General features: G+C 44.7%; 3 protein-coding genes across 3 annotated transcripts; all 3 read left to right on the top strand.

Moving 5' to 3' along the window:
• Positions 1-29,371: 29,371 nt before the first annotated feature.
• Positions 29,372-76,353, top strand: PARD6G (par-6 family cell polarity regulator gamma). Its single transcript, XM_032183068.1, has 3 exons — positions 29,372-29,492; positions 37,254-37,476; positions 74,059-76,353. Exons 1-3 carry the CDS (start codon positions 29,421-29,423, stop codon positions 74,916-74,918), a joined length of 1,155 nt encoding a protein of 384 aa, XP_032038959.1. The 5' UTR covers positions 29,372-29,420; the 3' UTR covers positions 74,919-76,353.
• A 1,647-nt stretch (positions 76,354-78,000) lies between these two features.
• Positions 78,001-84,220, top strand: BLOC1S4 (biogenesis of lysosomal organelles complex 1 subunit 4). The gene is made up of 5 exons (XM_032183469.1): positions 78,001-78,249; positions 78,434-78,505; positions 79,480-79,581; positions 80,319-80,453; positions 83,880-84,220. The coding sequence occupies exons 1-5, from the start codon at positions 78,001-78,003 to the stop codon at positions 83,973-83,975; spliced, it is 654 nt and encodes a 217-aa protein (XP_032039360.1). The 3' UTR covers positions 83,976-84,220.
• A 10,164-nt stretch (positions 84,221-94,384) lies between these two features.
• On the top strand, positions 94,385-117,294 carry GLIPR2 (GLI pathogenesis related 2). The gene is made up of 5 exons (XM_032183100.1): positions 94,385-94,549; positions 105,185-105,293; positions 107,402-107,505; positions 114,922-114,999; positions 116,040-117,294. The coding sequence occupies exons 1-5, from the start codon at positions 94,537-94,539 to the stop codon at positions 116,198-116,200; spliced, it is 465 nt and encodes a 154-aa protein (XP_032038991.1). The 5' UTR covers positions 94,385-94,536; the 3' UTR covers positions 116,201-117,294.
• Positions 117,295-126,147: the final 8,853 nt, after the last annotated feature.

Genomic DNA, 126,147 nt, shown 5'->3' with positions numbered 1-126,147 from the left:
TTAATCCTTCTAGGTAATGGCAGGGGGCATTCCTCACTGATGGCACACAGCTGCGAGGTTAAACCCCTGCAGGAGGGCTGCCTGGAGGAGCAGCCAGGATGCTCCACCTCCTGCAGGGACCATATAGGGGAAGGAGAGAGCTGGGTGAGCAAAGCTGATCTACCTCACCATGGCCCCAAAAGGGTGCTCCAGGCTGAGATGCTCCATGGCAGGTGAGTAAGTGGTTCTGATGGCCAAAGTTTAGTTGACAAAATATGTTTCATCCCTTAAAAAAAATAAATTAAAAAGCTTGGAGGAGGAATGTGTATCAGATGTTAACAGCAATTGCAGTTTTTCCAGTTTACAGTGCTCGCTTTTGTCCTGGTCCTAAGCCAGACGTTTAGGTGGTGTGAGCTAGCCTTGTGTAATGTTTGATAACAGTGGTACCCTATCTTAAATCCCAGCTTGTGCCAGTGCTGCAAGATAACTTACTGCTTGTTTCCATTCTGTTACTTTTAATTAATTTGGGGATTTGTGGTTGTATCATTTCCATGTTCTTAGAGAAGCTGGGTTGCTTTAGCTACTGTGCGGTGTTGACCGAGAAGCCAGCATCATATCTCTGAGTCAGTCTGTGCTGTAAAAATGCCCCACTGCAGGTGCACAAAAGTAGGGATGAAGGTGCATGGAGAAACCTGGGTGCTCTCATGTTCCTTGGCTGTTGCCTTTCCCAGCCAGCCTCCTGCAAGTAGAGCCTCCCCCTGATGCTCTAGCACCTGCATCCAAGGGAGCAATAAGCTGCTCAAAACATCTGCTCTCATGCTGCCACACCAAGGCAGGGTGGACAGCAAGAAGTTGTCATGCTGATAAGATGAAAAACTGTAGTAGAGGGTCTCGGTACCAGAGCTTCACTCCTAAGTGCATAGTTCCACTCAGATCTCTGTAGGGCAGGGCACCGATTCGCTGTATATTTATTTAGCTATGAATTCACTACTTCATTATATACTTATTTAGCCATGAATTCACCCAGAAGGCTCACTGAGCCCAGCGCTGTTTTTCTAACTGTTCTCTCCACCTCAGCAACCAGCCATTCAGGGCAACCATCGCTTAGCTGCGATGCCACTGACTTAATGTGCTGGTCCAGTTAGCTGAGCGCTCTCAAGGCAGAGCAATGAGAATGACCATTAAATGCCACAACTCGCCTTCAGAGCTATTTAGATGCTTCTCTGGCTGGACAGCCATCTAGAACATCATTCACACAGCAAAACTCACTTAGCAAAGAAGGAAACATATTGCAGCAAACGAGGCAGATGTATGTGAGACCTCTGTTTTCCCTGGGCTGTTTGCCCTGGCACCAAAGCAGAAGCAAAAGCATCCTTGCTGGTAAGAGTAGGCTCGCTGGGTAACCTAGTTACTTGGCCCAGATTCTGTGGTTTCTACACAACTCCTCTCCCTGGTCCTTGTGAGTGCTCACCGGTAGCATTAGCACACCTCCTATGCAAATGACTACAACACACTCTTGGAAATAATTGCTTGCTCGTTTTTAATGAGGCATACTGATAAATAAGCAGGTGCTAATGTAGCTGTTAAAACAATGCTGATGTGTTTAACTAACACCCTGAAGTGTAACTAACTGGTGGCAGCTGGCTGAAGGAGCTTTCAGTACCTCTTCTAGAAATCCAGTTTTCAAACCAGATACAGGCACTGAACAGAGCAATAATCTACAGGTAACCCACAGTTAGGGCACTTTTCCCTTCTATGTTTAAGGAAAAGCATCAGTCCAGATTAGGCTGCCTCTGCCACCGTGTTTTGGCTGGGCTGGTCTTGACCACACCTTACACATCTTGGAGAGGCAAGAGAGAAGGTTCCTGCTGTGACAGATGCATAGGAGACCTATAATTAGGCTTTCAACGACATGCAGACACTGCAATTTTGCACAGTATGTAAGATTGAGGTTGGCTGAACTAAGTCTTTGCCAGCTAGTATCTTAGCCTTGGGGTATCCCTTAATCGTGCCTGGGATGCTGAAGTCTAACTGCTGACAGTGTCGTATTTATGCCATTTGATTCTCGTGTTCTTATGTGCAATGCACAATGCCACAGGAGCACCTGGAGGAGAGAATAAACCCAAACTATCCTTAACGGGATAACAGGAGCCATTCACAGGGATAAGGGACTTGAGGGAAAGGAAAATGATCCATAGATGGAAAGAATGGCTACAGATAAGAGCTTATTCTACAAAAGCAGGGCTTCTACTCTCCTAGAAGTGGTAAGTTCAAAATGGGTTGACCAGACAACACGGACCTCTTACGGAGGTAGGAGATTTGCTGTCAGAATAGGTCTAGATGCAGCTGCTGATGATTAAAGGCTGATGACTTCAAAGCAGCAGGAGGCCACCCAGTGCTCTGAGCTATATCATGTGCACAGCGTAGTGTTAGTGGCTGCCTTTACTTGAGGTGTTGATTAGATGGCTTGGGTGAATGCCCTCTGTGATTACTCTTTTCTGTTCTTGACTTGCCGTCATCTGGAAAGCAACAAATTTACTAGATTATAGCAAAAGTGACCATGCTCAGCTGTCTTGTGAATGTACTTTTTCATCTTTAGCAGAATTCTCTCAAGGTTTGGTGAATGCACTGAACAACACAGCTGGAAGTTGTGTCTCCATCTCTGTCCTTGAATTCATTTGTCATTGGAGAGTTACTTCTTTCTTTCTGATATTATCTCATTGGCATTACATGTGTTCACTGCGCAGGGCTGAGAAGAGGGATTTTGTTGTGGAGACAAAAGGGAAACCCTTTCCTTGGGTGTATATCTTCACTCACTCATCTGTCTTCCAGAAAACTGGCTAAGACCATCTAATTGGTTAAACAGCAGGCATTTGTAAGAAAGGAGGTACCTATCACACATGCTGTACTTCTATAATCTTTTGTACTTCCTCTGCACCATGTAATAGGGTATTTTAGGAAGCATTAAGCCACAGTTCTATAGCAAGAAAGTTCCTGGAAAAGCTAGCTTCTTAAAGGAGAATGATTGTGGTAGCTTTAGCACTAGTTGTAGAAACTGTTTGCACCAGAGTATGTGCCAATCTGACAAACTCCAAACAGAGGAAATATCTGTATGTGAAGTTAATGTATTTTTTTTTTCCTTTGGGTTTTCCCATTGTCCTTCTGCCCTGTCTTGTAGGTTGTTTATATTGGAAAAGTATTTTGATTAAACAGTGCTGGTGGCAATTCTTTCTGCCCTCATATGCAATACCCTCTGCAGAGACTGGGGAAGAGGTAGGCAGTAGAGCAGGGGAATCTGGAGATGAAAACAAAAAATTACATCAAAATAACTAACAGGACCGATGCATTTGGACTTTTGCACCTGACACACAGGAAAATGATCTGAAAGGGAAATAAGTTCCACTTCTTGGAGGGAAAATGTCTTCATTTTATCAATATTCTCTTGTTTGCACAGACATCTGTACTCTAACCTGTCAACAGGCTTGCTGTACAAGATGAGTGGAAATGCAGTCGATCTCAATCCCAAGCTTAGAAAATCACTGATCTTTATCACTTTTTCAGCTAATTCGGTGCTGATAATGGCTTGTGTCTCACTGCACAAAAACTTCATCTTGCATTGAACGATTGCTCAATTCTGCCCGTCTCCCCTGCAAGACTAACACAAATAATGCCTTCTATGTGAAACAAGACATTTATTGCTTAAGGCACAAGTCTTGCACACGTTTCAGTTGGTATTTAACCATGCTCCCATTCCCTGTCCTGTTGACACCAGGAGAGCTGCTTAGACAAGTAAAATGAAGTATTTATTGTACACTGTAGCAATACCAAGTTCTGCCCTTGTTCTTGCTGTCATTCCTGGCTTTGCAGAGTGCCTGTGAAGTGCCTGTCCAAGCATAGATGATCCATGAAATAAACTCTGAACAAATCAGGGGAAGTTGAAATGTGCATCCTTGGCCTCTGCTTTAAAAAGTTTCTTTCAGTAGTGTAGCTAGAGCTGTTCAAAAAAAAAAAAAAAGTTTTTTGTGAGAGGGAGGCTTTGGGTCAGGAAGATGGAATAACTCCTCAGAGGAAGGAGCAAGTTCAGTTATGGGGTTCTTTTATCTGTCTCTTCCTCCTGGTGCAAGCTCTGTGCTTCTGAGGGCTTTGCTTTTGGAGCCTGCAGCAGTGTGGGGACAGGCAGAAGCTTCAGTCCCAGCTGCTGGTGGAAGAAGGTCAGAGCCCTTGGCTGTGGCTTGGAGGTTTCCAGGCTCACTGCCTGAAGCAGAATGAGGAAGTAAAGGTCACCAAAATGTTTTTTCTGGCATGGTTTGTTTGATATAACAAACTGAGCTGGAAACCCATGAGATGGTGACAGGCTGTATTAATACAAGGTTATGAACGACCTGACTTGAGTTTGGTACCAGCAGACTGCTGGAAGGTGAGGTTGGGGGATAAACCTGGGATCAGCTTTAATTCCTCAAGGTAGGCTGGTGTCCATCCTTGGGGACTTCATGCTCTTGTTTTATGGCAGCTATTCTGCTACATGGGGTAAAGCAGAAAACTTCATGCCAGCTTCAAAGAGGAGATAAGGAAGATGGGCTTGGATGGGGTAAAGTCCCAGGGCACTGCAGCAAGGGCCAGGTGAGCAGTGCTGCCTGGTGGGCAGTGCACAGGCACGTGAGTGCAGGGCATGTCCTCAGAAATAGTTACTCCTGTATTTCAGCTCAGTTTAATCTCTTTAATCCTCTACTCAGCTGCCTGTTGAGAGTGTCTTAATTACAAATATCTACCCCAGAGGAAGTCATGTCACGTCGTAGCCCCGCTTTGGCAGGGAAGCACCAGCTGTCCTCATTGCTTCCAGCACAGGAACCAAATTTGGATGTGTTGTCTTCTGATTTCTTTCTAAACTGAAGAACACACAGATACAGATGTTCAGCTCAAGGCTGAGAGATTTGGGGTTATTCAGCACAGAGTAGGCTACATGGAGATCCTATAGCAGCCTTTCAGTGCCTAAAGGGGGCCTAGAGGAAAGCTAGGGAGACACTCTGTGTCAGGGAGTATAGGGATAGGACAAGAAGTAATGGCTTTAAACTAAAAGAGCTTGGATACAAGGAAGAAATTCTTCACTTCAGAGGGTGGTGAGGCCCTGGCACAGGCTGCCCAGAGAAGCTGTGGATGCCCCATCCCTGGAGGTGCTCAAGGCCAGGCTGGATGGGGCTTTGGGCAACCTGGTCTGGTGGGAAGTGTCCCTGCCCATGGCAGGGGGTTGGAATGGGGTGGTCTTTAGGGTCCTTTCCAACCCAAACCATTCTGGGACTTAAATCATTTTTTTGTTTTTATTTTTTATGCTAATGTCACTGAAAATCTATATTAGATTGTTTTTTCCTGTGGCCATATCTTTTCTCTCCTCAACCCCAGATCAGCCTGCACCAATTCATGTTCGAGAGGCAGGAGACCTTTTCTCCTTTTCTCCATTAACACCAGTGACAGGACCTGCAGGAACGGGGTTAAGCTGAGGCAGGGGAAATTTAGGCTTGACATCAGGAGGGGGTTCTTCACAGAGAGGGTGGTTGCACACTGGAACAGGCTCCCCAGGGAAGTGGTCACTGCACCGAGCCTGTCTGAATTTAAGAAGAGATTGGACTGTGCACTTAGTCACATGGTCTGAACTTTTGGGTAGACCTGTGCGGTGTCAAGAGTTGGACTTGATGATCCTTAAGGGTCCCTTCCAACTCAGGATATTCTATGATTCTATGATTCTATGATATTATTTGTGTGGAAACCTATGCATCAATGTAGTACTCGCTCCTATGGAAAGGACTGATGTTTCAAACTTCTTGTTCATAGTTGGTGCAGCTTGCTTGAAAAACAGTCCTGTTAAGCTGCTTGGACAGTAGATGTTAAGAGTACTCTCTGCTCAGTTGAGGCTCAAGTAAGTTCCTCAAAATAATATATAGGAACTTTTTCAGGGCATTTTTTTTTTTTTTAATACACCCTCTTGGCCAATTCAAATCTTTACACTGACTGTCACTTGGCGCAACATTTGCAGTAAAACAGGATCCAGGTTTTCTCACAGCTAGTAGGTCTGAAACATGACTCCTTCCAGCTATTCAGAAAGAGTCAATGAATGGGGATACCAAAAGTATTACCGAGTCAGGCAGCCTATAATCACCACAGCCTCAGCATGAGGTTTTTGGCAACTAAAAGGACAGGGATGAAGGTACTGGTTTGGGTCAGACATTTATTCATGGTGGAGCATCCTGGTGCCTCCTTAGTCCTGAGGTTGGGGTATGAGCTCAGCTTCCCAAAGGGCAGGTGGTGCACGAGGTGGTGCAGGCGTCAGATCCAGGTCTGTGCCATGACCTATCTTTAACAGTATAAAGACCAAGGCAGATGCTGTCTTTTTCATTCTTAAAAAATTAGGCTGACCTAATAAATTCAATTTTCTGAAATAAAGTTAAATGAGACAAAATATTCCCTGTGCTGAATCAGTCAAAAGGGAAATAAGGCTCCAGGTTCACCTTTCTGTTTATTATAAGACCACATACCAAGATGAGTGGCAGGCGGTGGCCCCGTGCTGTTGGTTCAATAAACCAAGTCTTTGTATCTCTTATCACGTTTAATTAAGGTCTGAAAAACTTGTGGCCTACAACACTTGTCATGGCTGTGTTCGTTTGTAATTAGCATGTCAATCCTTTCTACTTAACTGGCTGCCAATCTGAAAGCCTACAGCAAGCCACCATCCAAAACACAGATTTTGGATGCTGTTGGCTGTTCAGGCTTTTATGCCCCTGATGAAAGAAGAGGTGCCCTCCACAGAGCTCTTCATAAATATTCGTGACTGTTTGTGCCTCTGCTATTGTGCCTTGCTTATGAAGGATTTGATTATTCATTTCTGAAAGCAATTTTAAAACATCTGGAAGCAATTACCTTGCTTTCAGGGCTTTTAATACCTGACTTTTTTTTTTTTTTTCCACTTCCATCAATTTCATTCAGGCACTGGGGGCTTTGAGGGACTTCTTGCTGTGTATTCCCCAGCACAGATGAAATGAAACAGGGGGCTTTGCTTGCTGCCATAAGGCAGGCTTTATTTCAGCTTAAACCATAACTGTGCTCTTGTAGCCCTTCTCACGTGACTCCCTGTCCTTGATTGCTTGATTCTTCAGCTTTCTCTCATGTGAGCCCTCACGGGCCAAAAAGTCCAGCTTGCAAAACCTCAGGTCCTGTGGAACTCCTTGAAATACAGGGCTGGAAAGGCAACAGCATATCATGCTGGAGCCCCAAATGCTGTAGGGAGCATTTTGATTACTTCTATGTGTCCTCAGTAGCTATTCTTATTCTTGTCATTCTCTCATGTTTTGATTTTTATTTTAACTGTTATTTATCACATCTAATAAAAGTATTGAATAGTGCAGGCAGGAAAAAAAAATGCATAACATGCTTCAGCATTAATCTCACTAATTTTATTTCTTCATATTGAACAGACTAGACCTAAGTAAGGGAAGAGTATTTTCACTGGAAAGATCATAAATACTTCTAACTTTCAACCATATTAATGGTAGAAAAGCAATAATGTATGACACAGAGCTCATTCTCTGGAAAGGTCAGTACTGTTTGAAGAAAAAAAAAATCTGATGTAGAGTTTGGGGATTTAAGTTTTTCTATTCATCTAATTCAGTGGGGCATTTTTCCTCTTAAAAAAAAATAAAATAATATTCCAACTGATGGAAAGAACGCATCTCAAAGTGCATTTATCAAATTGTATTGTACGCTTTCCCAAAATATATTTATGTGTATTTGTATATGCACATATACTCAATTGCCCAGTAAGTGCACTTTATAACACACACACATACACTTCAGCATGCTGCTAGAGGCACAGCCACAAGAAGAAGCCTCTCATCTACTCATCAGCGATTTGTGCCTTTGACATGCTTCTCATAAAGCCAAATGGTCCAAAAGGTTAAATGCCAGTTCTGTTGGAGTCAATGCTGCTTCTTCCATTAATTTCTTGCAAGGCCAGATCTGTGCTCTCCAGACTGGAATATTGTAAAAGGCTTCACAGGCTTTCCAGTGTGGGCTGATACCAAGTAATCCGTGAATCTTCCCCTCCACCAACCCTTTCTGAGTACTGCTATGACTTAACAGCTTGAAAGGATCATCTCTTATTAGAGGGGAAAAAAAAAAAAGAACTAACAATGTGAATTGCCACTGCTTGTGCCTTTTGTCTTCCATTTTCTGCTAGTGCAGTATATCAAAATTAGATAATTTCCTTATTTGCATATAATGTTAATTGGACACTTTTATGTAATGTATTAAATATGACACTCTAGCTTTATCTACAGGAGGCAGAGCAAACACCCCCAGACTGAGGGTAACATAGGGCACTTTGCAAAGTGTCTGAATCCAGGCATAATTTGGAAAAATGCTGCCATGTACCCAAGAGTGGAATCCTAGTTCTGCCTGTTCTTACCTTCCCTCCTTAGATAGGAACACTTTGGGATATGTGGGGGGTGTTGTTAGAAATATTTTTGCTGCACATCCTAATTCCTGAAAGGTCTCCCATTAGCTTTTACCCAGAACCAGGGGAGTTTCCCTCCTCGCTGTTTTCTGAGAGGCCTCAGTGTTGTGTTTGCCTGTGGAATGCAGGGTACATCTGCTCCACATCAAAGCTGATCAGGCATTTCTCTACCCTCTGTCATCCTCTATTTTCAATACACTCCCCTCTCTTTATGTAGGTTTCCTTTCTTTTTTTTTTTTCCCCATTCTTGGCAAGTTTCAAGGACACTGAAAAACTCACCATTGCGTGTGTTACAAAAACAAAGAAGAATAAGTCTTTGTTATTTGAGGATCATCAGAACAATTTCTGATGAATGCTCGGCACCCTTGCACGTGGCCTGCTTTACTATTACTGTTTTTGAGACAATTTCCAATATAAATTCTCTTCATCCACTGTTTATTTTACCAGCTTTTGGTAAGCTTTGCTGCAGATCTCCAGATGGATCACAGTTTAGATCATAAAGGTACCTCTAACCCTGCAACAGCAAACTTTGGCCTGTAAAAGGTATTTTTTCTTCTGTTTACAGTTCAGAAGGTGCCAAAATCCACAAAAATGTGCAACAATCCTCAGCAAAAAGTTGACTCATCAGCATACCAGAGGGTTACTAGAATGACGTGCTGCTGAGCACTCCGCTTGCACATCACAGTCTTCTCTGAAGAAGCGTGTGGGTTGTTTTTTTTCCAGGGATGGAGACAAAGGGTTATTCAGACTTCAGACTAACCAGTCTACACAGCAGCAAGTGGCATGGGGTACATTTAAAATGTCAGATACCTTTGTCACCAGGTCTGCTTCTGGGCCACCTGCCTGGACATGGGGGAACTCACCCTGCTGTAGGTGCTGTTGGGGTTGTGCATGTGTATCTGGGGGCATTGATATCTGTCCCACCAGGGATGCCAGCAAGCATTGTTCTTTCCTATGGCACAGCAAAATATGTAACAGCTTTGAGCATCATTTTTGCTGAGCTAGGAATGACTTGGCTTCTGTGATTGGCACACAGGTAATTAGAAAAGCTCTGAGCATCCTCCCTAACGGGTCGTCCCTGCTGAAAGCTGCAGTGTGCAGTGTTGTGTTGTTCTGTGTTTTCATGTGAGCCTTTCAGTAACAGAACTCAACACTGATGGTCACAGCAGGCTCATATTTTGGTCTGCTTGTAAAATGCTCTAAAGAGTACAATGTCTCTCTTCTCTTCATGCAAACCAGCATGTTCATCCTTCACAAAGTCCCAAAGGACTTCACTATTTATCCAGAACTCCCTTACCCTTTATACAGATTCTGGCTACCCCTGCTGGTTCATACAAATTCTCAACACCTGAATTTCTCTTGGTCAACAACCAGATCTTGCCGGCATTGGTATTTTGCTGTGCTCAGAGGATGCCTTTGGAAGAAATTTGCTGTCTAACATGTGGAAAATGACAACATCAGCAAATACCTTGAAGAGGTGAGAGAGGAAGACCCGACTTTAATTTTATGCAATGTCTTGGATTAGATTTTGGCACAGGAAGCTCAAGACAAAATGCCCAGAGGGGTCAGATCTGGACAATACTTCCTCTCGCCTACCTTTTAAGCTATTCAGGCTTTCTGATTGCTAGCTCAGCAAACAGACTTGAACCCTGGTCCATTCTCTGTCCCTTCTGTTGTCTTCTTGCCTGTGAAGGTCACCCACCAGTGTGACACTTGATAAGCCTTTAAAAGCTGACCCAGCATGGCAAGTACCATTGCAGTGCTATACAGCTACCACGGAGGAGAATTTTGTTTCCTTCAGGATTCATCTGTGGCGTGTTTCTTTGTAATTCCCATATTTATTACATTTTGTGCCTCATTTTCCAGTCTGCTTTTGAGAAAACATAAATGTTTTGTGCCATCGCATTGCTTTTCTTGTCTATCATTAGAGCAGCAGTAGCTGGTGGGATTCTACCATGGGCATTCCCTGAATCTCCTCTGCAGTCCTCACCACTCTGCCTCTGGGCTTGGGAAAAATAAACCCTCCCGTTCTCCTTTGCCCATGAAAAAACACTTCAGTTTTAATTTGCTTTTTAGGTTATTCTGCGATCCATCCCACTGCTGGCTTTACAGAGCACAAATAGTTAGAATATGCCATCTATGGGCCTGAGGAAGGCTTGCAAGCTTTAATAATTAGTTATATAAGGCAGTTCTGTTATTTAAAGAGGGAGTGAAACTATATATTTCATTAAAGAAGCAATGGTAATTATTTGGAGGCATCTCCCAGGCCTTGTCTCAAAACACTCCCACTCTAAGTAGAAAACTATATGGCCACACAAATGCTTCCTGCTAAAAAAGCTGACACTGATTGTGTCCTGTTCAATAGCACTTTACAGCAGGAAAAGGCAGAGGGAAACAAAGCTCACCTGATGAGGATTTTTTTTAGTTTGTTTTTGTTTGTTTTACAAAGCATGAGTATGTCATCTATATGGATTAGCAGTTGACTTCACACAGCTCCCACCAACAACCTGGCTGCTGAGCCACCCTAAGCTTGTCTCAGACCACTGTTATCCTCTCTGTTACTCTTAAAGTCATGTTTAGGGGTAAATGGGGCTCATTCAGCTGGTAGCACCTCTTTAAGGTGAATAGCATTGTGTTTGGTAACAGGGTGCCAGAGGAAGGCCTTGGATACAGCTAACGTGTTCTGTGTGAGCCAAGCTTTTCCTGAAATTGCCCTGAAGGATGAGCAGTGAGAAATCTCAGTAATCTGGGTGGCAGTGAGTGGTTTAGAAGGGGACACAGCCAGGTTCATGATGTTTCATGCTTGAGCTTCCCAGGGATCAGCAAAGCCAGCTCCGGCTGTACATCAAGGCAGGTGGTGGAGCAGCAGGCTGGGCTCCAGGCACACAAACTGGTCAGTGCTCCATGTGGCTCATCAGCCACATGGGTGCTTTTAGCCCGAGGTAATCAGAGTTAAAATGAGTAACTCCAGTTGGCCCTCAATGAGGAACTGTTAGCTCATCTGCTGAAATTACATGAAATTTGTCTTGGGCTTCAATCAGGCAGAGGGAGGCTCGCCCTGTAGGGGCAGGGGCTGTGGTGAGCTGGTATCGCCTCCAGGCCGGCCATTTCCCTCGCTGCCTGGTGGCCCAGCTCTGCTCTCAGCCACACATGCCCATCAACAGGGTCACAGCATGGGCTGTGAGCGTGCTTTGTGTCCCATTTTGTGTAGCAGACACCAGGATCGGACCCTGCGAGACAGCAACTACATCGGCCAAATCTGGAGCCTTCAGGGCAGGCCCTGAGATTTATATTTAGCAGCTTCTGACAAGAGAAGGGACATTGTCTGTCCAGCACCTCTCAATAGAAGCAACTTACTTCGGTTTTTAAACATCCTAGGCATTCAAGTCAAAGACGACAGCTGTTACTGCCTCCTCAGAGGCTGTCTATCAACAGCATGTCAAGTAAAGCGTTTCTAGGAAAGGGGTTGTTGCTTTGCTTTGTAGCTTGCCTTAAGCCTGTGCAGTTTGTTCACTGAGGCCAGAAAAGTCATTCCCTGAATAAAAACACACAAAGTCCCCAGATCCTCATGTGGAGCCAGAATTCTGAAAATATATACCCTAAGAAATATTACATTGCCACACAGTAGAAAAGGCAAAGAAGCCATGTGATAACTGATAGCAGGCACTTTACTATGGATACAAGACACCAAGAATAAGCAAAAGAAGGGGCCCCAGGCCATAGATACTCAACCTGTCCACATCACAGGCATGAGCATCCTCTGAAAGAAATCTGCAGCCACTTTCTTGGCTAAGGTTCACTTTCTCTGATCTGCTGGTGTGGTTCACTGGATGTTCTCTCAGAGCAGAGGTGGTGCAAAGCCCTGATGTCCTCCACAAGGTTATACATTATCCTTTGTAGTGTTGCTGTCTATGGGTCAGCGACTTGGAGAAATATCGACTCCATCAATTATAGTGATTAAAAAGAGAAATGAGACAGAAAAGCGAAGGTTTTAAGGTATGTGAGAGGTTTCTATAAGCAGTGAGCTAATCTGCAAGGGGCAGCCACTCTGTACTCTCATTTGGTTGTTTCTAAATAAACATGTTCCACAGCAAGGTGTGATACTCATTCTCCTCAAGTCACCCCTGGTACTTTCTCACTTGCTTACCACAGACACCAGCGCCATTCAGCTCATCCTACAAGATTACCTTTGGTGTGCTGCTCCCTCCCTTCATGTCCTCAGATGCCAGCAGTGTGAAAATCACACCGACTTTCTGCACAGTCTTTTACTCCGCTCATATATATATATATGCAAATATTCAGCTTTCTCTAAACTCCTGGACAGCTGGAAGCTCTCCTCTGGGCTCATGTTACTTTCTTTGCATCCCTGTCATGGTTCCCACTACTCAACAGCATCAAATACATACTTTTCCAAAGCCCTTTTGTAAATAAATTATTTATTTTAATTATATATATAGTTATGTATATAATTACATATAATCATGGAGGGATTAGTCTGCCTCTCTGGCTACCTTTAGGACTCTTGAAGATCCTCAGTGCTGGACTCTAAAGCCTTTTGCAGAGCCACTGAGAGAACTGTGAGTGTGTACTACTTGCATACTAAAACCTGGAAAGACTAAACCACTAGTTACTAGCTGTACTAAAATCAGTGCCAGTGCTGGCCCACCAGCTTCCTCCTCATGGTATTTTGTTCATCCCTTCAAAGACTGTTAGCATTGCGTAAGAGCAAGCTGCAGCTCAAGGAGCTCCAGGAATAACCACAGGGAGATTCTGAGCTGCATGTGTTCCCCCTTCTTGGTTTTCCCCAATGGTAACTCACAAAAGGAGGAAAGAGGGTCTAAGGAAGATCTCAGGATCTATTCACAGCAGTCACTAACAACTGTTTGCTCAAGAGCCGTGCGTTTGGCTTGAAACAACATTGAAACACTCCCAGTGGCGGAGCTGCAAGGGACGAAAGTCATGTTGTCGCTGTGTTACAGGGTTTGTGCTCCAGTTTAGCACCAGCCTGTGCTCCTGCAGAATCCAGAAGGTAAATGGCTAAAAGGGTTTCCCATGTGTCAGCAAGAGCTTCCCGTTTTTTATCCCAAATCTGTCAGATTGGGTAGTTTACTGCAAAACTCTACTTTTTAAATCTGCACTTGCTAGAGATCATGGCTAGAATACTCCTGTTTTGTTTTGTTTTGTTTTGTTTTTTTTTTCTTTCTATTATTCCAGGTGCATAGTAATACTTGGATTTTGTTCATGGATAAGCATATTTCTGGCACATGTGTTTGAAGTAAACATCTCAGCATTTAGGTTTTCTTATGCTTAACTCTAGAATTTTTCCTGCGGGTTGTTTTAAGAACACTGAGGAGGGCAGAGTTGTAGTTTAATAGTTACCGTGGCCTTTCCAGGGACAGAAATTAGGTATGACCCTACATGTGTGCATTTAGGTGGCCTCCAGGAAAGCAAAAATAAACAAACAAGCAAATAAATAAACAAAAGCAAACGCTAATGTTTGAGACACTGAAGATTTTTCCCCAACGGCCCACCTGTATCCACTCTACATGTGTCCTTCCAGATGTATGCCCTAAGCCTGATACATGTAAAGCATAAATCTAAACCATATGCTGCGAACTGTCGGGCCTGGCAGTCTAAAATATCCAAGAGACCACAGGATAGAAATCTCATTACGGCCTGATGGCTGTTGTGCAAATGCTTCAAGTTCGTATTTTATCCTGACTCTAACAATCAGGGACGTCAAATTGGGAGCAGAGCGCTCGTGTTTCATCCACTTGGCAGGAGACGGCTGTGCATCACGGCGCGCTCAGCTCTCGTATGCTTTGCTGCTTGATTTGTGGCTCTCTCCCTTTTCCCATCCCACTGTGGCAAACGCCAGAGAAATCCAGCATTTCCAGCTGGCCGAGAAATAACACACAGCTGATGAAACTGCAGTTGATTAAAAGAGCAGTCCTTGGGCGTGCAAAGCAATTAATGCATTCAGGAGGGCGATGGAAGGAGTAACAGCGGCTGAGACGTGGCGAGTCCCCAGGGTGATGGCTGGGCAGGGCAATGCTGCTCGCGGCTCTCCCCTCCCGCGATCCCAAATCAGCTGGATCCAGGACATGGAAAGGGAGACACAAAACTGGGGGGGTTAGTGCATTACCACAAATGAGGATTTAATGTCATCTATTTTGACATGCAGCCTGCCTCATTTTACAATTCAGAAATGTAGACTTTGGTCAGACAGTGCTCGCCACCTAACTCCAGGCAAGCTCTGACTCCTTTTATTATTTCTAGATGAATAAAAAACAGTGGAAATACTGGTGCATGTGGAGTGTTTACACACAACCTGTGATTTCAGAAGAGTTATGGTCTGGTCTTTATGGAGAAGTTTTGCTGCTTTGGAAGCCCTCGGATATTGTCTGCTCAGGGTTCAGTGGATCCAGGTGATACTCAGGGTCTCCCAGCTCCTCTGTGCTGGGTTCTCCATCTGCTCAAAGTTTTACCAGGTGTCAGAAACTCCAAAATTGTCTTTTATCCTTATGCACAAGGACAGACATCACCTGCAGCAAGTGCACCTCCTTCTGAGTAAGAAACTTCTTACTTCCCCAGGTTTCTGCCCTCTCTTTCTTCCCATGCTGTGGTGCCTGAGCTGGAGCTGCCCCACAGAGCCCAGTTCAGAAGCTTGCACTGTGCTTGGTGATGGACGGCTCCAAGCCTCTTTGACACATTGGTGCAAGTCCATCACCAGGCAAAGTCAAGGAGAGGTGGGCTGAGAGTTAGTTACGTGCTTGCATAGGTCTGCAGAGCAGAACACCAGCCTTTGCCAACATGTAACAAAGGGCATTGAAGGGTTTCATGGACACAGCTTCAGTGACAGCATGCATAGAAAGTACTGGAGTAGGTGAAATTGGGTAACGTCAGTCTCAGAAAAAAAAAAAAAAAAAAAATACTAGGCCAAGTGCCCGTTTGAAATTAACAGCAATGTTGGTCAAAAAAAAATCTCCTTAAGTCCTCTGGAGTCAACAGAAAAGAGGTTCTGGCACTGAAATGTCTGCCAGATCAGATTTCATCTCGGGACAGGAAGGTTGCTTTTGGGTTTAAAAGGGTGGCCCATACCAAAGCAGGGTAACCCAAAAGCCCTTTTAAAACGTAGAGCTTCTTTTCCCCTATGCTCCAAGTCTTGGAAAAAATAAAAATTAAAAAAAGTGGTGGGTGGGAACCTTTGTGCAAAGCGTGCCTGGTGCTCTCCTCCCTCGGGCCGCCGGTGCAGGGAGGCAGGAATTCCTCTGGCACGTCTGCGCAGCGAGGCTCCGGGAATTCGCATCCTCCCTGAGCCTGCTTTAGCTCACTGCCCTGGCGTCTTGGCACCCGCCTCCTGCCCAGGAGATAAGAGCCTTCACAGAACCGCTTGTGCAATCACCCTACCTTCTAGGTTTGCTTTCCCTGACCTTTGGAGGGATGCACGGGCTACGTGCCTTTGTGCAGGAGGCAGGCTTTCTGGGAGGTGGCTGTTTTGAGGGAGCAAATGCAGGTTTTTGGTAAATACTGGGTCAGACCCATGCAACTCGCAATTTATTTCTAACAGTCCTGATGTTTTGCACAAGAGCATCAATCTAAAGCCTTTCAGAGCTGTGAGTGAGGTGGATAGCCACATTTCTGAGCAAGCTGCAGAGCAGTTGTTGACTTCAGCTTTCCCTTAAGTTTCACGAAATGTTTTAAACTGTTCAGTGCTTAGAAGAAAATGATAAATCACTGCAGATGAGCAGACTGTGAATTATTCAGTAAGCATCTGCTTTTGGCACTCGGGACCCAAGCTGGACGCCTAGGAATGAGGACAGAAAACTGTTGTGTGACGTTGAGCGCATCAGTTTGTCCCCACATGCACTTAGACAAGTACTTGAAGCCTCCTTCAAACGCTTCAAAGCCTTCTCATTTCATATGTCCCCACAGGGCTCACCTGGACTGGACGGAAACCAATTTCTGCACTGGAGTCTTGCAGTACAGCTCGCATTAACAGATGAAAGCTGAATATTTTATATTTAAAAGCAAAGAAACCAGCTCCTTCTTTTTTAAGTCCCATTGGGTGTTTCCTGGCATTCTTACAGGCCCAAATGCTTCTTGAAAATCTGGTCCTAAGACCTTTGGTGGACTCCTGCTCTGTGTGCTTAAGACCTGGAAATGCTTAAGGTCCTTGATCAAGCGTAATAGCATTGTGAAAATCTGCTTTGCCTCTGCACTTTTCACAAGGGCAGAATAAATCAGAGCCACCGAAGGGGTGTTACAGAGCCAGTTCACGCGAGTGCAGAGCCAGACTCATTGAACATGTAGCCATCATTGAGCTGTTTCTCCTCTCCCTGATGAAGTGAAGTGCTTTGCAGCGCCGTATTGACCCTCCCACGAATACTCCAGAAAGCTGCGCTTGCTGCTGAGCCCGGGGGTAACTTCATCAGGACTCACCACATCTTATTTGAATTACACGTACGGCCGGGTGTTTAAATTACAGGAAGGCTTTGTGTTTAAGGGTTTCCGCATCGTGCTGAGGCTCGGGGAAAAAAAAAGTAAGGTTTGACACATAATAAGGATTGATGTGCTACTTCAAATGCTGGTGTTACTGGAAAGGAAGGAACTTCCACAGGAAGAGCAAGGGAAATTATACAGGAATCAATAAAGGCTGCTAAAAATAGCGCTTGACTTATCTTCCCTGCGAGTCAAAATGCCCTACGCAAGGGATGCACATGCTATGTCTTGGCTGGTACGTCCAGGCTGCTCTCACTGGGGCATGTGCTCTCAGGATTTCCTCAAAAGCCAATGGGTAGATAGAGACCGGCATCTCCAGAGGACTGTTCATCACACCTACCTAAGGAACTGCCAGCCAAAAAGAAAAAAAAAAAAAAAAAAAAAAAAAAAGGAGTGCCGCAGAGCCTACCTTTTCCCTAATTACCATCAGTTTCACATGCTTAAAATCAAGCAATGTGCTTAATTACTTTCCCGGAGAGAGCACGGAGAGCCGAGTGCCTGGCGGGACTGAGCTGCTAGCTTGGAGGAAAGCAAAGAAATAAGCAAATATTCTGGATGAACCTGACAAGCAAAACAGGGAAACGGGGAGAGCTCGCCTGCGAGGATGACTAAGTTGCAGGCTCGGAAGCGTAATAGGGCCCAGGAGAGAGAGAACATGATTAGTCAGGCAATTTACAGGTAATATGCTTTCATCATTTTCTCCTTAGCATTAATTTTCTCCAACGTCGGGCAGGAGCTTGCTCAGGAGGGAGGCAGCGGATGGGGCTGGGGTGGCATGGGGCAGGGAGTGGAGCTCAGCCCTGGGGTCCTGGTACCCTGGCATCAGCATCTCTGCTGTGAGCAAGGGGCTGGCGAGGCATGGAGCAAGTGGCAGGGACAGTGATGGGTGTGCGGCTGTAAACTGAGGGAGGGAAGGGTGTCAGGCCACTTTCTTCACATTGGGGAGGTTCTTGGCATTTCTACACCAAGGTTGCTGTTACATCTGTCTGGCCAACTCGATCAATTAGATCCGTTTGAAGCCTGTATTTCTGTGAACGCTGTTAAAGAACATCAGATCACCCGATCGGAGAATATTAGCACCCAAGGTCGTCCTGCAAAATGTGAGAAAAGATGGTTTGGGCACAATTAAGGAGGTTTTTGCTTCTGAGGCTCCATTAAAGCCTACTATACAAATTCTCCTCAGGGCTCTCTACACTCCTTAACAGGGTTCAAGTGAATAGATTGAGAGCAGTACAAGGCCCTCAATTTGAAGATTATAGCCTGTAACAAGTCACAGAGAGTTTTTAGCATCGCCCCTGTTAATCAGCAGCAGGCAAACATGTGCAAGAAATAATACCCTCCCTGCATGCCCCCACCTCCAGCTTCCCCATCTTGCAAACAAAAAACTGCGAGAGCCAACAGATCTGTTCTGGCTTGTTTTATTTCACTTGATGTTTATTAAAATGCTGTGTTTGCAGTTTATGTTTCTTGGCACGCTGTTGTTTCGGCGACAGCTAAACAAGAGCAGCAGATAGACCGAGAGGGTAGCTGGTTCCACTCAGACTTTTGGAATGATCCTTTCAGTCCTATAGTCATCGGTTGCATTATCTGTGTTATTTATTTGCTTTTGTTTCACTCGCTTTGGAGGGCTAGAAGGAGCTCAGCTGTTTCCCTTTGTTCTCTGCTTGTTTCCGCTTTCAGTTTCTCAAGCACCAGCAGGACAAATGCGGCAGCATCCACGTTCGTCTCCCAGAAACAAATGTTCATGACCCAAAGGAATTGTCTATGTGAATGTTTTAATTCAATAGCAAAAGAAAAAAAAATAAATCCTGGCACTCAGCACCCCACATTCCCATATTAAACCTCTCCCACCCACCAAAAATTGTGCCCCTACCCAAGCAGCCTCCCAGGGAAGGTCCTTGGCCCGGGACCTCTTTGGCAGATGCTCCCATGCCAGGAGCTATGTGAACGGTTTAGCAATGCTTTGCAATTGTTCGGTAATCGGAACAAAATTGTTTAACAACAGAATAATCCAGAGTTGTCCCCTGGGAATGGTCGCTGGCATTGCTCGTGGCTGGGTGCCTGTATTGGCAAATTAGCATCTCCCTCCTGCAGCCTGTGTTGAAGCTCAGCCTGTGTCTCCTGCCCCGAGTCCCAGCCTCATCCTAGAGCTGGGTGTCCATAGCCAGGCACCACAAACCTGGTGTCATCCACAAACTACATGAACTTCCCCCCCATGCTCTGTCTTTCAGGTAATCTGATTAAAGCACTGACTAAAATCAACCCATCGTGGGCCTCCACTCACTTTGAGTGTTCTTGATAAAAAGATCCCTTTTTGAGCTGGGCTGAGCATACACCATTCCCAGGCGACCCATAAAACCTTTTCCTGAACTCAGGACCCAAAGTTCAGTGGACTTCAGGGGTACGCAGCTGGGATCGCAGCTGTGTGGCTGCTCTGCATATGGTTTATGATATGTGATATGGTTTAGTGGAGGACTTGTTAGTGAGAGGCTGGACTCGGTGATCTTGGAGGTCTCTTCCAACCTAGATGATTCTGTGATTCCCTATCAAACCCAATGTATTTCCAGGGTACTTCTGTCTGCCAAGAGCTCCCTCATCCTCACTGGGAGCCCTGGATATCTTCCTGGTTCTCTGCTGGGAAGTGCGGGCTGCCCGTCTTCTTAACAGCTCCTCTGACAGTAATGGATGTTGTAGTGGCCACTAATCACTCCTTGGTAGACCTAATATAGGTTAATATAAAAATGCTAAAGTAAGGGATCATGCTAACCACAGGAGAGCTTTCTCTTGCCCTTAAAAACAGAATTGGGAATGTTTTATCCCACACTGCCCCAACAGGTAGGGACATGAGAAAAGTGGTCAGGAATTACTAGGACTTGGCAGAATAAAGAGAAAGCATTTGGAAAGTGGCCTGTGGCCTGAAGGAAAGAAAATCTTGGATTCAGGAAGTGACAAAATGATGTGCAAATGCAGATGGAGAAGAGAAGGTGAAGTCTGAGGTGATATGATCTTAAATGCAAGAGGAAGTCTTCTCACGGAGTGAGGCCTGGCTTCGAGAGCTCCGAGTGAAACCTGAGGAGGTGAATAGGGTCAGGTCTGATGTCCCACTGCTGATGCTGGGGATGACATGAAAGAGCTGAACGACAGGTTGCAGTCACTCATGAGCAAAATACCAACACAGGTGCGCTCCTCATAGCAGAAGAGCTCAGCCCCAAACTGGAAGCCCAATGCTTTTGGTCCGAAAGTTGTTAACATATACCGTGAATGAAATGGGCAAGGGGGAAATGCCTATGGCTTCCTTTTCTGGGAAGCGTACCGATATCACAAAGCCAGGTTATTCCCAGCTGGGGAAAGAATGAGCTGAGTTGAAATTGCCCACGCTGAACGTGGAGAAAAGCAACTGTGGGGAATGCCGAGGGAAATGCAAGGGGCCACGCCAGTACCCATCCCCACTGGGAAACAGGTCTGAGATCCTCTTTTCAAAAGGGTGAAACTGGGTGAAATCTGAAGCAGTCAGGGAGAAGTGTCTGAAGCAGCTTCAGACACATTCCTGCAAGGAAAAAAAAATAAATAAATAAAAAGAGAGAGAGAAGGACTCTTGGCCCGAATTTGATGTTCTTTCTACACACAGGTTCATTAGCAGACGAAATTGTCCTGCAGGCAGTGGAGGCTCTTCTGCTTCACACTGCTTTTCCAGCTTCTTTGACAGGAGATAATGACTTGCCAGTTGTCTTAGGCTTGTTAGCAGTGTAATTTCATATATTTTAACTTTGCTATTCCTGTGTCTGAGGCCCAAATCCTGGCTCACCAGTCTATGTGAACTAACTCTTCCTGTTGTAAGAAAACATTTGGCAGTCTATTAAAGGGAAAAGGTACCTTTGGAGATTTCTTTTTATTTATTTATTTTTTATTTTTTCCAGGAACTTTCTTCTTCAGTCATTCACCCTGAAGCTGATTTGAATGGGGAGGCTCGCTCCTGCAACCTGGCAGCTGCCTTAAAAGCAAGCAGGTTGTAGGGTCGTGCTTATCTTCTCAGGAGCATTCAAGTCATGCATGACGAGCTCAGTGACGCAGAGTTCACTGTTCTCGTTTTATATTTATGCCTGTCACCTCCTCCTTCATTTCATCTATTTCCAGAACACCTACATTTGGTAGCGCATTTTCTGAAAATAATTCGGAACAGCAAAACCAGACTTTTCCCAGGAGACTCCCAGGGAAGAGAAATGTAGGTTTTATCACCATTAATTCTTAGCTGGCACAATTTTCTAAGAACTATCGTTTGGCTAAGAAGTGGTTTTGAGGCTTTACAATGTTACTTACAGCATGCTGCACATTACACCAGTTACATCTCACAATTTTTGTGAAAAAAGAAGAGTAGAATCCAAATGAAGGATACTTTGTACTTGTGTTGAAAACTCCATCTTATGCTTCCCAGTCCTTGTATCATGATAAAGCATTAATTATTACTCCTTGTTCACCTTCTTGATTCACTTAACAGCTATATAACCTCTCCAGCTTCTCCTCTATATTTTCCACACTGTGGTGCAGAACCTCAATCATACCTCCAGCCGCCTCAGGTGCCCTTTTCTGAACCTTTTCTTGTTCTGCTCTGCCATCTTGGAGGGATGGGACTGGAACCACGCACCAGATATTCCAAATAGATGTTGGTGGAGCTTTGCTCTTCCCCTCCTGATAAACCAAGAGTCAGTTTGTCTTTTCAACTACTGCTGGATGCTGAACCCGTGTCCCCCAGGAGAAGGCTGTTTTAGAAAACAGACACTACGTCTCTGCAGGGTAATTACCCAAACTGCCTTATGTCGTCCTTGCAGCGCTGCATATTTCATACTGCTTTGCATTAAAAATAAAAAAGGTTATATATATATTTTTTAAGTGCAAGCTTGCCATCAGGAACTAACAGAGACAACCTGTGAAAGCCAGCCAGTGCATCTGAAATGGGGCACTGAGTGTCCAGGGTAGCTGTGGTGAACAGCCTGCCTCGTGTTCCTGGCCTTTGCTGGCATAAGATCTCATCTTCTCTTTCTTACAGCACTGCCAAAAGTAAGTGCTCAGGCTGAAATCTTTCCCGGGTGCCTACCTCAGGCTAGTTTAGTCTTGCTAGGAGTTGATTTCATTTGGGGATTTTTGTGGTTTGGAGGGGGTTGTTTGGTATTTTTTTTTCTTTTTCGTTTTTTGTCTCAGGCAAAACAGCTTACCCATTGCCAAGGAGGAGGCTAGGGAATGTACCTCTTATCCATATTTGAAGGAAATAAATTATGTGCCCTTTCATTTGGAAATTACTTATGACAGTGGGATTTGCGAAAAAGACTCTATTTTTGCGGATAATTGTGCAGTGTTTTGTTGAGGAGGAGACTTCTGGCATCCCCACTGGCATGCATCTCATTTTGTTTTCCAAACCCTTAGCCTGCGAGGAGTCCTAGTTTGCACAAGCCTCTCAGTTTTGAGTGGTTAAATTCGTAGAAAACCCTCCTGAGCTGGGCATACTTAGCTCCTCGCAGGTCATGCTGGGCACAGGCACCTGTATTAGGAGGGGTTAGGAGGCCTGGCACAGCTGTGAACCCCAGCTAGACCCAACCTTGATGGAAAACTTCTCCAAGTTGCAGTGCAAGAACCAACTATCAGGTGAGGAGAAGGAATGAGGCGAAGCAGGGCAACTCCAGGGAAACGGCAGGGGAAGGGCAGGAAAACCAAGGTTCACCTTGATGCAAAGCACTGATCTGTGCTTTGATGAGGGGAGCTGTTGTTTATAGGGTCCTGTGTTGTTTCTGTCCTTCAGCAGGACCTGAGCACAGCAGTGCCTGGCTCCAACCAAGTGTTTCCAGCCCTTCCCAAGAGCACCCAGCCTGGGCTCCCTCCCGCCTGCCTGCGTTACCACCTCCAGCACCTCAGATCCCAGCAAGCTGGATCCCTGCTACGCAGGTAGGAGTTTTCCTAGCCAATTACGAGTCTGAAATATGGAGCAGGTCAAAACCAAATACTGTCATTCCTCTTCCGACACACACACATGAGAACAGCAACCAAAACCAGTCGGCATTTTGCTGACTCCTCACAATCACCCGGTCTCCGGAGACTGTTTTCTTTTGGCACCCAGCATCCAGAATAACGTCAGATCCTAGCCAGTCATGTGGCGCCAGTGTAGAGTGAACAAAAGCCAAGGCAGCTATGGGAAAAAGGCCATTGTTCCAAAAAAAAAAATTTAAATGATGTCACTATCCCCCTTAGCAGCATCAATAAAATATCCTTTCCAATGGCGAGTGCTTCTTTCCACTGTTGCCTGTGGGGAGCGTACAAGGCATGCACTGGATTAGTGTGCTTCACAGAGGCTAGATGTTTATCACAAAACACCACATTTCAGTAAAAAAGGTCCCGTCCCCCTTCAATACTGAGCCGAGCAGCACTGTCCCTTGAAGCTGGCGTGAGATGTGAGGGCGTAGGGACAGCAGTGAAGGCCGGAGCAGAGCGTGCATCTTCTGGGAGGGAGGAGAATCAGTCGTGTGCCTCGTTACTGTACTTGCACTTGTTAGGAGTCACCATTTGCATTATGACATCTGCTAGAAATCTTAATTATGGGTTGTGGCCCCACCGGAGTAGGCCCGAACAGATGTAAGAGTTATGTTTCTAATTATCTTAACACCTTTCCGGCAGGGTGTCATAAGCACAAGTTAATTAAGCCCCGTGCTAGCCCTGTGGTGCAGAGATAGAAGGATTTTTTTTCATTCTGATTTACAAATGAAGAAGCTGAAGGACCAGCTCACACCCGCTACCCTGTCCTGAAGCCCAAACCCTCTCCAGGTCCTTCTGCCTTAACCACTAGGTGCCTGCCCACTTGGCAGAAGATTTTTACCTGTTGTTGATAAAATTAGCAAACTACATCCTGTGCCCCTGCTGAATCTTAAGAGGGATTTCTTAGAAAGGTGAAAAACATGAGGAGCTTCAACATTGTCCACATTTCTCCCTACCATGGCAAAACAGGCTCGATGGGCATTTGCTCCTTGCCTGTAGGCAAAGCATGCACACCAGTGAGGGCAGGGAGAGGGGCTCTAGCTTCCCAGCCAAACAGTGAGCTCTTTCCACTGGCAAGCATCCCCTGAAAGTGTGTTTTATTTTTCAGATCAGTTTCTGGAAGTAAAAACACAAGAGCAAAACGTTAGACTTTCCAGAGCTGTTGAGGAGATCTTGAGCAATAAGATGGAGACATCATGAAAAGGTCTTTAGGGTGACCCAAAGCAGGCACATAGAAATTGAGATAAGCAGAATTAAGCAACTAAAAACCTTTTGCCTCGAGTTCCCAGAAGTCTAGAAGTCTTTGTTAAGCATAACTTGCTGGTGATGATGATAAATATCTGAGGCACCAGCCCTCAGTTTGGAGGAATCTCATAAATTAAATTCTCTCTATTTCGCAGTCTATTTATTGTAAAATCTCTCTGATAAAGCGGCCAATACCTAGAGTGCTGAATGCAAGCTCCTTTCGTTTAGAAGTCTTCAAGCCATCAGGGGAAAGAACTAGGAAGTCTGTTTCAGTCAAATTTTGATTTTGAGATTAATATTTTCGTAGTCTATTAATTTATGGTGGATTTAGAGGAATTGGCAAAATTGACCTCAAAGACACCTACGTTTAGGAGCAAGTGCTGTAGCACCATCCTGCTCAGTTGCTGCTGTACCAGTCAAAACAGTATCTAAGAAAATGCACCTTGACAAACGTGTGAATTATTGTGAAGCCCTTTTTACTGATATCTTGTATTTTGAAGAAAAACTTGCCATGGAAAACTGAGGCTTCTTTGTTGAACTGCTCACGCTGGTGAGCTAGAGGCAGCCCCGTACTTAGGGGGAATGCTGCTGAACAGATGGGATCAGTGTTTTGCACATGATTCTGGAATGCAATAAAATTGTTTGGTTCTGGGAAAGAGTTTTTCCTCCCATTATACCACCAAAATGGCCAAAAGGCCTGATTCTGAAAGCCATGCCCCTGCAAATAATCCTCATTCATGCTTCAGGAAAATGTGAATTATGAAGGAAAAAAGAAAAAGCATAGGAACATCACTTCTGCAGAGACATATTCTGATTTTTCATATTAAGAAGGTGCAAAGGGGAGCCCACTTTGGAGGAAAACAGATACAAAGAGCCTAAATGCATGGTTAACAGCAGAAACACGGGAAGGAAAGTAGGTAAATGCCTCAGAGCTGACAGCCTGAGACGAGTTCAGCAAACTGGGCTGGAGAAACAGTTTCAGGGATGTTCTGTGAGATTTCCCTCTTCAGCATCATGACCCAGCAGTCCTTAATATTTCACATCTCTTTTCGCCTTGCAGCGGATGGCAGCACAGGATGAAGGTTAGGACCGGAGATTACAAAATCAGGCCCTTCATCCGCAGAGGTCAGGGAAAGTCACTTGGATGACAGGCTTACGGACGGATTCTTGGCTGGTATAATTCGTCCCGGCCCCAAAAAAGTCACAGCGAGGCTCTGCTGCTTTGCACCCACTGAACATCTGGCCCTCAGCCTGTGGGAAGAAGGATAAAATGTGCCTCATGCTTCATGCATTTCTAAGCAGCTGCTTTGAAGGACTCCTCACATGGGACTGTGTGCTGTTGCTGAAAGCTCTGGAAAGGATCGATTGTGCACAAGCATTTCAAAACTTCAGCGTTTACAGGGCATGAATGCAAGCTGGAAGAAATCTCTAATGTAGTAAGCTGCTTCTTGGCAAATCTCTCTGCAAATCAGGTGGGTGAGGAAGAGATTATGTCCAGTCCCAGACGATTAAGAGCTTCATGATGCCTTTCCATGCGGGATCTGCTTCACTAGTTCTGACAAGATCAGGTGGTTCCTGCCTGGTACAGCTATGTGCAGCGGTCTGGCAAACATTGGATGGATTTGTCTGTGTGAATATGTGTGACCTCTCCCTCTAATTGTTTTTTTTTTTTTTTTAATCATTATTAATAATCAGAAACTACATCTTTCAATGTCTGTCTTTATCTTAGCATGGCAACTGCTCTGGCAGCTCTGCCAAAGAAATTGTATGAAGAACAGGCTTAAAAAGCCATCTGGTAATATTTTTTTTTGGTATGAAGTTTTCAGCTGCAGTTACATTTTTTAGGGATTCAAATCAGTAAGTGAAAGACAAAATTTGTACACCGTGGGACTCCCATTGCTACAACTGTTCCTTGTCATTTTTCCTTACTATCGGGTGATGCCTCTATCCACTTCTGAGAGGGCTTGACCTAATAGCTAGACATGAGACCTTACATGTTCCTTAAAGATGAAATTAGTTTATTTATTTGTTGCTTTACCTTCAAGTCACTTTCCAAATGGAAGTTTTCAGAAATTATACTCTCATTATGATTTTGGTTGTTCCTTCCAGTTAACTGCATCCCATGCCAGGCTGAAAACCTCTCTGTGTTTTTATGAGGAACTGAGACTGAGCTAAGGTTGTACTCTCCTACCTTGTCACCAAAACCCAGCTTCAGCTTCCAGGACTAAAAAAATATGCCAGACAGCATTCCTATGAGTTAAATGGTTACCCAAAATAGAATAAACACAGTTTGCAACTGAAAAGAATTGCAGAAGGATGCCACAGGGCCGGTTTCTCTGTTCCCTAAGCAAGTTAGATACGCACTTGGACCATAAGCATAAGGAATTGCATCTTTAGCAGTTTTCTCATTCTGGCATTAAAATTTAAAATTAACAGTGCTGCTTTTCCTTCAATTTATTTTATTTATTATGATCTGGTCAGCTTATGTCCTTTAGAAAAACACAGCAGAAAAGTTGCTCCCGTATCATTGTGTTTTTACAGCCCATTCTAACTTAAATCACAGTTTCACAGAGGAAAGGTGCTTGGGAAGATAAAGATGATGTCAACTACATAAATTATTTGATAGTGCAGGCCTAATTAGGAGATGTACCCTGTGCTTGCCAACTTATAATTGTGCTTCAGTTTACTGGAGAAGTAGGACCAACTGTAAGAAGGGACAGCTTTATACTGGGGGAAGAGAATCAGGCAGACACTCCTGCACACCAGGCCCGTGATAAGTGGTGTCTTTAAATCAATTATTAATTTGGGAAATTTCAAAAAATTGGGGATTAGTGCTCAGGATAAGCAAAGAAAAGATGTTGGTAGTGCAGAGCAGCGTCCCGGAGAAATTCTGGGAGCTGTACAGGCAAACATCCATCTCCACCCTCACTGGTGGGTGCTGCAGTGCAGCTCAGCAGGTGAGGTCTCCTGAGCTACAGCTCTGACCATGGAGTATGTAACAGCACTCAAACCTCATGCAAAAGATTTCCTCGGCTTATTTGATAGCACAGTCATGCAAGAGGTTTCCTTAATGCTTCACCGTTCTGGTAGGGAACCAGCATGGGGATTCCCCACTCCTGAGAGCGAACAGCAACCTCTCTTTGCTGTTTTTCCTATTAAATGAACACAGGGCTCTTGAAGGCCTGAAGGCAAAAGCTCTTAAAAGGGAAGAAAAAGAAGACATTCCCCCAAGAGGCCAGGGACAGTGGAACAGCAGTGGTCTCATCCTGGTGTGGCCATCGCTGCTCCATGGGCAGCATCCTGTGCCATGATGTCCCTAGCTGTCATCCTCTGCAGCCAATAAAGTAAAAGCCATCCCTGCCGTTGCAGGAATGCCAACTTCATGCACAAAAAGCAACAGTTTTCATCCTAACTCTTCTCCTCTTTTTGCCATGCTGCGGTTTGCTTCGCATGTAGAGAAACCAGAACCGGTCTGGCATTGCAGCAGTTCCCCCAAGCCCTCAGGACTTGCTGATCATAACTCCTGCAAATTCAGTGTGGGGAGGGGGAAGATGAATCCTCAGAGGTGAGCCCGGGGTATTTTTTATCTCTCAGAGCACGTAGATGACTGTTGTGAGCACTGACAAGGCATGCAGCAAGTCAGTGAAGCCCCCTGCACACCAAGAAACACAATTTAATCCCTTTAGGTCAGAAACAGGGCAAACAAATTACTGGTTAGCAAAACAGACAAAGATTTAAAGAAATAGTTAAGGGAACGTGATGCCTTTGGCTGGTGACGAGAAAAAAAAAAAAAGAAAAGAAAAAGAAAAGGAAAAAGAAAAAAAAAAAGGTGCCTGAGTAACAGCAGTTAAATTAAAACCATCTCGGTGGCTGAAACGTGGCAGGAGTTTGAAGAGGAAAACAGCTGGCAGGAGCAGCAGCTCCCACCGTGATGCGGGGCCGGGCAGCCCTAGAGCCACACGTTTTTGGGTTCCTGCTCATCAGTGGAGATGAAGTCACTGCTGGTTTCTGAAGGTGTCCTCATCAGGCCTCTGCTCTGCTCCGGAGGTAAGGGTGTAAGCCTGACAGTAGTTTGGAAAAGTAAAAAAAAACCTGAATCTTAGATCAAACCTAATATATTCTATTAACTTTTAACATTATTGTGTTTTTCTGCTAATTAAAGCATACAGTTGGGTTTTCATCCTCTGTTCTACCCATGTGTCCACCTATTTTAGCCTCATCAGTGAGCTACCTGAAGACCAGCCATTCCCTGGACCAGACTGGGGAAAAATGGCTCATCCTAATTTAACACACTAATGGATATTTAGCTCAAATGGGATTTCATTTGACTCAGACACTTGAATTTCAAAAGTCTGTTCATTTTGTGTTTGAAGTCACGGAGATCTGAGCAAAAATAATTGACATTAAAATGCTATTCAGGCTCATTTTTCGGGAGGAAAAAGCGATCAGCTGAGGAACAGCAACAAGAGAGGGAATTTTGTTGAAGCAGCTTCAAAGACGGGGCAGATGAGGAGGAGAGGGCCGGGTATCCATGTGGTGGATGGGGCAGGGCGAGTGACGTCCCCTCAGCTCTTGGGGTCCTGCTTTGGGAAATGGGTCTGTATTCTGTATGAACCCAGCACGGCTTGTATGTCATCATTAGTATTTGTGTTTTTTTTGGTTCACATTTTGCGATTCCCCCTGTGGTCACAGACAGCTGGGTAGGAAAGGGGTTTGTTAATACGGATGGGATGGCGGCGGAGCTTTTGCACTCTCAGGAAGGAGCACGAGATAGCCAAACATGCTTAATAACCACCAGATTCACTTCAAATAAGATTACAATTTATTGAAAAAAATGTACGAAACTTTGATTTTATTTATCGAAACTATACAAAGTCCAACCCCAGGACGACGGCGCTCGCCCCCCCCCCGCGGCTGCCATTTTGAGGGGGGCACAGCCACTGAGGGGCTCGGGGGCGGGGCTAAGACGAGAAGGGGGCGTGGCTTAGCGGCGAACGGGCGTGGTTTGGAGGCGGTGGGCGTGGCCTGGCCGCAAAAGGGGGCGTGGCCTGTGGGCGTCCCCGCCGCCCGCCCCGCCGTTGTCCGCCGGCCGCGCGCGCGGGGCGGGAGGGCTCGGGGCTGGCAGCGGCGGCGGCCCCGGGAGGCGATCCTGCGGGGCGGCCGCGGCGTCGGGAAGATGAACCGGAGCTTCAACAAGTCCCAGACTCTGCGCTACCTGGAGTGCAGCGCCGTGGAAGTGAAGAGCAAGGTGAGCAGCGGCGGCAGCGGGGACCGGAGCGGAGCGGAGCGGGCGGGCGCCACACCACCACCACCGCCGCTCGATCTTTTGTTTCACCGCCCGCACCCCCAGCGCTCGGCGTGCCCGGGCGGTCGGGAAAGCGCCCCCCGCGCTGCCTCGGGGAAAAACCCCAAGTGTGGCCGGCTTGGGGGGGGGAAGGGGGCGCCTGCAGCTTCTGGGGAGCCCCCACGGGTGGCACTGGGGTCCTGTGCCCCGAGCTGGGAGCGAGTTTTTAAGCGGAGGGTGGGCTCCAGGTGTGGGGAGGGCTGGTTTTGGGGGGTTAAAGGGGTTTAGGGGAAAGCTGGTGGTAAGGGGCCGTGCGAGGGCATCGTGCCCTGGTGGGGCTGGTGACCCTACAGCCACCTCGTCCCGCACCGGTGGTCTTGGAGCCAGCCTCTGGAAACAGCGACAGATTGGATGGACCTGGAGAAACGAGCAGGGAAAATGAAATAAAATAATATCAAATAAAATAAAACCGAAATCAGCAATAAACCCAGCGAACTGTCGTGCTGCTGTCGGTATCCAGCCCCCCCAGCCCTGGGCTGCGCTGTTTGGTAAGCGCCAGGCCTGTCCCAGCCTGCCCCAGAACGAGAAAGTTGAGTCCCAGAGCTCGCCTGGGCACCCACCCGCCGCCAAGCCCGGCCCCACAGCCCTGCTGGGCAGCCCACGGGGACGAGGGATTGGGGTCTGGGGTCTCTGGACTCCCCCCCGGCATGGAGGAGCCCCTCAAGGTGAGAGGGTGCTGCTGTGGAGCAGCCCCTTCCCTCCTGCACAGGCATAAGGGAACCCCGTGCAAAATTATCAGTGGGCAGTCAGGTGGGTGATGGCCTGAAAATGTGATTTTTTTAATCATTTAGATGTTTTTGACGGGATTGCCCATTTTACCGTAGCCGGGTGGTTCCCCCGTAAGGGTAAGCAGCCAGGCAGCTGGTGCAGCGCGTTGGTCACCAGGCAGATGTGGCGCCTCTTAAAAACTGGCCGAACTTTTTCCAGGCTCGTTGAGGATTAGCTGTACCTGGATTTTATTTCTCTCCTCTGGAGGAAAGTTCTTAAAAGTGCCCTCAGTTACAGGAAGGAGAGAGGCTGTGAGGTTCTCAGTACCAGCCTGGATGAGGCACTTCTTTGGCAGTCCCCGGTAGCCTTAAATCTCGTGATTTCTGATGCGTGTCAGGGGATTACTTGAAAACGTAAATGAATACAAAGGGAAGGAGCATCCTGGCAGCCAGCTCTGATTTATCAGCATCTTTCTTGCACGGTGTGAGCTTCGTGTGTGATGGGATTACAGCTGGTGCAAATGGACTTGTACCTCTCTTGGACCGAGCCTCACCCATCACTCCAGCTGGGCATGGGGCCCTAAAGGATGTGGCTGCTCCCAATACCTCTGTCCATAGCTATTTTGATGCCTTGTGATTCTCCCAGCGGGAGCATTCGGAGTGATGGATTCCCTGGCTCCAAATCTTTGCCAAAAGACTAGTTTTGTGGCTCTCCGTAGTGCTTCTTGGTGTATGCCAGGTCAGCTTTTTCCTCTGGGCAAATGGAAGGTGCTTCCCAAGTCTCCTGCTCATTGTGCTGCAGTCGGTGCTGAAGGTGAAGTTGGAGCACGAGCCCTCTGCGTGCATTTGTTCTCAAGCATGGCAGTAATTGTAATTGCAATAGTCTTCTGCTTGAAGCAGTCATCTTCCTCCAGGCTCTGTGCTTTCTCCCTGCCTGTCTCCTCCCCTGAAAGCCGGCCTTATAATCAAAACACTTAAGAGCTTATTGCTGGATGGGAGAGCGGAAGGAGAAAGAGAAACCTGCTTAGAAATTGGCACATGTCATAGGAAAATAATAATTGAATCGTAATTATATCTTATCCCTTTTCTCTTCCCGAGTCTTTCTCAATAGAGTGAATTAGAAGCTCGGTCGTTATCTAGGTGTTGTCTGCATAGCTCAGAATAAATGTTTCAGCCCATTTAGGCAGGATCTGAAGGCACATTATCTCGCTGGCGTAGAACAACTGTGTATTCTCATGTGCCTAGTGCTCCGTGGCTCCCTTCCCCAGCCTGGTGACAAGAGGAGCGAGTGTCTGTTCCCTTTGAAGAAATTACCTCTAATCTCTGAAAAAGGTTTCCAGATGACTCCTTCTCTCCTCTTTGCTGAGATCTCCAGAGCAAGCAGTGTGCGGGGATTTTTGTTTGTTTTACTAAGAATCTGGCATGCTGGCAGGAGATTGCAGCCCTATTTTCATCTTCTCTCTCTAGCTCTGCAGAGAGGTTGAAGGCCCCTCTCTCCATGAGTAACCTTCCAGAAGAACAAAAACTTACAAAATGAAAATTACTGTATGTTAATGCTGAGGCTTCCCCTTTAATTAGCTCCATGCAGTCAATTTTACCTCACCCTCCTCCGATCAAGTGAAAAATAGAGAGATGATTTTCTCAATTGCACATGTAGCTTTTCGAATAGGAGGGTAGCTGTCAGCTGAAGTGTACACTTCTTTTCCAGTCACTTGGATGCTCTGGAGTGGTAGAGGTATGAGATTCCCTCAGGCCTTTAAATGGTAGCTCTCTGACTTGGTTGTGGGGGAGTTTTTGCATTTTAAAGCTGACAGTGTTATGTTTCTGGCTTAAAAGCAGTGCAACATTATTTTTTTTTTCCTTCTCCTACATTATTCCCTGTAAGGTGTATATACCAGCAAGAATTAACTTTCAGATTTTCAAAAGGACTCTTGGTTGCCTCCAAAAATCGTCCTTTAAAAAAAACCCCACTTGCTTAGTTGCTAACCCTTCTTCAAGAATGAAAACTTTCAGTAGTGGCTGAGGATTATAAAAGCACAGCTACCTGACTCAAGTGCAATTTTGGATACTCGGTGGTAGATTGTGGCATTTCTGCCATATTAATAGTGTCATATTTTCTTGTATTAACAACTGCTTTACAAGTTAACAATGTGACTAACATCCTTCTACTATAAACAAACCCATTAAGATAAATACATCCAGTTAACTATAACCATATTTCTTGTGCTCTCTCCTCCCATCCTGTTTCTTCCCTGTTCCAGTAAGTGGTGGTGTTCAGCTGAATGCTGCTACTGGATTTTGAATAAACTTTTGGTCATATTCCCATGCGTACAGGATATAGATGTGACAGTGGTGTGGTCCTTGAAGACAGAGGGCATGCTTGGGGTCAGCTGTGCCCTGTGCTTTTAGAAGTGCCTAGCAGATAAAATGGTGTCTTTTGGGCCTCGGACACGTGTGTGAGTCAGGCGATGCTTCAGCAAGTCTCTTCCCACCTGCTGGGTTGGAGTAACAGCCAAACACCTTGTGGGTGCCTTGTCTGGTGTGCAGCTCGTCATGCTTCGTATCAGAAGGTTAAAAATAGCTGTTTTAACCTGAAATGCCCTTTTTTTTCCCCTCCAGAAGTTACTGATGCAGTTCAGATAACCTTAGCGATGTTGCACATACACGTAACGCTGCAGCTCTTACCTTGAAATGTGTGACACCAAGCGGTGTTTTACCTTTACCATTAATGGTAAGAGCAAACTTGCCTTTACCAGTCCCCTGCAAAGCGTTTATAAAGCTCTGCTTCTCCTCTGCCTGGTGTTAACCAAGTGAGAGAGGTCTACAGATCATCTTTTCCAGCCTCTTGTACTTTGTGTGATTTCACTCTAACCCTGAAAGTCATGCAGGCCTTCTGCAGTTCAAGAAATGTTTTCCATGTGTTGCACTCTTCAGAACTGTTTTGACGTCCTCTAGGTTTAAAAAGATGTCGTCTATTTAAGTTTCTAAGCAGTACTTTAGTTTCTTCCAAGTTCGGATCATGCTTGCCATACCTAGAACACCAGGAAAATAACTGCAGAGAAAAGCCCTGTGATCGGCTGATGGTAACCGCTGGTGTTGAGCTTCAAAACACAGATTGTATGCAAACCAAATGTGGCACAGACTGAGAAAACCACAGTGCTTCCCCTCGCAAATGAAGGCAGTATGCCATAGCAATATCGGCTTGAGTCACTCGGGATTTTTGCAAAAAGTGTCAGGAGGAAGATGTCGGGCTGTAAACATTAACCTCTTAAGAGGTCTTGTGCTTGCTCCGTTCTCTCTTCTGATGGATCCCACCTCCAGCTTCTCACCCTTGCTTTCATAGCCACTCTTATCCTAATGGCTCGGGAGTTTATGACCTGCTCGAAACTTCACCCAACAAGTCTGTCTTTCGGAGTTGGCTTCCGAATTTGAGCCCGGGCACACTGAAACAGCCCTAAAGGGCACTGAGCAAGGGGCCTTTAATTTGCTGAGGTGCCCTGTGAAGCTGAAAAGCTGCTTACAGGCGGAGCCAGAAAGGAATGTCTCCTCTCTGAGGTTAAAATACCTGCGGAGGCTCTGTGGGTCCGGCAGGCTGCTGGGCCAGGCTGCTGGAGTTCTTCAGGGGGCAATGAATAGTGCTGTCCCCAGTAGTCCCTTGTCACGCCTCTGTAAGAAGCTTTGTGGGTGCTTAATCGGGGCTCTTGGTAGCTGAGAAGCACTTCCATGGACAGATTGCTCGTCCCTAATTACATTTACGATGCAGGCCAGAAGTTGAGGATGAAACCTGCCTTCTGAGCCATTCCCTGCCTCTAAGGGCCACCCAGCCTGGGGCCATCCCTCTCCTTTCCTTCCCGGCTCCCGGTCCCTGTCAGGGCTCCAGAGCCAGCTGCTGTGGGACTGGGAGCAGCACGAAGGAGAGCTGGGGGAGACATGGAGAGGGGAGAAAGGGAACAGCAGGGTACAGACAGAGGTGTGGCAGCAGAGCCCGAGTCCCAGCTGAAAACACCCGGCACAAATCCATTTACCTCGTGTCTGCTCCTTCTCACCCTGATCAGGTCTGCCTCAGTCTGAGGAGCTCGCAGGTAGGCAGAAATTACAGTCTGCGAGGCTAAGAGTGTTTGTTTTTCTTTCTGTCCCCGATACTCCATGGGAGAAGTAGGTGGCTAATGTAATTCGTGTTTATTGCTAAATGTTGCCCTTTGATGTCTTATTACAATAGCCTAAACTCGACTCCAGCAATGAGCTAGAGGGATGGCACCTCCTGAACATAGCATTTCTGTTTTCCACCCTGTAAAATTCGTGAAACTTAACCTTTTTCAAAAAGAATAAAAGGTCTGTTTTGCTGGCAGAGACCTCTTCCCTTTCATTTCTACAGAACAGCAGCCCTCCAGGTAAACAAACCTCAAAATCCTGCTCCCTCCTCTCCCCCATGCTCTCTTCGGCCCTCCCTGCTGCACCCAGAATTTCGTTCTGAATTTCTTTTCCCTTCAGTCATGCTGAGCTCTGTCAGACTAAATTCTCTTTAAGTTCCCTCGGACCCTCCTGTCCTCTGACTCCTGCAATAAGGGGGTGCCGTATTTGCGTTAGGTAAATAGGTCGGAGTGATTTACTTCATGATGGAGAGCTAATCTGCTTGTTAAAGCTGTTGGTTTGTCAGGCAGCGTAACACGGTATTGTTCTGGCAGAGGCTGCTGGCAGACACCAGTCCTTGTGTCTCTGCCTTTCGAGTGATACACGAAGGATGAACTTTGTTTGTGGCTCAGGAAAGCAGACGGTCGTCTTGGCTGTCTTGGCAGAGCCCTCATTGAATGTGTAGTTTCTGGAAGACCCGTGGCGGGGGTTATCTTGAAATCCCGGCTGAATACAATGCAGAGCACCCGGTCCTGAGCTGTGTGGCACTGCGAAACCTATTATCACCGCAGTACTCGCTATCAGCCTCATTAGGGAGGATGAATGAACAGTCAGGGCTGAAGCATTTTGTTCCTCTTCTGAAAAGCCCCACTGACAATGGCTGCTGCCTGTGTATATGCCCAGGGTAAACTCATCAGCTACACCACGACTGCAGCAGGACTAACCTTTAAACAACACAGCATCAGCTGCGCTATCTGCCAAAATCCCTTTTGAAGGGGCTCTGTGTTCTCCTACAAACGAGCATTTACCAGGGCACATAGCCTGGCACGATGCCATGGTGCCTAAAGGAACCCCACGCTCCTGCCGGGCAGGTGAAGCCTCCAGAGATCTCGCTCCTGCCTCTTGGGTTTGCCATGTAGGTGCTATGCTTGTCACGGGAAGATGGCTTCTTCTCTTTTGAATCCATGAGAAAGAAAGCTTTAAGATATTTCTGTTTGAAAACTACGTCAGCTTTCTGTTGGTTTAAAAAGTTGTTGCTTGGATTTTCTTTTGGAGAGGAGCAGGGGGTGGAGGACAAAGAGGGACTGTTTCTCCTCCATTGGAACCAGCTGTGGGTTGCTCAGCTTTTGTGCCTTTGGATGGGCATCCTGAATTGAAATCCAAACTGGAACCAGCCGTCAGTATCACAAACAAGTGGCATAGTTTGCCTAAACAGGCTTTCGGATGATCACAACTAGGCTTTGATGCCAAAGAGTGGGATTTTCATAACTGCGGAAATAATTTGAGAACATGCTTGCACCCAAAGCTGGTAGGGCTTTGCTTTTTTTTTTTTTTTTTCTGCTCGAAGATGATCCTGGTGATGATTCAGGCTTTTGTTAGTCTCAGCAGAAGAGTGGCTTGCATTTGTAAGTTGATTTAACAACTGCAAACCTCTAAGCGAGTTACTCACAATTTTGAGGAAAAACTTATCTACAGAAAAGTCTCAGTTTTCTTTAACTGTTTTTGTTTGTTTTCTCTGTGGTTTCTTGCCCTGATACTGACTGACTTTGCAGATGAGAACTTCCACGAGGTCCTATCACAACCTGCCTTGTTTGTGGATTTACGGATATGGTTCTTTGGGAGTGAGTTAGCGTGATGTAGAGCTTCAGCTGGTTAGTACTAGTAGATTACTAGTACTAAACCATCTAAGCTCTGGAAAGAAATGTACCAGAGCAAATGTACCTTCTGCCTGATTTCTCTTAGATGCCTAAAAAAAAGTTGAATGAAGTTTCACTTCATTCATTCCCATGGTTGGAGAATCTCATTGTTTCCTCCTGCTCTTAATGGCCTGCTTGGTTTCTGATAGCAGAGATAAAGCGAACTGGAGTCTTTTCTGCAATCAGTTCCTGACTTAAATACATGAAGTTATTTTAAATAAAACATTTTCAATTATCTTGTGCCACCACCCTCTTTTTTTTTTTTTTAACAGTCACTCATGAAGCTTCAGGAATAACAGCTGGTGCAGTGGCAGAAGGTTTAAACCTGTAAAAACTCATTTAAAATAAGAACTTCCCTCGTCCTACATGGATACCAGGAAATTGTGGGGGCATGGAGAGGGAGTGTAACTTGCTAATAGCAGCCTGTGCGCTCGCATACCACACTTCTTTAAAGGTCTTGTGGTTGGGATCCCGGTGGTATTGATAGAAAACGTGTAAAGAATTCTTATTAAGGTTGTTTGAATAGCTGAGTAATTTCTTTTGAAAGCAGTAGGGTGAACACTTCTGCTTCAAAGAGTGGTTCTGTGGATGCCCGAGATGATGGTAGTGAATGATGGAGCTTCAAAGCTAAATCCTGCAAATCCTCTGGGATGGCAACTTAAAAGGAAGCATATGCTTTAAATATTAAGGTGGCACATGGGAGCATACCTGTTGTCAAGCAGGGTGGTGTCTTGGTAGCCATGGTTTTATTCTAATGGGAGGACTTTAAAGGGTATTTGTAGACTTGAAGGCACTGACATGTGGCTGTATTTCTCATAGAAAGAGATGTGTACCACGATCAAGTGTCAAACTAGAGCTCTGGGCTGTGAAGACGTGTGATAGCAGACACTCTTTGTTGTTTTCTCTTGCAGTTTGGGGCAGAGTTCAGAAGGTTCTCCCTGGACCGCTACAAGCCGGGAAAGTTTGAAGACTTCTATAAACTAATTCTCCACATTCACCACATTGCCAACCTGGAAGTGATGATCGGATATGCTGACGTGCATGGAGACCTCCTCCCCATTAACAACGATGACAACTTCTTCAAGGCCGTTTCAAGTGCCCATCCACTGCTCAGGGTTTTTATACAAAGGCAAGGTAAGACACAAAATTAATTTCAGTGCCTTGGCCAGTGCTGGGACAAGGTGAAGAGCGGATCTGTGGCCTTTATTTAAAGGCTGAGATGACACAAGAGGAATGTGGGACCCCTTCCACTTCTCAGGGTCGCAGGCTGTTCTTTCGGACACCTCATTACAAGCATGTAAAATGGCATGACTTTAGGGCAAGCAGGGGTATGGCATTGCTGCCTGTCAGGCATTTGAGGGATAGCGTGCTGCGTGTCATCCATTATAATCAGTGTCACATCTAAATCATTCATGGCTGTATAGCATGTGAATGCACACAGATCTGTTGTTATTTAAAAAAAAAAAAAAAAGTTATGTCACAAATGAATTCTTGTTTGATTCTGACCTGGCAGACAGCTGATAATTTCTCTTCTGTCCTTAAATAAAGGAGTGCTGATTCTTCCCTTTTTGAAATCATCAGCCAAGTGTTGGGCAGAATTGCCTGAATGTCAAGGTGACTTCAGATTTGAGCGGCTGCGTTGTTCTTGTCAAGCTTTTATTGCAGATATCTGGAAGTAGACCCTGCCTTCCCCCTAAAGGCTGTGTCTGACAGTTGCTTCAGACGAGGGTTGCTTTTTATAACGAGTTGTCTTCCTGCAGAACTCCTTCAGTCCCAGAGGAAGCCGGCGCTGTGTTAACACTGCCTCCACAGTGTGTGCAGTCAGGTAGCGATTTATAGCACAGGGTTTGGAATTAAAATCTGGTCAGTGGCAGAGTCAGAAACGAGACTTGATCTGTGGTTTTGAACAGTCATGTAGCTTTTTGGGGCTGGGCTCGTTGCTGTGTGCGTTTTTGTATTGACGGGGATTTAGCAAGAGGCTCCAGCCTGCTCCCTGATAGGAGCTGGTGTAGCCTGTGGTTTGCTTGTATGTCATCAGATACAGGCAGAGCTGTGTGGCCCTCCCCATCCAGAACATGTCTGCCTCTTTCTTTTGGATGAAAATAAATGCTCGAGGAGGCAGTGGAGAAGAGGATCCAGACCAGTTTCTTTTGTTTGTGTGTCTGTCAGATGAGTGGGAACGTCTCCTGAAAGAGGACTTGGGTTGGTAGCTCTCCTTTCTGGTGCAGGAAACACCGAGCTGGATGACAAGTCCTATTACATCTCCTTCCTGCAACGCCTGTTAGGGCTTGTGAGTGTTCGTGGTGGGTCAGGTCATGAGAAATTGCTTGCATGACTGTCATGCCTGCATCAGCTCAAGTTTATTCATGTGTCTCTGGATCAGTCCTGTTCCAAACACGGCAGTCCTTGCTCCGAGCAGACCGCTGGAAGCCTTGAGTATCCCTAGTGGCACTGGGAGAGGAATTGCCACCAAACTGCTGGACACACAAGCAGGCAAGTAAGAGAATACTGTTGGCTCCCTGTGGGGAAGATGCTCCCTCCTCTTCTTCAGCAGGAAATTGTATGCTAGTCAGGGAGGTTTGTAACTTGTAACCTTAATGGAAAAGGCGCCTTTAACACAGGACTCCTGTGGCTAATGCTTGTGGATGCTTCCAAACCACCTCGTACATTTCCTTTTATGAGAAGAGACTTGGAGGAATTGTTCCCTTCAAAAATAGCAGGAGTTCCTGAAATTTTATCAAATCTTGTTTGTTTTTCCCTCCTTTGCTCCACCATAACCCCCCCTGCACACACAAACACAGTTTTCCCTTTCTTCAGACCGAGGTGCTGGTCCTTCTGCTGGAGAAGGAGGGGAGCAGCCCCTTTCCCAGCGAGCAGGAAACCATTGTGCCATCCTGGGGAATGCGGTGTGTCCGCTGTGCTTCGGCTCACACCCTCAACTCGGGCTGTGGAGGCGGGAAATTAAGTCAACAGGGATGCCAGTAAAACATGAGGCCGGTCCTCCGACTTCAGTGGAGGCTGCAGGGCACGGGCTGTGCGGCTCGCTGGGCCGTGGATCGCTGCTCTTCCGTAGGAGAAGTCCTCGGGGGTGGCTGCCAGAGGCTGTTCCCGCAGTGCTGTTGAGCAGGGAGGAAACAGGGCAGAAGCGTGTGGACGTGGAACAACTGAGTAGCCCAAGTTGAGGTCCTTTTCTAGCCGAGCGGGCTGTTTATCAGCTGCGTGATTAGTCATTTGGGCTGTTCTCACAGCTTATAGCTGGGCTATCCTTTCTCTTGTCGAGGGGGTTATATAATGATGATAAACCCGCTTAACTGTTTGTTACCAGGGGGACAGAACTGGGGACAATAATCAGGCAACAACTCGCTAGTTTGATTTGTTTTATTTTATTTTAAATCTGAGCTTAGTCTTGCACTTAAATTCAAAAGCACTTCCCTCATTTGTCCTGAGGCTAGCCATGTGCCTGTGAGGCTGGTGTCTAGGTATGGAATAGCTGTCTTAATCTATGTCCTTGTTTTTTTATTATTTTTTTTTCCCACACCTGAGCCCCCAAATTTTCAGGATCACAGTAGCTGTTCTCTCTTCCTGGCAGGGAAATGTCTGTGCTTATAAGCCAGCCTTTTTATTAAGAACTGGCTTTGCTGTTCCCAGTGTGCCTGCGACAATCACTGCAGATGCTTTTTGGGGTCTTGAGGTCTCTGGGACATCTGACGGTTACATTTGAGCGCGCTCAGCTGTGTCAAGTTTTTATAGCTGGTAGTGATCCATCCGCACAAAGTATGTGTTGCTCTTCCTTCCCCCTCCCCTCCGACACCAAATTACAATGCAGATAAAAATCCTAATTAGACAAGCAGGCTACAAAAAGAAAAACAAGCCAGTTTTCTTTCGACTTGCTTTCCCAGGCTACAGCATGGGCTGTGTCCTCAGCTGTTGTAAACTGATGTGGCTCTTGACTTCATTAGCACAATAGCGATTTATATCAGCTGATGCTTCCAGCCCAAGAATTTACTCACTTGGCTGTGACTGGTGTCAAACATACCCAGAACCCTGCGTGGAAGATGCCTGCTGCTGGGGAAAGGACGGATGCACCAGCGACCTCAGAACAATGCGAGGAATTATGGATGTGTTTGACTTGCTCCACAATAACTGAGCTCTTGTACTCTGGCCAAGACCTGCATGAAGGAAAGGCTTATCTGTTGATGCAGTTCTTCATCAGTGTTGCAAGACTTCGTTTGTTCTGTGTCTGTTTTAAACTACAGCTCGTGAGAGACACAGTATTTAATACAGCAAAAATTAAAAGTATAAGCTGTGTATTCAAGTAGAAACGAACTAAAAAAACCAAATGGGTCAGTATTACATAGTGTGACTGCATTACATTTTTTCTTCTATGATTAAATGGAATGACATTACTATCAAATCTTGTTTTAATGCCTGTCTCCTGGAGGCAGGGTGTGTTCAAACCAGGCTGTTTTGGGGGCTCTGAAACAGAAGGGAGTGACCAACAGCAGAAGCATTATGACTCCTTCATCGTAAACCTGCCTGAAATGACTCCTCAGGCTTTGCAAGCAGATCATCAGGATTTAAGTGAAGGTCTACGAGACAACAGATCCCAGATTTCCCCTCTTTTGCTTGAGATACCAGCTATGGTGTGCTTAACCTAGTGAGGTTAGGAGCTCCGGGAGGTGTTGTGTGTAAGGACTGAGATGGTGCTTGTGGCTGCTGCATGCGTACAGCTGCTGATAATCTGAATCAGCAGGCGTATTGCTGTGGTTCTTAAGCAACTTCCATAAACACAACAGTAAACTATGGGTGTTGGGGAGCTTAATTAAGCCTAAAACAGAATCCAGATCAAACTCACGCTCTTTCCATTAATACAATTAATTTTAAAGCTTCCTAAAGGTTTGAATGGTTATGTAAGTATCCTACAGGTAGGGAAGAGGTGGAGTGCTGGAGTGTCAGATGCTGGAGCTGTATTTCTGCATGTTTTCAAATATCAGGCTTCCTACGGGAACAGAAAAGAAAAAGAAAGCCCTAAGAAGCTGAAGAGCATTTGAACAGAGCAACTAAACCTAAAACACTCTATAAAGCTAACCAGAACAAGGCCTAACATAATAATTTAGTTAATGCCACAAATGAACTGCAGCTGTTAATTGAGGTGGCCTGAAGCTAGAGGAGGCTGGTGTCTTGTAGTACCTTTATTGTCTTGTATTTTGCAGTCTGGAAAACTGATAGTGTGTAAAAAGCCATTAAGTCCCATCTTCAGAGACTCACTATTAAGTGTCTGCTCTTCTGTAGTTATATTTTAATAGCCTATTACTGTAACAGTAAACCAGCACATCGAACACCAGACCTTGCTTTTCTCCTGGAGTGGTTAGCGCTGCTGTCTACCATCAGTTCTCACTTAAAGCTCAGTCCAAAATCAACAGGGAGAAATGTGCGCTGACCAGGCTGCCTTTTGGATCTGGCCTTGAATTTGGCTCGTTTTAATGAGTTTGGAAAAAGCTAATTTTCCTCTGCAGCGTGCAGTGACTGATGTGTTTAAACTGCTGTGCCATGCAGCAGAAAGTTTCTTCTCTGTGTGCAGAAGCAGATAAATAGCTCTGCAGTTTTTGTTTTTATTTTTATTTTTTTTTACCTGGCAAAGTTCTGTTCTGCTTGAGGTACCCACATCTGTGCTTAGCTGTCTTGTTTTAGAAAATCGTAGCAATCACAGCTATGAGTTTTAAAATAAAAATGTGCTAATGGGAATCGTGCCCAGGTTTGACTGCAAAACTGATGGTGGGTTGTTTTATTGTCTTTCATACTCTAAGCAGATAATCCTCAGGAATGGTGGTTGGCTGTCTAACCACATGTGTTAAACATGAGAACTGGCTTTGAGGCAGCAACTAAAATTAAACCTATTTTCAGCTATCTAAAACCCTTAACTCTCGGCTTAGGCTTCCAGAGGAAAAGCTGAAGTCTTCCACGTCTTTTTGGTTCTTCAGTAACCTTCCTGTTTATTTTACAGCACAGGCGTTAACTTTATCACCTCGAAAGGCTGTCCTGAACAAGAGCAGGGTGGTTTTACTGCTCTCAGAGGCACCTGATATATTAAATGATAAAGCAGGTAGCAGCTCATGTGGAGGGGAATCCTGAACTGCTTCTGGTCTTGCTCTTGGTTGGGCTGCGCAGATTTTCAAAATGTTCTTCTGCACATTGGAGGGAATAAAATTAAAGGTAAGGGTGCAGAGAAGGTGGCTTGAGACTTACATGCCCTTGTAAAAGAGGAGGGAGGAGAAGCCACTGCTGTAGCACTTGGTGCAGTTCATTGATGAAACAGAAGATGCAGCTCTGCTGCTCTCCAAACTGTCCTAGGGCTGCCACCGTGTCTCCTCTACCCTGGCTTGGGTGTGACCCAGTGTCTGAGCTCTCTGAGAGAGCTCTTTGGCAGAAAACCAGTTGTTCTTGTGAGGCACCAGCGTGGGATGGGCAGGACGGCCGATTGAAGTTGCCATGAAGCCTCAGCTTCCTGGGAGGAAGCAGTTAGCAGCAGCGTTGCCTGTTTCCAAAGTCTGCAAGCACTGTAAAAGGAGGAAAAAGCTTCTTGCCTCAGCTTTGACGAGATTAGGGAAGGGTGGTAGATTTCATGCTAATATAATAGGAATTGCTGCTGGGCTTAAACCCTTTCATGATTTTTCTCAGAAACATCTCTGTGTTTGAGCTGGAGGGGTCTTTGCTTGTTAAGCCAAGTAATCTTTGTCCCACTCGAGTCCTTTGATATCTGAAGATAAGTAAAATGCAGCTGTTTGTTTCACTGAAGTCTGGCAACAAATTACTGGAGCTCCATTGCCCCACCTTTCATGTGCAAATGATGAGACCGGGTAATCTTTCAACTACTTTATTAAGCATCTTTGAAAGCATTACGTTTTATCTGGCTTGTCAGACATAAACACAAAACAGCCCTGGATTTTGTTTTTGGCATGGTTAGCAATACCTGGTGGCTGAGCAGAGCCAGCACAAGGCTCCTTGAAAACTCCCTTTTTGGAGTACGTGGATATTTGGTTTTCATCTGCAGCCAGAAGAGGTGGTGAGCAAGAATTGTAGGTGATAGGCGAGGAGAGCACGTGGAAATTGTGTTGCCTGCAAATTGGGTTTCTAGAGTAAATCTGAAACTTGTTTTACAGTAAAGGTTTCACTGGGCGCTGTATAAATGTTGGTAGCTGCACTGTACGCTAGGGATGGAGCAAAAGCCTTGTGAAAATGCTGCTGTGCTGTAACTGGCAGAAAAAACTTGTGGCACTTCTGTATTAAAGCTACATGGGGCTTGCTTTTAGTTGCAAAGTTTAGTAGCTTGATAATGAAAGCATATTAATAATAAAAATTATACTTTAACTGCTACAGCTGATTGCGTTTAAATTGCGTTTAGCTGGCACCGGCACCACAAGCTCAGCTGAAGTTAGGCTGAAGGAACTCATTTACGGGGGAAGCTCGTGCAGCCTTTAATAAGAAACTCTACTCAGCTCCATGCTTGGCTTTTGCTGGTGAGCCGCGTGAGAACAAGTAAATAACCAGTCTTTTCTTTCATTCCTCAGTGCCGTGCGTGTTGTCTTACAGTTGCAGATTGCTGCTGTGACAGTGCTTAGAAAAACAAGACAGAAGGACTCCCCCAGTTATTCCCAATGATGTCTACACAAAGATATTCTCCAGGAAAATTATCGTCTTGTTTGTACTGTTATAATCTTGTTTTCTTCCTTGGTCTGGCCCTTTTAATTTAAGATAGAGAATCTGCTCCAACAGGTGGCTTGACCATACAAAAACATCGGAGAGGAAGGCTTGTCAGACGATCCTCTCTCGGTGAGGTCTGTACGAGGGAATTTTCCACTATTTATATTTCCCTACCTTAGCAGTCAAAATACAAGATTCTGCTTCCTGCACATGGCTCAGGTTTTTTCCTGTCCTGCCTAGCTGTCATTTCCGTTCCCAAATGATGGAAACAAGTACGGCAGCGTGCGGATAATGATGAAAGGCACTTGCCAATCTCCTCTTGACACAGGCGGTGGAGTTCACCTGAAGAGACCTCGCACGCTCAAAGCAGCTTTCATGTGGCGAGGGAGGATAGATAGCACAATGCAGATGCTTATGTTACCTCGGGATTCAGGCCGCTGGGAAGAGGCTTTCTGTTGAGTTTCTGAAGTGCTCTAAAGGGCTTCTGACAACTTAACGTGTGGGTGCACTCCTGCACCGCAAGCAAGTGTGCGGTATTGGATGCTTCTGCGAGCTGTTCGTAGTAGGCATCGAAAAGCTAACTTACCTAATTGAAAATATAACTCTAAAAACCTCAAAAATACATGCTTTTTAAAAGTGAAAGCTCCTCTTTTGTCTTCTCACTGTCTGTGGTGTTAGGATTGCGCTTCCCCAATGTGACTGTCAGCTTTAATAAATCTGTACCAGAACTCAGGATATTCAGTTCCAAGGGGAAAAGTGGTGTGGGGACAGCTGAAAGACCTCTTTCTTGAGCCTGTCCCTAACGAAGAGCTGCTTGGATCTTATTTTTTCCTCTGTGCTATGTTTAGAGTAGCAAAGAATCCCAGAGGAATACTGAGGAAACTATTAACCTAGAAAACTTCACTGTTCTTGCTCTTCAGTCCCCTGCTATATCCTAACACCAAGTAACCTCTAAAAGCTTCACATGAACAACTTCCACACCACTCCTCTCCTCCTCCTTTCTCCCTCCTTCATTTTCCTGTATTTTTTCTGTCTCTCTGGTTTCTCCCCCTTACTGTTTTTTTTTTTCTTTTTCAGCTCTCTGCTTTCTGCTCCTTATCTTAGTTTTGAATTACTCTGCAAGGCCAGTGTGTTTGTGGGGTGAAAACACACAGGTGCTGGTGCCTGGTATTCCAAGCATTAGAAGAAAGCTTGGAGAGTGTTAGTAGCAGTGGAGCAGCAGTGACAGAGCAGGTAAGGAAATAAGAATTAGTGAGGAAAAACCGCCCGCAGTCAGGGTCTTAAATGAATTTATTCTCTGCTTGTGCCTTTGGATTAGAAATAATAGAGAAGTTGGGGATTTAAAAATAAGCAGCGTGAGACTTTGAAGGAGAACACTTATCTACATTTATTTCACTAATGAATAAGAAACTCTGTAGTGCCTGGTCACTGTGAAAATTGGAGGGCTAGTGGAAGGCAGTGTCCGAGCACGAAGAAGTCGTGGAAGGTCTCCAGCAGCTGCAGGCTCTGAGGCTGAGTTTCTGCCTCCTCCTCCACTGCAGGTGGCTACGGCTGCTTCTACTGAAGTGGAGGTACCAGGATTTGAGAAGGCTTAAACCTGTTTTAGTCCTCCACAGGTACCAGGGAGGTGTGATGAGAGGAGGTCTGTCACTTCTGACATCTCGTTGAACGCTGATGACAGCCGGTCTGGGTTGTGCCTTAGTAGAGAGTGGAGCTAAAGGTGTATATACACAGAATATCAGCAGGAGATGTGACAGTCTTGTTATGCTCGCATTATTTTTGCTCGCTTAAAAGTGCACTGGGAACGTGTGCAATGTAATCATTGATTTTCCGTACCCACCTCTGGCTGAGTATTAGAGAGGAGAGGGTAGCTTACAAGGAGCCAACTTAACATTTGTGCATCAAGCCCTTGGGACGTGCTCTCTCCTCAAGCTCGAATCATCTTTACAGCTACAGAGGACCTCTTTATGGTGGATTTGACCTCTCAGAAAATGTGAGATTCTTGTTTCCAGTGTTAAACTAATCTGGATCCTTCAGTGCTGTGGCTGAAAGGCTGCTTCTTCATCCGCTAGGTTGCTTCACGAGGGAGTAACTTTTCCATGTGGGTAACCACATCGTGTCTTCTTTTATCGGGCTGTTGTACCTCAAAGGTTGTGTCCTAAGGGTTCCCCCTAGATAATAACCGAGGCGCAAAGAGTGCTGATGACCTGCTAGCGAGCCTTGCATTTGCAAGGGTAACTGAGCTAACGCTGGTCATGATTTCCATTAGGTCTGCCTAACGCCTCTTCTTGTGTAAATAGGACAAGCCCGGGGGGCGCATCAGGTTCTTCTTTGTTTTAGTTGACTTCAGTAGTGGTGTGGCGGGTGCCTTTGTGACCTCTCGGAGGTATCTGGCCTTGCACTGGGCCATCATTACGAAAAAACAGGAAACTTTGTGTTTAGCTTCACTCTTCTGTCCAGGTCTCGTGTCTTCTGCTGTTGAAAGCAAAGGTATATGAGAGTATTGAGAAACTTCCCCTTCCCCGTTTTTTGGCTGATCTCAAAAAACAGAGGGGCTTCAGAGGTTATGTGACAGCATTACCTGGCAGCTCTGGTCACACCATGGAGTTTGGGACCTTAACTTTTCTTGCATTAAACCTGTCGGTTACAGGGATCTGTTCCTGGCATGCCCCATCTGGAGTGGAAATTCAAGCAGCTTGTGTGTTGAAGGCCTTGCATGCTGCCTTCACTGTACCTCAGAGGCATGCAGTGTAATGAAGAAATGCAGTAACTGGGGTGTTATCCAGGTTCTCTGCTAGATCTCTGCTGTCCCTGTGCTGCAGAGCACTCTGAGGTGGCTTGCCATGTCATCCAGAGGGGGATGGAGAGCAGAGGGGGAGCACTGAGAGAAGCCTTGGCTGGATATCCATGGTGGCTTAGCATATGCTGCTGTGGGCACTGTGGTTTGGCAGCGCCCAAAAACCCACGTCCCCTCCCCGAAATGTTCCCAGAAGCAGCTGGCCACAGGAGCCAGCTCCCGGACTGCAGATCACAGGAAACAGCTTGCTGCGACAGCCGCGTCTTCCTTTGCTCAGATGACCCTCAGCAAGGGTCCGAGCCACCTGCATCATCGCTGGGAAGTGTGTGGTGTTGGCAAGCACCAGGAGGGATGTTGCTGGTGCACACAGAGACCTGTCTAACCGTGGGCTTCCACCAGCATCCAGCCCCAGACAACGCCAAGAGATGGTATTTGAGCATCCCTGAAACCAATTTTCCAGCCCTCCCTCTGGCTGCCTGGAGTAAAGCCGTGCAGCAACATCTTCCTGAGTGTGTGGGTTGGGATTTTTGTTTGTGTTGCCTTTTGTTTTCCTGTTTTGTTGTTTTTTTTTTTTTTCTTTTCCCAGCGCCGTAGCTCGGTCGGTCCGTGGCGGCTGTGTCCCACACCCTGCTTCTCACGCGGTGCGTCCCGGGTTCCCAGGGCCGTGTTGCATCACGAGGAAGTGCCGGAGCAGCAGCGCGGTGTGGGTGCCTTTCTGCCCCGATGGGTGTCACACAGTGCGTGGGTAGCACGCTCCCTCCGGAGTCCTGTCGGTCTGGTTTATGGGCGGGGGTGCTTATCTTGGAGGATCGCAGTTACCAGCTCCATCGGTCTTCAGAAGTGGTGCTGCCTCTGCCCCAGCCTTCCCGTCGGCTCCACGTGGACGTCCCAGGAGAGCTGAAGCAGAGGTGTGAAGGAGGTGCTCCTACATGTGCATTGGCAACCAGGTGTCCCTGCCTCGCAGACCTCCTGGCACTCCAGAGGCTGCCTGCGTTGGCAATGAGTGTTGCTGGAGAGCTGCTTGTGCGTAGAAATAACTAGGGGAAGTTGCATCCCTGCTGAGGAGGACTCACAGCGGCAGGGAATGCTGTTAGAGGTATTTCTGGAGGTGTTCACACTGCCCAGAGTGTCGTGGATATTGGTCCATGCGTGAAGGAATCCCTCTCCTCTCAGACGTGGTGCCTGTCTACAGTGCGTGCAGATAGCTCTGCGAGCTGGCCCGATGTACAGCTGCCAGAAGTGGCACATGTGGTTCAGAGCAGCAGGGAGGAAGAGTTCAGGAGGTCTTGTCACCATGCAGCTGTTAACTCACACTTAAAAAATGGGCTCAGTAAGGACTTCAGTTCCAAATTCACACGCTCTGTGTTATCTAGCTTCCTAGATCTTTTGCCACAATACGTATTTTATATGGTTAAAACATGAATAATTTTAAACCAAAGGTGTGAGTCTGATGATTACCAAGTTCCCAGTTCATACAAGTGGTGTGTGTGCCTGCCACTGGTGGCACAGTCACTCCTGTGTAACGTAGTCACCTCCGTGATAATGCATGTGAGCTTTTGTGATGTGCAGACTTCTGCCTTCCCAACAACACGAGGCTGGTAGGCTTTTTTTGGTAGGCTTTTTTTTTTTTCTTTCTTTTTTTTCCCTATTTTCTGTCTTGTGGTGGGCAAGTTACATGCCTAACTTCTTACCATCCCACTCAAAGGTAGGTGAACAACTTCCACACTGGCCTGATAAACTGTTCTTTGTGATATTTTGGGGTCTTAAAGACACTTCAGATCCAATGAGTCTCCTTATCCATTAAAATTGGGGTGCCGAGTTCAATCCAAACCTTATAAAAACCCCAAGGAGCAGAATAGTTCTGCCAGCTTTATTTGAAGGATTCTGTGTGCATCTCTCTGGAAATCTTCATTCATCTAAAAACAAAACAAACAAAAACCACCCCGTTTTTTTTGCACGTTCACTAGCTTCTGCTGGGAGGTGAGATACCAGCACCTCAAATAACAACCCTGGCCTTAAGCAAGCATTTCCTAATGAAGTTGCTTGACTCACCAGCTAGTGGGAATAGCAGCCTAGCTCTACTTTACTTGCAGGGAAAGGGTTCCCTGGGAGAGACTTTACAAAGGCTTAACGAAATTCTCTGGATTTTCACTAGTCTGCATTTTTCTCCGGTGGCTGGGATGTAATGTGCTGGTAAATTGGGTAAACTCGGGGCTTGAGGTCCCCTCCTAAAGTGCTCTGTGCAGCTCTGTGGTCCTTCCTCAGAAAGGGGAGAGAGACCTTATATTGGAGTGCTGCCACCGTGTCTGCTGAATCATGACCATGAAAACCGCTGAAGGGGGTCTGTGCTAAATAACAGGTGTTGTCTGCCAATGGTTATTTTTGGTGGTTTCAATTACAATCCTCCTTTCTCCAGCGACCGCACTGGTGTTTGTGTAAGTGGATGCTGAATTGCAACAGCGAAGCCACTGAGTACCTAAGCCAAATCCGAAGAAGAGTGGACACGTTTGCAGCAATGTGCCTGTTCTTCTCAGCTCCTCCAGCCTGTGACCCTGAACCTCTTCCTTGTATAAACATGGATGTAAGCAGTCAGGATATTTTTGTTTAGGAGCAACATCAGGAGGTTTAACTGGGAAGAGGCAGCGCAGAGGATGGAGCAGTGGTTAGGCTTTTGAGTCTTTGTCTCAGTGGGAAAGTATGAATGCATTTAATACTGAATTTGCACTCTTGACTGGCTGGGACCCAGCCCTGACCACAGCGCCTGCTGATGCTGCAGGGATTGCTTTGGCATTTAGCATCTGGACGAAGGGAAAGCACTTTGGGGAGCTTATTAGTAGGCTGAGAGGAGCAACTGTGACTTCTTTTTTTTTTGCATCCTTTCACTCTTACCCTTTTTTTTCCCTCCCCTTTCAGCAAACTCGATGTTTAGACGTCTTGTGAATGAATGGCGGAAAGTCTTTGACTTCTGTTTTGAGGGGAAGCCAGGAGTGACTAACATTCCTTAATCTGATTTTATTGCACATTCTTGTCTTGGATATGTTTTCTCTTTCCCTCAACCAAAAGAAGAAAACAATTCCTGATGCAAGTGGTTTCTAAGCTCTGTCTTCCTGTAGCTCCACATGTGGCTTTCTGTATCCATTTGGGAACTGACTTTGTGTATTGTTTAGTTTTCGTGCAGAAGATCCGTCTCCAAATTCTGACTTGAATAAAAGCAGGAGGGAGTTCAGATGCTGAAGTCCATGATGCCAGCTGTGGCAGACAGCAGATAAACGCTGCTCCGTTCATTAGCATTCTAGAAATACCTGACTTGTCTGTTTCCTGATTAGGAGGTCTCTAGACAAATGCTCGTGTTTTTCTTTTTTTTTTTTTTTTTTTTTTCCTTTTTTTCTTTTCCACAGGAAATAAAGTGTTCAGAACTTCTCTGGAAAAAATTAGGGATGCCTTTCCATCGACATAACTGTGGCGTTCCTTCATTTGCACGTGTTGCCGGCCCCGGTTTGGTAGGGACCTCTCTGCATGCTGGTAGAACATCTGGCACAGAAACAAAGTGCCCTAGTTCCCCCCCCGTGCCCCCAATAACTCTCGTTTCTGCCTCTTCCTTTAATCGACAGATGTAGGAGATGGGTTTGACAGGAGTTGAGTTGAAAATGGTTTTAAGGGGAGTGGGGCTAGTCTCATGAAACTTGATCAAAGCCTGCTATTATCACTGAAAGATGGGTGCTGTTATTGATGCTTGTTTGTAGCTCGTGAAGTCTTAGGTGCTTGTACAGCTTCATTTTGTAGGCAGATGGCTTTTAGGTAAAATAATGACTTCTCAGTGTGCTCTCCTGAAGTGAAACACCGCTTCCTTCCTTCCCCCCCCACCCCACCAAAGTAAAGCTTAAAGTCTTCAGTGACCAGGAGTGTTCGATTCCACCAAAGACAAAATGTATCCTGTTTGTTTAATAAATAATCAGCTGGCTTTGATTTTTTTTTTGGCTTAATTTAGTCCCAGTGCCTGGGGGCGGATAGATGGGAATGCAGCCTTGGGGGTGGAGACTTTCAAGGAAAAATTCAAGGAGTAGAAAATTAAAGTAGCAGGGGATGTATCCTTCAGCCAGGCTCTGGGAGACAGCCTTGTGGCACGTGTTGTTGCTCGTAGCTTCAAAGACCAACACAGTGATTCCCGAGAAGCTATAACGTAGTTAACATGCTCCCCGTTAGGTCCAGCTTCACTTGCTCTATTTAGCTCTGGCAATGCTGTACGCTTTTATTCACAAAGGCCTTGTTTCTACAGCCTGTGGTTGACTGCTGATGTGGGCCTGCAAGCCTTCCAGGTCTCCCAGTTACCAAGGAAAATCTGAGACCTGAAAACCCGAGCGGAGTATCTGCGGGCCTAGCTGCACAGATCCTGGTACAGGCAATTGCATTTTGGCTCCCTCTGTGCTCTCTTGGCAGGACATGAACCACTTTTGCTCCAGAAGCCACATAGTTGTGTTAGCGTGGTGCCAAGCTCGGATTCCTGTGCCTGGTGTCTGCAGCAGGGTGGGCGCGTCTGCAGTGGATGGGATAGCCCTGGGCCTTGGCGCTCCAGGGGTAAGCTAACAGAGCTCTGTGTGTGTATAAATATTTTATTTATATATATATAGAGATAGATTTTTTTTTTTTTTTTCCCTATGCTATGCCCTTTTTTGGGGGAGGAAGCGGAAGAGGGGAATTACATGGGGCTCCACCAGATACTCATAGATACTATAAGCAGGTACTCACTGTGTACTACACCTAAATTTCTTTGAATTAGGTACTATTAATGGTTCTTTAGCGGTGTTAATACACACATCTGTGCACCACACAGGGTCACCAAGTGACAGCTAGCAAATGCATGCCCTCCAGGGTCACTTTTCTGACCACCTGGGGACAATGGTACAGGTAGTTGCCATCAGCCTTGAGACATGTCAGAAGAACATCAGCGACTGGGGTGAAGGAGGGAGGAGGTGAAATGCCAGTGTGTTGAGGTAAATCTGCCTCTGAAAAGGAAGAAAAGTTACTTGCTGAAGCTTTTCTACTTCAGTTTTCTACAGCAGTTCTTTGCCTGGAAATGCCTTGCGCTTCGCTGTTGCGCTATGGCCCATAAGCCTTTGAATTACAGTATGCATGCTAATAAGAATTTATTGTTTTTGTGGCCTTGAAATGAACAAAAACACTCCCACTCAGTATTAGCAGTCAGAGGGAAAGCACACAGTTCCCCTTGTGCCTTGTTCTCCCCTTTCCCAGCCACTCTTCTGTGCTGTGAGGGGTTGCTGCAGGTCGGCCATGTTGTGCTTTGTGCCAGGAGCATGGCCCCTGCCTGCCTTCATGCCACCCAAGGTGGACTTAAGGAAAACTGGGGAGGATATGCATGTGGGAGAGTGAAGGTGTATGGGTCTGTTAAGCTGAGACAGCAAATGAAAGTCTCGGGAGTGTTTTGACTAATGCTCACAGCTCTTAGAGGCATATAAAAGCAGAGGGGAGGGAAGGGGGAGGAATTTGCATTCTCTGCCAAAGTTTCCCACAAGTCGCATCCCTTTTTGAAAGGGAGTTTACAATGAAGGGCCAAACTGTACTTTTAGACCCTGAGTACTTTTACACCATCTCCGTGTGGTGTCGTCTTCTTCCCTTACCTCTGAGCCTCTGTATTGAGGGGCAGGCTGCTGCTGTGAGAGCTGCTGCTTGGCTCAGTGGTTTTGGTCCTGCGTTATCACCGACGGACCTAGAGAACATCTCAGGAAAAAAGTGCTGCAAAGACTGACGTGGTGGGGTGCATTCATCAATAAAATCAGCACGTGGGCGTCTGAAAAGCAATCTGGCACAGGGGAGCCTCTGTTCAGTGTGTTGTGTCCTGACCCTTTGTCTCAGGAAAGAGAGGCTTGGAAAAGTCCAGAGGTGAGCAGCGAGAGGAAGAGGCTTATGAAACTTTTCCTCTGTATTTTTCCCCATGTGAAATGGACAAATCGAGGCAGGAAGAAAGGTCTGACGCTGTTGTGGGATATAAGCACTGGGAGTTGTTAGATAATGTTTGTCCTTGTGCCTTGGTTTGGGTCAGGAGGGCACTCGTGAAGTGTCAGAGCACTCAAGCCGGATTCCTTCTGCAGAAAACCAGAAGCTCCTTACCCAAAGCCCACCCAACGTGCTCGTGTGAAGCAAAAACCTTGCCAGCTTTTAGTCTGATTGTCGACACCCTTGGTACCATTGCCTTACAGAGAGCCCTGCTGGGTTGGCCCAGCTGGGGCCACCTCCAGCGTGGTGGTGCAGCAGGACAGACTGCCCCGTGATGGCAAACCTCAGCCCTCCGTGGCTGCAGGCACCGCGTGCTTTCCAGTGGAGACGTGTGGCAGACTTTCACGCTCTCTGACAGCAGGTTTGATGATATACGTATGTGTATTTTTAAATAGCTGCCTTTCACGCTGTCATGGAAGGTTGCCAGGAGCCCTTTTCTCATTGTCTCGCTGCTCTCCCTTCCCGGGAGATAATTGGTTTGTGTCTCACCATGGAGGATTGCACTAAATGGTCTCTTGAGGTCCATGCATATCAAACTCCTGTACAAGTGGTACGTGGTAAGAGGCTTCCTCAGCTGTTCTGTGCTCCCGCAGAGTTATGTAGGAATGCTTGCACACCTTTCACAATAAGCGTATGCTTTTGCTGCAGTCTTAGAGTGTTTTGCCCAGATCTAAGTGCTTTGAAGGGTATGTAAGAAAAAATTAAATGTCAAGTGGAGAGGAGGGATGGGAAAGTGGCTTGCTTTTTTCCAGAAATGGGTAAGAGAGGGTAGTGTGAGGAAGACTGGAGCCACCAGAAGCGAAATGCTAGCTTTCCTCACGGGCAGTGCTTCCTTTATGTCGGTGAGGTGCAGGAGAAATTTGTGGGGTATGTCCTGTGTATGCTGAAGTTTGCCAGTTTCTGGCTGAGCACATTTCTTACCTGTATGCGAGCAGGTGAAGCAAAATAACAGGACAGCTTCTTTGTCCTCTATTTGGTCCCACTGGCAGTTTTTGTTCCCAAACAGCCCAGTTTCAATATACAGCAGAGCTCCCATGGTGAAGTCTGCTGTGTTCTTGGAGGCAGATCTCCTGACCCTTTGCCCTCCATGTGTCTGGGTGACTTTGTTTTCAAACATGCTTGATCTAAGTATGTGTGTTATTCTGGCCCTCTGAAGTCCAAATCTACTGTTTGCCTCATGTAACAAATGAATGGCAAGTTGGAAAATGCAAGTAAACTTGTGCAGTGCTGTTGCCCTTGGATTATGAACTCCCAGATACAGTTCCCCAACGCCAACCATGTAAGTATTTGCTTGCAACCCCAAAGCTGTAAATCCCTTTTTTCCCACGTTTTTTAAGAGATGGGAAGAAAGGAGAGTGTATTACTTCCTCTCCTCCCCACCCACCCATGTTTGAAATTTCCGAAGATGGGAGAGGAGGGAGTGTTTTTGACTTCTGTGAACAGTCAATACATAAAACCTTATCCAAACTAAGGGTGCAGTGTCGTAAATGGCTCTCATCTCTCATACGCTCATAAGACTGCGTGCTTGGCTTTCTTGGCAAGCTCAGGAAGCAGTTTTGATTATTAACCAGCCATTAATTATCCGTGTCCTTGTGGCTGGGATGCGCGGGCATTCCTGACATAGGAGAGAGCAGCACATTACAGGCTCGCTGGCAGTCCTGTTCTGCAGCTCCAAGGTGGATGTGTCCGTGCTCCTTCAGCCCTTGGGCACATTGGTGACGTGGTACAGTCACACAGCTCGGTGCCATGTTTTGTCACAGGGCTCTCCCATTACTGAATTATTTTCTTATTAACTTATTTTCTTTTATCTCACCTCTTCCTAGGGGTCTTGCTGCTTGCAGTGGTGGTTGGCCGTCCTCTGCTCCGTTCAGGCACTGTGAAGTAGCTGAGTGGGAGAAAAGCCTCCCTCTTTGGTGGCTAGACTGGTTTTTGCACTGGTGATGACTTCATCTTTTGACTATGCAATGTGTCTGAGACTAGGTCTGCTGGAGACACACCTGAGTAACTTTGGTTGTAGAGATTATTAAAGAAAAATGCTCCCCCTCTAGTTATAATAAAACTTCTGCCATCCATTTCCTGAGTCCTAGCACAAAGGTAGTCTCCGAGTGAACTATCACGTTACACTTTTTTTTAATAAAAATTTTTGATTTTTCCTTTGTTGTTTGACCTGCCCTCTCTGCCAGCGTTGCTGGATCAAGTTAAGTTCAGAAGACCTAGTTTTGCTGCCTTTATTTCAGGGAAGGAAATCATATCCTAGTCTGTCCTAGAAAAGGAAATCCTCCCTGGATCGAAGCATGAATACTTATTTCTTTTAAACATGGCACATTATAGCAGGAAAGGGCTGGAGTGCCTTGAACCTGCTTGGTTTTAGACTTCTAGTTGTCCAGCCCGGTTTGCATTAACTTCTTAAAATGTTTTCTGCTGGAGTTCAGTCATGTAGGAAGCTCCTGTTCCCCTCCTTGATCTTTGTATTTAAATCAGCTATCGTGCAGTTTAAGGAATTCCCAGCAGACTCTCAATTTACTTTGGGAAGCAGAAGAGACCTCAGCAACCTACTGTGAATCTCTGGGTTAAGGATTAAATTAATCCTAAATTAAGGTTACTTTGCATTACAACCTTGTGGCCATCTGCGTTGGGTTGTATAGCAGATGCTGCTACCCCTCCTTTGAACGAAGCATTTCCTGGCTGTCGCCTCCGTCTTCAAGCCTGTGGGCTCTGGCACCAGACAGTGTTTGTGTTCATGTACGGGGATGGAAGGGGAAAGGTGTGGAGCTCATCCTGCTTTGCAGCATCTCTGTTTCTGCTCCGGAGCCAGATGTTTTTGCATGTGGCCTTGGGTGCAAAGTCGTGTTTCAGCAGGTTGGATGGAGGGATTAGCGAGACCCAGCTGTTGGCAGGAAGGCTTCTGCCTGTCAGCGTCGTGGCGTGAAATCGATTGGATGAGTACAGCTCTCCTGTCTTACCAGGGGACTTTTACAAACTCTGCTAATCACTGTGGGAAATCTAGAATCAAATACTTTTTTTTTCTTTTTCTTCCCTAATCTGAGGCTAAAATCCCAGGGAGTTTTGGTTTTTGCTGACTGCCAAATCGGCGAAGCAGGAATGTTGCCTTGAACAATGCAGTGGGCTCTGCCCTGGTGTGCCTCCACCAGGGCTAACCAAAGGTTGCTCGTTCAGACCCTGAAATTAAGTTGCAAACTTGCTGCAGAGAGAAATGGAGCACCTCACGGACTGCAAGATTTTCAGGAGCCTGAGATGTCCGCGGGGAACTGCTCACAGTTAGAAAACTTCTCTTCCTGGCTCGCTCAGCTGGTGTATGCCAGCTCTTACCCCAGGTGTTGCGGGGTGGCTGCTGGCACACATGAGGAGCTCTGCCTTTCTCACGTCTGATACAAATCAGCGTGGCAGCGTGTTGCAGAACTCTTGACCTTAGCTAGCAGGCAGCAAGACTGCGATTCATTCTGCGCTGGCAAGTTTTCTCAAGATAAGACATTAAAAGGGCTTTGAAGCTGGCTTTTCAGATGCCATTTCAATAGAGCAAGGCAATGGTCGTGATGCTCGAGGACAAATCTGGCAGCGTGCTTTCCAGGGTAACTCGTTGAGTTGTGTGTGCTCTCTAAGCAACATATTTTTCTATGCTGCATCGAGTAAAATGAGCTAGGACAGGCCGATGCCAGGATATGACTATGGTAGAGGCAGTGACTAAGGTGGAAAAGGAGTGGGTCACTACCCTGTGGGCTCTCCTTAACACAGCATATTGTTTTTGAAAAGTTCTCGCATTGTGCACGCCTGGGGTGTTTATCTCGGTTCGCAGTTATCAGTGATTTTCCTCGTAGATAAGTGACCAGCAGCTGAGCTGTCGGGCAAATGAGTTCGTGTGTGCACGGCCCAGGCCGAGCGCCGAAAAGAAAACCAAAAACACAAACCCAGGGCTGAATGTTCTGGGGCTGCTGCGTTTCAAAAGTGCCATAAAACAATCGCAGTGGGGCTTTTCCTTTCCAAAATATCGAGACAATAGAAAAAAAATTCTTCTAAAGAAGGAACAAATGGAGGAGGAAGGCTCTAATTGCCCTTTAAAAACAAAATCCCTATCTTGCTGAGCCGCTTCTGGTCCAAACTTAAAACATGAGATTAATCTTTGAAGCAAAGCAAGAACCTCCAAGTGGTTTTCCTCCCTCCACCCAACACGTGCCTGGGTTTCCCACCCGCTTTAGGAGCAAACCCTTTTCCTAGGGATGAGCACGTTGTTGCCAGGAGCAATAAGATGGACTCAATATTGGGGAGGCGAGGGGAGCAGCCCATTCATCTCCTTCCTCCTCCTCCAGAACAAATAAGGACTGGATTTTTTATTAAAGCCATGACTAAGTTTTGCTTCTTAAATGAAAACATACGCTTTATTGACTTTTATTTGTTTCAGGCCCAGGAAAGCCCTTCCAGTCATGCTTTGTTATAACGCGTGCCCTTCTCCCCGTCTCTCTGAACTCACTTGCAAGTGGAGTTTTTTTGGTAATGAGCGTGACAGTGGTGTGAGCTCTGCTCCTTCCCCAGGTGTGGCTTTATACAAGGAATATTTCCACCTGGGGTGTGGGAGGGCATGCTGGCTGAGGGGTGGCAGCGCTCATTTGAAACTGCTCGAGCAGAGTCTTGGAGCCTTTCATGCTCAGGTCTGGTGTGCCAAGAGATATCAGGAGAGCCAAGGGGGAGAAATGGATGCTGAGGCCTGGGGGCTTTTTTGGGGGTGTGTGTTTGTTTCGTTATTCCCCTTCTCATGCCCTACCTCCAGAAATGTCCTCAGAAACATGGTAAAGGACTTTATTATCTTCTCTTAGTTCCTGTGAAAGCGCAAGATGAAGTTTTAAATCTAATTGAGAAGACATTCGTATTTTCCGTACTTCACTGTTCTTTTTTTTCCTGCTTGCCATTACCCTCCACTCATGTTTTCAAGCCCCAACTTGTCAGAGCACACGTGCCCGTTTGTATCCTCGCTGTAGACTCCTGACTCTGGCATAGGTGAAATAATGGGATGTTGGTGCTGAAACGCAACCTCTTGCAGGCAGATGCCTCGAGATGCCTCGTTCTTCAGGGTTTTCTCACCCAGAGACTGAAAATAGAAAAAGGGAGCTCACTAGATGGCAGAGACCTGGCTGTACCACTCCAAAAATACAGCTCCTGTTAAGAGTCTGGTGGTGCTGAGTTAGGAAAGGCCCCTTGGGAACCCTCAGTCACGTCCATATTTATCGTGGGGCAAAGTTTTATAAAATGAGAGACTTTTCGGGTGAGTGCTTTCAGCCCCAGCTACCAGGATGGTGGGAGAGGAGCGAAATGTCTGGTTAATGCTAATCAGCCAGCTGTTAATGAAGTGCATGTTCAGTTTTTCAAATTATACAGAAGAATTTTTAAGTGGGTTGAATCCCGGACTTGAACGGGCATGTTTTGAGGCGAAGCGTTGGGTACAGTTGTGCTGGAATACCTTATAGCAGAGGTAGGCTGGAAGATCTTTTGCCTTAATTACCTAAACAAGCTTAGGCTGGAATATGTTTTCGCAAGGCGGTGTTGGTTTTTTTTTTTTTTTTTTTTTTTCAGGATTAAGTCTGTAACTTAGTAGGCTTGCTTCCTTCCCTGGGAAGCGAGCTGACCACCGGCCCTGGGTCGTTACCCCCTGCGTGGATTGTTATCCCCTCTGGGGAAAAAGCGGATCCGAAGGTGCACGATAAACTAAATGTGGTAGTTCAGCGTGTCTGTATGCATCTAATTCTTCCTCTCCCCTTTCACAGAGAGTGTGAATTCTTGTCGTTTGACTGAGTTGCATGATTTTAAGTCAGCTGAAGGCTCTTTGCTTCCTTCCTCCAGCCACTGCTTGTTTCGTGTGCTGTAGCCTCGCAGTCACCACCGCTGAAGAAGAAGGGATGCTTTGGGGGAGTCTGTAAGTGGGAATATCAAGGCACTGGTTATGCAAAGGGAGATAGGAATCGTTCCAGGCAGCAGCATGGCTTAGGGGCATTTTGTATGCCTCGGCTTTTCCCAAACGTGGTGTTGGCACCTCTTCCACGTTGGCCCTTCTGCGTGTATCAGCTTTCCCCTTCTGAGACTGGGAGCCTGTCTGAGTCATCCTTTGATTCTTGTCTTCCACGTTCTTTTTTTCTTCAGGGGTTCGGTAACATGCACGAGCAGTCGATAAGCCAAGTGCCTCCAGTTGCAGAACTGCTTTTACTTCCACTGCTCCCAGGAGGCTGCGCTGTGGTTTTGGGCCAGCCCTGTTCGTGTTCAGACACCTCTCGACATGTCTGTCAGGTGTGCTGTCTTTCCTCTCCTCCTGTTTTTCTTGATAGCTCCATGAGATCATCCTTCACCGACACCACCCCCTTAGCCCTCCTCCCAGCACCTAACATTACAGTGCAGACTTTTAGGGTTTTTTTTTTTCTCTGTGGTCCCAGCTCTTGCTCCCAGCACAGACCTGTGCTGGCCCAGTTTCCTCCCCCTGCTGCCTTGAGTACTGTTTCTGTAGCAGTACCAAAGAGGGGCGACGTGTTTCCTGCACTTTTAAGCTGTTCTTTGCAGGCCTGCAGGTGCGATGAAAACAGCAGCACCGCAGAGCCCTGAGGTACTTTCCCTAAAGGTGAAAAGGACAGTGGCTTGAACAGTTTGGGCCATCCTGGTTTCCTCAAGAACCCATTTTCATGGTGTGGGTGAGCTTGAAGTAAGCGTTGCCTGGAAGTGGATGTCCCTAGTGTTTAAGAAGCTGATGGAGAGAGAAAGGAGGAAGGATTGCGAAATGCAGTGAGGTTAATTACATGGTGAAGTGCCATCGTCAAACTGCGGCCTAGTGGAATCGCAGTGTGAATCCCAGTGCTGTAGCTCAGACCTGGCTTCATGAAAGTCCCCCCACTCCCTTAAGCGTGCTGAGGGACAGATTAGGAAGAAGATCTCACGGCTAGACCCTGACATTGAAGGCTTGACCGCAAACAAAAGCCAGGACCCACTGTCTCCAGAGAAAACAGATAAATCCAATAGCTTGTCCAGGTGAGCCGTGGTACTGTCCCCTCTCCAGGCCCCTCTGCTCCTGTCAGTTCTCTGCAGATGGGGCCAGGGGTGCTCTGCCATGCTTAGAGCAGGATCTGTGCTGTTGCCCGTGTGTGGATCCTTCAGATGACATCTGCAAGGGCTAAACCCACAGGCCTTAACCCTTTACCCTTAGACTCGAGGGCTGTGAGCAGCCGTGGAGGCAGCAGCCAGCCTTTTGAAGCAGGGTTGCCGTTCGGTACCATGAGGAGCTGAGCACGTCACGCAGCCAGCGGTTTGACTTTTAAAGCTTTTTTTTCCTATGCAGATGCATTCACGTGGAGTTCACCGTCCCTCTGATGTTAGCCACATGGCCTGGCTTCAAGACTTACTCTGCTGAGCTTTTCATTATCTGTGCCCCGACGTGTGTGTGTGTACGTGGATGTTTCTTTTCCCAGGAGGAGCTTGATGAGGGCAGAGCTGCTTTGCCGTCCTTTTGATCTTGGGCTCCTTTGGGATTGAAAGAGAAGCTTAAAAGGTTTATTCTGAAGCCAGGGAAGGTGGACAGCCGCTTGCTAGCTCGCTATCATTGGGATTTTTGTTAACGATCCTTCAAGTGTTTCTCCTCCAGTCCCTTATCTCCAAAGCAGAAGTTGTGACTCCATTTCCTGCCTGCTTTCCTCGGTCGGTCCTTTAGATGTGGTGCCCGTATTGTCAGGTGATAGCACCCGTGAGGTGGCTGATTGCTCTGAAGGCCTACAGAACATTAATAGCTGATGTAGAGTTGATGCAGAACTGTGCCCATGGAGCAGGTGAGGCCCAGGCTGTTGAGCTAGGACCACCTCTACCCCTAAGGACCAATCTTTTCAGCCTGTGCTGTAACTTGTTGGTCATGAGTTCATCACTTGCTGCTATAAACGTGGCTCTCTGACTATCCAAACACATAACCTGCATGAAATAATCCTGTCTTCCCAGGCTATTTCTGTGATTTTTATTTTTATTTTTTATCTTGTACTCACAGAAACTTCTTAGGAGGAGAGCAGGAGGACAGCGAGCTGGGGGGGTTGATAATTTCATCAGTAATTTTGAGAGAGGTCTGACTGAGCTGGCTTGGCCTGGAAACTTCTCCGTATTTAGCTCGGAGAACTGAAAAGTGCTTGTTAATGCGTTTGGTATCCTGTAGTTAAAGACAGGTTAGGATGAAAATAATGTTGTTACTATTGGTCCGTGGCATGGCTGGTAGCCTTGCTGTTGTTGCATTAACCGGATGAATCCCAAACCTCTAAGCTACCACAGGGAGAGGCAAGAAGCCATAGTCAGTGACCTACAGGAACTAGCAGTGACTTCCAATTGCTCAGAGGCTCCCGAGGAAGATTTTACTTGGCCACAGAAACCACTAACCTCGCTGGAGAACGATACAGCAGCGGGTCTGGATTGCTGCAGCAAGGCTGAGATCAAGCTGGGGTCACGCAGTGGCACGGCTCGCTGCAGCCCTGAGCACAGTGTCAGGGACTGCCTGATTTGGCCACAAAAAAATGACCAGAAGTCTACCCAAATTCACACTTAGGTAGAGCAGGTAAGTCTCAGGTGTGTTTCCCATACTGCTTTTTCTACCCTTGGTGGGAAGAGCATCAAAGACTTCATACCGACAGTTTTTGTGGTCAAGGTGAAATGTAAAGCTGAGGTGGGCTTTCCCTTCAGCTGCCTCTTCGCAAGCAAGACCCACAATAAAGTTCGGTCGAGGCAAAGTTGCTTTCTGAATTAAATCCAGATTACATTTTTTTTTGTTGTTGGTTTTTGTTTTTAATTCCCTAGGCCCTTTTGGCCTAGATTTGGAAAGTGTGAAATGTTTGATACCGCATGGCTGTCTCCTAGACCACAATGGGCTGAAATAAATGAAAAGGCGTGATCCCATCCTCTCCTGGGGGGTAACACAAATTGTTTCAGTTTAGGGTAGAAAATCTTGTATATTAGAGACTGAAATTTAAGTATTTATTTATAGTAAGTATATATATAAGTATTTATTTATCCCGAATCTGGTATGGATCCTAACCATTGAAATCTGTGAGCTCCATCTTTTTGTATACAGATATATATACTTATATGTATACCAGTCCTTTGCAGGTATACTCCAAGCTTAAATGTCTTGAATTTGAAGACAGAGTGGACCAAAAAAAAAGTGGACACAAGAGGATGTCTGTGGAAAGAGACTAGAACAGAAAGGGCGGCTGTATTAGCAGGGTGATCCGGGTCAGTAGCTGGCAAAATATTTGGTACCCCAGGTGGTTCACCTACCTGTGGCCCCATTTTTGATTGGTGTTTATTATTTTTTCCTTCAACTTCTCTGTGTTGTGTGGAGCAGCTGCTGAAGGGCTGATTGCAGTAGTGTGATCAGCAGCGCTCGGGATGCTCCAGGCTGATAAGCAAGCTCCTCTTGGACAACGCAGTCACCTGTCAGGATGAAAGAGACATTGAGCAACGGCTTCCTGCCTGTTCCATTCCTCTCGCATTAGTTGCTGCTCAGCTTCTGCAATGGCTCTTAATCAACAAACTCCAGGTTAGCCTTCTAGATAAACACGAGTTAATGACTCAAAAACCGGTGGGGTACTTCAGGTGTTAGCTTGTAATTGGAAGTCCCCTCCCAAGTAAGTTTTCAAGTCGAAGGGTAAACAGGAATTCCTCCATTTTCTCCACCCTGCTGACAGCATGACTTCCTCGGATGGAAATTATCTAAGGGGTGCAATCCGGATCTTTTTTTATTTTTTATTTTTTGCATCAGAGGTGTTGACAGGTTATAACAAAGCCTGTAAATGTTAGAGCTGGAATCTGTTGACCGTGTTGCTGCTACAGAGCACATGGGACAGAGCAACAGTTTTTACGGCCCATTAGAGATGCAAAGAGTGAAAATATTGGTGGAGGAGGGAAAAAGCCTGATACAGTCGTTTTATTTTACATCTATTTAAATGCTTTTTGGGGAGGTGGTCCCCTGAATCCATTCGTTTCCATTGTAACAGGAATGATTTCTTCAAATGGGCACAGTGAGAGCGCTGTTGTACAAGGGCAGGCTTTTTTTTTTTTTTTTTTTTTTTTTTTTTTTTTTTTTTGAAGAGTCTGCAAATAATTGTGGTTGGTGATATGTGTGTGCTGACAGCTGGAATATCTGCACGAGCAATTAGCAGGATCTGCAACAACTGCAAATGCCAGCTCGGGACACTATCTAAGCGCTGCCCCTGCGCGCTGAAATGCTGGAAGTGGGAATTTTAAAGCTAATTTAAGAAAGCTGTTTCCTCCTGGGAACAAAACAGGTTTCATAATGATGACTCGTGTTTGCAAAGACACATTTTCTGTCTACTGAGAAAATAAGGTCATTTACAAATGACCTATTATGCATGCAGCAGAGACCTAGTGTTTTATTAAAAGAAAGTGAGACCCTGGCAAGGCTTTTATTTTGTGTTTTTTTGGGGGTTAGGGTGTTAAAAATGTAAGCCACCTTTGTTTCTGCCTGCTAACCATTATCAGCAGATAAGGCACGGACTGTACACTGTAAAGGAGAAAACACAAGGATTGAAGTGCCTTAGTCAAGCTGTTCTACCTTATTTTAGTGCCTTCTTAAGGCATCTATAAATCCCAGAAGAGAAAGGGAGGACTGCGTGCTGATGGTTATCTTCCTCTGTTTGAGGCCTTAAGAAAAGCAACCTGGAGACTTGCAAGAAGAGAATTAAACAGGCTAGGAAGGATGCTTACAGAGTTTTAAAGTGCCAAGGTACGTCTCCTGCTTTCTGAATCCATGTGGTAGAAGGGGTTTGTGTCCTCATTTTTTGTGCGTCGGCTGTTTCAAGGCATGCAGTCGTTGCATGTGATCCTCATGCAAATATCCAGCTTTCACTGTTTCTAAAGCATTTTTGGTAACAAAGGCAGTTTGTATACTCTGGAGAGAAGAAATCCTCTGGGGATAATAGATCTGTTAGAAGTAGGCAGAGGGAAACCAGCTTGAGGACCCTGCTGAGTGGCTAGGCTTTCCCTCAAGTGGCTGCTCGGTGGTGTTCCCAGCCTGGTAGCCAGCCTTTTGGCTGACACTTGGCCTAACTCCCCCGTGCGTGCCAGAAGTCTGGTTCTGGGCCCTCCCCTTCACGTCTGCTTCAAAGGTGCAGTTAATGCGGCTCCATTAGCCATTCTGGAAAGGAAACTTTGAGCTCAAAACATAAGGTGTATTAGGGTTTTTCTTTGAAGTGATGTAAGGAAGACTTCCCTAAGCGCCAGCACTTCTCACCGAGCTCGAAAGAAGCTCGGTGCTGATCCTGAGGTGGTGTTTTTCTCCAGCAGCTGGGACAGCTGTTGGAAATGCCTGGTTTTCAGGTGCACTTACGTGTAAACGACTTCTGAATTGAGGGTTTTACAGCCTCTGAACTGGAGGTTTGCTGCTGGCCATGCTTAACTCGAAGTGCTGAGACACCGACTTGTTAGAGCTGGTAAACAGAGCTGCTGCCTCACCGGCTGGTGACATTATTTCCTTCTGGATATTCCCTGCTGCCTCGCGAGCCACTGCCAAGGCATATAGAGTGACTCACTTCTTGTAGTGCTTCCAAGGTGGAATTTCTTCAGTCTGAGCTCGGGGCTGACAATGGTGGTGTTTTTTTTTTTTGCCTACTTGCTAGGTTAGGCAAGGCTTCGTCGGGGCGAGCCCAGAGGTGACACATCCTGCACCCAGCAACTCAGCAGCTGCCTCTCGTCGATGGAGCAGATCTCACTGGTGAAGCTCGCTCAGAGGGCTCTGGTTCTGGGGAGGATTTCAGCTGTGCTCCTGCAGAAAGCCCCCTTTGTGCAGGAGCTCGGGCTGACGCTGCACAAGGCGGCGAGGCTCCCACACAGGCAGCATCCTCCCCTGTACACCACCCCAGCAAGAGCGCTGGGAGCGAGTGCCTGCCGTTATTACAGGGCCAGGAGGCTCCTCCTCGCTCCCCCTGGGCTGCGCAGCACCAGAGCGAGGCTTTGTAATTAACGCAACCATCTGAAGCTGGAGAAAGAGCAGAGCTCAGCTAAAACGGCCTCCCCGGCTGTTTGGGCAAGCGGCTGATGTGAAATCTGGCCCGGGAGCTTTGCGTTGGCCTTTGGCTGATCTGACACGAGAGCGAGCAGGACGGTGGTGCTTTCCCAGGGGAGACACGTTACGAGAAAAGCTCTCGCTTCCACGGGCTGGCTTTCTGATAGCCGCAATGCCCAGCTGCTCCTCAGTGCCGTGCCACCCGTTCAGTGTGTTTCAGTTACTGCTGGGATCAGGATTTTCCAGATTTCTTCCTTGCCCAGACAAGCAGGTGATTCATAGCCACTGCCTTTCTTTTTCTTTTTCCCCATTTTCTTTCTGAAACTCTCAGCAATGTGCCTTAAAAGGTGGAGACTAAAGCATTACCATTACTCCTTGCAACTAACCCATCATTTCACATGCCATGGCCAAGGGCTTGACTTGTGTAAAATGACCTGAAACAGGCAAAACCAAGGTGAGTTTCTTGTTTAGATCCAGCATGGGGGTCTGGATGTTACACTGCATCCACCCAGCAGGAAAAACTGGAGCTGAGCAGCCGATAAATACGATTGGGATGGGTGAAGGGAAAAGAAACCCAGATATATATTTTTTTTTCATACCTCTGTGTCATATATTTATATTTTCCTCCACTGCAGCTCCCTGGATTAACGTGGAGTTAGCTGCCAAGCCAAGGGCAGGTGTTGTTAGCTCCGAAACCTGTTCAGCCTGTCTCCTGGCTGCTCCATCCGCTCCTCTGAATGGGAGAAGCGCTCTGATTTTTGCGCAGGAGGCGTGCTGCCTTGTTGTTGTGCCCGTGAGTACCGCACAAAATGCACAAATTCTGCATTGCACGTTTTTTGAAGCGCGTTCAGGGGGCTGAACACAAGCCCGGTGCAAACCTTGGTTCTTGACGTCCATCTCCACAGCTGCAAAACGTCGTGGATTTGATAGACTTGAAAGAAGGTGTATTATTAGCCCATGTGCTAACGAATGCACACCGAAATACAGCACAGCGTAGTGCTGAGCGTTTGTATTCCTCCCCCTACCCTCCTGCCGTCCGCCCAGGAGCACCTTAGCAAAAACATGCTTTGATCAACCTGTGAGCCAGTGTTTTTTCTGCTATGTAACCGTTTGTCTTCACTCTCCACGTCCCTGGAACTGTGTGTTTTTTTTTTTCCCCTGAAGATGAGATGCATCATCAAACAAAAATGGTCTTGGTCACCATTTGGCTCCCGCTGTGGGAATTTAGTATGGATTTAGTAATGCTGCCTGATCTTATTATTAAAGGGCTTGCCAGTTCCTGATGCTGTCTAGCAATTTAAGAGAGCGAGGTGAGGAAAGACTTGAAGAGGAACACCGGGCTCTTGTCAGGAGAAAACAGAGGAGTTTTATTCGCTCTTCCTTTTATACAGAGGGTGAGGATGTGATCCTAACTGCAAGCAGACAGAACCCAGAGGGAGCTGGAGGCAGAGGAAGGTGTCACGGTTAGGGGTGAGAAGGAAGTGGTGAGCTGAAGTTACTGGGAGCAGCTCGGTGTCTCTGGGCAAGGAGACAGCTTGTACTGAAGTTTGCCCAAGTCGGCTGCTTTTACGGGGGGATGCTGCTGCTGAAAGCATTCTTGGAAGCGAGTTAGGTGGCGTCATGCAAAGAAGCCCTAACGTACTACATCTGTGCTTTCCTGCCTTTGAACAGGACAAATCCCTCCTCCTTCCTTTAAAGCCGCTGGGCTCTGTGTAACCTCTGATGTGTTCTCCAGGCTTTTAGCTTGACCAGCGCAATGGGAGCGAAGTCTCTCGCTTCTGTTTTCAGCTCGTCGGGATCCACCGATCAGAAGTGCTTTTTGTAATTAGGCTCCCTGTGTGGGATGCCTTTCCTTGGCGTGACTTTCCTGGAATTTACAGCGGTGCTAAATCACTCGGTGCGCACTAAAGAGCTGCTCGTCTGCTCTGGCCACAACTTCATTTTTTTTTTTTTTTTCAGGCACAGAAAAAAGCCCAGCGCTGCCCATGCTCTTCACCCAGAGGGACCAGGCTGGGAATACTCTCATCTTCTTTTAGATATAGGCTAGAAGCAGGAGGGCTGCACTGCACAGGTGGTATGGCTCTGCTGATGAAATGCAAGGAGTAAGCTGGGCTCCCCTGCAGGTGTATCGATGCCAGCAGCCGCCAACACCGATCTTCAATAAGGAGGCAAAACGTGAGCCCCAAAACGCTTCCGTCCATTCAAAGCAGTAACTGGCAGCTCTGCTTGCCGTGCCTCGTTGTTGTGTTCTGGTATCGTGGAAGCTGATCTAATTCTTTAATTTTTGAACCGTGGCTTCCTGCCTGCCACTCCCTTGTTTGTGTCATGTGCTCGGAGGAAGAAACTCCTTTTTAAAGGAAAAAGTACCGCGTCCACTAGGTCACCACGCTGAAATAGCGATGCGGCATCTCAAACGTTGTGTGAAGAAAGGAGCAAAGCTTTAAAGTGGCGTAAACCTCTCTGTATTTGTTTAATTTTCTTGCTTGCTCTCCAATTTTACAGACCAGTGCTTGATATTCTGGAGAAAGAGAAGCTTCACAGTCAGATTAGTGGTGGCCTGAGGGCCAGACCCCTCAAGCAGGCAGGTTCTGCCGATAGCTCCACGCGGCTGATCTTCCTGCTGGAGTCACCCTGATTTCTTTAAGCTGCTTTTAACTAAAATGGTCACTTTTTACTGACAACAAAGGGTGAGAGTTAAGCGCTGCTTGCTTTCTGGTGATGGTCAGGACGGGGTATGGCTAATCGAATATTAAAAGTAACACATTTATTTATTTTTTGGTGGGAATTCAGAAGCGTAACCAAAAAGGTTAGGGAAGCCTGCGTGTCTGAACTAGCTCGGGATGAATAAGGTGTTACTCAGCAGAAGAATGCATGAGAAAGGGGCAGCTTTCTGTGCCGCAGCCATTCCTTTTGGTGGCACCCTTGGATCTCACAGGTCTGATGCTCGCAGCAGCTGCATGACCCCATGGATATTCTCGCAGAAACATGATCACCAGTTACCTGCACGCAGGATAGCAGACAACCTTGCTTGCAATCGGTTTTGCTTTTAGCTGTGGAGGGAGGATTGCTCTGGGCTGAAGCGGAGGAGAGCACTGGGGAATGTGCTTCAGGATCTGTGTCGACAGAGCAGCACTTCTCAGCAGGTTCAGTGCTGCAGCTCCCCCAGAGCTGTCCCTTGGACCCATGGCTGTGTAAATAGCACAAACACACTAGCTTTATTCTGTGCCCCTTGCTGTGGTGCCTTCCCAAGCTCTGTTTGCAGCTTCTTCCGAGCCTACTGTGAAGCATTTTTTTCCTTGTCAGAGATATAAAGTTCATACCCTGAATGAACGTGGCCCTTAGGTGAATTTTTTTTCATTACTTGCAGTGCTTTTGCAGATGTCACAGCTGTGAGAAACACAACGGTGTGCACCCAGATTTGCTCTTTGGTTTGATCTGTTTACCTTGCTTATCTTCCAAACTTTAGACTTGTACAGAAAATAACTGCTTCTTCTCATACCGCAACAGTACTCAGTAAAAAATATCCACTGTGTTTTTTTTTTTTTGTCATTAATAAGATTTTTACCGTAATCTTCTGAGTGAATAGAAGAGAGATTGTGTGTTTGTTACAGGTCAGAAATGGAGTGAAATCAAATAATTAAAGGCTGGGGTTTTAATAACTTTAAATGGCACGGTTCATAATGCTGACTGGCCAAAGATACTGCATGCAATTACAGGCTGGTGAGTTGTGGGGGTTGTTTTTTGGGGTGATATTTTTCTCTAAGCATCTTAGAAAAGGTTTGTGGAAGGAAACAAGGGGAAAGGGACCCTTTCTGTTGCATTTTAGAGTAGAAGTTGCACATGAAACTTAAATAGGAAGAAGACCCTGATGCTTTTTTCTTTTTCAATGAAGATCGTACTGGGGCCGTTGCCCCAAGAAGGAAGGAAGACAGCAGACTTGGTGAAACAACTTTAAGATCCTCACAACACAACCCTCACAGACAAGTGGCTGCTCAGTCTTGATCATCAGTGTGTGTGTGTGTACCCAGAACACTTCACACTTACACTACACATGTAGGATTTGGCGTCTGAGAGCTGGTTTTTGGCTACCTAAGGGAGCTGTCTGCTGGGTTTGAATGTTTCCGAGGGTGAGGATCGCTCTGGGAGGTACAGACCCAGACGCTTGCTTACATTTAGTAGCATCCTCATCCTGCTGAAGTCTCTCGTGTGTCATGGGGCAAGCTCGTAGGTCAAACAGCTCCTGCTCCTTCGGAGCTGTGCAGCTAGTCAGAAACAGGCAGCCTCCTCCTGAGGAGGAAGGAGGTTCAGCAAGGGAACAGTGGCCTCTGATGACAAGCACAGGGAAGTGCAGGAGGCCACACCAGCAGTGCAGATCAAATTCCCCAGGGGCTGTCCTCATCCTTCAGGCAAGTGGCCTAAAAATGTTCCTTACACATATCTGGTGTTGTAAAGACAGCCCAAATCTAATGCAATGATACTTTCCTGTGCTATAACACGTAACATCCAGGGACAAATAATGTTCACCTTCTTGAAAGAGGGCAGAATGTGTTGAGTTTATAAACAAATTGGGAAGAGAGACACATTTGTGTTGCTCAGATTTTAATCCTGATCAGAAAGCGAACACTTCCTCCATAGGAAAGCAGATTTATCTTGTTAACACTGAATTGCTGTAGAAGATTGCCTTTGAAAAACTGTGCTTTACTTGATTTTACCAGGGTAAGATGTTCTCAAATTTTCTTTCTAGCTCAGTTATTTGGTGAAATTTGTTTGGAGAGGTGTCATTGAGTTTACAGTCTGCCAAGTCCTTGGAAAGCTTTGTTTTAGAAACTCGTGCCTTAAGATAACCTGCTCTCATCTTAATTTGAACTCGTCCCTTTTGATCTTCTTGGTGCTTCCAAAGCACTGCTGATTGTCACAGATAAGCTATGAACTGTAACATTTCGGGAGTCTTCTGAAGGGTGATGAGATTATGTCCGGTTCCTTGTGATAGAGAGAGAGGAATGAGTGTGTGTGCGTGTGCATTTACAGTGTGCTTCTGTTCCTCGACTCCTAAGGGCACGCCAGCTACAGCAGCTTTACCTGCAGTGTGTGTTTGGGGTTGGCTCACCACCCAGAGGTTGCTGGCAGCAGCTAGATTCTTTTTTTCAGTGCTCCTGTAACACACAAAACGCTCCGTTAGCATTCAGATAACCTTATTTTTCCCCCCGTTAATGCTCCTCGCTGAGTGATGTTGGCACGGGGACCCCCCCGAGCCATAGTTCACTCCGTCTCTGTTTCCTCCTCGATCCCTCTGCACGTGGTGGCTCAGCAGAGGCTGCCAGCTGATTGTTGTCCCACGCCTGTCGCAAACGCTTCTGCTTTTGATCTCTCCGAGGAAGGAGATGCCGAAAGCAACTCGTGTGAAGTACAGAGGCTGCCTGTAGCAGAGACATGGAAAGGTAGAAGGGTTAAAACACGACACGTCCCCTCCAAACGGTTGTGGGCTGCTAGTTTGAGCGCTCGGTAATAGAGATCTGCTGGATCGAGGGGTTACCCTTCGCTATTAATGACTCACTGGCCTCCTTCCCAAGCTGCCTGAAGTGCTGCTCTCCCTAGTGGAAGTAATTTTGTCTTTGAAGTACTTTCCAGAGCTGTCAACTAATGTTCCACAGTTCCCAGAGGAAATAATAAGCCATGAGTGCATGTACACTGCAAAAGTAGAGGCTGAAATGAACTGTTCCTATAGGAGCCTGGCAGTCTGCTGCTCTGTGGAATTCAGCTTGTTTATACAATCTTATCTGGCTAAGCTTTGGTATTTCATCTGGCAGGCAATTCCTATGAAAAGCAGCTGTCCAAGCAATGGGAGTGGTGCTCCTGGTGGCTTTTTCAGAAGGTCTATAATTTCTTGTTTCATGTAAATTAAAGAAATACAATACTCTCTTGGCTGCAACCAGATGCTGTGAGCAGTTTGCTTTCCCTCATGAATAGTCCTTCAGGTATGCTGCACTGTGCTGTGCTCTGTGACTCAACAACAGGATTCCCAATGCCCACCAGGACGGTATCACCTAGTTTGGAAAGTCACGGGCTGACTACAGGATTGTCGGAAGGGTATTTACCTCAAAGATGTTAGCATCTGTAACTCTGCAGATACGTTTTTGAAAGAAATTCTGACAGTAAAACATCTGTGCCTGGGAGTGAAAACCTCCTTTAATGGGTTTTACTGCTGGACAAGTGGAGGTAGCTCCACCAATTAAAACAAATAAAAAAAACAACCACTGGTATGAAGAAATGCAGAGAGCTGTAGCATCTCTCTCTTCTCTAACAGCAAGGTTCTGATGGGTAAGTAGGCAGTGACAACTATTTAAAAGAAATGGGGGAAATAAAAAAGCACGAATATTAAACAAAAAGGATGCAGCTGAAATACTTAAGGTTGTATATAACTTAGTGCCAGAAAACAAAATGTACTGAAAAATGAAGCTTCTCGGGGAGAAGAGGTGGAATGAGGCTCAGTGCCTCCAGAAGAAGTGGAGGTATTTTTTCATGCAGCCTTGGGTTGTGGTTTCATGTAGGACAGACCTGGGGGGCTGAGGATTCCTCCAGTTGTGGTAAATGTTCTTGAATACCCAGGAATACATGACACCCCATAAAACGGAAGGCTTTAAGATCTTTCTGTTTAGATGCTCCATTTGATGGCACATCATCTCCCAGTGTGCGTACAGATTTATGCAGGCTTTTTGCTCATGCTCAGCAGCAGCAGGAGAATTTGATACTGCAACAAGTGAAACATGAAAAGCGAGCTCTGTCTGCCTCGTGGAGTTTATCCTTGTCTTCCCGGAGATCAAACACAGCATTTTATTAGGGAAAATGGCACTCCCGCCTGGAATCCTACGTGGCCAGGAAACTCAAAACCGAGTAACTGGCCTTCGTTAGCAGTGTGTCACTGCAAATTACGCTATGACACGGCTCCATTTCGCTCTGACACGTACCACCTGAATGGTTCATAACTAGAAAGAGGTGATAGACCACTGTGTGACCACCCCGGAGCTCTTAGAGGGCAGTGGTGCTGCCTGACTTCTCCCACTTCCCCCGTGAGCAGGGACATTTTTCTTGCGTGCATTCCATGCTTACACTTTTAGAAAACAGTCAATTGGTGTTTTTCTCCATTTCTCCAACTGATAGTAGGTTTTAACAGTTCCACCTGTTAAAACTGGGACTTCATCTTTTTATACGTAATCCTGTTTGGGATCTGAACTGGAAAATAATGTGTGACGATGTTATAAAAACGCAAACTGGTCAGTGGTCCAACACTGAATTAGCCCACATGACTTGCAGTCTCTGCTTCAGCCTGGTTCGTGTTTGGAGGCAAAAGGTAACATTTTTGTGGTGAGCTGGGCTCTTTCTTATTAAAGGAGGTGGCTGTCCTGACGCTGCTCAGAGGTTAGGAATGCTGGCAGTCATCTGGGGAGGCAGATTAGTGGGCCGAGAGCAGGTGAGGAGGTCACGGAAGCAAAACAAGGACCTCTTTTGTGTGCCATTGCCCCGGTGATTGTTCAGCCAAGGGAAGCTGCTTCGGAGATGACCCACCTGTGTGTGTCAGGAGGCCCGTCATGCTTCTCTGGCTCACCTTTGTCACGACAAAGTTGCATGCTGTGAGAATCAACGCTCCAGATCGTTCTTGTTGGTTTAAGGGGAAGAAAACATTGCTGGCAACCAAAAATTCACATGTAATTTTAATTTTACCATCTTAAAAGTCCTAGGGCGAATGCTACCTCGGTTTTCAAGGCACAGAGCACTTCAATAGTGCTTATATATTTCAGGTGAAGAATTTCAGTTTTAAACGTGAACCCCTAAGCTGTTTTCGTAGCCTTGTCACAGAAACCTGTCAGTGAGCCGTGGGAACGTAGGGTGCAAAGTTGGAGGCAGCGGTGATGGAAGAAATCTCAGGCAGACCCATACTTGATCAGAAAAAATTGAAAGAAAAATTGTCAGAATTGGTGCTACGCTGATGAGGGTTAGCTGCAAGGAGACAGAGCACAGCACTTGGTAGGTTTCTGAACAACCTTTGGAGCAGAGGGGAGAGGTAGGTGTGTCTCTGAAGATGAGACCTCGCAAGAAATAAGAATAATTATAGGCTTGTTTTTTCCTAACACATTTTTTTTTTCAACCTTTATTGGATAGAGATTGACTTTCCCAAACATTGTTATGCAGGGTTAACTTGTAGGAGAGAAATTTCCTCGTGGCACTGTTGTAACCTGATTGTACTGCTGCATCTCACTGCTGCCTTCGGCAGCAGAATGAACTGAAAGCCTTCGTCTGTAGCTGAAAAGTGTTAGCATGTTTAAACTCCTGGTGAAATGTTTTTCCAGCTAGTGCATGCTTCATCTTTAAAATATGCACAGTATTTTTAATGTGAGCTGCAGTGACACATTTTGTACACCAGCTCCTTCGTAACTGCTTTAAGTGTTTTTCATGCAAAGTGCAACTTGAGCTTCTCCTTTCGATCCTTAGCGTATGGGCGAGGCAACCGAGCACTTCTCCCTGCTTTTATTTCTACCACGCTACTTCCACAAAGCTTTTGGGAACTTGGCGCTTTAGCACTTTTTATTTCTGGGAAGTTCATGTGAAATAAATTAAAATACTCCAAGGAGAAGAGTACAGTACTGAGAGACACGTATTAACCTAAATCCCTTGGTGAAAACAGCTAGGCTAAAAACACACGTCCCATCCCCTGCTTTCTTGTTTGCACCTAAGGTCTGCTATCAGTTAAGCCCGTGTTGGATATTGAAATATTCTCTGATTCAGACTTTTAGGTTAGGAATGTGTATAATGCCTTTTTTTTTTTTTTTGCACGTTTGACATGTATAAAATTACAATCTAACTCTGACAATCTGGTGCCTTGTAAGACGGTGTATCAGGCCTGCAGCTGCAAGTAATTGCGTTCTGTACGGGAGCATGGGATCAAAATGTGGAAGAAATACGGATAATTTATTGAAAACAGCTAATTCATTCTGAATGGTGTGCTGATGGACATAGAACGAAACAAAGGTCAGGGTAAGCAGAAGAATTCACGTGCTTTCTTCCGTATTATTAGGAATGTGGCTTCACTGAACCAGACTTAAGAGGAGAACACCCCGTAGATTGAGTTATTCTGTGGTTGATTGACGTGGTGTTGCTGCTTCTCTTTCAGATGAAGTGGACTACAGTAATTTTGGGACCAACACGCTATCGAGGAAGAAGAAGGCCCTGGTGACCCTCCGCAACGACAATCTCCGCCGGCGCCCTCACATTAACATTAGCATGCCTCATGATTTTAGACCGGTGTCTTCCATAATCGACGTGGACATTCTCCCCGAAACACACAGGAGAGTGAGGCTGTACCGACACGGGTGTGAGAAACCCCTCGGGTTTTACATTCGCGATGGCACCAGCGTAAGGGTTACCCCTCACGGACTGGAAAAAGTGCCCGGCATCTTCATCTCTCGTATGGTTCCCGGGGGGCTAGCGGAGAGCACGGGCTTGCTGGCTGTCAACGATGAAGTCCTGGAAGTTAACGGCATTGAAGTAGCGGGAAAGACTCTGGACCAAGTCACAGACATGATGATTGCCAACAGCCATAACCTTATTATCACGGTCAAGCCAGCAAACCAGAGGAACAATATTATCCGAAGCAGTAGGATGTCTGGTAGCTCTGGCCAGTCTACAGACAGCACTGCTAGTCACCACAGCTTGCCTACATCCCACGTGCTGCAGAACTTCCACCCCGATGAAATGGAGAGTGACGAAGAGGCTGACATTGTCATCGAGGGCGGTCTGGAGCCACAGCACATTCCGAAACTGCACAGCCTTACTTCCAGTAGCCTCTCTCGAATCAATGGCAGCAGCCTTAGCCACAGACTTCAAAGGGACCTGGTGCTCAACAACAACTCTGGCCGAGAAAGCAACGGCAACATCCACAAATTACTCAGTTCCTTAAAAACTGATCCCCGGCACAGTCTGGTTATCCCCAGAGGAGGCATCGAGGAGGACGGGACAGTCATTACACTTTAGTAGCAATTCCTGCAACCGTCTTTTCAGTCTTAAGTGCCAATGAGGACAATTAAGTCTTGCAACACGTTATGCACAATTACAGAGAGCTGATATTCTCGTAGACCTCAGAGGTGCAGAAAATTGTTGCTGTCTAGGAAACGTGGCATCTGGAGTTAGACATAAGACTGTCACGCACTGCAGAATTTGTCAGGAGAATACCAGGGTGTAAAACCTGGTTGATACCCCAGCCCTGAAGTGAGAAGGCGAATTAGTTTTAGTTTGTATAAATCTGAGCAGTTTTATAGGCCACCGCTGGCAGTGCTACGTACTTGGGTTTGAATGCATGGGTGGATGTATTTATACATGCATGTATATGAATTAGGTTTTAATAGTAATAACAGACGTGTCTATTTGAAGTGGAATCTGTTTTTCCTCTAATAGGAGTTTAAAAAGAGCGCTTCTTAATAGCTATCCATTCTTCTAGCATCACAGACAGACCTTCCACTCATTTGTTTATTCCATATTTGCAATGTTATGTCTAATCCGGACACGCTCTATAAAAGGGGCGGTTTCCTGCTCTGGTGGTAACAGTGGTAGGGAGATGCTGCAAATCCATTTTCCAAATGAAAGTAGATTTTATATATATATTTTTAAAAAAGTCTGGGGTGGGGAGGTTGGAGGACATTGACGTTATTGCTTTGAGATCAGCACCACCTGCTGGTCAGAGGCAGGCCTGCCTGCAACACGATTTTGGACTGTCCTGGAACAGAAAACCACGACACCGAGGGCTTCAAACCAGGTTCAGCACCATTATGTGTAAAATCTATTCCTTTTCTTTTTTCGATATTTATTAGATAATACCTCTTTTTCATTTTTTTTTTCATTCTGTTTTTTTTTGTTTGTTTGTTTTTTTCAATTTTATGGTTCATGTGAATTTTAGGGATTCATGCAAGAAGGCAAAAGTGGAAGAGTATGCTAGGACTGTCCCCTTCACCACCAAAACAGGTTCTTGCTGCATGTTTGGGGCAACCAAAGTCCCACAAGGTCTTTTCTTACAAAAGATTGGCCAATTGCTGTACAAGCTAGGGATGTCGACTCTCTTTCAAACCTAACCTTAGAGTAGTTCTATTATTTTTGGACTCTTCTAGTAATCATAAAGCTTAATGTCTACACATGATTTCTAGAAACTTAGAGTGTACTGGGTGTTTGCGATGGCTGGACATCTCTACTGGATGCTGGTTAAGGGGTAACCAGCGACTGCTGAGTCGATAACCGTTCACTTCTGAAAATGCCATGGATTTATTAAAGTGGTCAAATCCAAAATATTTTGTTATACCTTGATCAGTGTAAGGAACAAAATCTAAATGTTTTACAATGTATTTTTCTACTTTTAGCTTGTGTCACTTTCTGTTTGTTTTTAACTTTGTAGTACATTAAAGCTTTTTTATATGGTGAACTAGACATTTCTTAAATATTGTATGGATATGAAAATTCAGAAGTCTTGGTTTGAAAAAAGTTACATTCCATTTTGGAATTTGTAAAGGCTGGACAAAGGATGTGTGGACTAATTCATTACTGCTGATTAAGAATACCTGTGGAACAGCCAGTCTTCTGCTCGTTGTTAAATGTTTTGGACGCTGAACTTAGTGTGTTTCTTTTAGATTTGCTTTGAAAGTTTATTTTAAAATTCTTTCACTTATTCTAATTAAGCCTCTTCTAGGTGCCACAGCAGATATAGAGCTATACTTATTTTTCCCAGCACAATAAGAACAGCACATTGATCCTGTTTGTCTTAAAAATGTTTGTACTTTACCAAAGGTTTTCATTTTTTTTAAAAAAATCTGACTATATCAGTGCAGTAAAAAAAAAAAAGAAAAAAAAAGAGAGCTGGATATGCTTCAGTCAATCAGACCATCTTATCAGAGGATTGTGATATATCTTAAATAAGACAACTTCTTTAAACAAGTGGATTTGTCTGGCTGAAGTTACTAATTTTGCCTTATTTAACTGATGAAATTGTGACCTCCTGTCTGCAATAAAATGTGCACTAATCTTACATCTATGCTATATCCTTTCCCCTCTCCTGAAGCACATCTTCCTGCAGAAGTGTTTCACTTCCTTGTTGAAACAAGACATGTTTTTTTGCCAACTCATTTTGTTGATGCCTTTTTCTCTGCTATTAAAGACTTAGCACAGGTAACAGCCAGAAGAATGAAAATTTCCTCCCTGTACTGCCTTTATTAAAGGGTACTGCTACATGGATTTGTATGGGAACCAAGTAACTTGCAATACTCTTCATAGCATGACTTCTTCAGGTCTCCTGTCTTCCTTGAGTACCTCAGGTACTTCCAGAGCTTCAGAAGCTTCAGCATAAGCTGAAGATACCCCTGTCAGGATGATACGCTGCGGAGCCTTGCTTGGAGGAAGGCTCTGTGGCAGTCCGGGTGAAGCAGACAAGGCCCTTCACCCTAGGAAGGGAGAAACACGAGTTGCATTTCACACCCCAGAGCCTCAAGAGGCATGAATAAAAGCATTTTACCCTGGCTTTCAATCTCAAGTTGAGAAGGGCAGAGCATTGACAAAACCAACTTTGGAGCTAACACTTCGTAACGTAACTCTTAAGGCTTGCAAACTTACTGCCCTTGTTTGCATCAGGTAAAAAAAAAAAAAAAAAACAACAACAACAACAACAAAAAAAAAGCTTTTATTTTTGCATGTACCATTCTGAAAAGTCATATATATATATATATACACATATTAGTTCTCTCTTTAGGATTAACTCTCTTTAGGACCCCTTTTTGGTCTGTCACCTGGTTCTGCTCTACCAGGTGGGAGAAGCTCACGCAGAAACCAGGGAACCTTTGGGCGCAGCGGGAGGTGTCTGCCCAGGGCAGGGGGTTGGAGTTAGACGGTCTTTAAGGTCCCTTCCTGCCCCAAACCCATTTGTGTTTCTGTGATAAAGCAGGCGGATGGCTGAGGGGACAGAGCTGAATGCCCCCCTCGGGCACCCACCACCCTCCGCTGTGGTGAGGGCAGGCGGGCGGGCGGCGCCAGGCGCGGGCACGGCCCCCTCACGTGATGGCGGCGCCTCCTCCCTCGCGTAATGGCGGCGCCGCCAGACGGGACGGGCAGCAGCGGCATGGCGGCGGCACTGGGGGACGGCGACGGGGCCGGGCCGGGCCCCAGCGGGGGTAACGGGGACAGCGGGCACGTCTCCCAGAGCCACAGCAACGCCTCCGGGCTCGGCGAGCAGGAGGACGAGGAGGGGGACGCCCTGGAGGCGTCGCTCAGCGCCACCGCCGCCGCCTACGCCGCTTACCTGCTCGTCGACCGCAGCGCCTTCAGCGAGCAGGTGGGGGGCGGCGACCCGCAGCGCCTTCATTTCGTTTATTTATCCGCTTATTTATTTATTTTGGGGAGCCGTTGCATCGTCCCAACGCCTCTTTTTTTTGTTGTTTGTTCCTTTCTGGGCCAGGCGGGACGTAGCGTCTTCCCCCCCGCCCCCTCATCTCTTAAACTTAACCGTGTTTTGGCAGGTGGAGAGCCTGGAGAGGAGCCTGGACGAGCTGTTGACCAGGGTGGATGAGTTCGTGGGGATGCTGGACATGGTGCGTGGTGCTGGGTTTCGGTATGGGGTTTGGGTTTTGAAGTATGGGGCAGAAGGGAAGCGGCCTTTGGTGTTGGCCTGTGGGCTCCCGTACGGTAAGTCACTAGGGAGAAAACTTGTTTTGGTTGATAATTCACGGATGAAAACTACTGATCCTCCATGCATGAGCAGAACAAGATTCACATATAGCTATCTAACTGCTTTTGCATACATTTGTAGGTGTACATACATGGAATCTCATTTTTGGATAGCACAGTGACAGACACTTAAAAAGACAATGTGATATTCATCCCCCTTTAATATACGTACAGGCATTTTACATGGTTTTAATGATTAAAGCATCTGGTTGGAATTGCCAGACTCCCAAAACTAGACACGAGTTTAGGGCAGACCCGTTCTTACCATTTTGTCAGAAAGACAGCTTTGTTTTTGCGTCCCCATGAGAGGAGAAGGGGGAACTCCATGAAATGCCCATGTACAATGGCACTAGTATACAGGCTGCCTTTGAAAGCACAGCACACATGGTCCTGCAGCTGTAATCTAAGGGCAACCTAATTATGTTTTTTATTATATCAGTACAAGGCCACAAAATCTTTTTTTTTTTTTTTTTTTTTTTTTTTTTTTTTTTTTTTTTGTAAAGATGAAGAAACACACAAGTAGTAAAACTGAAGTTAGAACTTCAGTTTAATACATCTGATTCTCCGGTATGTCTTATATCTTAATTCTGATAAGGTTACAGCAGCCTGCTTTTTTTTAACTGTAAAATTAAGTATTTTCCTCTGAAAAATAAATTTTGTTCAAAGGTACTTGCTAAACTGTACAAAGAAGTTAGATAATTAGTTTTGATTTAGTGTTTTTAATCTGTTAGTTTTGATAAGTGTAATTGGAACACAATTCTAGCTTCAGAAGTGAAACCTGGTACATAATATTTTGTTTTATTAATCTCTTTCTATTATCTGTTGGAATCTTGTTTAGATTAGAAGCGATTCCTCCCAAGTCATCAATGAAAGCATACCCGAAATTTACACAAAAGCTACAGAAATGAGACAGGTATACAAGAAGATTGACAACCTAGAGGTATGTATTTGCCATCTTCTACATGCATTCCGTTTCTCAGCAGGGGGAAAGAATCGATGATACGCTATAATCACGTGCACGTGCATGAACATGGAGCAGGCTCAGATTTCCTTCTTGTTCTTCAGTGTCCAATCCAGCTCTCTTACCTCAGAGTGATGAAGAGAAAACAGTTCATGAGGAATTTCCAGAGACTGTTGACGTTCTAAAAACAAAATGCCTTTTTGTTCCTAAATTTGCTGCTCGAAGCAAGGCAACCGTCCTCTTTTCAGAAAGCAATAGTACCACTTTTTCTTCTTTTTGTTATTGATAGCGTTATTTTGATAGCAGTACTGTCTTCAAAGCTATTTTTAGACTAAAAGGAGGCAGCTATTGATTTCTGGTAAAACTTTAGAATTCTAAGTGATCCAGATTCTTGATCCCACTTTCAGTTAGGCAGATAAAAATCTAAATCCTAATAAGTCTAAATCAGTTATTTGAAAAACAAATAGGAAGAGGAACAATAATTGTTTTATTAGATTTAACCTGTTTTTGCGGGCTGCTAAGTATCTCATAAATACTTTTTAGCAATAAATTGGGCTTGTAGGTAGAAGGAAATAATGTACAGAGTTTTTTTGTTTTATTTTGTTTTTACTTCTCATTGTAGTAGCAGTACTGTTACTGCTGTCGTGTAATACAAAGTCCTGTTTCTATCTATTAGTGAAGAAGTTGTGCTTTTTTATCTATTTATTTTCCAATAGGCTTTTGTGAAGATGATTGGAAACTGTGTGGCTGGAATGGAAGAACGGGTCATAAAGGCAGAAACAGACCTCGGAGCTTTCCCAAGCACATTCAAGAAAATCTTGCACACAATCAGCATGCCATCCTTCCTTAACGTAAGTAAGCTTTTCTTAGCATGTGTCCAGCTTAGTTCTGTTTACCAGACAGGATTATTAAAATAAGTGTAAATTTGTTACACATATAACTGTATTTAAGTGTAAACCTTACGTACTTTATTAACACTATTGTGAAGTTCTCAGACTTAATTAAAAAAAAAAAAAAAAAAAAAAGCAAAACAAACACTCAAAAAATCACGAATTCTTAAAAGGTTTTGAGTTGCATTCCAAAGGTGGTTTGAATATGTATAGAAGGGAACATGAATTGGTCCAAATCAAGTAAAGAATGACCAAGCCTTTATTAAAGCATCTCTGATAATATGAAAGCAGGTAGAAAGAGCCTGTACAGCCTGTTAAAGGATTATACTGCATTAATATAATCACTGACAAAATATTATCTAAAAAAGGAAGTAAAAGCTGTGCTACGCAGTATTTTTAAAATAAAGGTTCTATTTATACCCAATCTATGCAGTTCAGTAATTGTGTTCACACCCCTCTTACCAAGTTTTAAGAAGGTGCTATTTATTTCTACCTTTCTTCATGACTACACGTGGACTCTTTCCACTTCAGATGATGTGAAGTGCTCTCTCTAGTATGTTTCAAGGAGATTCCCTATCTAGTCTTAAAAACTGGCACTATGCACTAGTTTTAAAATAAATTTTGGATTAAAAAAGAAAATTTTCTGGCTCTCATATGAACACCTGATGCTTCTTTGCATCACCTGCTAATACACCACGCACAAGTGCTCCTCCTTGCGTTTTGTCAGCACCCAGTATTGCTGCGCTAGCTCAGGTCTCCATCTCATAATGCTGGGGAGAATGCTGAAATAAAGCAGGTTTGCGGAGGGGAAGCGGAACGTATTTGTGACTGTTCAGGTCTTTGTGTTACATACTGTAACTGTGTGGTAGCAAAGAAAAATAGCTCTAAATAAATGTATTGTGTTGGTAAGACTTGGTTCAGGAAGACTTTTCCCCTGCTATTTTCTGTATAATCTTCAAGTTAGTTAACTTCCAGTTCCTCCGTAGTTTTTTTTGTGTGTAAGTTCAGGGTGATGTTGTTTATTTCTTCTTTTAGAAAAACAGCCCTCCCCACTCCCTTAAAAAAAAAAAAAAAAAAAAAAATCAAAGCTGCTATTTATAGGCCAATTACCAAAAAAAAAATCAAACAAACAAACAAAAAAAACAATGGCAGTTGTAGCTAGGAGCCTAGTAGCCTTAAACTTCAGCCTTGAAAAATATTCAACAGTATTTTCCATAAAAGTAAAACCTTCAGCTGAGAAGCTTGAGAGTTCTCATAGTGTTTTGTTTTGTTTTGTTTTTTGCTGTTGCGTGGGAAGGCTTCGTCAGCTTATTTTTTTCCACAATCAATAGGGTGGAAAGTCTTTGAAAGAGTCAGCAAGCAGAACCTGTCACATCCAATGGTTTTGTGGTTTGGGAATGGATAGGAATATAATCAACGCTCAGAACTGACTGGTGTTAATTGATAAAGTAAATAAAAGCTAGGTGACTGTTCCACAGTGAGCTGAGTATCATGTAGGAAAATATTTATTTTCATTAGTAAACACACTTCTGCATGAATGAAAATGCATATAGAGATTTTTCCTCATGCCTGATGTTTAGCTAGCTTACACAATACACTCGCCCTTTGGAAAAGAAGGAATCAGTGTCATGATTTTTCATCATGGCTGTTAGTTCAGTTTCCTGCAAAAACTTCCATTAGATCAAGTCCCCTCACGCTCTTCTCATTTGAATGTCCGTTTCTCTACGGAAAGGGTATATTCTGTATTTCTTCAGCTGTGTATTTGTAATCTCACTTTCAGATTTTGCCCCAAGTTCTTCCCTTGTTAATGCCAGGCAATGTAAAGTACAGGCTTCTAATAGCACTAAGGATGTAGACACTCAAAAGGTTAAAATGTCTGCTAAGCAGCTGCAAAAATTTGTAAACGTGTTCTTAGGCAACTGTGGGTACTGTGCCTGCCTATGAATTTCTTCACTGGATTTAAATCAGCCCCTCCCTGCACACATGCAAATGCAACTTAAATCAGAGTCATGAGCTGCAGAACACCTGTGACCCATTTTTCTTGCTTACAGGGTGTTTTCTTGTAGATCAGTACAGGACAAGAAATGTTATTTTAAAAGGGAACTTTGATTTTGAAGATTGTTCCTACATTTGGCAAAATTTCTCGAATAGAAAACTTTGGTAATATCTCCTATTGATAGTTTTAACCTTGGTTTATATATATTTTTTTCCATATATGCTATTGCTGTATAAAAAGCAAAACAAAGCTTATTTCAGAGAAACAAGTGGCATCATAAAGTTATAGACAAATATCATTTAAATACCCTAAACCAACAATTAGTAAAATTCAAGATTGTTTTTAATAGATTTGCATATAAACAGGATAATAGGTACTTTTTTTCATATGGAGTACAAGTATACACCTTAACTGAATACTGGAAAAATTCCACGTAAATGTTTCATGGGTACACTTAGTTACATCCTCATTTGGTGCATCCCAACGTCCAAGTATACTACTGGTTTGCTTTTCACTTTATTGTTAGTGAAGACTTCCTAATTTCCCCATTTCAGACAGGCAAAAAAAGTGCGTGAAGAACTCTGCAGACAAACTGACTGAGAGCTCTGCAAAAGTTTATCAGAATTTCTTCATGAGTCCATAGGAATTTTTAATGAATGAGATCTTGGCCTCAAGCCATCTGTTTAAGGGCACATACTGAAATCATACAATGGCTCTGTGCTGCAGTGCAATATTACTTAAATGCATGATGTGATAGTTGGTAGTGGTCCCTGCTGTTGTCCACCTACAGGAGACGTTTGGTATAGCAAAATAATGTACAAATAATATTTAGGAGTGTATACACTCTTCCTGAAAATTCCAAATTTACTACTCTATTATTTTAACAGCATGTCATAGCACATATATTCTAACATATATACTTACTGAAGAAGCTCAGCAGGAGCAGCAACCTTCTTGAAAGAAACATCTGCTAGGTTTGTTTTCATATTTATTAAGCTAAAAAAAGTCTTTATGAGAACACAGGCTAGGGTTAACACAGAAGGAGTGGCTGAGGAGAACTCAAAAGGCTGGAGGAGGAAAGGTAAAGGTTTGTGGGTTTGGGCAGACAAAGATTACAGTGACTTGACCCTTACATGTTTGGCTCCTGCAAAGCTGGCCTTTACTTTTTTGCAAGACTGAGTCTGTTCAGGTGATAGAATGGCAAAAGCCAAAGCCAGTTTTCTTCGGTAACATAAAGAATATGCTAGACCCATCTGAGCTGTGGTTTAAAGTCACCTGAGGAAGGGGATATGCTGTTAAAACTCCTTTTGTCTTGCATTTTAGCTCTGTGGGTTTTGTTCTGAAACTTGGATTTTTAAGGAGGTGAAAAATAAACTTTATCTAATTTGCAGAAATCGTCTTCCTCGCGACAACAGACCCCCTATGAACCTCCAGTCCTCTTCAAGACTGAAGACTATTTTCCGTGTCTTAATGAAGCACCTTATTGACAATTTTTGTTCTGGGATTGGAATTAATCAGCCAGAATAGAGAAAGCCAAGTGAACAAAAGAAATGCTAACCTCAAAACAGCTGCATTTCTGAGCGTTATTAATGGCATATTGCCATTCTGATTCTCATTGTCTTCCTTCAGGCAGTGTTTTCAGGTAATCTTTGTGAATATTCTTTGAAAAGTCTTCCTAAAACACAGTATACATTTTCAGATTATATTGGGAAATGAACTTCTACAGCAGGGTTGTGGTTTTTTTTTTTTGTTTTTTTTTTTTTTTGTTTGTTTGTTTGTTTTTGTTTTTTTTTTTATAGGGAAATAATAGGAAACATACTTTTATATTATATATCTTTTAACACTTCAGTATCTGTGCTGCTGCAAATGTAAATAGCCGTACCTCAAGGACGTCTTTTTTTTTTTAAATATACTGACTGAGGTGAAAGAAAAGCTCTATGCATAAAATCACTGTAAGTTTTGGAACTTGGTCCCTGCACTGCGTGTAGACAAGCGCACCGCAGCAGGATGTGCAGGTGGCAAGGGGAGGACTCGGAAGACTGGCGAGGAGTCAAGGACATGGCTTGGCGTGTGGGATCCTGTAGCAGTTCACAACATGACATTCCACCCTTGCTGATGACCAGCAGGTCACTGTGGCCATACCTTCTAATTCCTGCAGCGTTGTGTTGATCGATGTGGAGTCAGGTGGGCATGGTGTATATGATCTGCTGTCAGAAAGAAAAAGTGTGTAAACTGAGGCAGGGCTATCCCTGGGCTGAGCCTTTGTAGGACACCTGCCCTGACCTTACACTTCTCCCTTTCAAACCTCTGTGCAGTGACTGGTGCTGCTTGTGCTGACTGGAGTGGGAGTGAAATGTCAATAAACTAATGGCTATCTAACACCTGGTGTACTCTAGCATCACACCTGAGGGTCCTGAACTGCACAGTTGTTTCTGAGAACCTTTTTGTTACAGCCTGCTGTAACATCTAGCAGTTGTTAATCATTACTTGTTACATTCTTAAAATCATTAGGCAAAAAAACCAGTTTTAATATAAAATCAATACCTGAACTTCACCGTAGAGTCTAGAACATACACTTACATGGGAACACACAGGAAAGAGCAGACGGATATCTATGAACACCCCACGCTCTCACCACTCCTTACTTTCTTCAATACCTAAGCATTTCATTCTAGATGTTCCATTGCAGCAGCAGATGCCTTTCCAAAAGGCAGGGTACCTTTCTGTTTATGTCAGAATAATAAAGGCTTATTAGTCCTTCTCAGTGAAATCTAAAGAAATGGTGTGCCTATAACTTAGTGTAAAAACATAAGGCTGCAGTCAAATATTCTTAAGCACACCAAATACTCAAGCACACTGATACTGATGGTACAAAACCTCTTAATTTTAGAACCGCTTTCTAACTAATGGATCAACTGCTCAAATAACTTTTCCCATTACTGAATGGAGCTGAATGAATTCATTGACAAATACAAGGAGGAAGAACTGAAGTGGGCTTTTACGTTAAAACAGTTCCATGGAAAACAATTTATTTTCAAAGAACGCCATAAACAGAAAAAATGCAATTCCCATGACTCATAGTTTGTATGTTGTAAATGCTCCAGAATATTTTTAATTCTGACAATAATGGACAGAGCATTGAAGATTCACTAAAGAAATGCTATAACATGCAGTGCTCCCAGGTTGGATGGGGCTTTGGGCAACCTGGTCTGGTGGGAGGTGTCCCTGCCCATGGCAGGGGGTTGGAGCTGGTTGGGCTTTAAGGTCCCTTCTAACCCAAGCTATTCTGTGATTCTATAAAAGTACTGATGATACCTAAGCTGTGGCTTTTTTATATATATATGGTACGGAATAACAAGGTCACAGCTGATCTGAGACCATAGTATTAGAGAGTTTAATAAATTGATGCATTTTTATAATACTAACAAGATCCACGCATTCACTCTGGTATTGAGTGGGTTGATGCGTACTACCTTGCTTGTCTCTTCGCTCGTGGTAACTCTTCATCAAGCAGGAATAATGTAAAACCCAAGAGCTCACACTCAGTAAAGAAAGCTTATAGTTTCAAATCCTTTATTCTGTCTGCCATTGTTACCTTGTATTACTGTGAAACCAGTATTAGCTATATTATGAATTAAGTTTGATATTTATAATTTTCTGTACACTGTTTATCTTTTTCCTGTTGCCTGGGTTTCAAGATCCGAAGCCAATAACAATAGCAATATGTTACCTATTTTTAACATGAAGAGTTCTTCATATAGGACTGATTTAAAACAACACATTTAATGAGCTGAGTTGCTAAAAGTTGGTTATCAAGTGTATGAAACAAGCTGATGTTAAACAGCAACAGAATCGTCTACACCCAAATCTTACTTTTCTTCCCTCACACAAAATGTTAACCTATCCCAGAAGAGAGAATGCTAAAAGTTTTTTTATCTTTATAGTTAGGTATTGATTGGGTTTCTATTTGAAAGTAGTACTGTGACTTGTTAAAATATATCTGCATGCTGTAAGAGGTGTGTTCAGATACAATAAAAGCTGCATCCACAAGATACACAGGATGGGTTGAATGTCAGAGCTCCGCATTTCTCATAGCTCTTGGACAAAAATCAACGCAATCTGCCTTAACTAAATATTTACTTACATGATAAACTGTGCCTGCAGAAGGCAGATAAAGACTGACACTAGTAATTCATTATCTTGGGGCATGCATATTTTGTTCCACACTTGAGCAACACCACTGCAGGTGCTATAAAGTCTAAGGAAATTACTGCCATGAAAAGAAGCGGATTTGATGATTTATCTAGACAATTAATAAATTGAGGTTTAAGATTTAAAGATGCATTGGATTGCACTGATGTTATCAAAACTGATAGCAGTGCATGGCTTCTGCTGACAATAACCTTCAAGCCTAAGTAGTTTTACCTACAATGGTAAGAAATTAGTAGGAAGTTTAATTTGGATTCTGTCATGCACAGGAACTGTTTCCAAATGCTCAGATCCTGAGATTCAGAGAGCGATCCTGTGTGAAAACACCTTCCAGAATTAGAAGAGCAAGATAACTTGCATCTGCGTCTATGAAGAGCACTTTACATCTGGAATTTGTAAATGTTGCCAGGTTACCTTAAGAAAAATAAATAAATTATGACACTTTTATACTTTCTTGTTTTTTTTTTGTGGAAGAAAAATAAAATCTAGTCTTGGAACTGATACCAAGAATTTCCTGTGTGCCCTGCCTTGAAAAACCAAGATCCCTGCTGGGTTTGGCTATGGTCAAAGAAGCTGGTGTTTCCGTGGCTTGGGTCGGTAATCTTTTTAGCCACTGCAGCTGAATCATCAGGACTGAAAAGTTTTCAGCTGTGGAGACCCACAGGCTTGTAGAAGTGCAGAGGGGATCGAGGAGTTTGGTGAATGTGGCAGGCTCTGCCGTGACACCTGAGTGCCCACTGTGTCGTGCTGCTGCTGGTTCGGCTCTGAGCCCATGGGTGTTAGTACGGCCTCAAGGCGGTGCTGCAGCCTCCAGCCCATCTTAGAGAGGTACGGTGTTTTCTTTACCTTCTTGCTTGAGGGTATCTCCTCACAAACTTTTAATGTTAGTCATTTTTATAGTTTTGCAATACAAAACCATGAATTCAAATTATTCATTATGATCAGTGTATTAAACTTGCTAACTAACAAGCACAGAAGAAGAAATGGAAAAACAAAACAAAACAAAAACAGTTCTACAGTTTGAGAAAGAAAAACTGAAATAATGTCTTTATAAAAGATGAATGGATACATAGGAAAACCATAGTATCCTGTCCAAAATTCACATTAAAGACTAAAAACATCTTTTAATTTTGGCCAACTTTATTACTGACTGTACATTGTTTGATGGATTATTTAATAGAATAAAAAGACATTAAAATGACATAATCATGTGTCTTTGGTGAAACATTATCCATCCAGGAGCTTGAATACTATCTTTATAAAAAGGATATATGGAAAACAGCATATGTAAATGAAGAAAAAAAGAAAAGGGGAAGGGAGGGGAAGGGAAAGGATAAGAAAGTATAAGAAAAAAAAAAAAAAAAAAGCAGTAGCCAAAATCCCCACAATACTGTGACTGTAAATCAGAGCTCGCTACAACTGATGTGCACCTGAAACATTTCTCTGAACATGAAAGGTTTCTCAGAATGTGAAAGGTTTGCAGAGAGCTGCAAACTGGCAGAAAAGCTAGTTCAGACTGAATCATATGAAAACAAGGAAAAAAAATAGGAATGGTGAGACCATTCTGTAGAGGTGGACGAAGCAGAAAACAGTTTACTGAGTAGAGCAGCCAAGGCAAATGCCAAGAGGTAAAGCTGTGGGCCAGAGCCTCCGAAAGCATAAACAGCCAAGGGCAAGGTCCCTGAGCTGGGGAAGTACAAATGAAAATCCAGAGTGGACCTGAAATACACACGTGATTTTGCTACTTGTTTGCAGTTTAGGAGCTTAATTTTTATTTTTTTTTTCCTCAGGGCCCACTGCTGCCAGTCCCACAGCAGCACGAGCTCTTCAGGGAGGGGAAGAGGGGAGGCAGCAGCAGGAAAAACGATTAAAAAATGCTCTAAACAGTGTCATCAAACAACTATCTCCTGTCGTGTTTTCCTCCGGGATTTATTAGCCTGACTTTTCCTGGATTTAGCTGTGTTTCTGCAGCCAAGGGACGGGGAGCACAAGGCAGGCATGCCAGGGAAGCGTTGCCTCAGGAAAATCAGCTGGGATGCGGTTAGCACGCAGTGGATGCTCAGTGCGGCTGCGAGCTCTTTGCACGAAGCAGTGAGGTGACAGTCAGCACCCAGTACTGGCCTGAACGTGAATCTGGCAAGGGATGTGAAGGGCAGCAAGGAGGGACTCTACGGGTGCACAAACAGCATGAGGGAGAGTGTGGATCTACTGCTGGATGCAGCAGAGCCCTGGTGACATGGGACAGGACAAGGTACTCAACGCCTTCTTTGCCTCATGGTAAGTTTTTACTGGGCTCCCCAGTACAAAAATGGTGTGGATGTACTGGAATGAGTCTAGTGCAGGGCCAGAAAGATTTTGGAGCATGTCATGAGGAGAGGCTGAGGGAGCTGGGACTGTTCAGTCTGGGGACAGAAGGATCGGGAGGACCTTATCATGGTATATAAATACCAGATGCGGGGGAGTGAAGAACAGAGACACTTCAGCAGTGTCCACTGGTACAACAAGATGCAATGGGAACAAAATAAAAAATGAAATTCTGTCTGAACATAAGAAAACACTCTTTTTCACTGAGAGTGGTAAATACACATAATATGACAATTGATAAAATCTAATAGTTATAAATTATTATCTATTAAAGATAAAATTATTAAATACTTTAATTAATAATATTTAATATGGTAAATCCTATATTACTTTTTCCGAACACTTCCTTTAATCCCCACCTGTGGGATTTAACACCCATCTGTGTTGATCATCTCATAAATGTCTAACTTCCCTTTGCATGATCTCTTTCCCTGACTGAAGAAGTTTGGTGGGTTTGTGTGGAGCTTCCATGCCCTTTGTTGCTCGTCTCTGATCTTTTTACCACTTCTGCTCTACCCTTTTGAGATAAGAAAACCAGCACTGTCTATGTAATTCAAGGCACAAGCAAATCAAAGGTTTAAACAGTGCCACAATAACATTCTCTGCTCTGTTGTTTGTTCCTCCTCTACCTCTGCCCAGTATTGGATGTGCTTTCTTATCTGCTGCTTATCGTATAAACTGATGTTTTCAGGACCCATCATAACTGCATGATCTCATTCATGAGTAACTGCTCAGATTGACTTCTTGACTCATAAAACGGTTCGGGTAGAAGGGTATTTTAGTGAACAGCTAAATATATGGACATTAAGCAGGTGATTCCAGTAGGTAGAGTGATGGTTTTGCCAAAACAAAGGTGTAAGTGGATCTGGTACGAAAAGGAGTAGTTGGCCAAACCAGGACAAGGAGGCAAAACCACGGATGCTGCGAAGTCAGTGGGCTGGCTGTGAGTGTTGACAGTGTGTTTGTTGTGGCTCTGTTTATATACATAGGGATGTACTGCTACAGGAGGCCAGCAGCCGGCCTACTCGACCGATCCCTGTGTGCGTTTGTGCTCATCGGGGCTGGCCCTTGGCTTTTGTCACAGCTACAGAGCAGCGGTCCTAAAAATGAGTTCAGTTTAACCTAGCCTGAGGTACAATGAGGAAGCAGAAAGCCCATAAACATCTTCCAGGCACTGTGCAGGCCACATGAGCCTTGGAGGGGAGAGCTAACACTTTGCAGCACTGACAGAAACCTTCTTCCTTCTGAATGTCCTCAGACCATTTCTGGTGCCAGAGCTCTTTCAGAGCACCATCTCCTCTGCCTCTGCACCATAACCCCTCTGTACCCCGCTCCCTGAGGATGAGCTCTCCCCTGCTCTCCCCTCACGGAGCAGCAGGCCTCCATGCCCTTCTCCATGGCACTGTGCAGGGAAAGGACCCCAAGCAGAGGTGGGAAGTGACATGTCTGACAGAGGTTGTCCTGTATCATCTTCCTCCTCCTGCTTGGAGCTAATTGAAAACAATTGGGAGTGTTCTCCTCAGGTTGGTAGCTCAACCATTCTGTGTTTCTGTAATATCCTGGGGCTGAAGTGGGCATTTCATGGCCTGGTTCTAGTGAGATTTGTGTGCAGTCGTGCTCACAAACATCTAGAGGGTTGAGGATTGAGCCTGAAGAATGTCAGCCAGGGATGGTGCTGTCTTTCTTCTGTGCCACAGTCTCCACCAGACAATAGTATCCCCACATTTTGTCTCCAAAACCTTTGCTTTGAATCCAGCCACTAAGATTGTTGGTGGTGATTAATCATGCACTGCTTTTGTCTTGCTGCGTGTAGGAAGAAGTTAAAGTGACTGACTACTCTGCAGTGACAGTCTCCAGTTTTCTGTGAGGGTTTTATGGATGCAGCCACCCGATAACAGCACAGTGCCAAGAAAAGAGTATTGGCTTTGCTTTTGTGCTGTTGCTCTTTTCAGCTCAGTTCTTTCCATTCTCTCCAGAATCGTGGCCAAAGTAGAAAACAGAGATGAACATCTTCTCTCCTTGAGGGAAAAATAATGCCTCCAGCTGTGCTGAAGTTGATTTGTTGTGACCTGCCACACAGCCCAGATCACTGTGTTCAGCTCAGTTGAAAGGGCAACACCAGTTTGGGTCCCATAAACAAAGTCTGGAAAAACTGGGGACAGGAAGGATTTTTTCATGTCCTCTACCATCATTTTTGCCCCATTTTCCTTTTACCTCAATATGCATTTTTTCTAATTTCATTGGTAGCCTGGTGCATTATTCTAGCATTCACTCATGGTTCTTGTCACCAAGTATGATGTTATTCACAGATGATGTCTTCATATTGATACGAATACTGCTGGCCCTAGGATCCCTTGTTAAGAGTCTCTGGGGAGAACAGATTTATTATATTTAGTACTGCTCACGAGCTTTTTGTATGCGTGGCTTGACTTGCTGAGAAACTAACTGCTGGGTGTTGTGTTAATAGAAAGCTGAGAGGCACACACAGCTTGGCAGAGCTTACACATGACAACATCATCATATGTCTGTCCCCATCTGTGCAAACACCTAATTGTACCTAACTTGTACCAATTCATGCACTGAATTAGTGATTCACAGCATTAACGATGACTGGCATTTGCATCAGCCGGGCCCATCAGAGCATGAACAGGTAAAAAGGTTCATCTCAGGCCTCCCTTGCTGTGTCTGAACGTGCCTCCAAGCAGCTGGGGACCTGCACAGCCTGGCTGGCTGTTTCATCATATGTACCCCAAAATCCTCAGGCTGAAATCCACAATGGAGATGAGTCCTCAGCTGTGCTCCTCAGATGTGTGTGCACTCCCCTGGGAAGTGTGTCCCCATACTTTTTCCTTCTAGCAAAAAGAGGGAAGAATTAAAAATAACTGCAATCCACACTATACTTTTTTTTTTTTTTTTTTTTTTTTTCCCGCATCTTTTCCAGAAACATCTAGGAGGTGTTGCTATAGGAGCCAGAGTGCTGGACCCATGTCTGATTGTGTCAGGGCATTTCTGGTTCTGGAAAACAGTTCCTAGTGCCCACTAGTGGATAATGCCAGTGCCATCGTACTATTTTCTTTGTATAAAGGAATCATTCAGTAATTAAACAAGAACACAGTTGGGGTTGTTCTGATATATCATAAAGCAAATGGGAAATCCCATTTATTTCCACTCAGATTTCAGTGTGTTTGATACTACCTGAAACTGGTACAGGCATATTAATGATTTACAGCTGGCAATTCTCCCTAGCAGTGGCTTTTATTTAATCGCTGCCATTATTTTCAAAGATTTGATTACGTTCTTAGTTATTAGTGTACATACTTCCTCCAAATTGCCATCTGATAAGGTCAGCAATAATTTTTAGTCTGGAAATTTCAACGGGTCATGTTAAAATGCTAAAAAGCCCTGCTCCCCACTTCCTCTTTGTTGTTTGTATCTCAGCTTACATTGCTTTCTAGCCTCTGATGAGTCACCGCACATATTTTGTACTGATTCTTTAAACATTTCACGTCTGAGCAGTGATTTTGATTTCTATGTTTCCTGGACAGAAAAAGCACCGGTTTTGCCTGCAGGTAACACTGGATCTTGCCAGATTGGAGGAACCCTCGTTCCCAAGCAATGATTGCACAGCATATGCTGAAAACCACATGCAGGTGACTGTGCTAACTTTTGGAGATTTTTATGACATCTGGGTCATGAGTGCACGTCGCTTTATAATGCAGCTGAATATTATGAAGACTTAAAACATGGACAGCATAAAATATAACTGCCAATTATGAGGATATAAATGAAAATTTTAAATACCAGAGCCTCTTAACTATGCAAATTTGAGTTCCCTTCTACTATTTGTCAAGGCTGTGGGATGGCACAGAATTTTTTCCGAGTGTTGATGTTCATCCTAGGGGTAGAACAACGCAGCGTTTCAGGTTTAGCAGAGCATTTTTAGAGGCTAGGGTTCACAGACTGGCCCACGGTTTGCTGACTTCTGCAAACAAATCCAACAAATCCCTTACATCTCTGTGTAGAGGGCTCTGCAGTGCCTCCTGCCTCAGCCAGTGACTGCCACTCTCAAGGCACGGGGAGCAGAAGAGATTTCCTTGCTCCCCTTCTCTGCTGTCTCCACCCTGCTCAAGCTTGCCACCAGCTGAGGGAGGTGTCAGGCAGTTGTGAAGACGGCTTTGACCTTGCAGCCTGCAGTTTCCTCCTCCAGCTGGTGATCATTCACCCCCATATCTCACCCCCGTATCTCTTCCTAGCAATCAGGGCAGCTCGTAGATAATGACACAGGCTCAGCATGTGCTGCAGCATCACCGGTGAAGCAATCTCAAGAGGGTTGTGAAGAGGGTTGTGTTGGTGGAGGGATGTTGTCTTCCTAATCTGCTCCTGCTTTTTTTTTTTTTATTTGAAAATAAAATAAAAACAATCATTTTGTTCCTTTTTTTTTTTTTTTTTTTTTTTTTTTTTTTTTTTTTTTTTTTTTTTTTTTTTTTTTTTTAAGTAAAACCTCAAATTTTTGAAGGGTATTGTAAAGAAGAAAAAAAAAAAAAAAAAAAAAAAAGGAAGTATTGACCTCAGATGTTTTTCTGTGATGAAGAAAAGAAGGAAGTAGGAAGCACATAACTGACTTATTACTTGGAGAGATGCAGTACTTCTGAATTAAAAAAAAATAATAATAATAAATAATCAGAGTAACATCTCCACACCCAGCAGTTGAAATGATAGTTAATACTTGTCAGATTAGTGTGAGGTGTTTAGATGTACTATGAAGGTATCAGTGATACAGTCTGTAGCGTGCTTGCACAGATGAAATAAGGCGTATGAACATCAAACTCTTTTCACAGAAATAAATAAACCATCATCATGATTCCTGCTTACCCTGAAGAATCCAATGCTGCATCTTACCCAGATCTTGTACAGATAGTTTTAGCAGTGCAGAGAAACTTTTCATACTCATAAAATATAGTTAAACTCCTGCGTCACTTGCCTATTTTAACTTTACATGCAATAACTTAGTAAAACTTTAACGAGTAATCAGCTGTATGAATTAACCCCGTGGGTTATGCCTGTTGTGCCAGCATAATTATTTGTCAGCAGATTATTTTTTTTTTTCCACAGCATACTCTTATCAGGAAATAGTCCCGATTACTAAACTAAATCGGTATGTGAAACCATATGGTGTTTTTGAGCTGCATGGTTACTGTGGAGGCTACGCAGCTCCTGACCCTAAACAGAATCTTTTTAAGAAAAAAAAAAAGAAGCAGTGTCCCTGTTCCTTATAAGGCAGGGGCAGGCTTCCCCAGCACTGTGAGAGGGGCGGTAACGGGTTATTTCAGCGGAGCTCCTCCAGCAGAAGTCGCAGCGGAGTGGAGAAGTTGCATTGAAATTACAAGCCCTTCATCGCCAGCGCCGAGCTGAGAAACTCCATCAAGAGAGGAGACATCAGGTGAAACAAGCAAACAAAAAAAGCACAACTTGATCATGGGAAAATCAGGTGAGCAAATGCTTCCGCGCAGTTGGCTGCATGTTCTTACGATAGCATGGCTCGGGTTTGTGCTCCGAAAGCCTTCCCGAAACGTTAGTGGCTTTTCTCTCAGCAGGCTGCTTTCATTTGTGCATCTTGCAGGCTGGGAGGAGCATTCTCTATGACACAGTGAAACGGGACCGTTACACTAGAGAAGCAAGGGGAAAAAAAAAAAGAAAAAGCACCCCCCAAAACCTGCAAAATGTAGAGGTTGTATTGTAAGCCTGATAGCATTAATACTGCTTTGTGTATAGCTGCCTGACAACACTTCCTGTGCTGCAGACAGTCTGCAGACTTGCTGGCTTGGAGAGAGAAGCTTTTTTATTGCCCTTTCTTTCAGGAGGATTTAGATTTAAGCTCTGGTTACACTTTAACCAAGTACAGGCTGGCTGGGCTCAAAAGTTCTTCCCCAGCTGTGCGGATTTTTGTGAAGCCTCTTGTTTCTGCCAGCTGTTGGTTGCATTATCGCCCGCTCATCTCTGTCTGTGGGCCTGGGTCCTATGTTCTGTGTTGGAGAAAATCCCCCTGAAGCTGCCTTACAAGCTGGAGACCTTAAAAAGAGAGAGCTCACGCCCCAGGGCTTGGTCCGCCCTCGTCCCGTTAGAGCTGCAAGCAGTTCCCCTTGAACAGAGACGTGCCTAGAGCCTGGAAATCTGTGCTTAATTTTTAAACCGCTACAAAAATGGATAGTTTAGTCTTGTTCTTGTGGTCAGGATGTTATTTCTGCAACTAATCAGAGCCCGGTGGCATGTTATCTACCTGTCTTTTCCATAAAAGAGCACATGTGGGACATGCTGGGTAAAATCCAGTTTAAAAAAAATCTCAATAAATTCACTTAAAATCACAGGGAAACTTGAGGAAAATCCGTGTGTGGGTAACACTCTGATGGGCCCCAGCATAAGTGTGTCGAGGTTTCTTTCTTTTTCCTTTTTAAAGGTCAGCAGCCATATGAAGTCCGAGCCATCTGAAAGCGTGGCTGTTGCAGGGCTTGCTCTTACTGCCCGGCATGCGGCGGCAGTCCGACAGCCAGCCCAGGCTTAGCACCATGGCCTGCAGTCTGTGTGTTTTCAAGTGGGTTAGGATTAGTAAAATTACCTTAAAACTGTTAAAATAACTGTAGTCGCTCGAAAGTGTCACGTTCAAAAGTTCCTTGCTAGTGGCATGAAAGGCACAAGTGCCAGATAAGCCTAGCATCCCCGTGCTATGTTAGCAAAGTTGGTTGGGCAAAGGCAGTAGAGACTTGATGTGCCCCTCACAATCCCAAACAGTTTAAAATCTCTTAATTTTAATGCCTAGCTTCTGCAAATTGCTAATACAGTTGTAAGGCAATTGCTATCTTTAGCTATTAGCCCTGCACACCAGCTCTTTGTTTCAAAATTAGGAGCAAAGGCACACCAGCAATTCCTTTCATGGAGGCTTTTGTTTCCTTCTCCAAGAAGTTACACAAATAGAGCTTGAGATCTAAGCACATCTTAAACTTTTTTTTTTCTCACTCGTGTCATGCTTTCCAAATTAATGGCAAGCTGGGTCCGGGTAGCTGCCTTTGAACTGTGTGAGGTATTTTTTGGATGGACCACAATCAGAGCTCCTGTCCTGACAATCGGTTCATTGACTAAATCTGCCCTTTTCACTGCCCTGAAGTCTCTAAATTCCTGTCTGAGACTGTTCAGTGTTGTTTGCCATTGAACGGGTGAGAGCAGCTATTTGGAAGAGTACAGCTTCCTCTGTGTTTTGGGTAAAACATCGCATGGTCCAGCCGTGGTACTACTGAGGGCACACAGCAGGCTTAGGAGATGTGGGCAGGTTTCTCTGTACCGGGATGTGTGGAAACATAACAGGTTGGGACTGGTCTGACCTCTTGGTGACACCCAAAGAGTGCACGCTCCTCTCCTGGATCAGAAAGACTACAGCAGAGATTACCTGCAGGCATAAATTTAGTGAATAATTCATGAATTAGAGCACCCCTAATTCACATAAACTGGGGGCTCTCTATTTTAGAATAAATGTCTTCAGAGCGGTTTCTTTACCTCTGTATCTCTGGTGAATTTATCCTGAGGTCTAAGTGTCCCTGAGCAGATAAATCCCGCTGCTTATAACCTCAGTTCCTTGCAGGAACTTTGATAAAAGCTCCCCAATAATGTGTTGCTACTAGCCGTTAGGTTACTCTTGAAGGGGTGCTCTTTGTAAGTATTACAGCCAGCTCGCAGATGCAGCAGTGTTTTTGCTTCGCTTATTATGACTGAGCCCTGGAAGACATCAGTATCTCTGACTCAGCTTCCTTGGAAGCTGCAGGCTGCTAAAACCAAGTGCACGCTGGAACTCCCCCATCAGACTCAGAAAAATGCCTCCCATGGAGACAACTTTTGCAAACACTGAGGCAAAACACGGGGACCCCCCTCTGTCCTCCCACTGGTCTTCTCTCTTTTACGCAGCATCTGGGCTAGCAGGTGGCGCAGGCTCCCCTCCCGTGAGATCTCAGCCCCCTCCCAAAATATATTGGCGAGTGTTTTCAGCAGGAAATGAGCCGATAGTGAGCTGGCTGCTCTTTTTTTGTTGGCATGCTGCTATGAGCCTCGTCACGGCACAGCTCTGACCCCCCTGCAGCTGTGCGTGGAGGCCGGGATCCCGGAGCAGCCATCGCCCCAGAGGGGTTATCCACAGCAGCAGCTGCCAGCCCTCTTCAGGAAGGCAGCTGGCGGCCAGAGCCACTCCTCCGCACTGGGATGGCTGGGGAGGTGGCAGAGAGAGGCTGTGGAAAGTCTCATTTCTTCCATTTCCCCTCCGGGAAAGGGATCTCGCCCCCCTTTGCCCTCTAAACGCCAAGCAGAGGTGATGGGGAGGGAATCAAGTGCTCTTTGACTCCTGGCCGCAGGGTGCAGGGCACGCAAAGAGAAGAATGGGCTCAGTAAATATTGGGTATCTTTTTTACAGTGTTTGGTTTACTTATTTTCTTTCCTTCCCCCCCTCCTGCCACTGCAAATGTGGGTGGGTCTCCAGAGAGGTGGCTGGGAGTTACCCACTGTGCTGCGCGTTGAGTCAGTGAAAAAATAAGCAAGGGCCATGAAGGGGTTCCAATAACAAGAAGAGAGATATGAATCAAACCCAGTGCAGTTTTTCCTCCTTGCCTTTAGGCTTCCTGAGAAGCATGTGCTGGTTTTTAGCTTTGAAGATGCATCTTTGGAGCAGGGGGGAAAAAAAAGGATGTTCAGTTGATCTTGCACTCAGCGTCTCGAGAGGAGACAGCTGTGGCAGCTCTTAACCAAGCTCAAGTATCCTAGAGAAATGACCTGTTTGCTTTCTGAGAAACGTGATACTCACAGACTGACAAAATGACAATGCATTTTGTGTTGGCTGGCTTTGGAGGACCTGTGGTGATACAGGAAACGAATGCCTAAACTGCAAGTAACCAGCCCTGCATGTTGGGTAACGCTGGGGCATCTGCAGAACTTGTGATTAATGCAAGTTACTGGCAGTTTCTTTTTACATCAGAGCTGAATTGGAGGAGTAGTAGGAAAAGGGCCCTTCAAAAATCAAGCTGGTTCAATTTAAAAAGCCACGCTTCTCCAGTTTTTGTGTGTAGATGATGCTAATTACTCAGTTCAAGTTTGGTGAATGGGAAGCGGAGGAAGATCTGCCAGGAAGGCATCAGGCTTCAGCAAATAATATTCAGGGCTTAATTTTTATAATCATAGTTTAGGCAGAGGAGAAGGCCAACAACTGGCCAAAGGAGCAGCAGCCATCTCTTGTAAGAGTAGTTACTCCTGTTTGCTGCTAGATTAGTCGCCTTTGCTCCTGGTGTTCAAGGCAGATAAGCACCAAAACAAGCATGAAGTGGCTCACAAGGAATGAGACAGAATGGGATGGTCTGTATTAACAAAGACGCCTACTGAGGTTTCCCATGCCATGCTGTTACACATCAAAAAGCATCAACCCTCCTTTCTGCATCCCTCAAGAGATCATTCTAAAAAATAATTAAGCATGAAGAAAACTTTTACTGCTCAAAATCGTTGAAAACATTCAACAAAACGTTCAACAAAACGTTCAACAAAGACCTCTTTTTTTTTTTTTTTTTTTTTTTTTTTTAAAATTACAACAGTTAATATCTATCTTGTTTGAATGTGAATTTGCCTCGGTTGCTGCCCTGTACAGGAACCAAAAGTAAGAGAAAATGAATCTCTTGATGGTAACTGCTGAGTTGTTCGTTGCCTATCTCCACAGGCCAGCAGAGTATTTCAGATAGCTGTTTTGGTAAAGGCCATTCTGTTCTCCAAAAGATTAGCTGAAGCATATCAATGTTGTGTTTTTACAGGCAGATATAAGCAAGTTCTGGCCAGTCTTTGAAGGTCTAGATAGAAACTGTGTCTGAGTCAGGCTGCGTGGCCCTGTGAGGAGGAGGAGGCAAGGCCAAGCCTGTGGCTAACAATTCTCACTCAGAACCGGCACCTGTGCAAGCAGCTATGAGCCTGTAAGAGATGGCAATGGGCGTGGGTGTTTTGGAGGAAGACAACATGGGCCTAGTTAAGGCCATCAGAATTATGTCCAATTAGATTTAAGAATATAAGGCCTTATTAATGAGAAGTTCACAGCCTTTTTAAAGGGTTAGCAGTTTACTCACTAACTGTCTATCCAGGGTTGTGCATGTGTGTCATGATTACAACATTAGTGGTCCTCCATAGCAGAGTAGTGGTAAAAATAATGTTTTCTGATTATCTCTCGTGCAAATCCAACTCTGGCTTCTCTAGATTTGATGAGCAGTCACTTCCAGCCTTAGGCATGATGACCACTCCATGACAGCAACTACTTGGTTGTTGAAAGGTTTGCTGGTCTCGTTATTTGGAGAGGAGAGGGACCCCAAGCAAAGCATTTCTCCTCCCATGCCACTCTCCCCCACAAAAAAAATGGAAGAGAGCTTTGTTTTGTCGGTGTTCAAGACTGATTAGTTTTTCTTTTCTTTTTTTTTTTTTTTTATCTCAGAAGGCTCCACTGCTTCTCTGTGCTGTGCAGTTTCCCATTTACCAGGTGTTCCTTTTTAATCAGCGGAGTCAATTGCCTAACAGTTTATAAAAGGCCTTTAAGTGAGGAAGTAATCAACACTGTCTATTATGGCAAGAATAGGATTTGCAATCAAAGAGTGACATGACTAATGCCATTGAAACATTATTACACTGGTGGTTTCATATTCTCAGGCAATATGCCTCAAATTGGGAATGGGGGAGAGGGGGAACAATGTGTTGCATCACATGGCACAGGTAATGCAAGGTTATTAAGCTGCCAGTTTGCTGTAGAGGAAACCTGGATAATGAAATGAGTGGGGAGTGTGTCCGGAGAATCTTCTCCCTGAAGTGGGATCCCCTGAACTGAGGGGAAAGCTATTTTGAGCAGACTGATTAAACACCAGAAAGTTCCAGGAAACTACTCTCATTCAAACTTGTGTCTAATTATAAACCCCAATTCCTTGCAAGCCCTTAAGCAATATTTTCTCTGCTAACTTGAAATAGGGTAATTCAGGTTGGAAGGGAAATTGGCTACAAACAACTATGGTATTCCCCATGAAGGCCCACTGTATGGGATGGAGGTGTTGCCTCTATTCTATTCTTGGTTCAAAGGTGTAAAAAAAAGACAAAGAAACACCACCCAGGATGTAATGTTTTTTTGAATATGGTATCATTTTATCTTTCCTTCCCTTCAAAATGTATATATGATTTCATTTCCTCTATGTGTTTCCAAGCAATCAGCCAGTTTTGTTTACAGTACGGGGGAGTTTTTTGAAGAAGGAGGTCAGTTTTTGTGACTGGAAGTGATGCATGAATCAGTGTGTCAGATCCATGCTCCCAAGTGATGTATTTAGGGATACCAGTCTGTGAAAACACTCTTATCCCAGACAGGGAGCAAGAAGGTGCAGTCAAATACATGGAGTAAGAAACATGAAACATTTGGTCTTTGTGGCTTTGCAGAGGTGAACCAGCATAAAACCACCACGGAGCATTTGTGTCCTCAAATCAAAGCACAGAGTCAAAATGGTGACAGAGGTGCAACTGTCTTCATTTAACCTTTCTCATGTTAATTACATAGCCATCATTTCTCCATTGAGAAGCAGTATGCTTGTTGTGCGAAAGACTCAGCTGTGGCTAGTTTCTAGAGAATCATTTCATATGAGGACGAAGATGGCTAATAAGAAATATACCAGGTCTCTTAGGTTTAGGTGAGAAGGTGGTCATTGGCTTAGTTGGCTTTTACTGAAGAATTTTGTTTGTTTCCAATCTGTTAATATACTTTGAGAAGTCTGTCAAAATAGAGTTATCCTTAGTTATCTGGGTAGGTAAAAAAGGAATTCTTCATATAAATACTTTGTAGTTCCTAAAACTTCAAAGCAATTTTCTCACAAAGCTGTTGGGCATATTAAAAACTGTATTTGCTGTACCATCTTTCCACGTTCCATTTCTTCTGTCAGAGTAGTGCAGTTTCTCCCTGTTAATGTTCCTCCTTGTGCTCTGGGCAGGAAGGAGTGTCGAAATAATGTGCAGTATCCTGGGTAATATGAGTCATATCACCAAAGTTGTTGGGATCAGTTTCTTTGCATTTACCTCTTCCCAAAAGAGTGGGTTCTTTGAAACGTGTTTTGCATCTGCCTTCGGAAATGTGGTTCCAGCTGTTACATGACTTCCCTTCTGTTTAGTTATTTCGGGGCAAAACTGAAAGGTGAGGTCACTATCTTCGTTTACCTGCAGTGCACACACAGAGTGAAAAGTTGAGGTCTGTCTCATGGCTTAAAGATGAATTGAGACACACATTTTGGTACGCTTCTGGGGAGGATTCTACAGAAGGTCCATTTCTTGTCGACTCTGTTATGTGTTAATTATCTGAAGGCAAAAAGAAAAACTTAGTATTTACATAAAGTACAAGATTGCCAGTGAAGATTAACCCATAAACAATAGGGCAGAGAGCATTGAGAAGACAATGGATACTCCTAGAAATGAAAACTGTGCTCTTTCTTGAATCATAGTGGTGGATACTTAGCCATTAAAAACCTGTGTCTTTTTTACTACTCGAGTGTATGCTTGGTATAATGCTGTGGGTCCTGAGTTGTGACATAAGGGCTACCCACAGCATATCTGTTGTGTAGGTATTGGGTGGAGTAGTCTTGTGTTTGTACTTTGTGAAGTATTTTGCTGTTAACTTTTCCCCACCTCATCTTGCAAGCCCAGTGGAGTAGGTGCAGCTGATGGCTGCAGAGGTGATATAGAGCAGCCAGGACCACGGAGGACGTGTTCAGATGACTCGCTTCTGTTCTGGTGGTCAAATGACGGGGAGAGCAGAGCAGGAGAAGACAAGGTTAAGAGAAGAGGCAGGAAGGATTCAGGCATGAAGAGCACTTCACCTGAGAGAGGTTGAGGAGGTTGGCACTGCTTGGAGGAAGGAAAAGAATGGTGAAATATAATACTCGGGGAAATAAATCTGATGGGAAAAGTCAACCCAGATGACTCTGCATACTTTTTCAAACAAAGTTCATCAATGAACCTGAAAGCACACCTTGCAGCCTTCTTGGACTATACTACAAGGTGGTCTATACTACATCTTAGCCTGTAAATTCGTTGTCATGTGCTGTCGTATCTTAGGCAATGCTCAAGCAGAATCTAAAACAGCAGTAAATGTTTGAATAATGAGAAACAAACAACTGTAGCTAATAGTTTTAATTGTTTTATCTGTTAAGCCCTGTAATGATTCATGTCCAAAACCCATTTCCTGGCAGTAGGAAATATTTTTTTTTTTTTCTAGCAGCTTAAGCAGCCTATGTGAAGGGAAAAAAAATACATCTCCAGAGCTGCTTGGGAAGCTATTCACATTTGGGTGGGAGCCTGAAAACTCCCGTTAACTCTCACTTTTAATATCTGGCTTCTCAGTGTATGGAACATTGATTAAAATGGAAAAACTTAGCATGTCTCCCAGAACAAATCTGAAATGTATTTGGCAGTTGGGCGTCCCTCTCCACGCTTCAGAGAGCAGAGGAGAGGGAGGTGGTTAGCACATGAGCTTGAGTCACTGGAGATAAGTGTTTATATAGCAGCCACCTTTAGGGAAGGGAAAGAAAAGAAAGGAAAGGGAAGGGAAAGACCCCTAAGCACTGTAGAGTGGTGTCTGCCATGGCTGGAAGAAACTGTTTTTTCCATGTTTTGTTGCTCTTTGTAGATCAAAATATTAGCACAGAACTGGACTGTGCAATGTCTGTTAGTGGATGGACTGACAATTGAAAAAGACTGCATTTCAATTGATTTCAAGCTTTTTCTTTTCTTTCTTTCTTTTTTTTTTTTTTTTTTCCTAGAGTTTGAATCTTTTATTGTAGTCAAAAACAAATCACTTGAATCCAAAATTCATACTTGCAGGTCAGAGTGTTTATCTGCTGTTTAATGCTGAGCAGATGAGAAATTAAGTCTAGGTGATAACAGCCACTAGCTCTAAGATTGTTTTGTGCAGAAAATAGGCAGCCTGGAGTATGTAATACAAATTCTAATGCTGTGCATTTCAAATTCTTTGATTTGTGGGCTACCCTAAAATGTCCCTGCTGGAAGCATGGACCCCTGCATCAGTGAAATCACCTGTAGGCCTGCTTTCCTCAGTAACTTGTGGTAGATGCATTAGGAAAAGGCCGTGATGCAGCAGATGAGAGGTTTATGATCCTGGCTCCATAGCATCAGTGAGCTGTGAGCAGTGCCAGTAAGGATGATGGAAGAGTTTTGTTAGCAAAGGGTGTGTGGGTGCTTACACGCTGAAGTGGGGGCGCCGGTTTTATTTGAGGGTATGCAATTTGTGACACAAGAGTGAAGGCAGACCTAGGAGGAGGAATGTGGTGGGCAGACCTCATCTCCCTCAATAAGATTCCTATTGCCGAAGTCTCAGCTGTCTTATGCCAACAGGTTTTTTTACCAAAAAAAAATCTAGCCTGAAAACATCTTGATGGAGAATATATTAAGAGTATGCCCACAGCACAACTTTGGTCCAGAGAAATGAACAAACTCAACTCCATATTCTGTTCAAAAGTTAAAAGGTCCTGAGTGAAACAGTGATGGCTTTCTATGTGCATTTGGACGTTGAGATTACTTTAGGTCACAATATTATCTTAAAGCTGTTTTTAAAACTAGTGAAAACTCTGGCAACAGCTAAAAGCGTGAGTGTGGGTTGGGTAATTACCTTAGAAAAGCATTGCAAGAGCAGTATATGCACACTGACAGCTACACTGTGGGAGAATGCATCACTACAAACAGGAGAATAGTGTACATGCTAATAAAGGAGGGGATGAGTGATTGTAGCTGTTAAAATTGAGCAATGAGGGAAACTTGAGAAATCTAAGGTTAATAACAGGAACAGCTTTCTAGTCATGAGATTTATATGGGCTTTGAAAACATCTTACAAGGAAAGTGATGGGAGTCCTAATTAGGACTTATGATTATTCAGATACATAGAATATAGAATTTTAAAGCTGATACCTAATATGTCAGAAATTAGGTCACAAATTGCATTAATACATGTAGAAACCTGCCTTACAGTAAAACTGGAGTAAATACTAAAATATGTCTCAGCCTGTTCAGAAGCTACAGCAGTACAGAGAAAGTGAAAAAAATTCTTCTCTAACTATCCTAATACCTTACTTCAGAGGTTCCAAATTCCTCTTGATGCAGGAAATTCCACCAGGTGACCAATTCCAGGGAAGATTATTAGATTTTTTTTTTTCCTGAAACTTGAGAAAAAATCAGGAAGGCAAAAAAAAAAAAGAGAACATTGCCATCAAAGTGAATCGCATCTGGTTTGCCACTGTGAGTTAGCACTTTGTCCTCTGTCTACTGCTGCTGAAATTCCCAGGTTTACCAACAGTATGAAAATGAGTTTTTTTTTTTTTTTTTTTTTTTTTTTTAAAAAAAAAAAGCTTTGTAATAAATTCAGATATTTACCAAATACACTCTAGCACAGGGGATTAAAAAAGAAAAATCCTCCTCAGCAGTCATTTCCTTCGTTACCACCTGCTGTTTGTGACTATTATTCGTCTTGAGCCAAACACAGGTGCACCTGGAGTGTTCTGTGAATTTGTGCTATGTAGTGCCTACAAAGAATGCTGTGTGTTTCAAAGCTTTTGCATACTTCTACACATTTTAATATCTCCATTTTCTTTTGGGAGTGTCTTGACTGATACAAATTCTTGCATACACAGATAACAATTCACATATTTAGTGTATCTCCTCAGAGGACCTAATCCTTGCTTACTCTGATTTCTTTGCAGTGGCTATGCGGTGCATAGAGAGCTTGAAATGAGAGTCAGTCAAACTAACTTTAAATCACATTGCTGTTGAGGAAGGGAATAAGGATCAGGGTGGGTTTTTTTTGTTTGTTTTTCAACCTGTAGTGCATCTGTACCATCCCACTGGGAGTGTCTCTTAGAGTTCCTGGACAGAAGGCATTAATGTTTCATTTCATCCACCTCAGAGGTAATGAGGGTGGCATGCTCCTGTCTTTCAGCCCAGCCTTTTCCAGCATCTTAGTCTACAGGGTATGTTTTTCTGTCTTCACTGATGTCTGTATTTGACAGACCTTTCCAATTTTTTGATGTGATTTCAGCTTCCAAACAATTTGCTGAAGAGGTCTTGAAAGCACACAATGACTACAGGAAGAAACACGGAGTCCCCCCATTAAAACTCTGCAAGAAGTTAAACAGAGGAGCCCAACAGTGAGTTCAGTCCTTTATTTTCTTTAATGAGATTTCTGTCACTTTTATTGGTTAGGCTTGCCTATGCATACTGCAGAAATACTTGCCTTTTGATATGCTGATATTCAATATAAGCTTGCTGGGTGGGAAGTGAAGGACCATACTCTTTTTGTCTCCTACCCAAATCTTTTCTTCCTTTCTTTCTCTATCACGTAACACCGGCTAGTCACAGAGGCACTTCTTTGGCCACAAGTGCGTGAATCTTCCTTGCACCCTCTTCAAGACATGGGCTGCATCTGTCTACACTTGTGTGTCTCCTTTGCAGGGGCTAGTTGCCTAAAACATGCTTCATCACCACTGTCTCTGTCAGATGATGCACTGTCATCTGCTAAAGAACCTCAGCTGCTGCTGAAATAGTGGAGAAAAGTCTTTCATGGTAAGACGTGATGACTGGCCCAAGATCAATGAAATCAAAGGGAAGTAATTTCAGATCAAATTGTCTGTCTTCCTTCCACGAAAGCAAAGTCAGTGTAACATTGTTCCCTAGTCTCTCAGGAGGGACACACCTTACCTCTTCTCCAGTGCTGAAGACTGTGCAAACTCCCTAATGTACAGTTAACATACATTGGATCCAACTTCCTACTGCCTGATTTAAGCCTTCCTTGCAGAAATTCTAGTCCACTACTGCTTTTCCTCTTTGTTGTAGATGTGAAAACCAGATTATTTCCTTTCCCCTTACAGCAACAATTTTCAAAGCAATTTTCATGGGATCACAGAATGGCTGAGGTTGGAAGGGACCTGGAGGTCACCTGATCATCTTCAATTTATTTTTCAGGCTGAGGAATAGATCTTCACAGTACAAAGGAAATAGTTGAAGGGTGAAATGATGACTAAACTATTCAGAATATAAATGTCTTCACATAATAGCTAAAGACTGGTCAGCTTGATCCCTGCAAATGTCATCTCCCATTATCATCTCTCATCTCCCATTAGGCTTTCTACCCTAACTCTGCAGAGTTCTCCATGCTGTCTGGCCAGGAACCAGAGAAGCTGTAGTGTTTCCAGAACCCAATTTATTGTCTCAGCATGGTGCCACACTCTGTTGTGCAGATGCTACAGTCCCCTCATGCCCAGACCAGAAATCCCTACCAGGTGATGTGCTGTACAGCGCACCATGTACATGGCTTGTTGATGTGCCCTCTGGCAGCAATCAAAATCTAATTCGGTCCTTTTTTTTTCCAGTTTTTGAGGCACCACGATAACCAGATGCAGTATTTCTGGAATGCCAGTGACGCATCTGCATACCTATGTAATCTGAGTTTTTCTTCCTGTTCTTCAGAGGTTTGTTTTGTTCCCGTTTTACGTGGTGCCTCCCAATGAGGAAGAGGTTTCACTGACTTGTCAGCCACACGTCTTGTCTCCTCAAACTTTTACCGATGGTTTGAACGAATCAATTTGTATGAATAGTTCAGATTATTTCTGCCAAACAGGCATTGCTCCGCATTTATCTCTTAAGTGTGCTGTTGCCCTTCCTGGGTATTTTTAGGTCCTTCTGGAATTCCTCACAATCCTCTCCAGTCTCAGCTGACTTTCCTCACTGTGGCGAGCAACAGTGGGAAACCTTTGTTTGTTGGCTGCCTGTAACTTACTTATAAGTATCAAAAGCATGTTCAGAAACCGGTGTAACCATAATGTTTTGTTCTGAATAGCAGACATGGAATATCAAATCTCATATTTGTCAGGACAGATTGTGCATAATCTTAAATACAAGGAGGAGCCTCACCTTTTTCTTTTGGATATATCTTGTATCTTTGTTGGTAAGTATCTGGTCTATCTCTGGTTAATTTGCTCTGTGTCTCTGCTTGTGTTGAAAATGGCCTATTTTCTACTATTTTCAGTCCCAAGAATTGAGGCAGGCTAAATAAATTGACTATTGGATCCCCGTTTTAGGATGACTGAGTCACCCTCAGCAGGTGCCTGTTTATCTCTGACTGTAATGAAGCATAGGGTGATGATTTCAGACACAGATCTCGTGCTTCCAACTGCCTGATCTAGAGTGAATTAATCAGCCTTTCTCTCGAAACAACTTGGCTGCGGTCTGTGACATGATGTGTGGATTCCTTTGCTAGGTATGCGGAAGAGCTGGCCACCACGAGGGTCCTCAAACACAGCTCCGAGTCTGCTAATGGAAAATGCGGAGAAAACCTGGCATGGGCATCCTATGATCAACCAGGTAAAGTTTCTTCTCTGTCTGTCTCACAGACACTAGATAAATGGCCTGTTTCCTGTACTTTGTGCTCAGGGTATGAACGAGGTGGATGCCTTGGCTGGTTGCAAGGGCACCCCCACTTCCTCTGCTCTGAAAAAGCAGCCACCACAGCCCAGCCCATGCTGTATGGGGACAGGATGCTGGTGTGCAGTCACCTGTGTGTGCTGAGAGCAAGAAACACACACTGGCTCTGAAGGGGTAATGAACTCTGGTAGTGCCCTATGTCCCTTCAGAGGTAGGGCTTGGTGGCTAGGCTGCTCTGTTTGTCCCTGACATGATGTTACTTGGCGTGCTATTTCTCTGTCCCTGACAGGAGGGAGGGAAGCTGCCAGTGCCCCGTTCTTCACCTTTATCCTTAGTTTGCCCTCGCTTAAGGAAGGGCTGACCACAAGCCAGCTGTGGTGAGGAAGATGGAAATGTGGCAGTTGCGTACAGCACATCAGTTCCTGTTCGTGGGGGCAAAAAGGCGAGGGGAAGCCAAAGAGGGAGAGGCAAGTGTATCGGGCAGCAGCATCTGGTCTCTTCTGCTCTGTCAGTAAACAGGCTCTAAACCTTTTTCCCTGCCTTTGTTTCTGAAGACAAAGCACTGCATGCATTTTCTCATAAACATAACACACAATTGACAGCTTTCAGTTTGGGTGCCCTAGGAGCTGAGTTTTGGCCATGCTGGCAGCCTGTGGTGAACCCTTAGAGCTACGTTCAGCAGGCTCTTCCCTCTTTCCTCCTCCAGTGTGCAGGGTTAACGCCTCTGCCTGCTGAGACAGCAGGTGGTGTGTATTAAAAGTCACCACTTGCCTTCTTTATTCCCATCCGCCCCTGGAATTCCCAGCACAGTCTAGAGGAGATTGAAGCTCATTTCTGCAGACTGTAGGTCCCATTTTAAGGGCCTGGCAATTTTAGGAACTGAGTTTCAGACCCAGGTCCCTGGGCCTAAAAGTTCCAAAAAAAGGAACTGCTAGGTTCCTTTTCAAGTGCCAGCTCTAGTCCCTGGTGTATACATTTTTATATTAAAAAAGAAAAGCAGGGTGGAAAAATACAATTGGACCTACTAACATTTGGCATTCTGTCCATTGCAAGAGTCTGAGGCAAGACTTCAGAATAGCATGGGAAAACACAGATGTATGGCAAAACTTGCAGTGCCGATGACTCACTGGCTGAGCTTACTTCTTCCTTCTTGTTTGCGTTAATGGCCTGTGCTCCTTCCCCCAAGGTTAAAGAAACAGGATTCTCTTTCAGAGAGCTGGAAACAAAACACACGAATCCTTCCACAAATTTATAATGCCAGTCCTTTTCTGGATCACATTTGTTTTCTTCTATGCGCTGTTTCCATGCATAACTTGCCAATTTTGAGCAATTTTAGTGCTATTTGTTATCCATGGGGTTGAGTGCCTTGCTAAGAAAATGAAGCTACATCCTCTTTTGTTCTGTTCTACATTTCCTATGTAGCAGGATCATTCAGAGTGTCAGAATGAGAAAACTAGTTCTTCAAAGAAAGTTGTTCCCCTAGCTGGGCTTAGTCTTCATCTCTGTGGAGCTGGTTCATTCTTCCTCTTTTTCTCATATAGTTCCCTTTGGATAGTTAATTTGTAGCCTGCTCAATGAGGCTGAAATTTGTATTAGGCATCTATTCAAGGGCTTAACAAAGGGAGTCTGTGTCTTCCAGTTTCCTTCCCAGATAAAGCAAAACTCAATAAACCTCCAGCATACTGTGTATTGTCTGTAAGAAAGTGATCTTATTGTTTATTTTGACTCTTAAGGAGTTCCGTAATAATGCCAGGAGATGTATATCCTGTTTCGGAGAAGATTTAAGCTTTACATTATAAGGGCACTCTAGCCTGACCCTCTCCTGGCACAAGAATCTCTGACATTGCATTCAGGATTTTGGAGTTACATAGCCTAAAGCTGTAGCTGGAAATATGTTTATCCCTGTAATCCAAGAAATAGTTGACAGCTGTTTCCTCCCTCCAAGTCCTGCAGGAACTGCTCCGTGGCAGGCTTCTCTTTGTCTGCGTTTGAGTAAGTGAGCTGTCATCTGCCACTGATGTGGGAGACCACGGCCTGCCTTGGCAGCTGTGGTGTGTCAGGCTTCTTAGGATGCCTCGCGCCATTGCTCACGTACCGGCAGGCTGAAGGCAGGCGCTGAATGATTAAATCCTGGCTGGGATGAACGGTGTCGTGAAGAGTGTGGTGTGCTGCCCCTGAAAACACTACGGCTGATGGGGGAGTTCGTGAGACAAATGAACAGGTTTGGGTGATATCATGCAGTGATGGGAGGAACCCAGGTTTGGGGACAGATCTGGTCTAGTGTGCAGGTACCTTCTGCACCAGCCCTGAAGGCACATGCTTTGAGTCAGAAATGTTTCTGAGCACACCTTGAGGCATCTGTGGCTCTCTATTACTCTCCAACACCATGCTTATGCAGTACTGCTAATACAGACCTTCACAAGGAATGCTGGGAGTAGAGAATTACTCCCTAAAACTGTTTATCTAGTATCTAGATTCCCATCTAGATATATATTTTATTTCTGAGAGAAACTTAAACCTGCCTCTCCTGCTTTCCACTCAGACTGGTGGAAGGGAGATTGTGGTAACGAAACCTAGAAAAATGATAAAAGAAAGATATGAGGTTTGGGGTACCTGGTTTTTAAAGAGATCTTGAATATGGCCTATATTCTGTAATTTTATTAGGATGTTTTTAACAATTTACTCTGTGAGTTGTCTTGGAGATTTAAGGTTTATTTGGTATAACAAGAGACAGTAAGGCTGGCCTCAGAGCAATTAAATATTAATGAAGCTGAATACAGTTGCTGGACTGCCACAGCCTTGTGCCCTGAGTCCAACCAGCAGCAAAGATGAGTGTGTTCCCAGGTGTGCACACAGACACATACACAGCTTGCACATATGTGTGCAGGTGGCCACACAGACCCACGCAGATAGGTGCAGTCAGATTCACTTGGAGAGCAAACAGAATGGCCATGCTGCTTGCCCTTAGCTTGAGTAAATGCTAGATACACACAGCTATGCTTATTCTGTACCTAGTATTGATCAGAACTATACTTGGCTATTAAGGATCTTTGCACCAAAGTTTGTATGATGTAGCTGTGCCCAGAGAGTAGTGCTACCGACAAAACTCATCACAGCAAGACAGCCTGTTCTGAAATGAGCAGCTGGTAAGTCTATCTGAGCAGGTCATCAGTCAGCTATCATTAGGAGAAGGGTGGAGCTGAAGCACGTTTCCATTGAAAAAGTGTTGAAACTGTAAATGTGGTTAACAGCGATGCAAACAGGAAGGGTATTTAAAGAAAGAGCGATACACTCACTGGTTCTGCAAGTGGAGCTACGGAAGAGAAGCTGCAGCACTGACTGTAGGACAGATCTGGATGATTTTGATAGAATTAAACTTCTGTCACTTCTGCTATAATCTGCAATGATGGGTGGGAGTATGATTTCTTTTCTGTGTTTTTTTTCCTTCTTGAAATACATTTCAAACACTCATCAGCCCATGTTTTGGGGGGTGAGGGAGAGGGAGTTGTTTTCAGTGAAACATTCAAATGCAAGGTCAATCAATGGGCACTGAATATAACTGCATCATGTATCTTGTGATGGAAATGGAAATACTGGGGTCAAATCTCCCAAAACAGCATGTCTGAGGATGCAAGTTGTTATCCAAGGGGCTAGGCTGAGCGCTCTGCTCCCCTGTGTTCTCTTCCTGTTCATTTTCCCCACTGGGCTCATGACAGTTTTCCCATAGTGACCTGTGTATCAGCTGTTATTTTCAATGGTGGTTTATTGCTTACTGCTTCCCGGAGAACAGAAAGTCAGAATAAAAGTACATTTAATCACTAGGTACCTGCCTGTCTTCTCATATGGTAGGAACTTTCACATAGGAACCCCCCATCTCCTGCAACATCTGACAGATACAGTTCATCCCCTTCACTTCTGAGCCACGTCTTCAGCTTGATTTCAGGGCAGAGTCTTTCACACATTTCCTAGTCCTTTGGTGACCCTCCCTCTTGCTGGGAACAAGTCAGTCTTTAATTTCTCACAGCCGCTGATGCAATGACTCTTCAATTCAAGGATGACAGCAATACTGTGCAATGATAACCCGATCCTTCACATTTAAGCAGAGCATAGCTATTAGCTTCTAGACTTTCACTGTCTGCCTGCAATAAGTTAACTTAACTGCTAAGGCTGGGACTTAACACATCATAACTTGTCTTGCATAACTGTGCTCGTTGTCTTGCATGTGCAGGACTGGGGCATTCTTGCCTGATGTCACTGCCATCTTCCTTGAATTAAGGCATTACCAGATTTTCACATTATGATATTCTTTACATTAAAACAAACAAGCAAACAGACAAAAAATAAAATAAATGAAGAGGTACTACATCAGAACTTCCATGTGTCTTGCAACCTTTCCATTATGCTGAGTATTAGTTCTTGTTGCATAGAGCCTAGATAAGCTTCTTAGAGCTGCAGTAGAGAGAATGAGGTTGACTTTCTCGTGATCTCCTATTTTTGCTGTGTACTAATGGATGGAGTGAAGTGTTGATAGCAGTGGAAATGCAGTACTACATCTGTAAAAATTCATTTATATAGTGTAGTTATTTAAGCACTTGTACATACAAAGTACATATGCTTTATAGGCTGATATGTCTGCTGTCACACTCTGTGCATCTGCTTCACCCAGCTTGCCACAAACACATCTGAATTCTTCATAGGTGCGAGGTCTGGTGTGAGACAGGATGATTGTTTTTTACCCTGTGTGTTTTTTATTTTTCCCTTGAATTGCACATTAATTGGTCTTTGCAAGTTTTTAAGCCTTCATTTTAGCTTTAGTGTGAGTAACAGATGAACAGGTATTTTATTTGCATTAGAGACTTCAGCCATAAAACAGGTCTACAGGATTTGTTGTTTGTTGCAAGGAGAACAGGGAAAGTAGGAACCTGTTATTATTTCCAAAATATTTCCTTTGGGAATCAAGAGAGGTTTTGCTAAATTTTTATGCAGAAAATGTAAATAGACTTAGTAAGAGAGCACCATTCCTAATGAGCTGCGTGGTGTATGGGTAAGTTCTTAATATTTCCACAAACCTTTCAGAGATGGCAGTTCATCCAATATTTTCTTTTCTGTGACAGCCCTGACAGCCAGATTGCCAGGTTAACGATGCCATCAGTTTAGCAGATTGCACTCATAAGCATCTGAAGTCTAAAGAGGTTAACATCTCAATGCCTGACTCCTAGAACAGTGCAAACGTAAGACTTTTCGCTGCAAAATAGCAGAACATGAGTCATTGTGGTTCTGCAGCCAGGAGTCCACCAGGGACCAGCATTTTTCATGGCAGTAGTCTTAACATCTTTGGCAGTTATGAGATGGACTGGCTTTATGTCATACTTCCTGGAATGCTAAGCAGAAATTTCATTATTGATGTAGCTCAAGGAAAAACCTGTCCCTTCTTACCCCCTCCATGTTTGACACAAGAATTTCCTAAGAAGCAGTAATGGAAAAGAAGTCATGTCTGACCTTTGAGTGCACAGCATCTGCAACTCTGCTCTGAGCTTCTGCCCTCTGTGCTGTCAGTTTGACCAGATTCTTTGTGGATTATCAGAATCTGCTCTTGTCTATGGGATTCCATAATGTTTCAGCACAAAACAAGGGAGGATTGTTTCTTCAGCAAACGTCACAGTTAGAGACCTATAGGCATTTAGTGCTATGCCACTAACCATAGTTGTGATCCCTAAATAACTGTGGTCAGTGAATGCCTCTGAGGAGATGTGCCAGTGCTGCATGTAAGGATTTCCATGCAGTGCCAGCTCCTAGACATGTATATTTAATGTGCCTGACTGTAGGACCCTGGGTTAGAGCACCTCAAAGTAGAAATCCCCCATGGCTCAAGTGCTGAGTAAACCCCATTAAGAATAAATGCGTTTAGAAATTTGAGGTGTTAAATGCTGATGAAAGCACAAAACTAAGGGATGTCAGGAGGGTCATTTTTCTTTGGTTTGCTTGGAGCTCTTCAAACACCTGGCTCCACAGGTCAGAGGCTTCCCTCTTTTGCTCAGAAAACCTGGCAAGGCTCACTGAAGTCTTTTCAAATGTGTCCCAAGAGGGAGTATCTGCTGAAAAGGTATGCAGAAACCTAGTGATAGGAGTGCCCATCCAAGATGGGGGAGATGAGTGCTCTTTCACTACCTTCCAGGCTTAAAGTTACAGACAGTCATGGGCAGGAAAACAAAACAAAACAAAAAAACACTCAATGTGTTAAACTGCTAGACAGTTTTGTTAAGGGCTAAATGGATTTCTTAACCCTCCTGATCCAAATGCTACACCACGCTGGTCTCTGTTGTCCGTAGGTTTTTCTAACTTCAACCCTGCAAAGTTTTAACTGCAGGCAACAACGGGCATGTGGCCCTGTTGACTGAGCTGCTGGAGGTAGTAAAGCACTCTTCATTCTTTTCACTTCCTTCTTCCTTCCATGAGGATGATCAGAGGGCTGGAGCACCTCTCCTGTGAAGACAGGCTGAGGGAGTTGGGGTTGTTCAGCCTGGAGAAGAGAAGGCTTCAGGAAGACCTTACAGCGGCCTGCCAGTACCTAAAGGGGGTCTACAGAAAAACTGGGGATGGACTCTTTATCACAGAGTGTAGGGATAGGACAAGGAGTTATGGCTTTAAAGTAAAAAAAGTGCGGATTTATATCATCTACAAGGAAGAAATTCTTTAATATGAGGATGCTGAGGCTGTGGAACACGTTGCCCAGGGCAGCTGTAGATGCCCCATCCCTGGAGGTGCTCAAGGCCAGGCTGGATGGGGCTTTGAGCAACCTGGTCTGGTGAAAGGTGTCCCTGCCCATGACAGGGGGTTGGAACTGGGTGGGCTTTAGGGTCCCTTTCAGCCCAAACCATTCTGTGATTCATCAGCTCCATCCTACCTGAGGAGAACGCACTACAGAGATCTCCCTGGAGTGGGATGAGCTCTTCCTGCAGCTTGCTTGAGCTTTGAGCCAGACTGTGCTGGCCACATATTTCCTAGCACTTCAGTGAAGAAACTGCTGGACTGTGTTTGTATCAAGAAGCTGAGAAAAACTCAAGTAACTGGTGGCAGGAGATAGTTCACAAAAACTTTGGAATAATTAGTAACCGTATAGCAACAGCTGGTGCAAAACAATAAATACTTGGTAAGTAACATGTGCCACCATGTTACCTACTTCTCAGAAACTTTTCTTCAGTAAAAGACTGTTTCATCATGTTTCCAGAAGTTGTGCCTTCAGTTGCACGGTTCTCATCAGCTATTAACAGAAGATCTTTCTGGTCATGCTGTAAGTGAGCTACTTTCTTGTGTTTATGTGACCTGTCGTGATTCCATGTTTCTTTTGTGTTTCAGGGAAGGATGTGGCTGACAGATGGTACAGTGAAATAAAAAATTACAGCTTTCAAAACCCAGGTTTTTCTTCGGGGACAGGTAAGTTCAGATTGAGCTCTTTCTCTTCAAAAGCAAAACTTTTATTTTAAGAAATTGACTGCTCTGCTTCTCTTGATATTTTTCAAAAATCTACCTTATTCTTAGGAGAAAAAAAAAAGAGAGAAAATAATATTAGAATTTCTCCAAATTTTTATGTTAGAAGCTGACAGAAGGGTAAACAAAGACTTGTGAGAAATAAGGAAGTAAGCAAAATCTTTTTTTTTTTTTTTTTTTAACATATTATATTTTTCTTCCAACTTCAAAGTTCTTAAAAGGCAACTTATATTTAAGGTAAATTAATTTGTAAATGCCACTGAATTGGAATCATGTAGATGTCTTATTAAATGTACTGTGCTGTTGTTTACATTGACACGTGTCTTCTACTGAGCGGCATCACTGCAATCACAGAGATTACTTCAGCTATAATTTGGAGATCAGCCACAGGTCACTGACTGCATATTGACAATACAGTGTGGCATGAACATAGGAACATCATTCCTTGAATTAAGCAAGAGATATGCCCAAGCTTATCTGAGATTAAAAAAAATCTGTGTTTTCTCCAATGTTACTCATCCGTGCATAGGGGGAATGACTGATAACACAACTTGGGGGTGGCTATTAGACCTAGGCACAAGAAGCCACAAAAAACCAGTACTAATTTCAACAGTTGCACATGCAGGCAGGATGAGGGAAGATGAGGTGGTAGAACTGCTGTTCATACTGCAGGAAGTAGAGACCATGATGTCTTGGTGGAGTTTTATGTCAGATACTCATCAAAATACGTCTTTCATGATTCTCTTACTAGTTGGGAATAGGATATGGAACTGGAATAGTAGAACGAACCAGATGAAAGTAGGCTTTTTCAAGACAAAATGCTAGATGTAGAGGTTTTTTGTTTTTTCACACCTTCATTTTTCTTTCCTGTTAGAGAAAAAAACAGGTTTGTCTCTTTCTCCCAACCAACAACCCCTCCACATGTTTAAAGGGCTAGTTTAAATTTAGCACCTAAAATGTCTGCATATATTTCTCTCTTTCTTCAGGCCACTTCACAGCAATGGTTTGGAAGAACACAAAAAAGATGGGAGTCGGAAAAGCATCTGCTAGTGATGGTTCTACATTTGTGGTAGCTAGGTACGATCCAGCTGGAAATGTAGTAAATCCAGGCTACTATGAAGAAAATGTCCTTCCTCCAAGAAAATAACTTTTTTTTTTTTTTTTTAAAAAAAAAGGTAGTGTTACTGTTTAGCAACAAATGAACCTAAGTTTGGACTTGACAGTGTTTGAAATGAAGTACAATTCAATGACATTTCCTGTTGGATACTGCTGTTCGCTTCTCGTTACAGAGGAAGCAATTACATGTTGCTTGAGTCAATCTACACATTAGGTCCCTGTTGTTTCTGAGGGGGCTGCAGTTTATCTGAGGATGAAGTGTATGCAGTATTTCTGAAGGGTAACAGTTTATAAGTTTTTATTTTTTTTTCTTTTTTATTTTTTTTAATATTTTGCATGAACTCTGTGTCAGCATGTGAGTAAGCACATGTTGGATGTCTTTTTCTTAACAAGCAAGTTTGTAGCTTTGTGTAAACTGAAGATACCAGCTTGTAATTATATCATGTATTTCAAGTTTTCCAGTATTCGTTAATAACTATAAATTCTTTGCTTTCTCTCTGTACCTCCTGCAACTGTGGGGTCGGCTCTCTACAGATGAGATAGAACATGTGCAAAGCCTCCCATATGAAAAGTACTTGTATAAAATGTAGGGCAATTCAGACCTGTATGTTTTCATTAAAAGGATCTCAGAGAACACTAACATATTGCTGGCAAAATTGTATCCATCAAGCAAGCTATAACTAATGCGTGACCAGAAAGCTACTAGAAATGTTTAAATCCTAGCTTTATGTTTTTAGGTGCTAATACTTAAAATTTATTTCAGATGAAGTGTATTTCAAGTTTAACCCCATCCTACAGTTTACAGTATGTACATTATCTTATAATCAAATTGTTTACTTCCCTTACAGAAAAGCAAGGTAGTGCCTTTTTTCTTAAATGTATAAAATAAGTTTCTTTTGGAGAGCATCTTGGATTTTATTTCTCAGTAACTTATTTTTATTTCCTAGGGAATACCTTCTGCAGGTATCATACAATGCAGACAATAACATTCCCAGATCATAATTAAGAAACATTTGCTCTTAGTTGTTATCATTCAATAACAGCAGAAATGTGTCACAGGCTGGATAGATGTCTTGGGAAAAAAAAAAAAATAAATTAATTTCTTTAAAAGAAAATGAACAAAAATTCTATGGATGCTTTTTTTTTTTTCTCCTTAAAAAATGTGGACTGGACACTTTGGCCAGATTCATATACTCTAATTTGGGGTTTTATGTAAATGTTTCTTTCTGACTTCTGCTGAGATTCTGTATGCCAGAATTTGGTTCATGAAGAGTGCCATTGCAGAAATACTTTTTGTTTACACAGTTGTAATAAACTGCACTGTTACGGCTTGATTATATGTCACTGTGATGCTGTATTATTATAAACTTTTTGCTGTAACCAAGAATTTAACACATACAATGAACATCTGAAAATTAAATATTTTTGAATATGAATTACTAAAGTCTTTGCAGTTACCTGAATCTTTGTTGGATGATCTTTGGATTTTATTTCCAGGACATTAACATATGACTTTTAGTTATGTAAGGATATGCAAATAAACCAGCAAGTAGTCTAGTGCAGGAAAGAAAGAAGAGAGACCTTCTAAGAAATGATAAATCATAAAGCAGATCAAAAATGAGTCATTTCACCTCTTTATAGAAATTTTGCACTGACTTGAATCCAAAGGTGAAGAGTCGTACATCTTTCTCTGTTGAAATCCCACTTTGTATTTTGTTCAGTTTCTGCCACTCCCTCTCTCATTTGCCATGTTCTCAGTAAAGAACATTCACTTTGCTTCCATACACAAGTGTCTATTTAAGTAAATGTGATCTTGGGGCCTCCCCATCTTCAACCTTCACTTGAGAAATGTTAAATAAATTAATGGTATAAAAGTGCCCTATTTTTTGTAATAACATTGCTGCTATTGACTTTATAATTACTTGAATAGTTGATGTATGTATCTAGTTCAGTGAATCAGGTCAGCTTTTTTCTCTGCTGCCACACAGTAGATTTTTAATGTCAGAACTGGTAATGTGGGTAAAGAGAGAACAAAACAAAACCAACTTAGTCATTATCTATATTTAGAATGACAGCAGCAAGTGTGCTTTCAGAGCTTTTTAGAAAGACCATGGTGTCAGTGATAATCTGACATGTAAGGAACACAAGCCACTCAAATAGACCCAATACACACTTCATACACCCTACAGAGTTTTCACGCAAGTAAGCATGAGTATAGTAATAAAAATAAATAAATAAATAGAATCAGAAACATCCACAAAAAAAAAAAAAAAAAAACAATGAACTGTCAATTTAGTTCTTTGTGAAGCCAGTTTATAATGTTGATGCCTTCTGTGAATGAACTGTCTGCTCAGTAAGCCACAGCATAGGTAGGAATCCAAATGCAAAGAAAAAGGTAATGTTGCTTATGTTGCTCATCCAAAAGCCATAGGATTTTGGGGAAAAGTACTCTGAAACCTGATTTACTAGCAATCTGTATGGAAAGACCCTATGTAGGTGAAGATGTGTAGCTCCACTCTCCACCACATCTTAGAGAGCTGTGGTGACTGGGAGGTGGCAAAGAAAGGTTATCTCCTGTCATGTAAGGACAGAACAAGATGTTCAAGCACACATAGAAGCCACCTTTACCCTAGGAATGAAGAGAAAGTCTGATCTGACAGCTCTGATACCAGTGGAAAATATCTGTCTTGAGAGGCCTGGAGAAGGTTTGTAAGTACTTTTTTGCAGAAGGAGGAGGAAGATTTCTACATTGTCTGACATTTCATTTCCAGATTTTTTGGTTTAAATAATAAAAAAGCACATAGGCAAGAAATGGGATTGGTCTTTAAAAAGTGCCAAAAGGGAAGCCTGCCTTACACATTTTAATTTGCCAACTTCACTCCTTCATTGTCCTAAAAACCAGGAAATCGCCCCTCCAAAAACTGGAAGATGACACTGAGAAGTGGTAGAAATATTGTTAGAAGACCAGGGAGCTGTTTTTACCTGAAGCTGACCAAGTTTGTTATGGTACAAAATAATTCTCCAGAACATCACTTCTGAAAGCATAGGTAACAAGGATGATGTGAGCCTCCTGCAGGAAGAGCAGGAAAAGGACTTGGAAATCGAGTTGCAAACTTGATGGCTGGACAAGCACTGCAAGAGCACTGCAGTACTGGTAGCAGGGGGGGCTCTGCAACAGCACCAGGACACAGGCAGAGGCAGTCAGTGAAGATTTGGGTGACGCATTTTTTTGTATTCCACCCTGAGAGGCCTTGCAGACCACTGGTACCCCCGTGCAGTTCTCTGAGATACAGTAATGAAGCCTTCCTTCCTTGTAACATATGTTCCTGTTTGTTTGTTTGTTTGTTTGTTTGTTTTTGTAAACTGACTTGGGCTCTGCAAGGATGTAACAGTTGTTTAGCCACCTGAAACAGGTAAAGTGATTTCATCTTGTAGCACATGAAGCCAAATTACCAGCTGAGCTTTCAAATCTCTTCCACAGTAGAGGTTGAAACCATGCATGCCAATTATATTTTGTGATTGCATTTTTATTGTTAGAATTGTCTAGAAGACTTTTAAGTCCAGAATCATTCATAGCTTTTCTGTTCAAATCCTGATTTGAACTGTAGGCATAATGTAATTATTTCATATTTAATGTATGTATGGGTTGGCCCATGTCTATATTTTGTGGGAAAAGCTGATTCAAAGATCAGCTGGGAACAAAAAGGTCTAGATAAAATCAGCCCACCCAAAGAAGAAAGACAAAAAAACTTATCTCATGAACAAAAATAATAATAAACACATGAGCAAAAAAATGTGAGCACTTGGCTGAAGTCTTACAAACTCCACTTGGAAACACTTTCCTTCTTATGAGCTCAGCCACTCTACTTCTCTCTGGCTTTAGCTTTTCAGGTGGATTTGCTTCTAGCAAAGTGGTTAACTTGGTGGTGTGAACTATGGAGGAGTTGTGTCAGGCTGGTGGACTGCCGAACTGCAGGCCTTTGCACAGTGTTAGTGCCCTAAGAATGCTTTTTAGTTTTTGTGAATATCTCTCTGTTAGCCTTTTATTTTTTTTTTCTTTTGTCTAATTCAGTATTTAAAGATGCTTTTCCAGTTGACTGGTTTTAATGCTAATTTGACCTGTCTTTTCAGCATCTGCTTTCAGCAGTCCTACAACATCCAAGCAGCTGATTGGAAAAATAAATAAATAAAACTCAGACAGCTGAGGTATAGGACATCTTAAGTACAAGATATAGTGGGTTTACATGGCAAGGTTTTGGTAGCAGGGGGCCATAGGGGTGGTTTCTGTGAGAAAGATCTAGAAGCTGCCCCATGTTTGGGAAGGGCCCCATTGTTTTCCAGAGCTGAGCCAATAAGCGATGTTGTTTTGCGCCTCTGTGAGAGCAGATTTAAGACAGGGAAAAAAACGCTGCGCCACACAGCAGCCGGGAGAGTGTAGGGAGTGAGAGAACAGCCTTGCAGGTGCCAAGGTCAGTGAAGAAGGAGGGGGAGAGGTGCTCCAGGCGCCGGAGCAGAAGTCCCCTGCGGCCTGTGGTGAGGACCATGGTGAAGCAGGATGTCCCCCTGCAGCCCATGGAGTACCACGGTGGAGCAGGGTTCCACGCTGCAGCCCGTGGAGGAGACCACGGTGGAGCAGGTGGCCCTGCACCGACGGAGGCTGCCGCCTGTGGAAGGCCCCTGCTGGAGCAGATTCCGGGCCGGACCTGTAGCCCGTGGAGAGGAGCCCACGCAGGAGCAGGTGACCCGGCAGGAGCTGCTGCCCGTAGGGGAGCCAGGTTGGAGCAGTTTTCCCCTGAGGGATGGACCCCGTGGTACGGACCCATATCTGGAGCAGTTCTGGAAGAGCTGCTGCCTGTGGGAAGCCCACGCCGGATCAGTTCATCAAGGACTGCATCCCGTGGGTGGGACCCCACAGCACAGGGGACGAGAGTGACCGAGAAGGAGCGGCAGAGAAGAAGCGCTGTAGACTGACCATAACCCTCACTCCCCCGTTCCCCTGCTCTGCTCGGGGGGAGGAGGTGGAAGAGGGTGGATGGGGGGGAAGGTGCTTTTGGTTTCTTTCCTTTGTTTCTTACTTCTCTCGCTTGTTAGTAATGAGCAATAAATCTTACTATCTCCTTATGCCGAGTCTGTTTTGCCCGTTACAATAATTACTGAGTGATTTTCGCATCCTTGTCTCAACCTTTGAGCCCTTTTCACATATTTTCTCCCCATTCCTCTTTGAGGAGGGGGAGTGAGAGAGTGGCTGTGGTGGAGCTCAGCTGCCCACTCGAGCAGAACCATGACACAAGAAAATAAAACTTTTAAGAAAACAGAGTGTTCACTGCCATTTAGTTTGCTCCTGTCTCTGATAGTTGTTTTGATCTGTATTAGGAAGCCAATAACATGAGAAAGTGAGCAAAGCCTCCTGCTCTGTTGGTTTTGTGGTCAGAATACAGGACACCTGTGCTGCTTGTTATCAGTGCTGCTGGTTTTGTGGTCAGAATACAGGACACTGCTAGATCCTCTCAACCAGAGGCTTGGTGAGGAAAGGGCCATCTGTAGGATGCCACCTGGAGGCTGTCTGATGGCAAGCAGAGTGGAAAAGGGTCTTGAGATGGCACAGAGAAAGTAAGTGAGTCAAAGCCACTTCCTTCCCTTTTTGAACCTGGCATGACAAGCATCAGAAAGCTGCATTGCCAGAGAGAACACAGGAGAAAGTCAGGGATCAGGCTGCTACAATTTTTGCACAGTAGGATAATGAAATGTGAAAATGGCATTATTTCCGTCTCCTTCATATAGCCTAAGGACCAGAATAACCATCTACACTTCCATCTCCACCATCAGCTGTTTGCACATCTGTGAGAGCATATTTAAGACAAGGGAAAACAAAAAAAAACAGCCTGCCAGGATCAGAAGCTGAGAGAGAGGAGTGAGAAGCAGCCCTGCAGACCCCAGGTGGGTGCAGCAGGAGGGCAGGAGGTGCTCCAGGCAGGCAGCAGCAGTTCCCCTGCGGCCTGTGGAGAGGCCACTGGTGGAGCAGGCTGTCCCCCTGCAGCCCATGGAGCAGATCTCCACGCTGCAGCCCCCCCATGGGTGGAGGAGCCCCTGGTGGAGCAGGTGGATGTGGCCTGGAGGAGGCTGCGGCCCATGGAGAGCCCCCGCAGGAGCAGAGGGTCTGGAGGGAGCTGCCGCCCAGCCACGGGGGACCCGTGCTGGAGCAGTTTGCTCCTGGGGGATGGATGGATGGACCGTGTGGGACGGAGCCGTGTGGGAGCAGTGCTTGAGGAGCTGCTGCCTGTGGGCAGCCCGTGTGGGATCAGCTGGGGAAGGACGGCATCCCGTGGGAGGGACCCCACGGGGAGCAGGGGCAGGGAGGGACCGTAAAAGAGCGGCAGAGACCGAGCATCAGTCAGGGACTGACCGCAGCCCCCATTCCCCCATTTCCCTGTGCTGCTAAGGGGGAGGAGGTGGAAGAGGGCAGATGTGTGAAGAAAACTTCCTTCTGCCTGATACAGCTCCATATCTAGTTGTCGAGTATGAAGAGAGTGGTTCTAAGTTTCTTGGGGAGAGGTAAAAAAGAAGAGACTGTGAGATTGTACAAAGAAAAAAATGGGATTAGCTATTTCAGGAAATCATAGTAACTGGAAACAGAGATTGGGAGAGCGCTTTAAGCCAAGACAGAAACGTTTTAAACCTAAAACCTAGGAGTTGGATGAACCAAGAAGTGAATACATTTTGATTATGGAGTTGTGTCCAGTGTTATCTTGGGAAATATGGTTTCCACATAAAATGTATCTGGTGCTTGAAGTTTTCCTAACGCCCTTCTCTGCGTATTCCCTACTGTTTGGTAAGCGCTGAGGTCACACTGCAGACAGCAGCACGTCCTCTCCCCACCACTTAGCTCTCTGTTTTCACAACACGTCTAGCAAGAGAATGGCTTGGACACAACTGCGCCTATGACCGAGTTCATTCAAGCTGGTGGACAGCATAACCTTCAAAGTCCTGTTTCTGTTCGTAACAGGCTGGTACAGTAACATGTCACATTCGATGCCTTTGCAGCACAGATGTCAGGAGTGCAGCTTGGGATCACGTCCTTCTACTTGGAGTTCAGTTTGAAGAGATGAGCAAGTAATTTGTCCTGGTTTGACGGAAATCTGTTTCAAGGCTGTTTTGTAACACTCTTACAGACACTTCTCTGTCCATCGGCCTGTCCTGCCAACTCTGGTGTGAGTGTGAATCTGTGGCAAGAGGGGTTTCCCATTCCTATTTGACCTGGTAGACACCAGCTTTCCCAGGAAATTGCTGATGTTGCTGAGGAGGCAGCAGTACCAAAGGCCTTGTTGATGAAGGTACAACAAGCTGGGGAGGCTTTGGCATTTCTGCACAATGCTGCTCCCTGACTGTCACTCCAGACTCAGATTCGGAAAGAAGCAAAGCAAGCTAGAGGAAAACTGGATGTCCAGGTAATTTTTGTTTCTTTATTGTTTCATTCTTCACTTGTAAGAAAATCTAAGTCTTTAAACCATTTGTTTGAAAACACAGCTTTATGGAAATGCTTCTGGGTGTGCTCCTTCACCTTGTTTGGAACGTGCTTCACCTCGCTTCAGCTAGAGGACACCTATGCTCAAATTTATGCTTCCCATGCTAAAGCGGCGTGCTTTCGGTATTCTTTTCTGTGATGGTTGCAGGTGAGGTTGACAAGAGTTGTCAGTACGATTCTTCGTTTCCTTTGCAGTATCCAAAACTCCGTATTACAGCGGATCTTCTCCTCTGATCCGAAAAGCTTCACAGGCCAAAAGAGAATTGAGATGAAGAAGGCAATAGAGAATGCAGACCAATATTTCCAATTACCACCCGTAAGTATTGTGAAAGAAGCCGGTGCAGTTCTGTAGTGGTAGAAGTTCATAAAAGTTCATAAAAGTTAATAAAGTTAATGAAATCATGATCGTGCACTTGAAGGCAAGCAATGCTATAAAAACGAAGAATGCAAGGCCCTGGTTAAGGACAATCTTCAGGCTGCTTCTCGATCAACAGCTGATTTGGTTCTTCCACGCCCTCATCTCCACTTGCTTAGAAGTTGTGAAGGTCGGAAGCGCACTCCGTGGTTTTCATCCCCTCTGTGCATCTTTTCCCTGACAGCAACTTCAGTCTTGGCTCTTCACATCCAGCCAGAGCAGTTTCTTTGCCTCCGGAACCTGCAGGCTGTCCTCTCGTGTGTACCCGTGGTGGACTGAGGGTAATGCTTGTAACGCACACAGATGCTGTATTCACTGTGACTTTGAGAAAAGAGAGCAAGAAGCTAACCTGTGCAGCAGTTTCTTAGGTTTCTGTATATCTATCTATCTCTCTGCGTATATATTTCATTACTTATTTACTTCTTTAAAGATCCTTTAAATAGAATAGATACTTTAAGAAAGCTTACTTGTTCTTCTCCTTTACTTGTTTGTAACGTTTACTTTTCTAACCAATCCTTAATGTTACAACATTGGATTTATTTAGTTCTCAGTTCTTAGAAGTTCTCAAAGCGCATCGGTGATTTCTATATTTCTCAATCTTTCCATCTGCATTGAGACCTCTTATCTTACTTTAGGTATGAGGTGAAGAAGAACACTGCAACCGGCTGAAGCCGTGTCGGACACATGCTTCTGTTCTGCTAGGAAGTAATCCAGAGTGATTCCACGGTGTACTTTAGACAGATTCACTCTGGTCCTCTGGACTCAGCATCCCCAAGGGATATTTCAAAGCTCTCTGAAGGACCTGTCATTATCTCTGACACTGCAGTCTCCATTAGCAAGGGGTAAATATTCCTTGCCCTTGTGGAAAGGAACTACTCAGTTAGCTGTTTCTAACCCAAATCTCTTTGTTGTCTTCTGTTGACAGACACCACCCGGCTAGCCAAGCTAAACCCTTGAAAATGGAAGTAGTGGGACTACTTCCAAACCCTGCTGCCGCATCTAAGCAGAACCGCGATGCAGGTGGGGACACAGCAAGAGGACACGTCCAGGCCAGGCTGGAACTGAAAGGCACCTGTCTGAGCCACAGAACCAAGTCAGCGATTCCCACTTGGAGACTGTTGCTCGACCAGTGACACAGCAGCTGGAGCGAGGAGAAAAGAGAGGAGAAAAGAAGACAAGAGGGGAGGGGAGGGGAGGGAATAAAGGAAGGGATGGGATTGGAGGGGAGGGGAGGGGAGGGCGGGGGAGGGGTGGGGAGGGGAGGGGCGGGTCGGGGAGGTGAGGTGAGGGGAGGGGAGGGGAGGGGAGGGGAGGGGAGGGGAGGGGAGGGGAGGGGAGGGGAGGGGAGGTGGAGGGGAGGGGAGGGCAGGGCAGGGGAGGGCAGGGGAGGGCAGGGGAGGGACAGGGAGGTTAAGGGGCGGGGCAGGGACTGGGAGGGCAGGGGAGGGCTGGGGAGGATAGGATAGGATAGGATAGGATAGGATAGGATAGGATAGGATAGGGTAGGGTAGGGTAGGGTAGGGTAGGGTAGGGTAGGGTAGGGTAGGGTAGGGTAGGGTAGGGTAGGGTAGGGTAGGGTAGGGTAGGGTAGGGTAGTGTAGCGTAGTAAAAGGAAGGGGAGCGTAGGAGAGTATAGGGTAGTGTAGGGGAGCGGAGTTTAGGGGAGTGTAGGGTAGGATAGGGGAGGGGAGTGTAGGGGAGCGTAGGGGAGGGGAGCATAGGATAATGTAGGGTAGTGCAGCGAAGGGAATGTAGCGAAGGGGAGTGTAGGGTAGTGTAGGGGAGGGGAGTATAGGGGTGTGTAGGGTAGTATAGTGGAGGGGAGTGTAGCAGAGTGTAGGGACAGGGAGCATAGGGGAGGGGAGTGGAGGGAAGGGAAAAGAGGGGATGGGAGGGGTGGGGAGTGCTACCATAAATAAAATTGCCAAATACGTGACATTTTGGATCTGGAGCCAAATATTTGTGTTGCTGAAGGGATACAAGACAAGGGATGCAAGACACGGCAGGGAGGGATCCTGAGGGAGCAGCGGGGACAAAGCAT

Source organism: Aythya fuligula, chromosome 2 (genome assembly GCF_009819795.1).
Source record: "Aythya fuligula isolate bAytFul2 chromosome 2, bAytFul2.pri, whole genome shotgun sequence".
Lineage (NCBI taxonomy): Eukaryota > Metazoa > Chordata > Aves > Anseriformes > Anatidae > Aythya > Aythya fuligula.
Note: the sequence above shows the minus strand (reverse complement) of the source record. Positions and strands in the feature narration are given on the sequence as shown.

Bases quoted from the DNA above. Each gene is read 5' to 3' on its own strand.
- PARD6G (XM_032183068.1), top strand. From the start codon at position 29,421: ATGAACCGGAGCTTCAACAAGTCCCAGACTCTGCGCTACCTGGAGTGC. The intron at 29,493-37,253 runs GTGAGCAGCGGC...TTTCTCTTGCAG, and splicing joins CCGTGGAAGTGAAGAGCAAG to TTTGGGGCAGAGTTCAGAAG. The intron at 37,477-74,058 runs GTAAGACACAAA...CTTCTCTTTCAG, and splicing joins GGTTTTTATACAAAGGCAAG to ATGAAGTGGACTACAGTAAT.
- BLOC1S4 (XM_032183469.1), top strand. From the start codon at position 78,001: ATGGCGGCGCCGCCAGACGGGACGGGCAGCAGCGGCATGGCGGCGGCA. The intron at 78,250-78,433 runs GTGGGGGGCGGC...GTGTTTTGGCAG, and splicing joins GCAGCGCCTTCAGCGAGCAG to GTGGAGAGCCTGGAGAGGAG. The intron at 80,454-83,879 runs GTAAGTAAGCTT...TCTAATTTGCAG, and splicing joins GCATGCCATCCTTCCTTAAC to AAATCGTCTTCCTCGCGACA.
- GLIPR2 (XM_032183100.1), top strand. The intron at 105,294-107,401 runs GTGAGTTCAGTC...TTCCTTTGCTAG, and splicing joins TTAAACAGAGGAGCCCAACA to GTATGCGGAAGAGCTGGCCA. The intron at 115,000-116,039 runs GTAAGTTCAGAT...CTCTTTCTTCAG, and splicing joins AGGTTTTTCTTCGGGGACAG to GCCACTTCACAGCAATGGTT.